General features: G+C 37.9%; 11 protein-coding genes across 14 annotated transcripts in view; 5 read left to right on the forward strand and 6 right to left on the reverse strand.

The window, feature by feature from the left end:
- Nucleotides 1-1,033: 1,033 nt before the first annotated feature.
- On the reverse strand, nt 1,034-2,059 carry LOC143886553 (ankyrin repeat/KH domain protein (DUF1442)). The gene has a single exon (XM_077390586.1). It carries the CDS (start codon nt 1,922-1,924, stop codon nt 1,292-1,294), a length of 633 nt encoding a protein of 210 aa, XP_077246701.1. The 5' UTR covers nt 1,925-2,059; the 3' UTR covers nt 1,034-1,291.
- A 16,827-nt stretch (nt 2,060-18,886) lies between these two features.
- On the forward strand, nt 18,887-37,232 carry LOC143877347 (alpha/beta-Hydrolases superfamily protein). The gene is given in 10 exon segments (XM_077379352.1): nt 18,887-19,178; nt 22,314-22,439; nt 25,733-25,831; nt 31,093-31,235; nt 32,609-32,717; nt 35,320-35,427; nt 35,869-36,009; nt 36,350-36,916; nt 36,918-36,986; nt 36,989-37,232. Coding segments are annotated over 10 exon segments (1,557 nt in total). The 5' UTR covers nt 18,887-19,106; the 3' UTR covers nt 37,112-37,232.
- A 1,223-nt stretch (nt 37,233-38,455) lies between these two features.
- Nucleotides 38,456-59,762, forward strand: LOC143886559 (small ribosomal subunit protein uS15). The gene is made up of 5 exons (XM_077390600.1): nt 38,456-38,614; nt 38,698-38,770; nt 38,857-38,995; nt 39,541-39,727; nt 59,532-59,762. Exons 1-5 carry the CDS (start codon nt 38,592-38,594, stop codon nt 59,563-59,565), a joined length of 456 nt encoding a protein of 151 aa, XP_077246715.1. The 5' UTR covers nt 38,456-38,591; the 3' UTR covers nt 59,566-59,762.
- On the reverse strand, nt 49,790-56,533 carry LOC143877356 (uncharacterized). 2 transcript variants are annotated; one of them, XM_077379364.1, is made up of 2 exons: nt 55,821-56,533; nt 49,790-53,149 (listed from the first exon to the last, which is right to left on the reverse strand). In XM_077379364.1, exons 1-2 carry the CDS (start codon nt 55,983-55,985, stop codon nt 49,805-49,807), a joined length of 3,510 nt encoding a protein of 1,169 aa, XP_077235479.1. In that variant the 5' UTR covers nt 55,986-56,533; the 3' UTR covers nt 49,790-49,804. The 2 variants fall into 2 exon arrangements, with proteins under 2 accessions (XP_077235479.1, XP_077235487.1); XM_077379372.1 differs by having other exon boundaries at nt 49,790-54,453; nt 55,821-55,923.
- Nucleotides 59,763-62,657: 2,895 nt separating the features above from the next.
- Nucleotides 62,658-72,253, forward strand: LOC143877370 (nucleotide-sensitive chloride conductance regulator (ICln) family protein). Its single transcript, XM_077379382.1, has 7 exons — nt 62,658-62,986; nt 63,092-63,215; nt 67,321-67,435; nt 67,733-67,792; nt 67,898-67,972; nt 68,067-68,164; nt 71,896-72,253. The coding sequence occupies exons 1-7, from the start codon at nt 62,826-62,828 to the stop codon at nt 71,965-71,967; spliced, it is 705 nt and encodes a 234-aa protein (XP_077235497.1). The 5' UTR covers nt 62,658-62,825; the 3' UTR covers nt 71,968-72,253.
- Nucleotides 72,254-74,741: 2,488 nt separating this feature from the next.
- On the forward strand, nt 74,742-82,465 carry LOC143877395 (small ribosomal subunit protein uS10y). 2 transcript variants are annotated; one of them, XM_077379421.1, is made up of 5 exons: nt 74,785-74,894; nt 75,166-75,185; nt 75,357-75,478; nt 75,616-75,729; nt 82,142-82,465. In XM_077379421.1, exons 3-5 carry the CDS (start codon nt 75,367-75,369, stop codon nt 82,282-82,284), a joined length of 369 nt encoding a protein of 122 aa, XP_077235536.1. In that variant the 5' UTR covers nt 74,785-74,894; nt 75,166-75,185; nt 75,357-75,366; the 3' UTR covers nt 82,285-82,465. The 2 variants fall into 2 exon arrangements, with proteins under 2 accessions (XP_077235527.1, XP_077235536.1); XM_077379412.1 differs by lacking the exon at nt 75,166-75,185 and having other exon boundaries at nt 74,742-74,894; nt 75,336-75,478.
- Nucleotides 82,466-84,167: 1,702 nt separating this feature from the next.
- On the reverse strand, nt 84,168-93,308 carry LOC143877387 (RNA 3'-terminal phosphate cyclase/enolpyruvate transferase, alpha/beta). The gene is made up of 8 exons (XM_077379402.1): nt 92,679-93,308; nt 90,957-91,201; nt 90,664-90,817; nt 85,642-85,856; nt 85,420-85,537; nt 85,122-85,332; nt 84,621-84,682; nt 84,168-84,532 (listed from the first exon to the last, which is right to left on the reverse strand). Exons 1-8 carry the CDS (start codon nt 93,009-93,011, stop codon nt 84,314-84,316), a joined length of 1,557 nt encoding a protein of 518 aa, XP_077235517.1. The 5' UTR covers nt 93,012-93,308; the 3' UTR covers nt 84,168-84,313.
- Nucleotides 93,309-98,723: 5,415 nt separating this feature from the next.
- On the reverse strand, nt 98,724-103,224 carry LOC143877379 (transketolase, chloroplastic). Its single transcript, XM_077379390.1, has 7 exons — nt 102,588-103,224; nt 101,372-101,462; nt 101,062-101,167; nt 100,676-100,958; nt 100,444-100,592; nt 100,033-100,186; nt 98,724-99,918 (listed from the first exon to the last, which is right to left on the reverse strand). The coding sequence occupies exons 1-7, from the start codon at nt 103,065-103,067 to the stop codon at nt 98,962-98,964; spliced, it is 2,220 nt and encodes a 739-aa protein (XP_077235505.1). The 5' UTR covers nt 103,068-103,224; the 3' UTR covers nt 98,724-98,961.
- Nucleotides 103,225-108,128: 4,904 nt separating this feature from the next.
- On the reverse strand, nt 108,129-123,687 carry RAD51C (RAS associated with diabetes protein 51C). Of its 2 annotated transcripts, XM_077379435.1 has the most exons (10): nt 123,599-123,687; nt 122,146-122,304; nt 121,051-121,149; nt 116,304-116,426; nt 116,125-116,158; nt 115,967-116,046; nt 115,427-115,653; nt 112,958-113,089; nt 110,489-110,555; nt 108,129-108,435 (listed from the first exon to the last, which is right to left on the reverse strand). In XM_077379435.1, exons 2-10 carry the CDS (start codon nt 122,255-122,257, stop codon nt 108,260-108,262), a joined length of 1,050 nt encoding a protein of 349 aa, XP_077235550.1. In that variant the 5' UTR covers nt 122,258-122,304; nt 123,599-123,687; the 3' UTR covers nt 108,129-108,259. The 2 variants fall into 2 exon arrangements, with proteins under 2 accessions (XP_077235550.1, XP_077235561.1); XM_077379446.1 differs by lacking the exon at nt 123,599-123,687 and having other exon boundaries at nt 115,967-116,037; nt 122,146-122,440.
- Nucleotides 123,688-133,921: 10,234 nt separating this feature from the next.
- Nucleotides 133,922-140,780, forward strand: LOC143877415 (amine oxidase [copper-containing] gamma 2-like). Its single transcript, XM_077379456.1, has 6 exons — nt 133,922-134,770; nt 134,995-135,549; nt 137,804-137,917; nt 139,488-139,937; nt 140,215-140,312; nt 140,421-140,780. The coding sequence occupies exons 1-6, from the start codon at nt 134,060-134,062 to the stop codon at nt 140,611-140,613; spliced, it is 2,121 nt and encodes a 706-aa protein (XP_077235571.1). The 5' UTR covers nt 133,922-134,059; the 3' UTR covers nt 140,614-140,780.
- Nucleotides 140,781-142,623: 1,843 nt separating this feature from the next.
- The window catches only part of LPA2 (low psii accumulation2), a 4,086-nt gene continuing 3,012 nt past the window's right edge, over nt 142,624-143,697 (reverse strand). The window contains exon 2 of the mRNA XM_077379468.1: nt 142,624-142,937. Within this exon, the coding sequence (XP_077235583.1) occupies nt 142,798-142,937 (140 nt within the window). The 3' untranslated portion in view covers nt 142,624-142,797. The remainder of the gene's footprint in view (nt 142,938-143,697) is intronic.

Here is a 143,697-nt window from a genome sequence, read left to right on the forward strand (position 1 = left end):
CCAACCGCCACTGCTCGTTTTTCGTGGATTAATAGGATGGGATGTAAGGTCCCTAAGACTAATTTTTTGAAGAAGTTTGGAAAGGAAAAAATATTTCTAAGAGTTCCTACGTTTTATACATACTAAAAAATATATCTTAACCAATCCCAATCAACTTTTAGGTAGAGGGACCTATAATTTATGAAAACATCCCTCTAAATTAACCGTAATCACATCAGAAATGTGCTTCTTGTAATCCAAACACCTAATTATTTGGCTATCCTTTTCATTTGTTGGTCCCCTAGTGAATTTGATCATCACTCGTCTTTTTCACCAAAAATAGGCTAATAGAACACACACACACTAACTAACTATATCATCTCCGTTGGGATTGAAAACATACACTAAAATTTCTTGATTTCAAAAACAAAAGGGGGAGTGATACATCGACCCCCATATATCTTAAATCGACCCTTTTTAACGTAAAACGTTAGGGCTTTGAATAAAGTTGCCACCTGCCGTTAAATGCCTTAGAGGCGGACAACTCACACACCCTAACGTTTTACGTTAAAAAGGTCGATTTAAGATATATGGGGGTCGATTTATCACTCCCCATATGTTAAAAATGTTCACCTTTCCATCAAGGGGGGTGAATACGAGAATAATTTGGGTGCAAATTTATCAGCTCCCTTTGCTTATGTATAGACTATATTTTGATGGGATTTGCTTGCGTCCATCATCAGAAGGGATTCAGCGGATGGTCTGTTGCATCTGACACCAGCCTCACAGGCACACTTGTAAGCAGATTTTGTCTTTATTCACGAGGTGGCTGCTGTCAGATGCAACAGACCATCTGCGAAATGCCTTCTGCGATGGATGCTAGCAAATCCCTATTTTGATAGGGAAATGATACTAGCACAACCATATCTTTTAGTATTTAAAGAGCTGCTGAGTAAGATATAAAAAGGGCTGATATATATCACTTTCCTTCCTAAAAGGCAATTAAAGAAGAGAAGACAGCTGGGTTTGTGCAAATATCAAAATATGGTTGTGCTAATAAGTAATAACATTCCCCATTTTGATAAGAAGATGAACTCAATTTAACATTTTTTAATCAGCTGTCAAAAGAAAAAGGTTATTACAATTCCCAAAAAGCTCTCTGTAAAACAAAGCAAGTCGTCCCATTATCAAAATATGGGGTGAGATATCAGTACTTAATTTATACATTCGCAAAACAATAAAAAGAGAGGATAGAAAGAACCCTCATGTTCTTTTTATACAAGGAACAAAAACAATCCAAGCAAGAAAAACTCTATCTCAGGAACACGTGTTCTTCACCCGTGCGCCGATCAAAATGTTTGATCCAACGGCTCTTACCTGACCCGACCCCACCACCCATACTCACCTGAGCAATCTCCAACCCCTTCTCAATCGGCAAAAAAACCGATCTCACGACACGTGTCCCATTTCCCAACACGCCACGCCATCTGAAACACGGAACAGCGTTCTTGCATACCAAAACTGCACCCCGTTGGCTCATTTTAGCAAACCTCAGTATCTTCGCAAAGTCCTTGCGCCGAGAATCCACCACCACAAAATCCACCCCAACTAACCCTCCCATCACCTCCTCCGCCTCCCCAACCACCACTTCAGGACTCAATCCTGACCGTTGCATGGCCTCTTCATACTCCAATCTCCACCGTTCATCAGGGACGATACACACGTGTCTCCCTCCCACGTGCCTGCTTGCAATCGCCAGCCCCACGCTCGTGGCGATGGAATCCCCACGTGCCCAGGCCTCGATGATGAGCTGGCACTTGAACCCACCCGCCATGGCGGAAACCAGCTCTGCCACGTGGGTTGTTGCCGGAAAACCGCTTTTTACTGCTCGGACGGTGTCGATGTAAGATTTGGAAGCGGTTTCGGAGCACCAAGCGGTTTTCATATCGCTTTCTTTGAAAATGAAATGGAGAGTAAAGATGTGGGCTTAGGGAGAAGGTGTTTGGGGTTTTATACGGAGAAATGTCTTGGAAAAACCACTTTTTAAGAAACCGCTGACATCGGCAACTAAATTTCCAGCACGTTTGTTAAGAAGTTGCTTACGTACATTTGTTTTTTTTTAATCAAAATGCCCACCTGTTCTCCATATAAAAATAAATAAAATTTATAGCTGACACGGTTTCTTCGGGGTTAGTATATGCTCAATTTCTTTCATCAAATTACTATAATGTCTATTGACGTGTGTAACATGGAAGATACTGTGGGTTATACTTATCCCTGGTTTGTTTTGGATTCTGAGGACTGATTTTGAGTCTATACAACTTATTGCTGGACTCAAAAATCAAGGCCTTGTTTGTTTTAGAATTTGAGAATCGATTGTTAGTGCACAATTGATTAGACTGGCGATTCATCAGGTGTGGACTCAAAATAGGTTCCTAGAATCCAAAACAAACCGGGCCTCAACCAAAATTTGTGTCCAATAATTAGCTCTTATATTTTATATTCCGGGTGGCATCTTTTTATATAAAATATTAGAGCATTTTATATATAGGGGCGATGATAAATTCGCACCTCTTTAAAGGAGGGTATGTGGCGGATTTCAATGCTTTTTGACGTTTCAAGGGGTGCAAATTACCCTGCATGGGTTGCGAATTTATCATTACCCTTTATATATTAAAAAATAAATCTACCATCCAATTTTTCTTGCAATTTTACCGCCAGTTATCACCGCCCATTAAATTTCATTTCTTTTTTAGCATAGTTATCACCGCCCATTAAATTTCATTTCTTTTTTAGCATCTAATACTGAGAGAGAGAGAGAGAGTGGAAAGAGAGAAAAGGGGTCCTACACTTCTTGTCATTTGAGAGAGATGAGTTGATGGTCTTACTCTATTTTGGTTAGAAACATACTTGATATACATACCCTACAATCCTGAGAGAATCCTGTCATAATGCTAGAGGTAAAGGGTCCATTTCCCAAAACTTACTATTCATAGTGCGTACTTTCTTATCTATTGTTGGTCACTAGCTTCATCGGAGGCCTTTCCTGAGCACCAACTCTATGTAGGTCGCCTGACCATTTCACATGCGCAGGCGGATCTCAACTCTTCCGAAGCGGCTTATCACAGATTTTGGCCGCAACAAGGTATTTTCATACATATGGGCCCTCCATTTATATCTAGGACGACTCGATTGGATTTTGGGGTTCCGTCTGAGTCTACTCTACTCAACTCAACTCAACAAAGCCTTTGTCCCAAACTAGTTGGGGTTGGCTAAATGAATCATTTAGAAGAAATTCATAGAGAAGGTTTTCGCCTGGGTCACGATCCGAAATAATTTCAAATCTTAGGATATGAACCCAATGGACACGATCGAATCCAAATATTATGCCCAAATCATATTCATTAACATTTCGAGCATTAACATTTGCACCCTAGCATTCTTACCCATCACTTGGAATTCACACCCCTTCTACTTTTTTATGGAACTATGTGCATGTTATTAATTGGGTTTTGTTAACGGGCCGAGCACTCGTTAAGGCGCATTGAAAATGTAAATCTGCACATTGTTTGAGAAAAAAGACTCAAAAAGCCATGTAAAACGTCCATTCCCTATGTAAATTTATTGTAGATTTACATTCTCAATGCACCTTAACAAAACCCGAAAAGGAAAATGAATGTGGCCCCCTTGTTTTAATAAGAACCTACCTATTTATTTTAGATTCACTTTTATATTTAGCGGCGTAGCAATGCGAAAGTGGAGATTTTATATGGTGTAAGCCCTTATAGTCCCGTATTTTTCAAAAAGTACTATACAGACCACACTATAGGATGATCCAAACCGTCCATGTGATGGGCCACAATGTAGATAGGTTGTGCCCCAAAAATCACTTCCATAGGATGATCCTAGCCCTCTGATTTGCAGAGGTTTTCATAATATGTAGTTCCTCTATAGATCAGAGGGTTGGGAACATCCTATGAAAATGATTTTTGGGCACAACGTATCTACATCGTGGCCCATCACATGGACGGTTTGGATCATCCTATAGTGTGGTCCACACAGTATTTTTTTTGAAAAATATGTGACCATAAGGGCTTACACCATATAAAAACTCGAGAAAGTGATCATGTAATGTGAGTATTGCCTTTATCAAAATCATTGTGTAAGGTGCTAAGGTATGAAGTTTTCATTATCTTTTTACGAACAATGGATGGGGCTGGTTTCGAAGTTATTCTTAAAGAAGAGGGCTATTTTAGTAAATAAAAGTCATATTTTATGGTTTGCAGACTGAGAAAATGTCCGAGTCTGTGCCTCCTCCAGCAGCGTACAATATGAAAATATTTGGACTAGAGAATTTAAGAAAGGGTGATGATTTGTTTTCGCCCCATTTTAGGATAATACGCCCCTTTCTTGATGTGATTTGTCGTCCAAAAGCGTTAAAGTCTGCCCCCGATTCACGTTACAGGGGAGGCGCATTATCCTACATGGGGCGAAATTTAAGAAAGAGTCGTGCTCAATTTGAAGTACGAAACCGGACGTGGTGATCGTGTTGTACTACTCAGCTGACGTGGCACGCATCGAATATGCTTATTGGCGTTGAGATCGACACGTCATCCGAATAACCCAATCAATGAATGTCAACGGAGCAGCTGACGTGGACACATGACCAGCTCGGACGGTTCTGGAAAAAAATAGGGATGCGTGTTTGAGTAGAAATTTGAAAAAATATTGAGGGTATTTTCGTAAATTAATAAAGAATTTCCCCTGCCTGGGCTTTGATTTTACGTATATAGAGAAAACATAAGAAAGGCAAAGCGTGGGAACGCCCTTAACGACTCTTCGTACGGTCAGACAAAAAGGTACGACGTGCGGCGTATAGAATTTCCGTGGGTTTTCTTGGAAAATTCTTTCTATCTTTTCGGCTGTCCTCTCTTTTGTTTTCTCATGCTCTGAAATTTCTCTTCATTTTCCCGGAACCTTCTTTCTATGCTTTTGGGTGGTACGTAGAAAAAGCCTCATATATTTCGCTACATTTTCTTGGAAAATTCTTTCCATTTTTTGGGCTTCTTAGAAGCTGTACAAGTCTTGCTTTCCCTGTTGCCACCCCACGAAGAAGTGAGTGGAAAAGATTATCATTAATAACGGAAAAGAGAGAAAACCCACAAATTTCATGTGCTTGTTTGCTCTCTTCGTCATTCTCGCAAAAAAGTTAATAGTGAATTACATACTATAGGGTTATAAATTGATTCATCAGCTATGTATGTGCTATTTTTAAGAAATATATGGGTAGCTAATCGCAAGAAGCTAATAAATTGGGCTTTTCTATGTATGTGTTATTGTAACCATGGTTTTAAATTTCGGCCGAAATCCGAAATTTCGGACCGAGACCGACACCGAAACGGACCAAAACCAAAACCGTCATTTATTTCGGTCGAAATTTCAGTTTTCTGAAATTCGACCCAAAAAAAACTGTTTTTTTAATATTAATTTAATATTTTATCGAAATTTCAAAATTTCATGGTCCGAAACCAGAACCAAAACCGAAATTTTAAACCTTGATTGTAACGATATTACATGATATCGTTCTAATTCACGACATTGGTTATCTGGTGATCATGGTTACACAATTCTCAAAAATAGAAGAAATCATTGAAAAATCCCAATCGTTAATTTGGTGAGTCAAATGGACATTGTATAACACATCTCAACCGTCTATTCACAATCAAACAGTGTACTATGATAGCAGGGTTTTGGGTTCTGCTAATCTGAGATCATTTGTCACTCTCCTATTAGAAAAGGAGTCGTAAGCATTTTTGGAGTGGGTTTGGATGATGTCTTTTTCCATAAAATACTGTGGTGCTTAAGTTTGGCTTAATACAAACCAAATGATTTTCATATTCCCCCACTTGGGATTGAAATTCGAGATGCATTGGATAGTTTCAAAGGGTTTTGTCTAATTAAGCTAAGCCTCCCCTCTGGCCAGTTATTTTATCTTTGTCAAGACAACCATATATACAAGGGCCTAACTGTGCTTATCGAAGAAGTCAACTTAGCCATCGATGCAGAGGAGACATGGATAGAAAAAATAGAAAATTTAATCTTTAAAATATTTTATCTTTTGCTTGTAAAAAAAATAAAAAAATGGAAGTGGAAGTTCCAATCTCTCTCTCTCTCTCTCTCTCTCATACACACATGTAAAAACACAAAATGCGTAGCTATATATATATTTAGTGATGAAAAAAATATACGTCACAACATTTGGCAACGGATTTTACGAAGGCTCTGAATCTATCGCCAATTTAAAATTTTAAAATGAAAAATAAATAAATTTATATTCCACAACGAAACATTAATAAGGGGGGCGACCCAGTGCACGAGGCTCCAACCATTGCGGGGTCTGGGTAGGGCTAGATGTACGCAGCCTTACCCCATGCTTTGCAGAGAGGCTATTTCCATGACTCGAACCCGTGACCACCAAGTCACAATGGAGCAACATTACCGTTGCACCAGCGAAACATCAATCATTGCAAGGGAAAAAGAAAAAAGAAAACGTCTCTAAAAAAACATTTAATTTATAGCAATGGATTTTTCCGTCCTAAAACTTTTTTTAATGTGGAACATAGTGACGGAAAAAATCTACCTCAGGGATTCAGCCTAACTCAATGATCAAGGCTTTGTTCTTCAACCTAGAGTTTAGAGGTTAGACCCAAGAAAAAAGGGAAAAATCTGCCTTCTCTTTCTATCTCTCCTTGTTTCTGTTTTTTCACATTATCAAGGCATGTTATGTCATTACAAATAAATAAAACTGTTAAAACTCATAATAGTATTTAAACAAAATAATTAAAATATGCATGTTGCATTTTGCTTATGTATTAAGCTAAAATTTAATTAAAATCAAAGTCAAAAAGCCATACTTTAACTGTGCACCAGCCACTTGCTAAATAAATGACATGCTTATCTTAACGTAAGCATGACATAGTTCACTTCCAGTTTAAAAAAGAAAGAACTGAAAATGAAAGGAAAATTTTCCCTAATCAAATTTCTAAGTACATAGCAAGTGACTCATTTTAAAAATTCCAGCAGTCTTAAATTTCAGATATCAATGACCAAATTTGTCGTACTTAGTATTAATTAATCTTTAATTACTATTTTCCTCTAATTTCTACTCTTACGTATGAAGCTCGCAAGTTGGCATTCTTCTCCACTTGATAGAAAAGTAGAAACAAATTAAGATTAATTAATCTCTGATAACTGCAAATTAAATGATGTATGTAGAGTATGATCGTCTATAATTTAATTACTAAGGACTAAGAGTATGAATTTTCTATTACAAGTCAAACTACCACACTCCACATGTAACATGTGAATAAGAGCCATCTATGTAGTTTTGTACAAGGGATATATTGTCCAAGGCAATTTCGCTAAAGGACTCATTTTTCAGATGAGAACTGCCACCTCATACAAATTAAATGAGTAAGACAAATTCAACCACTTGGTGGCTCTTCTCTCTCGCAAAAGAGAGGCTTGTGCGAAATTTCTTAGACATTCCCTTATATAGTACTCCGTTTCTTTTGATGTAAAATGGGCGTAAAACAAATTTTACGCCCATGTTTCCACTTAAAAATAGGCGTAAAATATGTTTTATGCCCATTCTGCCTCAAAAGAAACAAAGCCTTAATATAATTATCATTGCTAAAACTTGATTTGGTGGTGATTAATTGGTTAATTAACCTCATATTAAGTAGAATTATAGCTTTGAGCAGGAGGCAAGCCCCGCATTATTTTCACCATCAAACATGATCGGACAATGACCACTTCACACAGGTGATCACCATCAAATTGTCTAGCTACTTCGTACGTGAGAGTTATGGTCTTATCACTTTCAATAACCTAATCTTTTCTTTTTTTTTACAAACTTTTTTTAATGATTTATTATTTAACAAATATTGTTGTCCTTTTGGAATTATCGATCGAACCAAACTAAAAGGAGACTAAATTGTCCAATAGATGCTCCGAGTAGAAGTCAACCGCAGCCCACATTACAACTTTCAATATCAGGAGATTGGAAGGATCTAGGATAGAAAAAATATATATTATGAGCAACATTATTATTATTGTTGATTATATATAATTTGATTGATTGGTTATATTTTGATTATTCATAGGTAATATATGTTACTATCTAGGTTTAAAATTTCGGTTTCGGTACCGGTTTCGGACCCTGAAATTTCGAAATTTCGGTCAAAATCCGGTACAAAACCCAAATTCAATATTTTATTCAATATTAAATTTCGGTGAAATATTAAATTAATATTAAAAAAAAAACAGATATTTTGGGTCAAATTTCGGAAAAACCGAAATTCTGAAATTTCGGCCGAAATAAATGATCGTTTCGGTTTTGGGTGATTTCGGTGTCGGTCTCCACCGAAATCCGAAATTTAAAACCATGGTTACTATTAATGAATACATTAATGTATCAAGATAATAATATCATTTCTTTGATAATGGCATCCCTCGTACGATCAATAAATCTTTTATTGGTTGTTGATGGCTTTTTGTGAACTATAAATGCCTTCGATAAAAAAATAAAATAAAGGAGTTTCATATTAGAAACAATGGAGCGTGGATATCATTTTCATATTAAAAGTTTGATGGTACCAAAATCAATTTTTACTTGAAATTAGACATATATAGTGACAAAATTAAGTCACAAAACCGCTTTAATACAAGTATATATCGGGATTTACAAGTAAAATGATAAATAAGCAGATAACAAGTGAAATGATACAAAAATCCGTAGGAAAAAACAAATAATATTCCAGGGTCTATAAGGTTGTAGATTTCTCATAAAACAGGAATTTTTTTTTATTATTTTAGAGAAATGCCTTCTCCAACGGTCCCTAGCAAATCCCTTCACAGAATAGTTTTATTCATAGAAAATATTTTTTCCGTGTACATGGAGAACTAGATTGCATTACAGATTTGAATTTTTGGCTACTGATGTTGGCACAATGGCACTACCTTTTTATAATAACTGCACAAACTCAGTTTCTCTTTTATTTTTAAATTGCCTTCTGAGATCTTTTTAGGGACTGTAATAACCTTTTTTTTTTAATGGGTACTGTAATAGCCTTTGACAGCTGTTTAAATAATTAAAGACAATATGAGTTAGTGCAATTATCAAAACATGGTAGTGTCAATATCAGTATTCTTTAAAAAAAATACAGTTAAAATTTGTTTTACGCCCATTTTACGGAACCAGAAAAATCTGAGGCATCACTGACCACAATTTACCTTAATTCTTCACATGATAGAAACATTGGAACTGACCAATTGTTGCAACAAAGACCCCAGACGATGCAAAAGAAAGACCAATTTCTAGTGAAAATTGTGCTTGCATACATGTGTTGTTACGTAAGCCACGCTACGGATGGCCCACCATAGGATGCTCACAATAAAATGCTTTGAATGCATCTTATCCTAATAGACTAGAAAAAAAAAACAAAAACGAAAACTTTCTATAGAACCATGATGGAAAATCATAAAACCATGGTGGTCTTCTACCTCCACTATCTCCTGCCACAGATCTAGACCGTTCATCTAGTGAGATCCAAACCACCAAAGGCATTCTTAAAATGTAGAGACAGTTGTAAAATGCAGGTGAAATTGGTCTGTGGGACCTTCTAAAGTCTCTTCTTGATCTCAACCCGCACACATGGCACTAAAAAATTGCATTGGATTGATTTCTAGACTTCCAATCAAACGGTCAGAAAGTGTTCATCCATATGTGAAATTAAGATAAGATCGATCTTGTGAGACCAAATCATTCGTTGGCTATTAATTCATTGGAGTTGAGACACATCTACCAATGGTCATTTCCCTAAGATAGGTTGTGGGTGGTTGCTGCGGGAAAAACTAATTCAAAATATGTCTTAAGTTATATTATCTTAGTTTTTACCGTAGTTTTAGTTATCTTAGTTGTAATTTTATCTAATGATACAAACTCTAGAAGAAATGGAATCATCTTGGCTGGTATCAATGCATTGGTTCTTGTCCTTGCTCTCTGTTGTTTTTGACTGAATGTCTTCTTGTTTTATCATTGTTGTTTGCATTCCTGCATTCCTCTACATTAAGGCTTGCATTTTGGTTGCTTAAACTTAAAGTCCTTTGTTTCTCCAGAGGGCATTGAGAGCCTAAAGAAGAAGTGAGTTCTCTACTTCTCAATGTGTCACTTGGAATCCAATCCTAGGAGACGAATTGATTAACCCCTTGAATTGAATTTTGTGGATCAAACAGAAAGAACAATGACCCAATTGGGGCGAGTGAATAAGGCATGAGTCGCATGACCATATGGACCCACATGCTTACTTGCCCAGTTGGCTCACATGTTGGACGCATGGGTTATTCCTTATTTGTGTCTTCTAAGATTCTTTTCCTATTTAAAATTGGTTTCTAGTTTTATAATATTAATTACTTCTAGTTTCCTTCATAGTTTTTGTTATGTTGGATTTTATTTTTGCTTTAGAATAAGACTCTTAAGTTTTTTTTATATTTTAGCATAGGACTCTCATTAGGTATTGTTTTTAGAATAAGACTCTTTCTTTTCTTTTCTTTTTTGTTTCTTCTTTTCAGTTCTTGACTTTATATGTACGGATGTAATGAAGTGAGAGAAATATAGAGTTATTTTGGGAATAAAATATTAGAAGACGTAGTTGCTCTCACATGAACTCTTGGAGTGTTCTACACACCTTGGACTATTTTTGCCAAACTCCTACCAATCAGATTAGTTCTCCCTTGCATGCAGTCCATGTTTGTTGATTGTTGTTATTGATCCACCAAGTTCTCACTTCAGTTGGTATCAAAGCTAAGGATGCCAGGTCAAAGAAGAAGAAGAAGAATCATATAATGAAACTACACCAATCTGTGACGTTTTTATGATGATATCGATAGTGAAGATAGAGATAAATGGAGTACTGAGTGCTTTGCACTCGTAGTAAGAGCATTTTTTTCTATTCCTACGGCAATATCGATCTTCTATTCCATCATCGAAAGAGAGGGTTAATTGTTGGTTTGAGATAGTAGAGACAACGAGAATGTTATACCTAAAAAACATTCTTCGTTGAAAGGATGTTGTAAAGTACCCACTTAGGGATGAATTCACGCCCGATTCCTAATGTCTTTTCCCAAGGGTTACCACCATAATGTTCTGTCCTTGAAGCATCTACAAAATGAAGTTATGATAGTTGTGGATCATTGTCATGATGTCTTCATTTACAAAAACATGTAGGCTTAGAGGATACTAACCTAAACTCCAACAGGACCAACCATATCCCTTGATGAATGGGTTGATGGGCCTTAATGCATGTGATCATTGATCAGCTCACCACATGCTTACTTGACCAGCTGCATGGGTCCTTGTTAAAATTTGTTTCTAGTTTCCATATTAGTTCTATATTCTTTTAGTCTTTGTTTTCTTAGGTTTCTATTTTCTTGTTGGGTTTTTTCTCTTGTTTCAAAATAGAAATCATATTAGGTATTGTTTTTAGAAATTGACTCTTTCTCTTATTGTTTTTTTTAACTTTTTTAGTTCTTGACTTTATATATACCTATGCAATGACGCGAGATGAATATACAATTATTTTGGGAATAAAATATTGAAAAAGACAGGCTACTGAAATTCCCACTACCATGTTTTGATAAGTGGAGGAAATCACCTTGTCTTTTCTTTTCTAATTGGCTGCTGAGAGCTCTTTCTGAATTGTAATTGCCTTTCACAGTTTGTTAAATAATAAAAGACAAGCTGAGTTCGTACCTTTATCAAAACATGGTGATGGGAATATCAGTAGCCTATAGATAATGTAAGATAGGAGCTATTTGGGCCGTTGGATAGGTTAAAGTCAGGTGTTACATTTACAGCTCAAAACAAGGCTTTGTCCTATCACAATTGATGGGCTTATATCTAGCTAGGACAAATCTGCTGAGGCCCGAATAGCCCGTTAGGCAGCCCGGCCCATTGGATGATAATGACTGTGAGATGAGTTATCTGAAAACAAACGGTAAAAAAAACAAGTCCACAATCTCTAGGTAAAGCAGCGCTCTCGATTGGATGGTTAGAATTTCTTTATCAGCACAAGAGCTGTATTTTAGGCTCTAGGAGACTTGTGGGCTCCAATATGTAGGCCCAAGATATGTGATTCTAAATTTCTAATGCACCTCATTATGTTGCAAGTTGAACATCATTTTACCTTCGCCAAACCAATTTCAATCCACAGTTCTTCTATCTACAACTCAATAATTCTTCTAGCCTGTCCTTTAGGCGCTGTTTCCTTTGCAAAGAAAACATTTCCAATGGAATATGATTGTGGTTACTTTTGAGGGATAGATCGTAGAGTCAAGGTCCCAATAGGAAAATATTGATGGCCTACAAAATAAACATTCTTTGTTTGGTAGCAAGAAAAATAAACATGCACAAGAAGAGCTCCAATCCCAACTAAATGCTATAAAACATACTGGAAAATGACCAAAATCTTTGGCCAATTCCATTTTCGTCTTAATTTTCCAAACGGAGTTCCGTTTTGGAAGTGTGTTCCCTAATTTAATAACCCCCTAAATTTTGGAACCCTTTACCCCTCTTCCTCAGACAGAGACAGAGAGATCAAAAATGAGATTTTATTTTGTAAAAGTCCCTATGGTCAGTATTTTTAGAAAGTATTTTTGAGAAAATTACCCATAAAAAAAAAGTAGTCTTAGAAAGTATTATACGGCTTACACTATAGGATGATCCAAACTGTTCATTTGATGGGCCCAGATGTAAATAGGTTGTGCCCCGAAAATCACTTCCGTAGGATGATCCTAACCCTTCGATCTGTAGTTCAATTAGAAGGCTAGTATCATCCCATGGAAATGATTTTTCGGGCACATCCTATTTACGATGTGGCCCATCAAATGCCATTTAGATCACCCTATTGTTTAAGCCATACAGTTTTGGTGGATTTGGTGAGGAACTAGCAGTAGTTGCCTCTGGGGTTTTACGGGGGTGTTTTTTTTTTTGTTCTTTCTTCTTTTATTAGGGTTATGCGCATGTATATGTCATTTTAATTGATGGGTTTTTCTTTTATTAGGGTTATGCGCATGTATATGTCATTTTAATTGATGGGTTTTTTCCCCTAAGGCTCTGTTCACTTCTTTTCCCCGGGAAGGAAAGGAAAGGATTTCATTTTCCTTTCCTTTCCAGGTGACATGGCAGAAGGAAAAGGAATCCAGGAAACCGTCAAGGAAAATGTTTCGTTTTCCTTGGAAAGCATCTTTCCGATATATTTAATCGGAAACCAAATCTCGAGTAACAGGGAAAAAGTCAATTTCTACGTCATTTTCAGCTTTTCAATAAGAAATTCCACATCTGATAATATTTTTCCCTGGAAAAGAAGTGAACACAAAATTTTTGTCTTGTCAAGGTCTTCTCAGGGAAAAAAAAAAGGTTGTTTTCCAAGGAAAACAGCAGCAGGGAAAAGAAGTGAACAGAACCTAATAGAATGATGATAATATGTGATTTCTGGGACTTTCTTTTGCTTTTTATTGGTATCTTTCTTAGTATTTGAGAACCTATGGCTGGGATTATTTTTGGGTTAAATGGGGTCCATTATTCTATCTTTCCACCTGAATTCATGAATCCGGATCGGTGGATTGGATGCATCTTCTATTGAAAATGTGTTAATCTAGAAGAAGTTTTGAAAGAATCCTAGAAAAGCATTAGCTGTATTTATCTGATTAAATGACACCTCTAACCTGTAAACGAATAGTACCCTCCACAGTTTCCTATTCAAGAGTTACTCCTTTCAAAACTCTTAGCCCTTAAACTTGGCATTTGGCATTTTGATGATGTGTTGCCATACATATGCAACCACATCACTCTAATGTAATGATCTTTGTGTGATAGATAGTTGTCATGTTTGTTGCAACTCACCTTTATTAAATGGAAAAACTATGCAGCCGTATGTTGCCCACTAAGCTGCACTTTCTATTTTCCTTTGTTTAGTTTTCTTTCTTCACGTCTTACATTGTATCAGAGGATACTCGCTAGTGTCTCGATCCAACCTTTCCCATCCAGACCCTCTCTTTATTCAATTAATCTTTGAGCCAACCCCTGATCCCACTTGCTTTACACACGTCTTGAAACTTCCCCATTAGAGGTCTGTCATGGAACTTGAGTTCAATGCACTCTTTCGCAATGTCACTTGGACTCTTGACGTTTGAAGATGCTTTTAGTACAGTTGTCAAAGCACCCACTAATTGTTTTATCTTGTTGCTTTCGAGCTCATATAACTGTCCTCTTCGTCAAACGGATGTCAGCAACACATTCCTAAATAGCCATCTTCAAGAAGTCTACATGCGGCAACCTCCAAGGTTTGTTGACCCGTCACGGACACACCATGTCTGCTAATTGCACAAAGCCATTTTTGGGCTAAAACAAGTTTCCAGGGCTTGGTTTCAATGATTCAGCTCTATACTTTGCTGGCACGAGCTTCACTAGTGCGGCTAGTGCCCCAGTAACCCCTCACTTTTCATTAGACATTCCCACCATGACTCCATATTTTTCCAATACTTTGAGGATATTGTCATCATGGGCAATGACACTCATCCGCTCTCTCATAACTTTTCTCTTTCCTCTTTGATTAGGGGTGTTCATTATTCGGTTACAACCGAATAACCGAACCAAACCGAATTGGTTCCGTCGGTTCGGTTTTGGTTTTTTTTTTTTTTGTTTGGAAATTCGGTTTCTGTTTTCAGTTATCTCAACAAAAAAAAATTTGGTTAACCGAATAACCGAAATTATCGATGAAAACCATTTTTTTCCTAAAAAAAAAAAGTGCTATATGTGCACTCCGTAGGATGATCACAACTTAATTAGGTTGTGCTCAAAAAATTATTTCGATCGGATGATCCTAGCCCTCCGATCCAAACCGAGATTTTCTTTTTTTTCCCTCTTTTTCTCCCACAATTCGGCTATTCGGTTATAACCGAATATCCGAATTGTTAATCGGTTCGGTTTCGGTTCGGTTCTTAGGAATTTCGGTTCGGTTTCGGTTACCGAAATTTGATAACCGAAATTATTTCGGTTATCAAATTTCGGTTTATTCGGTTCGGTTATAACCGAATAACCACCCCTATCTTTGATATATGAGACTTTGGAAACCTCCAGTACTTTCTCAGAAGTTACCTGTACCAGTGTTTCAAAATGCGGATGTAGATCAAAACACTGTCAAAGCAAATCCTTGTCGACTCAGCATGACACGGTCGAGTACTCGGTTGACGCGGTCAAAACTCATGATAATCGAAGGAGTTTTGATCGACTCTGTAGGGCAAACTGTGGATTCGAACAAGAACTCTATCAAGATAAAGAGAGTCTAGAGTCAGGGGGAATCGATGATTACACAGGGGAGTCTAGAAACTATGCATAGTTCTGCTCAACTACACTTGCTCTTACACTGACAAAATATATGCCTGAACTCATTCACCGATCCAACATGGTTGATGCTAAACTAGTCTCTGCTCCTCCAACCTGTGGCACAAAGCTACACTTGCTCACACTGGCATACCAGTCTCTAATCCGACTTCTTATCGGTGCTTTATCGAAGTCGTTCATTATCTTACCTTGACATGTATTGATGTATCCTATGATTTCAATTGGGTTTGTCAGTTTATGTACAGAACCATGACCACACACTGTTGGCCCATAAATAGATGGATGAATCGTGTTGTTGTCAAAAGAGAAAGGTAAGGGAGCTTTTGGAGATACACGGCTAAAGGGCACGTGTAGAGCTCGACCAAAAAACCAAGTGTTTTTTTTTTTTTTTTGCAAAGCCATTGAGGTTCAAATCAGGTGAACTAAGATGAGTAGTTGGAAAAGGCAAAATCGAAAATTCCGTTTGCAACCCCAACCTACAAAACCAGTTTCCCTCTTTCTATCTAATTTTGTTATTGAAAAATGGGATTCTTCGCAGGGACTCGCTGCCCATACTCTCATTAACCTGCTTGTGGCTGGTCTTTTGGGAGAGAATGAGAAGCCTTGCCCAGCACCCATAAGCTCCCCTTTTCAATCTAATCAAAGCCCATAAACGTTGTGTCCCACCTAGAATGACATGATCTGATCGTTTAGTAGTCTTTGGCCCCATTGTGATCTAAATACTCGTATACATTTTCATTGATATTGATCGAGGATTTCCAATCTTCCAAACATGATGTGTCTCAAGTCAATAGAGTGAATCCCATGATTAAATGATAACAGTTGGATCATTTCATGATGGGATGATAATGCTTGCCATTAGTCTTGATGAACACGAATAGATCATTTGCCCCAAAAAAAGTGACGAATGGGAGGCTTTATAAGCCACTTGCCCAAAAAAAGTGACGAATGGGAGGCTTGAGCTTCCCTGCGCTTTAGTGGCTTATAAAGCCTCCCATTCATCACTTTTTGTGGACCCGCAAAAGTGCCGCTATATGAACCAATGGGAGGCTTTACAAGCCACTAAAGCGCAGGGAGCTCCCTGTGCTGCAGCGCATGAACACTTCCCTCTTTCTTCATTTTAAGATAGTTTTAGGTACGGAGAATGAGAAAAAACTGAAAAATCACATTCAGCGACCAGATCCATGAAACCCATTTCCCTCTTTTCTACTTGTGCCACTAAAAAAATGAGATTCTTCGGAATGGCTGGGATTCACTTCAAAGATTCTCATTAATCTGTTTCTGAATGAGATGATTGCCATATATGCCAAATAGTGGCTTTATATAGGATAATAAAATCAGTTTATTTTTATTAAGCTTTACTTATTTAATAGGAATTTTCAACTATTTAATCTTAATAGAAAAGGTATTTTAGTCTTTTTCTGTTAACTTACCAACTTCTCCAAAAGCTTAAGCTGTTGGAGAAAGGCATTATTTATCTTTTATACTTTTAACACTCCCCCGCACATGTGACCCACTTGGCAAACACGTGGCACATGTGGTCCCACTTTGGGCCGACCATCGCATGTGGGTTTTTGCTATCCGGTACGTTTAAACTCTAGACCTTTAGCTCTGATACCATGTTAACTTACCAACTTCTCCAAAAGCTTAATCTGTTGGAGAAATGCGTTATTTATCTTTTAAACTTCTAACATTTTCTAAGCCAAATGCACTGACATATGAGGCAAGGTGGTTTACAATATTTGAAACTCGATGTGGCATTTTATGAATATCTCTTGAGTTCTTTTGCAAAAATCACAATTAAATAGGATATTTTACAAAATAAGGCCAAAAGTGAGGTGGTCTTTGCAATATTTGAAACCTGAGGTAGCCTTTTACAAATACCGCAAGAGGTGGCTGATTGTATAATGGCTTAATTAAAGAGAATGCCTACACAGTTCTCTTTTAGTAACCTTTTACGAAAGGCACTTTCTTAGTTCTACATAGTTCTACTAGATTCTCAAAGGCATGTTTGTAGAATCAAAACTGATTGTATAGACAACTAAACAAGTTAAAAGCGGGTCCCGAAAATGTCGTTAGGAAGGACTGTGAGTGAGTTTCTTGTAACCATTTTCTTGGACATATATGCATGAGCAACCAAATAAGGGAAATGATATATTCTCTAGTGTATTTATGATTACTCTTTTACACTAGAGGGGGCTGTCCCAAGTAAGAAAAATGGGCGAATATGTCACTTCTCTTAACATAATTGATCATTTAGAACATCAATGAGGCAACCCACATGGTCTTGGTCCCATGTGTAAAATAATTAAAAAAAAAAACTACAAAAATCAACAGTTTATTCTTCATACTTTGTAGAATCTTAAAAGAGGCTCTATGGATCAAGACTTAGGACACGTTTGGTTACCATGAATTTGTTTTCCTGGAATATTAGCGTACCCAATGGCCAATGGTGAGGGAAGGGGGCTGCGAGAGGAATAAACAAGAGAAGAACTGTGTGAGGAAAGGGTAATTCAGAAAAAAACAAGGAAACAAAAAACTATACCTCAAATATGATGACTTATTCCTTGTTTCTTAGCCACTTCTCACCCTCTACTAATTGGTTCCCTCTCAAATATCTCCTTCTCTCACTCCCTCTCGCACCACTTGGAGAAACTAATTTATCATGGAAAAAAATCATGGCTGCCAGACTTGCCCTAAAGGGGCGGTATGGATACATGGATTTTATAAACCAGGATTGTATAAGCTAAAATGTGCATTGTACATTTTCAAAACTGTAATTTCCAGATTTTAGCTTATAAAATGCAGGTTTTTCAATGAAGAGTTTTTCAATATTTTGGGATTAATTTGGCGCTCGTTATTTGCCCAGTGCCAATATAAAAGCAATCACTGTATCACTCTAACCACACTCAAATTATCTCCCTCTAATTTGTGGCAAGAAAAAAGTTATCTGAGAAAAAAATTTCCATCAGAAATCCTTTTCTTATGTCCTATTTGGATTGCAGGAATTTTCTAGAAAAATTTGGAAAGGAAAAATATTTCTAAAATTGCTATTTTTCATACACTAAAAAAGATAACGTAAACTAACCTTATTCAATTTTTTTTCTTTTTCTAAAAGGGCATTCAATTTATGCCCATATCCCTTTAAATTAACCATAATCATATTATTTCCCATTTCCCCTCTAAACTAACTATCAGAAAAAGCTTCTATTTGATAGCGGTCATAAGGGGATTAGAAAGGATCTGATTGTAGATAGAGACTAAACCAGTGCAGGGTAGGGGTCGATATAGTAGGGGAGTGCGGGGGTAGGGGCCGATATAGCCAACTGGATCAAGGCAGTAGATTGTGAATCCAGCTTGACTCAACCAATAGGGGCTTCAAAAATTCATATAAGCTAGCCCCGTAAAAGCCCTCGTTACTCGTTAGTGTAGTAGTAGCCTCAGAGGGGCCTCAGAGGGGACTTTAGACGAGAAAATTTTTTCCATCAGAAATGTTTTTCTTGTAATCCTAAGCGTGCGTGTTTTTCTTACTCTGTTATTACGTGGCGCCACGTGTCTGGTCACCTAATCGTCCGGTCTACCTCCCTCCGTTTAAACAAAGTCCCGGATCGGAAAATGGAGTCCGATCAAATTCTATTGTAATGGGCAAATTCAGAGAGCAGCGATGAAAGGAGTCTCTTTGGGGCCTGGAGACTACGTTCACTTCAAGTCCCAGGTCCCTCTCCACAAGATCTCCGTACGTCTCTCCCCCTACTTATCTATTTTTTTGATTTGGGTTTCTTTCCTTAGCATCTTGTTGAAATTTTGGGTGCTTTTGATTTCGTTGGTTTTTTTTTTTTTAAGAATTTATTAGCTTCATATTGCGTTTTTACTGTTGTTTGCTTAGACAATTAAAAAGATGTTCGGGGCAAATAAGAACATCACAAGGGTGTTTTTTTTTTTTTTTGGGTGCAAATAAGAATCATATTAGTAATATGAAGCTAATATGATGGGTATCTCTCCTTGGCATCTTGTTGGAATTTTGGGTGCTTTGTGTTTTTAATTTTAGTGGGTTTTTTTTTTGTAATTTAGTAGCTTCATATTGCTTTTTTATTCTCTCCCCCTTATCTGTTACTTGATTTTCTTGTATTTTTCGATGATGGGTATATCTCCTTAGCATATTGTTGAAATTTTGGGTTTTTTAAAATTTATTAGCTTCATGTTGTTGTTCTTGATTTGGTCCTTGTGGATCATTTTGGAACTTGGTTCTTATTTTCTTGGGCCAAATGGGAGGAATGTTAAGATGGGTGATTTCGTATGTGGCCTTTTTTATTGTATTTTTGTACCCAGGGGGATACAGTAATTCCCAAAATTCATTTTTCTGTATTGGGTTTTTTTTTTTGAAAATTGGTTCAATTGTTGGGTTTCGTGGGAACGTCTTTTAATTATCGGAGTTCAAAAATTGAATATATTTTTGGTGCGTCTGTTGCGTTGCTGTTAATGATACGGACAGGGTTGAATAATTGCTTTTGTATAGACGAACATTAGCAGAAAGATTTGGAATTTCTAGTAGAAATGAACAATAGTACGATTTCAATATCTATTTGATTATGTATGGAACACTGTGATCGAAAGCTAAGAACTTGGAGTAATTACACTTTATTTTATTTCAAACCCTATGTCATGTTGAGAAAATGTGCGGGCAAATCTGATCTGGTCGTGCACAAGTAAATGGAAAAGTAAAAATCAATGCAAACCACATGATGAGCAATGATGTTCGGCTAATATGCCTATGTCGACGGGCGAGAAGACGATCTTCACTATGAAATAACAAAATATAAGGATTACAACGGGAACACCCTTTAGACACAAACCTGCAAACCACAACCCTTTCCTTGCCCTATTAACCAAGATCGTACACAAGTGAAACCTAAGAAAAACCCAAGAAGCACCCAAGAAGAAGCATTATTCTCTCTCCCTTTCTCTATTTCACTCTGCCCCCACCCCCCCCACCCCCCCCCCCCCCACCCCTCCTCCTCCTCCTCTCTCTCTCTCTCTCTCTCTCTCTCTCTCTCTCTCTCTCTCTGCAGCCGACACGCAAAGAGCCCCCCTACCAATAAGAGAAACATGTTTTCTCTTTTTTGCTAACCTAGGTTTTTAGAAAAAACATAGAGAAAATTCCTTCTTTATTTCCCACCACAGCTAGGTTACCTAGTTAATTTAGAAAGCAAGGCACATTTCCCAACAATCTCCACCTTGGCTTGTTTCCCGGCCACCTAAAGATTTTCTATTGATGTCGCCACCAGTTCGCTGTTGCCGCAAACCACCATTGGCTTTCCCAAGTACCAGCCACACACCATCGAAACACCTTGGTTCTGACTCCACCCGACTTGATCAACATGGCCAATGTACACGTGTAGCTGCCAATCCGTTGACTCACCCAATCAACACTGGAGAGAGATATCAATCCATCCTCACTGAAATAGGAACTGCCATCTCCTCACCCACGTCTGCAACTTGGAAGCCTGATCTACACCAACTGTAAACGAGAATGTATGCGTACACATGCCATCACTCTATTTCCAACTACCCATCGAGATCTTAGGAACACTACTCATCATGTCCTCGACCAGATGATATAATCCACTATAGTCAGTATCCTTCTTTTCTAGCTTTCCATCCTTTCGCTTCAACACCTTATCCAGGCCCCTGTTGAACGAGGATGCCCTATACCCTCATCTGCCATAAGGTGAAATTGTCATTTCCGTCAAAATGTTGAACTAGATAGAACTCAATTTTACCGCCATCTCTGATCACCCTCGATGCGAAGCTCCACCTCGAAAGAGAATTTCTCTACTAATCTTTCTACCACCAATGATCACTGTAACTGCTCACTCTACCCAGCCTCAACAATCGTTCCAACCTCGGCTTTGTTACCACATGTTGAGAAAATCCGCCGAGCAAATCCGATCCGATCGTGCACAAGTAAACAAAAAGGTAAAAATAAACACAAACCACAAGATGAACAGTGAGATTTTACGTGGTCCGGCCAAGATGCCTACGTCCACAGGAGAGAACACGACCTTCACTCTGAGAAAACAAAATACAAGGATTATAACAGGAATACCCTTTAGAAACAGAAACCTGCAAACCACAACCCTTTCAACCAATATCGTACACAAGAGAAACCCTAGAAAACCCGAGAAAACCCCAGAAAGAAGCACTCTTCCCTCTCTCTCTCTCTCTCTCTCTCTCTCTCTCTCTCTCTCATTGTAGCTGCCACACAAAGAGCCTCCCCGCCAACAAGATAAACAAGTTTTCTTCTCTCTTTTATAAACCTAGGTGTTTAGAAAATCAAGAAAAGATTCCTTCTTTGTTTCCCACCGCAACTAGGTTACCTAGTTAATTTAGGAAACACAGCACCTTTCCCAACATGCCGTGCCTCTAGAGAAGATGGAGTTCATCTAGCTAAGCTTATTACATGAAATTGACTAGTAATGTAATGTATCAGAGGCATATTGTGTATTTTCTTGACTGAAGCACATGAATAAGTTTATGTCCTTGGTATATCCTTTGTAAATGACCAATATCCATTGAGCGGGGCAGCTTTACCCGTAGTGAATTATCAGTGGTGAATGGTCATTCATTTTTCCTTGCTCTTTAAGAAACTTGGTTGACCACCCTTATTCTTTCTTGGATAAATTATAGGTCCTCAATACTATTGCATGACAACAAAAACCATTTCTAATTTCTTGATTCTCCTCCTTTCTTTGACGTTGAAGGTACTTTGTGTGCTCTGTAATTTAGAGGTATCTTCAATAGTGAAAAAGGTCAACCTTCTATTCTCATTATTTATTGGTTATCTCATGAACCAACTATTCATTTCTTGCAGATTGGATCTAAACAATGGAGATATTATGATTTTGGTCCCAAGGTGGTTCCTCCCCTTATTTGTCTTCCTGGAATAGCAGGAACAGCTGATGTATTCTACAAGCAAATCCTGGCCTTGTCCATGAAGGTAATATTTCTCATAATGCCGCTAATATATAAATGGAAAATCCTAAAATGAAATCGCGGTTGAGCTCTTGATATTTCCAGTGTCATGCTAATTATGGAACTTTGTGACATTTAACTCTTGGTTGCTCCATTTTTGGACATCTATGAAGTGTATCCATCCACTCCTTTTACTTTGTACATGTAGGACTAACTATTACTGTAGGAAGTGCCTAAATTTAAGGTGGAAATACCATCGCCTTTTTTTGAAGGAACTATTGTTGTAGATTTAAAGAAAGGTCTACCAAGGAACTACTTTTGGAGAATGGTCCCTTTACTTACCTACTGTGCAAAAACTTAGAGCTTGGAGGAGTATTCAATGCATGTTGATGCTATTTAACGTGGAAAATGGTAATAGATCCTGTAATCATCTCGGATGCAATTTGATTGTCTAGGCCACCCACTTTAATGCTTTGTGGTAGGCTTAATTAGGCCACATATTTGCAACTCTGTGTGCATTCTTTTATGAGGTAGAAAGCAGTTCATCCTAAAATATTCACTAAATATCAAGATCCTTAGGAAGAGGCTCACAACTCAAAAGATAAAGAAGTATTGTTAATTTCTTCATGCTCGTTCCAAGTTCGAAGTACCATTTGTACAAATAAGAATCCCCTTCGACGTGCCAGGAACCAGATTTGAACTGGTGCACGAGGATTTTCAGTCCTCTGCTCTACCAGCTGAGCTATACCATATAATATTCATCTCTATTTGGTGATAAATAAACCGTCTGTACCTCTTTGGATCTCTGAGATATTTCATAAAACGGACAATCCTAACATGTGGGCCTTCTTTAACTTTAACAGGTAAAAATCCTAATTCTAAAAGCTTCTCACTTAATAGATAACAGAAAAAAAAAATTAATAACACTAACAAGTTGTGGAAAAAGATGTGAATAGTGTCTCATGAATATAAATCCTAACTCTAGAACAAAGTACTCACTCATCCCAATTACATTAAAATTCCAAATAAGACCATAATGCCACTACAAACAAAAGAAAAAACCTAAAGCACTTGTAAAAGGACCCACTCTCTTGTTGGCCTTTTTTCTATGCTTTTGTGAAGGCTGGTCTCCCATCATTCTCCTTCACTTGAAAAGTCTTGACTATGTCTAGTGAAGAATCTGATTCATATCCCTTGTCACCTTGAGAGCTTTAATTAGTTCATCCCTTTGAGCCATTGCTAACCTCTCCGTAGAGATCCCGCTGCCATGTGACGTTATCCGAACAAAAGTTTTGATACTAATTGATGTAAGACCAACATCAGAAGAGAAAGAAACTCAAGAAAATTTGTTATATCTTGAACATATGATCATCCTGGTCATGTAAAATGGGCTAGATAATGGACTACTTCAGACCTAACAAAGTAAATAAAAGATTGACCTAACTGAGCTGGCTGACTGGTCACCTATAGGATTTAGATATCTCAAGGAATTGATAACAGCCCAGTTGAAAAACTAAAGGATCAAGAGTTTCAAATAGCGTGAATTTAAATGTGCTGGTTTGCTAACAAATAAGAAAACTTAGGTTTCAAAACTGACCGTTGGGATTGGGATGAGTTCTAAGTAGTCCTATATGACGTTAAAACAAAAAACTTAAACTAGAGATCTAAGTGTGGAACTATGCAAAGGAGAACTAGAAGATTTTGTAACTAAGATAAAAAACTACAACTAGGGAGCTTTAAAATGATAGATACGTTAGCATCACAATAACCAATCCACGATGTCACACCAATCCACGATGTCACACCAATCCCTAGGCTTTACATCAAAGGGGATCAAGGCATCACATCATGGAGTAGGAGAAGATAATTTGTTGGAGTCACTCCCAATGAGACCAAAGGTATCACACCAAAGGAAATCAAAGATAGCTGTGTTGGACTCACACCAAAATGACCCAAGGCATCGCACCAAGGGGTTCCAAGGGCTTCACACCGAATAAAGTCAAGGAATGACACCAAGACTTGCAAGCATCACATCCGTATTTTTGCATAACATATTTTTGTTAGACCTCGGGCTTACAATATATAGACTTCTCCGACAAATTCTAGAAGCTTCTCACTTACTAAATCACAAAAATGAAAACTAATAACACTAGCGTGTTGTGAATAGTGATGTAAATAGAGCCACATGAATAGTAAATCCTAATTCTAGAACAAATTACTAATCCATACCAATTACATTAAAACTCCCAATAAGATCAATATGCCCCTACAAAAAAAGGAAAGCCCTAAAAGCTAAAGCACTTCTAATGGGCCGCACTCTTGTATTTTTCCCCCTTTCTGTTTTTTTTTCATGAAAACCGGTACCCCATCATTAGTGCCTTTTGTAGTTTGCCTTTCTCTTGCTTGACCAACTCGGATGATTTTCTTTAATTTTTATTCTTTTTAGGATAAAATTCTTAATTACCATTAAAAAATATTGATGTCTGCTGTTGACTCTAGTAGAATATATGTTGATTTAGGTCATACAATCTTAAAGCAAGCAAAACCCTTTCATAGATGTCAAAACAAAAACTTGAAAACATGCGGTTAAGGGTATTCATGCGAAAATGGCTCCAAAAAAAAAAAAAACACTTCATAAGGGCCCCATATTGGTTGTATAGGCCAACACACCTTATCCAGCCCAATACACTTGCAATTTGTTGTGAAACTTGCTGTACGGATAAATATCTGTCGTTATTTCAAACCGTGGTCACTGCATATGGTTTTTGCAAGAGCAGTGCAGTTCACTCTGTGTTTATTTTGAGGAGACCTTCTGCTATTATTGTCATGGTAGTGTATGTTGATGACATTTTTATTGGTTCCGAACTCTTGGATGATCCAATTATAAGGCAAGTGGTTTCTCGACACTTCTAATAATATGGGCCCATAAAAAATGACGGCTGAGTCGTAGAGCAACAAGTTATTGTGAGCGGGAGTTTTCAAAAAAATAATGAACTTCGTATAGAGCATCTCGGAGGAAGATGAGCAATTGGAGCTGAAAAACAAGGATTTTGTCCATTTACCACAGATAATCAGTAAAATCATCTGTATAAGATGCCTTCTGAGTAGCATGGATTTACATTTACTTTTTACATGACTATCAATGATTGATATGTCTTATATGTTATTGTGTCGGATACATTTGATAGTTTATACTGGCAATTTGAGGGACTGGCACTTTCTGTGCTTTCTTTTAGGTTTAGTTTGTTGTAGCATATGCAGTGGTATAGCTTATGCATATTTAAACCACCAAAGCAATTTGTGAAATGGTTTTTTCAGGGCTACCGAGTGATTTCTGTTGATATACCACGTGTATGGAATCATGTGGAGTGGATTCAATCATTCGAAAAGTTTTTGGATGCAATCGATGTTCATCATGTAAGAAAATTATTATCGATTCTTTTGTATTCATTTCCTAGTTCCTACTGGTTCTCGTTTCTTTTCTTTTTTTCAAAAAAAAATAATTTTGGTAGTTATGTAGTATTAATGTAAAGTTTTTTACGGTAATTGAGTTATTTGTTGCTCTTGTATAAAGATTTTGCTCAAAATCATAATAGATGCATACTGGTTGAGCCTTGTTCTCTTCTGTTGGCTTGGGCCTTTTTTTGTGGTGCCCTTTCACTGTTAGCAGCTAATGGCAGGGTTCTTAATTGGACATATGGGCTTCTCTCCTTTTTACAATTACATACTTCAAAGAAATAAAATTAGAAGCTTCATCAATTTCCTAGCTGTGTAAGACTTTCCGAAAATAGAAAGAAATTATAAATGTGCTTTAAGAGGAAAATTTAAGACATATATATACATTTAATTTCCTCCTCAAGCTGTACCATAAATATCATGGAGTTAGTTTTCCAACAAAGAACGAATGTTGCACAAAGGTTAGTAGCATTGACATGGTTAGCTAGATTTTAGGGTGAGGGAGGGAAATAATATCAAAATCAACCTTGTTGAAATGCCATTCAATCTCAGTATGTTTTCTGCCCTCTGGAAACATTATGTTTTGTGCGATGTAGATATTGCTCTTACTATCACAATATAATGATTTTTCAGTAAGGAGGTGCACCGTCACCAAAAAAAAAAAGGAAAGAAAACAGCGTGTACACATCACCTTGGGTAGAAGACATGCCAGGTCTTTGATGACAGCTTTTTTGTTATCTTTCTGCGTAAACCATCCACAACTAAATCCGCTTACTGATTTAATCTGAGTTGATCCCGCGGTGAGATAAAGAAACCACTAGATGGAGATTTCCGAACTAAATTCGTCACTCTCAGATGCGAGGCTAAACCCCAGTTAGCTCGGACTCTGGTGGAGTAGAAATTGAACTCCAATTCAAGGCCAAGCCTACATTAAGCTCAATAGATGTCAACAACACTCAGTTGAATTTAGCTAAATTCTACTATGCTATCAATTCATGTGGCTCAAGTCGTTAATGTTCACATCTATGAGTAGACTCGGTTGTGGCTCCACACCCCAGAACACGAGGATTCTGGAGTTGTATTCAAATCCCCAATTCCAGGCCCATCTTTTACAAGGTGTTGTATGTGGCTCAGGATACAAAATAGCTTGGCTTATGTGTATCTTTAAAAGCTCATGTAACATAAACCCGTGGCACTGGATGGTTTAATCACCTTGGCTAATTTGATTCGATGGAGGGACAACCTCGTGGCTCTTTCCATTGTACAAGTTCTTTATGCAAACTATCATGACAGATATGGAATGGGAAACAAGGTGTCAGCTCTGTTATAATTCATTCAGGCATCACAATAAGACTTTTTTTTTTTTTTGAAAGTTGACATATTTCATTAATATTAAGATAGCATTTGGGGACCAGGAGTCCATCCTGCATTACAAAATATTGAAAAGAACATCACAATAAGACTAGCTGATTGGCTTTGTCTTTCTTACAGAAACAATGACAATTTCTTGAAGTGATGCAAACATTCGATATTTCTTTGATATTTCTCAAGCACAGTGACTTGTACGATTCTCTTTTTTTGATATTTCCTTGTTGGTTCTTCAAACATTCTACCTTCAAACCTTGCAAGGAGATGCAAATTTCAATGAAATTCTTAAAATCATTACGTTAAGCAAGGTGATAACATGAAGATCAAGTGAAGAACTTGAAGAAATCAATCTGTTAATACCCTCTCTCAAACTTAGATGAAAATTCAATGAAAAATCCTCTTTACGAAGAGGTTTTCCTCCCAAATTTCAAAACTAGAACTTAGATCTAGCTCAAACTCAATTTCAATTTCAATTTTTAAAATTAAGGTCTTATTTCAAAATGGTGGGAAAGTGACTATTTATAGCCAATTACATTGTAAAAAGACACTAATACCCCTATGTAAAGCAAAATGACTAAAATGCCAGTAGCACTAACAAAATAAGCAAAATGCCACTACTAAACCACAAAGACACAAAAGGACATAAGAATTAGCCAAAATGGCTAAACTACCCTACTAATATAAGTAGACAAAAACACACAAAATTGACCTACACTAATGGAACAATGTCAGATGCCGTTGGGATAAGGGATGCTCAGCTTGGATTAGAAGAAACACCTGAATCATTATTGGTAACAATGAGAGGGAGCAAGAGGGAGGACATCCAGAGATGACTGGTAGATGATGGGTTAATATAGCATATGATGATGTGGGAATAGCTAACCAATTGACAATATTAACTGGGTAGACAATGCTCGATCAAGGCATCTTGGTAGCTCTGGACTGTATTATATATAATTTATGTATGTAATACATACATATTGTAGGGAGATGGTATATGCATTCCGTGTCTTTAATAAGGTGACGTCTCTGCTTGTCGTTTTCTGACGCTCGAGCATTACTTCCTTAAATGGCCAAATATGCCCTTTTCCTCGCCATACTCATGCACCATCCAAGAGGAAAAGAAGAAAGGTGGAAACAGGAGAGAGAGAGAGAGAGAGAGAGAGAGAGAGAGAGAGAGGCACACATTTACTTTGTGGTGGGATTGAGACCTGTTTGGATTGCACGCGAGAGGGAGATCTTTCTTCATGGACATCTGGTTTTGCCTTGGATAACATTTACTGTGAAGAGAGGATCAGACTCAATCCATAGTTTTGTTGCTCCAAGGTCTGTTGCGAGTTTGAGACTTGTGTGGATTGTAGAGAGCTTGAGAGAGAAGATTTCTTCGTCAACTTCAAGAGAGAATAATCCCTGAACATTTCCATGGCAATCTCTGATAATTCCTCCAAGGCCAGCACCTTGTACTTCGAGAGAAGCGTCTGTGTTCAATTTAAGCTCTCTGGGTTTAGGCTTAACCCATGTGTAAGTTTTTCCTGTAATCTGATGGTCTTTTAGAGAGTATCCTAAGTGTTCTGCTACTTTCTGGTTGAAGTCAGTGATGGAGTCTTCAATTTGCAACTGATTCATTCTGTTCTTGATTATGACCAAGACATCTTGGAGGATATCCTTTTTCTGTCGTTCTCTTTTCTCAAAGATTCGCTTATTCCTCTCCTTCCATATCATGTAGATAGATGTGCAGAATCCTTCTTTTAGAGCTGTGATATGTGGATTTTGGGGCTGTTTGGATACGTGGATATAATACGTGTTTTGAGAGGGAGAAACTTAACTCTCATCTCTTTCCTCTCCATCTCCTCTCTTCTCTCTTCTCTCTTCTCTTTCTTTCATGGAGTTTAGGGTACCACTAACAGTACGTAATGCATACATATTATAGGGAGATGGTAGATGCATTCCGGGTCCTTCAGAAGGTGACATCTTAGCTTGTCGTTTTCTGACGCATAAGCATTACTTCCTTAAATGTCCAAATATGCCCTTTTCCTCGCCATGCTCATGCACCATCCAAGAGGAAAAGAAGACAGGTGGAAACAGGAGCAAGAGTGAGAAAAGAAGAGAGGAGAGAGAGAGAGAGGGCTGCCACACCTTTTACTTTGTGGTGGACTGATGCTTCGAATGGAAGCTACAACTTGAGATAATTGCCCATAGAAGCATCAATTAAGCAAATCTAAAGAGGGCCTTCCTAAAACAAGAATTAAGGCTCTAGTGGCATCCCACCACCCTTGTGTCCTTCAGAAAGCACTCTTGCTTACCTCTCTCGTCATATACTTAGATAGATGAAAGCAATATGATGCATCATACACATTTTGTTCTTTTGTTTCTCGTTGGGCAGCACCACCAGTACCAGTCTATATAGTTCAGATCAATTAAAAGTTGAAAACATTAAAGAGCATAAGGAAGAACGTTGTACTTGTCTTGCTGAAGGAGAATGGGCTAAATGTGAGTTGATAACTCAAGTGATAAGTAGTTTGTATATAAAGTGGTTCATATGCAGAGTTTTCTGTATAGGAGCAAAAGTAGAGGCCTGGATATGCCCAGACCCAACCCGTGTCCAATCTTTCTAGAACCATTTCCGAATCAGGTTCACGAGATAATTCTAGCCCAACCCAAATCAAATTTATAAAACTTACAAGTACCTGACCCCAAAGACTGAAATTTGGGTCAGGTTGGGTCAAATACTCAGAGCAAACCAAATGGTTGTCCGGACTAGACCCCTTTTCTGGGCTCATCTCTCATTGACAATACGATATACGTGGATTTCGGTGTCAAAGTCTTTGTTCTGTCTGTGTCTACATACACATATCTGCTACATCAGTCCAATCGAGTTCCAATGTACTCAGCCGAAACCTGGTCCAAAGTAGGCTAGTACTCATGCCCAAAAATCGAAGTTGTTAGGCTATCCTGTTTGTGACTTTGAAAATTTTTTACTCTTGGGTGAGAATAAGTACAGGGAGGTGCGATACATTAAAAAAAAGGTTACATGGATGTTCTCAATAAATAAATACAATAAAACAAGTAAAATATACGTTAAATATATTGATATATAAAAAAACTGAGTAGTGCCTGTAAAGGCTTGGTTCAAGGTTTAGAATTTGTGAGTTTCCTTGATTTGCTTCATCTTAAGCTTTGTCCAAGTAAGTTGGCCAATCAGACGGCTCATGAATTTCTTGTGCTCTGCAAATTTTAAAAGCAAATTATGGGAAAAAAATCCTAGTCCAACAAAACTACAGTTCATAGATAGCTTATAATGCTATTTCATGATAACTTTGGCAGCAAATAGACAGATGGTAAGTGTTACAGGTGATAGGAATAATGTTTTTTTTCCCTTTTTGAGTGATAACTGAAACTTTACAAAGCAAGGTATAGCAGAGAGGTTGAAATCCCCAAGAACACAAAGGAAACAACACAAGCATTAAAGAGTTGCTACAATACAACATTAACCATCATGATACTATGACTTGGTTAACTCATTCCCAATTACAAGATCAGTCCTTCCTACTTCGGTTATTTTGTCTGCCAAATCGTTTGTACTCTGAGGGATTTGCTGAAGAGCAAATACTAAAGCTCTACAAAGATGGTTCATTTAGTGGCTTAAATATAGGGACATCTTAAGGCATTATAGTAAAGAATGTGTCAATCTTACAAATTAGAATATGTCGATTTCTATGGAAAATGTGTTAAAATGATTTTTATGGTCGTTTTTTTACTTATTGAATTGAATCTTTGGCTATTTATGTCTATTTCCTATTCTCTGATTTGAGCTCTAGTAGTCCTTGAGTAGGTTGACCTATCTATATTGGCAGGTACATCTTTATGGAACATCCCTTGGAGGTTTCCTTGCACAACATTTTGCTCAGCATCGCCCAAGGCGTGTGAGATCGTTGGTACTCTCAAATTCATTTTTGGAGGCGCGCAGTTTTTCAGCTGCAATGCCATGGTCCCCCCTGTATGCATTCTAACATTTTGCCTAGAACCTGGAAAAAAGCTAATTTTCTTCTTAGGGAATTTGTAATTGTGTTTACTACTTTATTACCTTCTAGCATCACCTTATATATGTTCATTGTATAATTTCTTTGGTCTTATACTATGGAGAAAAACGAAATTTCTAATATGTGTAAGAGGTCATATCTGAAAAATGACATGAGAAAATCAGTTCCTCTACATGGACAATGTAGATAGCATATTAACATAGCCTATAGCCTATCCTGGACATATGTAGAACCTTACGGCCCTTATTTTATCATGTTCATTGGGAAGCAAAATGTGGAAGCAAACAAACTCACTAAAGATGGTATAATCGCTCAAATTTTGATTTTTTTTTTAAATTGAGGGAAATTTCAGAGGAAGTGCTCTAGATGGAAGTTACTAATTGGATTTAACATCCAAGAAAACTGGTACATAAAATCGTGTCTTCTTGCGGGATTTGCATGGTTCTAAATTTTCACCGAACCTGACACAAAAATGTTTTTGTTTTCATCCGCACCGAAACCAAATCCGAAATGACCGAAATGCATAAACCAAAATCGTAAGTGTAGTAGTGGTATATTATATCAGTATGTGTTACACTATTATATTTATGTGGATTCCATGTGAAATGTGGTGCATGTAAATATTCAAATAAACAAAAATATGGTGCGTGTATTATGTATAAATATTAATATGAATTGCATGTGAAATTTGGTATGCACTAAACTATCAAGCATGCACAACAGTGTATGTCACTAGGTGTGTATTTGTGCTTGTTCTAGCATTTCCTTGGGATTTCATCTTTAAATTCTTTCATTTGCATATGTTTCCATATGTCTCCGTGATTTTAGAGGATTTCCAGCGAAATTTCCTACCGAAACAGAAACGTTTCCGTTTCCATGGTGACTGAAACCGAAATCGAGATTTAAAACGTTGGGGATATGCTCTAATTGGTCTCATTGTCTTATGTTGAAAATTCTTGATTGATTTATATCCATAACTCACAATTGCATTATCAACTCGTATAAGCTGTTTTTTCATAATTCCATGGCTCATCTACGATTCCATGGCTCATCTACAATGCAAGGAATGCTTGCTAATTACACTGAGATTCCAGCTCAATAGATATCATAAAACAATTCACAGGACTCCCGAAATTCTTGTGGTAACACGTGAATTGCCTGAATATTAACCGTTGATGATTTGGATTTTTTTTCTTTATTTTGAATATTAGTAAATTGTTCACATGTCACCCTCCGCTTTCAAAATCACATCCACTTCTTTTCTTCTTGGGTCTCAAGTAGATTTTGACAACGTTGCTCGCCCCATTGTGTCTTTTTCCTTCTGTTGCAGTGTTAATTGGACCCCTTCCTTTTTGTTGAAGCGATACATCTTGACTGGGATTCATGGTGGTCCACATGAACCATTCATTGCAGACTCTGTAGACTTTGTTGTTGGCCAGGTAAAGTTTACAAGCAGCATATTCCTTTAACATTTTCTCCACACAGAAAATTTCCACTATTCATTTTGTAAATTTTTAAATTTTGTAACATTATGTTACGAGTCTCCGTACTTTTCACTGTGATGCTGAGTAATTGATGTTCTCTGTTTATCCAAGCTAAAAAAAAATTATGTCGAGATCTGAAAACTTTGATCGACTAGGAACCTTGGGAATTGGCTGAGCTGTCTTTTTTTTTGAATGGTAGGCTGAGCTTTCTTACAACTCCCAAAACCTCAATAGATAATAAAAAAAGTGAATATGTAATATTCTTGGCTGAATCTTGTCCTGGCTGAGTCTTGCATCTTCTGACTCAGTCACAACCAAGGTTTAAAATTTCAGTTTCGGTATCTGTTTCGGACCCTGAAATTTAGAAATTTCGGTCGAAATCTGGTACAAAAATCGAAACCAATATTTTATTCAATATTAAATTTCGGCCGAAATTACCGAAATTTCGGTGAAATATTAAATTAAATTTTAAAAAACAGATTTTTTGAGTCAAATTTCGGAAAAACCGAACTTTCAGCCGAAATAAATGACCGTTTCAGTTTTTTGTGGTTTCGGTGTCGGTCTCCACCGAAATCCAAAACTTCGGATTTCGGTCGAAATTTAAAACCATGGTCACAACCATGGTTTTAAATTTCAACCAAATTTCGGATTTCAGTCAAGACCGAAACTGAAACTACCTGAAACCAAAATTTCAGAAATTTCGGCTGATTTTTTTTTTGGCACTAGTTTGAAATTTGTTTTTTTTTTAACCGAAACTGAAACCGAAATTTTATACCATGGTTACAACTTAGTCAGTTTAGCAGATGCACTAGCTGCATGACTTAATGGAGACCTGAAACTGCAAGGTATGCATTGTATACAAGAGGATAATAACTGTTAAAAGCATTTTTTTACAGTATCTAGGTAATATCTTGGGCTTACGAAATGTGTTACGAATTCGCTACTCTGACTATGATACTTGTGTCTTCGGTCTACATTCACTGAAACTTGGTTTCTGTTGCTAGTTAGTTGATCTTGTATTTCTGCATATGGATTTGAATTTATGGAGTCGTTTGCCAAACAGTGCTTACGAAGCATCTATTCATCCATCTGTGGGTGCCTAGAGAAGTTGTTTCATGTGGATAAGGAAGTTGGTCCTAATGTTTCTAAAGTTCCTAGACATCTTACTGTCACTGACAGAGACAGGACATGTTTGATGCACACAAGAGGAGTGATTTCATCACTGTACAAAAGTATTTCATTTTGTATAGAGGACAGATTTCAAGGATATAACTTTTTGAAGTTGCAACTTAGGAAAATATTTCATTTGACCAATCGACTCGAAACGAAGCTCACATCACTCTTGAAGTGGGTACCTCCACAGAACTTGGACATCCAACCAAAGGGTTCCTTGGGAACCTGTGATCAAAGAGATTCGAGAGAAGGATCCCTTATTGGATCAAACCCTACAGTCATTTGGGTCCCCCTCTCTCTTGATTCTGAGCAGGTTATAGAAAACTCATGGTTCTCTAGCCAGATTTGGAATGAATTTACTGTGGAATTAGTAGCAAAGTAATTTTGGTTATTTCTTTCTAAACCTCTCTTGTGGCAATATTCACGTAGGTTCTAAGTTTCACTAAGCCCTACCTTGTGGCTACATTTTTTTTTGCAATTTACTCCTAGGATTCCTTATTTATAGTAAAGATGTCAAATTATCATTTTTTTGTCCTTTCTAAATTATATAAATGTAGGTTGTACACTTATATTTAACGAGGCTAAGCAATTAATATTTTTTTGTCCTTATGGTGCACAAGTTGGTTCCGGCCAACCAAAACAAGACAACCAGTAGGGTTATGGATTGTGACCTTCCTGAGTAGGTGGGTGCCCTCTACCACTTGCCCCCGAGGTCTATTGGGATTATCAATTGATATCTAGAGGAAATATTTTCATGATTAATCATGTTTAAAATCAGATTGTGTGCTTCCATTGTTGTGTTATTCTTCTATGTATATTTCTCCATTTTCATAGCCTCCATCCATGTTCTCATATCTCCGACATATGAAATTGACATGTTAATTACTTAAAATAAAGTTGATGAAATGCTTTCTCAGGCCTTTCTATTGATCTCTGCTCATTTTTTTTCTTCTTGATGCATTTTATTGTGATTAGTTCTGCTTTCTGCCTTCATATTGAAAATATGTGAAACTTGACTTCTTGATGTTTTATTTTCATTATTTATATCTCTCGCCATTCATAGAGTTGTTCTAAACCTATTCCATCTTTGTAATATTGATATTATTGTTTCTGACTAATATGATTAATTTTTTATTTTTCACCATTAAAAACTAATATGATTAATTTTCTGATTTATTGATGGTAGTGACATGGAGCTTCTTCTTTTTTTATGGTGTTTTCTTGTGCATTGGCCATTGTCATGTCTTAATCTTCTCTAAAAATTCTTGACATGTTTTCGTAAGACAATAGACTAGTTTTATTTTCCTAATGAAGAAAAAATCATTTGCCTCTGAAACTGATATGGTTAGTCCTTTCCAATTTTTTCGCGTCATGGATGATACAGGTTGAGAGACTATCAAGAGATGACTTGGCCTCAAGGTTAAGTTTGAATGTGGAAGCTGCGTCAATTGGACCTCTCTCACTTTCGGATTCATCTATCACTATAATGGATGTATGTATGTGAGACCTGTCGTGGCAGATTTTTTTTTCTTTGCAATTTTTTACATAGTTTCTCAAAGGATTTAATTTGCGAAAATAGTGGAACAATTTAATGACATTTCTATTTGTATATAAATTTTGAATGGCATTTTAAATGATAAGATATCTGGGAATATAGGTTTAATACCACATTACCACTTGTAAGTGTGTGTGCATAACTTTTAACTGAAAATAACTTTGATCCTCAAATCATATTGAGAAGTTCACAGATTTTACCAGTAATGAATGCAGATATTACCAGCTCAAATTCTTTGTTTCTTTCCCTTTCTCCTCAGTTCTTTCTATTTGAAATTCTACTGAATATGAAATGTAATGTTCATTTTTGTATCTGTCAAAAAAATATAATATAATATTCTTTTTTGTTTGGTTTAAAGATGCACATTGGTCCTTGCAGACGAATGACTACTGTGCTATTCCTCAACAAGTAAAAGATGAATTAAGTGAAAGATATCCTGGTGCAAGGCGTGCACTCTTGAAGACTGGTGGAGATTTTCCATTTCTTTCGCGGCCAGATGAAGTTAATCTACACCTTCAGGTACTGGAATTCCTACTACTGTTTCTCATATTGAGAACGCAAATTTTAGGGCTCATATTGCTGATTCTTTTCTCGTGGTATTGAGATGACACCTCTAAATCTGTCATGTCAGATGCAATTCCTTCAGCCCAATTGTTTTCAGTAGAGTTTATGATGTCTATCTAGAATCTTGTGTATAATTAATTAAGGAAAAACATCATGCATGTTCTAAACATTTTTCAAATACTATAGAGGTAAAGTTATTTATGGAAAAGCAAATATAATATAGAGCATTGGTTACTTAACCATGCTGGTTTTGATGTTTGATGATGTATTCTCAACTAACAACCTAATGCCACAGCTGCATCTGAGGTGGGTTGGAGTTGAAGCAAGGCCAGACACAATTCAAGGCCCTTCAACTTCAAGGTATGGTAGTGCTTGGAGTCCTAGTGATGGCAATGATGGGAAAGCAAGGCCAGACACGATCCGAGGCCCTTCGACTTCAAGGGATGGTATTCCTGGGAGTCCTAGTAATGACAGTGAAGAAGAGGCGAGGCCAGACATGATTGAAGGCCCTACAACTTCAAGGGATGGTAGTGCTGGGAGTCCTATTGATGACAGAGATGAAGAAGCAAGTCTAAACACGGTTCGAGGCCCTACAACTTCAAGGGATGGTAGGGCTGGGAGTCCTAGTGATGACAAAGACGAAGAGGCAAGTCCAAACACGATTCGAGGCCCTACAACTTTAAGGGAAGGTAGGGCTGGGAGTCCTAGTGATGACAATGATGAAGATGACCCCAACGACTCTCCAAAACACGCTGGGGACTCTGCGACTAATACCGATGATCAGCTACCCCTATCTTCATATGATCAGCTACCCCCATCTTCTGATGCCGAATCTCATAATTTGGACGAAACAGCTCTTGATTAGTGCAAAAACTTGCTGGGTAAATCATGGGTGCTTAATATTTCCACTTCCATTAGCTCATTTCGTATTATGGAGAGGAACCATATCACCATAGCCATTGAAACCAAACTCCATCTTGTGCAGGCATTGTCCATTCTCTCTGTTTTGCTCTTCTCTGTGGGCTTGTTGTACACTTACTTTGAAGCCATTTTTTAAAGTTTTTAGGCAGTTTGTGTTGTGTTTGTTCATGTTGTTGGGTGAAAACATTTGAATGATCTTTCCTTCTGTTGAATATTGCATTTTCTTTTTTATTGGTGATTATTTCAAATTGAGACTACCTCACAGAGTCTTCTTAACTATTTGTTTTGGAGAACTTTTACATTTTAATTGTAGATTCTTTTCATTTATAAACCTTGTAATTCCTGGATCAAATAGTTGGGATCACCTGATCACTGTGATCTTTGGACCATAGCCTATTTGTGTAACCATATCACTATTATTTTCCCTATTGCATGTACTCTGTACTCAAAAAAGAAGAAAGAAGGGAAGACGGCATTGAGTCCATGGAATGATATCCAACCTCATTGTTCTGATAGTAGCACTCCTTCCTTTATTTTATACTTTTCTACTTCGATTTTGATAACTTTTTGATAATTACAGCAGGATTTGCTAGCCTCCTTCGCAGAAGCTCCTTCGCGCTCCGTCTTTTGCACCCGATTAAAAAGATATAAATTTAAAATTTCCTCTAATTATTAAATGAGAAAACCTTACGAGTTTAAATTTCTTTATAGGTATTAAACTTAAATTTCTATGCTGTGCTCTATCCTCTTAAAATTTAAGCTACTGAATTCGGCACTACCCTGTTTTGATATTTGCACTAAAACATCTTGTCTTTTATCATTTAAACAACTATGTACGGTTAGTACAGTTCCCAAGAAGATATCTGTAGCCAATTAAAAAAGAAAAGACAAGCCGAGTTTGTGCAGTTATCAAAACATGGTAGTGCTAATATCAGTACTTTTTCATAAAAAGCAAGTACATTTCGCATGGATAACCATTTTTTTATATATATACAACGGGAAAACTTGGGTAATCTATGTTTATTCAATCAAGACCATTTAAGTCCCGACTTATGATGGTTCTACCTCTCGTACCTGGTCTGACGGGCTTCAAAGGATCCGAATGTTAATGGATATGATTTGGGCACAACAATTAGATCAAATTGTGTCCATTGGATCCATATCCGAAGAAATTATTTTAGATGGTAACCCATACCTATCCACATCGAAACCCTAATTCCCAACCATGTACAACCATAAGTAGGATCTAAGACGCTCCGGTGGACTGTCCATTTCAAATTAGATAGTTACCTAGACTCAAAAATAGTAGGATCCAAATAAAATCCGACTGGGGGCTGAACGGATTGTTGCCAAGACATCGGTGGATCCGATCCATTGTAAGTGGGGTAAGACCGGGGAGAACAAACACGTGCGGATGACACGACCAATGACCTTAAGCGACGGAAAAAATATAAAAAATGAAAAGGGTGGAGTCGGTAAAAATGGGGGGCAAAAATATCCGCCTTCATCATATAAAACCCTAATTAGGGTTTTCACAGAGAAGAGAGCGAGGAGGAACAACTATCGGAAAGAGACGATTTCGGTGTTGAGTAGAGTCTCCTCCCTTCAAAGCTAACATGGGGCGAATGCACAGTCGCGGGTAAATATTTTCTCCCTTCTCTCCGTAAAATAATAAATCTCCTCTCTCTCTCTCTCTCTAACCTTTAATTTCCTTGTATTCAGAAAAGGTATTTCCTCTTCGGCACTTCCGTACAAGAGGACTCCTCCTAGCTGGCTCAAGATCTCATCTCAGGACGTGAGAGCTCTCCATTTCTCTACTTCTCTTGATTTTATTCTCTTCAAACCCTAACTTTTTTCTCATTTTTATGCTCTCTGTTTTAGGTCGAAGAAAATATCTGTAAGTTCGCGAAGAAGGGTTTGACACCGTCTCAGATCGGAGTCATTCTCCGTGATTCTCACGGTATCGCTCAGGTGAAGAGCGTCACGGGGAGCAAGATCTTGCGTATTCTTAAGGCTCATGGTAAGATCTAGATCTTTTCCTTTCATTTCCCTGTTTGGATTGCAAGAAAAACATTTCTGACGGATTTTGTTTTTCTTTCCACAATTTAGAGGGAAATGACATGATTATGCTTGATTTAGAGGGATATTATCACTACTTAAAAGAAATAGTTGAATTGGATTGATTCAAGGTATCTTATCTTGCATGTAAAAAAAAAATTAGGATTTTGTAGATATATTTTCCTTTCCAAACTTTTCCTGAAAATTCTTGCAATCTTGGATTGCAGGATTTTTTGGAAAAGTTTGGAAACGACAAATATTTCCAAATTTACATATTCTGTTTACATATAAAAATGTATAACTTGAACCAATCTTATTCAATTTTTACTTAGAGGAAGTTTCAATTTATGATGATATCTCTTTAAATTAACCATAATCATATGATTTCCCTCTATATGGTGGAAAGTATAAATTTTTCCATTAGAAATTTTTTTCTTGCAATCCAAATAGGGCCTTATGAAATGTTGCCTATAGAATTTTTTTTTCTGAGGGAATTCTGTTTTTCAGCACTTGCTCCTGAGATTCCGGAGGATTTATACCATCTCATCAAGACTGCAGTGGCAATCCGTAAACATTTGGAGAGGAACAGGAAGGACAAGGATTCTAAGTTCCGGTTGATTCTTGTTGAGAGCAGGATCCATCGGTTGGCTCGCTACTACAAGCGAACAAAGAAGCTTCCACCAGTTTGGAAATAGTGAGTCTTTTTAACTGCAGATTATAAATGCTTTTTTTACATTTTTATTCGTCTGTGATAGTTTTTAACGGGTTTTTGATGGAGTGAACTTATGTGATTCCCAGTTGAGTGACTATATGATCATTCTCATTATGATTTTTTACAGATATTTTTTCTTTGCTTCTGATGCGTTAAACTTAGTGAATCTTATTTTTTTCTACATGTTTGTGGATAATAGTTTCATTGCTTTTCTAATTTCATTGTGCTGGATAATATGTTATCAATGTGTCTGTATAACTAGTATCGAGCTCATTTATGGGATCTTGGTAAAAACTTGTAGCAGATGAATGTTAGAAGAATGGTTCACATGTTTCGTTTGTGCTACTGTGTTAGTGGATTATAATTTACTTCTTGAAGGGTTATTGATTCCTTGTGAAGATATTTGGATTATGAACTAGTTGGAAGTTTGAACTTCGTAAATGCAGAGTGCATTTTATAACCCTCACGGACATCTGATAAGGTAGTTGCAGCTATCCTTGCATTTGTAACTGGGTTTATAGTATACTTTATAGATAAGACACTCTTGATGGAGAGGGGTCTATTTACTTCACATGGCTGACTATGGAGTACGGTTTGTGAGAGTTCGATGTTTAACTTTTGTTACTTTGTTTCTAAAATTTCTGTAAGAGTAGAGCTTTTGATGGTATTGATATGAGTGGGGAAAATCTTGTACGTTTCTCTCTCTCTAAGCTGAGAGCTTTGATGGTAGTGATAAGAGTGGGGAATGTCTTTTGTGTTTCTTTCTAAGCTTAGAGCTTTGATGGTAGTGATAAGAGTGATGAAATTCTTGTGTGGTCTTCTTGTGTCATAGTGATAGATGTAGTCTCTTGGTTGCATTGGTATGCTGATCTCTAGGTGTCATTTTGTTGGTCAACCTAGGGACATTGTGCAAGTTGTGATTCAGAAGGCGTTGCAAGATGAATATGGGAAGGCGTTGCTAGATGAATATGGGTTGGGATCTGGGATTGGTTTTTGGTTAAAGCTCAGATTTATCTTTTCCAGCCTTTTGTTAGAAATTCTTTTAATTGGATCCAGTCAAATCTCGGAAGAGGAATAATGTTGAGATGTGTACATGAAATTCCATGTGGTACTATGTGTTATCTTGCTATGATATCAGTGAAGAATAAGACTGGAAAATTCAATATTCCATTGTTTGTGTTCATGTTTGAAGTGAGGATAATCTTCATGCTTGCACCATCCAATGCTTTTGTCGGAAGAAAAGAACATTGTGAAAAGTTGGAATGCAATAATGAAATTGCATAGAAGATATCAAGTCCCGAACAAAATACAGCTCATCTTGCATATACGGATATACCCCTAAGCCCCTGTTTAGATTGCAGGAAATTTCTGGAAAAGTTTGAAAAGGAAAAATATTTCTAAAGTTCCTACCTTTTCTACACACGACAAATGAAAAAGGATAACAAAAACCAATCCTATTCAATTTTTATGTAGAGGTACCTTCAATTTACGATAATATCTCTCTAAATTAAACATGATCATAACTTTTACCTTTAAATCATGGAAAGAGAATATTCCGTCAGAAATGTTTCACTTTTTCTTGCCATCGAAACAGGGCCTTGACAGGGCTTTGAGGAGGTACTTTAATAAACTATGAGATATGGTTCAAGGTGGCAATTGGTCCGTGCTGGGCCGGCTTGGCATGAAATTTTCTGGCCCGGACGGGCCCGGCCCACTGCACGTTTTGGGTTCACGAGCCATGTCGTGATGGCCCGATTTGCCTCGAAGCACGGCACGTCTCGTTGTGCCGGGGCGGGGCAGCTATATTTTTGGGAATTGGGAATTGGGAATTTTTTTAGGGAATTTAGGAAATTTTTAAGGAATTTTGTATCATTTATTGTTTTCTTTTCTAAACAAATATTTTTGGATAATTGATCTAATATTTTCTAATTATTCTAATAGATCTAATTGATTTAATTCATCTAATTTAGATCTAATTGATCTAACTTACGTCATGTTTGGATAAGCAAATTTTTTTAGGGAATTTTGGATCATCTATTCCTTTTTTTTAAAACAAATATTTTTCATGATTTTGATCTAATTGTAGATTAAATTGATCTATAGTTTAAAATAGGTATAAAAAACTAGAAACGGCTGTCTAAAGTAAGAAAGGGAGCGGACATCACTTTCCCAAGAAATGAAGATTTAAAGTATTAACCTTACAATAATAATTAGAAAAAAGATCGATTGTGCTCGGAATATTTATCCAGGAACCCGGACGACACCTTTAAATTTTATTAATATAAAAAATTATTACAAGAGAAGTGAAGGACATAGAATTTTGCCTCTAACCCACTAAGATACAAGGAAAGAAAAGACAAAAAAAATAAATACAATTAGATTTAATTATAAATAGGAAATTACAACTTCTAGATTTAAAGTCTTCATCAATCTTCAAGTGACTCGCCCGAGTCCTCTTCCCGTCTACTATCTTGCGCTCTATCATCTGCATGAAGCCGGTACTTCAGGCGCACGCGTACCTCTAATATTTTTATGACATTTTGGGCCGCCTGTCATCTAAGATCATGTTACCTGTTTTAAAAAGCGGACTCCGATGGCACTGTAGACACTAGGGGGTTAGTAGAATACGTTGCATGGCGGATAGTATTTGATAAGTTTTTACATTTGCTTTCCACCATGGCAAAACATCAAAAGTTTCCCATTCATCGGGATTGATGTAATTATCATTTTTTCGATGAATGGGAAAATGATTAAAGGCTAAGAGTAATGTTATATAAGTTACCCAAAATTAATTGTGAAATTTTTTGTAAACAGCGGAAAAAACATTAGTTGCAGTATAAAAAACTTTAAGCAAATTCATTAATTTGTTACAAACGTTTCAATCTTATAAAGATACAGAGTAACTGTAAGGTAGATGGCATATTTTCATTGCGAAATAATGTTATTAAATTTCTATATCGAAAGCAGTGTCCGAACATTAAATAAGTTGAATTTTACCTATGTTTGACATCTAGTTTGAATTTGAAAATTTCTTTTCCATAGATGTTACACAATTTTTAAATTCTTGTCTTTTATACATTGAAAAACTAATAATTGAAAGATAATTCTTAATTTTTTCTATTTTTTGTTGAATAAGAGTTAAACCAACTTGTACGGTCAAATTTAAAATATGACATGCACATCTAACATGAAAATGTCTGCTTTTAAAATAGGTTTCAACTCAGATTTTAGTAACTCTACTATGGAAGTATTGTTACTGGCATTATCTACAGTTATAGAATATATTTTTTTAAGAATATTATATTCACGAGCAGTAGATAATATACGTGTTGCTATAACATTTCCATTATGTGTGAATTCCAAAAGACTAAAACTAATTATTCTTTTTTTTTTCTAAAATCCAATCGGAATTATATGATAAACATTTTTTAGGACTCCAAATATCAGAAGTGAAAATTTTTTCATTAAATTCTTGAAAAGTTGAAATCAGTTGTTGACATTCATAAAAAAGTTTAAATGTGTCTTACAGTGTTTCTAGGTATTTTTTTAAAAGTAGGGTTTAAAGATGATTTAGAATATTTTTCAAAATATTTATCTTCTCCAAAAAGAAATGGTTGTTCGGAGTGTATAATTAATGTTGCTAGTTCTTTTCTATTTTGATTTTGAGAGTAGGAAAATGTTCCTAATGTGCTAGATATGTGACTTAGTTAGGTTTGCTTAATGTCTAATGACCTATGGTTTGCGCTACATTTTTAGGCATGCCTTTTTCAAGTGATCTCTTACACCGGAAGAACTACAACTAAGATCTTTTTTATAATATTTACAAATTGCCCTAATTTCTATTTTTCCATCAGAACTTTCATATCTTCACGAGTAAAAGTAGACCAAACAGTTGAAGTTCTACCTCTACGGATTTAGAGCTAAAAGGAGCTCGACTCCTACTGGCACTAGTGTTAGGCTGATTTTGGACTTGAAATTCCGATTCATAGGTTAATTCTTCCTCTTCTTCAAAACAAGCTTCCATCATCTCATCATTGTCCATGACTTGGTTGAGGTCATGGCCAATGTTGGGGTAGAAGATTTCTTCGGAACCGGCCATTAAAAAAAGTTTAATAAAAGATGGAAAAAGGAGAATTAAAAGTAAGTGTTAAATATTTAACAGGTACCAACATCAACTTAAATGAGCCAAACGTCGCTCTCTTGTTAATTGCCAATCGACATATTGATTAGTAGTTAGTAGTGCTACTAACTAGAGAGAGAAGTTGATTGGAAAGAGAGAGAAGATGATTAAGAGTACAATAAAAACCTCGGTAATGATCCCAATGAATCAGGGCATAATATAAATGAAATTAGAACAGTATCAAAGTCTATGTATCATATATATAAGGTGGAACATGGACATAAAAGATCGAGTTCTTTTACGAGCTCTGGACGTAAAAATCCAATTTTTGCATTAGTGAACCTAAAAAGACCAAAAACTAGTAGTGTTGCTGCTACATCTTACAATGAACTATCGTTGTATTTGGAACATTATCATTACATCAATCCCAATGAATGAAAAACTTTTGAAGTTTTGCCACCGTGGAAAGCAAATGAAAAAACTTATCCAGTGTTATCCGCCATGGCACGTGATCTACAGACAGTCCAAAATGTTATAAAAAAGCATTGGAGGTATGTGTGTTCCTAAAGGACTGGCTTGATGCAGATGATTGAGCGCAAGATAGTAAACAGGAAGAAGACTCGCTTGAGTCACCTGAAGATTGATGAAGACTTTCAATTTAGAAGTTGTAATTGAATGTGATTGTATTTATTTTTTCCTTTTCTTTCGTTGCATCTTGGTGTGCTAGATGCAAGGTTCTATGGCCCTCTTCTTCTCTTGGAATAATTTTTTTATATTAATAAAATTTAAAGGTGTCGCCCGCGTTCCTGGATAAATATTCCGGGCACAATCGATCTTTTTTCTTATTATTATTGTAAGGTTAATACTTTTAATCTTCATTTTTTGGCAAATTGATGTCCGCCCCTTTCTTACTTTAGACATCCCCCTCTAGTGTTTTTATAAGTACTTTAAACTATAGAACAATTTAATCTATTAAATCTAAATCATGAAAAATATTTGTTTAGAAGAAGAAAAAAAACAATAGATGATCCAAAATTTCCTAAAAAAATTAGCTTATCCAAACATGGCGTAAGTTAGAACTATTAGATCAATTAGAAAATATTAGATCAATTATCCAAAAATATTTATTTAGAAAAGAAAACAGTAAATGATACAAAATTCCTAAAAAATAATCTTAAAAAAAATTCCCCAAAAAATCCCTAAATTACCAAAATATAGTGGGCCGGCTCGGCCCTGCACGACGGGCTGCGGGCCGTGCTTCAGGGAGCAACTCGGGTCGATTTTTGGGAATTCGGGTTGAGCTTTTATATTAAAATCGGGTTGGGTTTGGGTTTATAACTATTCATTTTTAGCAGAAGTTCAACCCAACCCGACCCAAGTTGCACCCCTCTCCTTGTTGTGCCTAGCCTCGTGGCAAATCGGGCCCGTGAACCCATATGTGTCGTGCCCGGCCCGCGGGCCAATCCAGGCCTGACAATTTCGTGTCGTGACGGCACAGCACGGCCCAATTGCCACCTTGAAGACACTCCCTCTCTCGCAAGGTTATCAGCTACAACGTTAGCCGACCGGTGGACATGCCGAAAAGATGGGAAAATGTAACGACCCGTTTTCCGTCGAGTCGCTACGAGCAAAAGAAAGTAAAAATCATGGAAATAATTTTTTTTTTTTTTACAAGCATCAACCACGATAGAATCTTATTACAACTTGAATATGTCTTATTATAACAAAGTATCGATAGAAATGGTAAATGACGCAAGGCGTCAAAATGCAAAGACTCCAGGAATAAACTCTCTGATCACACAGTCCCTTATCCCATGGTTCCTTCATTTGCAAATGCTCCGCCTTCTAATGCCTCAACTCCTGTGGTGGAGGAATCAACGTCAGAGCAGGGTCATCCAGAGACCGAGCAAAGTAAAAGAGACAATAATAACAGTGCATACAATATAATCCACATCCTCAATAATGTCTAGAAACAATATCATAAAGATTACAATGCCCATGGCAATATAAATAAAAGCAATGACAATAATTTCAATTTATACTATGTATGCAACAATTATGAGACAGCACATTCCCCAGGTACATCCGGCTTTTCCCCCATTTATTTTTCGGTCAGTTCTTTTCTGACTTTTTCATTTTATTTTTCTGCCGGTGTCCTTGCCGCACGACTACCCACTACCCCTGTCTGAAGGTAGTGACGTTATGGACTTGGATTACGGTCTCGCATTTGCCGAGCCGGGGATACTATCCCTCGGGGATACTTTCCCTTTTTGGTTGGTTTGCCAACGAAAGGCAGTACACGCTTCTCGCGTTGGCCTTTGGACCTTAGGTCCCAGGATGATTCCACCACACCCTTAAGTTCCCCTTCACTCTACCCCATGTATGCAACATGTATGGAATTACTTACCTTTGCCTTTCTTCCTGCATTCATTTGATTCCAGGCAAGCGAGTATAAATTCACTAAGCAGGTATTTATCAAGCAATTTATAAGCAGAGCTATATTGCATAGACAATTATATTGAATACCATTACAAGACAAGGTCTAGCTGTCACCTGCCTTTTCAAACTTGGAAATGTGAGTGAAATTAGAACCTGAAAAGTCCCAATAGAGTAGGAAATGATTATCCTGAAAATAAGACCACACATACCATTATTTGTATAGTGGTTTATGCGAATACTTATACCCCATTTCTGTCAGATTTGGATTCAAGAATTACTACACCAAAAGCTCATAAATCTGGTATGTTTGGAACCCAAAAACACCCACACGTACAGTGTATAAATCTGTCCTGTTTTGGGCTCGGAGATACACACACATACAGTACATAAATCTGTCCCGTTTTTGGATTCAAGAATTACACACCCAAAGCTCATAAATCTGGTATGTTTGGAACCCAAAAACACCCACACGTACAGTGTATAAATCTGTCCTGTTTTGGGCTCGGAGATACACACACATACAGTACATAAATCTGTCCCGTTTTTGGATTCAAGAATTACACACCCAAAGCTCATAAATCTGGTATGTTTGGAACCCAAAAACACCCACACGTACAGTGTATAAATCTGTCCTGTTTTGGGCTCGGAGATACACACACATACAGTACATAAATCTGTCCCGTTTTTGGATTCAAGAATTACACACCCAAAGCTCATAAATCTGGTATGTTTGGAACCCAAAAACACCCACACGTACAGTGTATAAATCTGTCCTGTTTTGGGCTCGGAGATACACACACATACAGTACATAAATCTGTCCCGTTTTTGGAGACATAAGATGCTCTCATTTTCAAACACAACCTGGCCCACTTTTGGTCCTAAAATCTTCGACCAACAGTGTGAAAATCTGGTCCCATTTGGACCTCAATACTTATATATATATATAGAACATAAATCTGGACATATTTGGTGATCTCGTTTAAGGTACAAAACAGTACTAGGATTTAAATTTTATAATTAAAATCTATAGATATATACGTACATGTAAGCACAAATTAAATATATACAAATTTCAGGTTTAAACCTAAGTGTATATGCCCATGTAATACAATAGATATTTCAGATTAAATACGGTAAATCAGGCACATAATTTCGCATATATCAATGTAAATATAATTTTTTTTTTTTTTGATTTAACTATATAACAGTACGCACGTATTCATATGGTTAGGTAAGTCTCCTCCTTGTCTTTTCTTCCTCTCCCTCTATTCTTCTTTTCTTTCTTATTTTCTTATTTATTTTGTTTTGAACGAGTCTCTCTCTCTCTCTCTCTCTCTGCTGAAATTTTGGGCGTGAGAGGAAAGAGAAGACAAGGTCACGATTGTATATGCCCCTCCTTTTGCCTAGTTTCATTTGTTTACAACAACCTTAATTATTTATTTTTAACAGAGATATGGGTTTTGCATATGATGAAATCGTGAGATTTGAGCATGGTTTTTGTGATACATGAGATGTGAAAATCCAAGAATTTAAAAATAAAGACACTTACTTGTTGTAAAAGAATGATGGAGGTTGAAGAAGAATAGAAGGACCAATGGTTTCTTCTCTCTATTTCCTTACTTCTCTTTTCTTTCTTTTCTTTTCTTTTTTTTCTTCTCTTCTTTTTTTTTTCTTCTTTTCTTTCTCTATTTATAGATGTATTTTCACCCACCATCTTCTTAAAATAAGATTAACAATAATGATTTCACCCACCATTAACAATAATGATTTCACCCACCATCTTCTTAAATAAGATTAACAATAATGATTTCTCCCACCATCTTCTTAAATAAGATTAACAATAATGATTTCTCCCACCATTAACAATAATGATTTCACCCACCATCTTCTTAAATAAGATTAACAATAATGATTTCTCCCACCATCTTCTTAAATAAGATTAACAATAATGATTTCTCCCACCATCTTCAACTACTCTCTTAAATTAAGACTAACAATAATAATTAATCTCATTAATTATTATTTTTATTGGTAAGTGCAACTATAGTGGTTGTGGCGTGACCCGCTATTTGTGGGTCCTGCTTGTTGTGGGGCCCGCTGATGTGGGACCCGCTTGTGTGGGACCCGCTGATGTGGGACCCGCTAATGTGGGACCCGCTTATGTGGGACCCACTGTAAATAGTAATTTTTGAAAAGTGACTATTTGGTAATGCCGATGATTACTCACCTATATATTTTTACTGGTTATTACATTCTACCCCCCTTAAAAAAAAAATTTCGTCCTCGAAATTCCTCTTTATCACTAAATAACTAAAAGCGTACCTCCAAATAATTCTGGAAAATTTTTCTGGATATCCGATTCTCGCTCCCAAGTAGTCTCATTAGCGCCATGGTGACGCCAAAGTACTCTGACAAGGGGAATCGACTTGTTCCGCAAAACTCTATCCTTGCGCTCCAGAATGCGCACAGGCCCTTCCGAAAAGGACCAATCACCCTGAAGCTCCACCTCGTCCTCTTCTAGCACGTGAGAAGGGTCGGGATGATATAGACGAAGCATGGATACATGAAATACGTTATGCATCCTATCAAGGTTTGGAGGTAATTCCAACTCATAAGCTCGAGATCCAACTTGTTTAGAGATGCGATAAGGCCCGATGTAACGAGGGCTCAACTTACCTTTCCTGCCGAACCGCATAACCGCTTTGAAAGGCGAGATTTTAACAAAAACCATATCTCCTTCAGCGAACTCGAGTTCTCTACGCCGCTGATCGGCATAGCTCTTCTGCCTACTCTGAGCTGTCTTTAACCTTTCCCTGATCAAGATTACTTTCTCAGAAGTTTCTTCCACCAATTTCGGCCCAAGCAACTGCCTTTCACCAACTTCAACCCAACACAATGGTGATCTACAAGCACGACCATAAAGAGCCTCGAAGGGAGCCATCTGAATACTTTGCTGATAACTGTTATTATAAGCAAATTCGACTAGGGGCAAATGACGCTCCCAGTCTCCCCCAAAATCGAGAATACAGGCTCTCAATAGGTCCTCCACAATCTGGTTCACCCTCTCGGTCTGACCATCCGTCTGAGGATGATAGGCCGTGCTAAAATTTAGCTTTGACCCCAAAGCCTCATGCAACCCATGCCAAAACTTAGAAGTGAACCTGGTGTCTCTGTCTGATACTATAGAAGTTGGTACTCCATGCAATCTGATAATTTGAGCTACATACACCTCAGCCAACTTGTTCAAAGTCCAAGTCTTTTTCATGGCAATAAAATGTGCAGATTTGGTGAGACGATCAACAATTACCCAGATGCTATCACAACCGTTCTTGGTTTTGGGCAAACCCATGATGAAGTCCATAGAAATGCTATCCCACTTCCACATGGGTATTTCCAAAGGCTTTAGAGTGCCTCCAGGTTTCTGATGCTCAATCTTTATTTTTTGACAAGTCAAACATTTCGAAACATAGCTAGCCACTTCTCTTTTCATTCCGCTCCACTAGAAGTTTCTTTTCAAATCATGATACATCTTGGTGCTACCCGGGTGAATGGTGTAGCGAGACTTATGAGCCTCATCCAAGATACTCCTTCTGAGATCTTCTTTAGCTGGCACACATATCCTGTCTTTAAAGTACAAGAAACCGTCTGCCCCAATTGAAAAGTCTGGTCTGGAATCTACTTCTTTCTTCAACTTGATCAACTCTGCATCATCTGCTTGAGCCGCCTTTATCGACTCCAAAAAGTCTGACTGAACTCGAAAATTTGCTAAGACTGATTTTTCACCCACTTTGCAAATATCCAGAGTCAAATCTCTAAACTGTTCAAGAAGTTTCCACTCTTCCATCAGTAAGCATGCAAGTTTAGCACATCCTTGCCTACTGAGAGCATCGGCAACCACATTGGCTTTACCTGGATGGTAGCTCAATGTAAAATCGTAGTCTTTTAAGAACTCAAGCCACCTCCTCTGGCGCATATTTAATTCTTTCTGATCAAACAGGTATTTGAGGCTTTTGTGGTCCGTAAAAACCTCAAACTTCACACCATACAAATAATGACGCCAGATCCTGAGCGCAAAAACCACAGCTGCCAATTCTAAGTCATGGATAGGGTAATTTACCTCATGCCGCTTCAACTGCCGTGAGCCATATGCAATCACCTTCCCATCCTGCATAAGTACACAACCTAACCCCTTTATGGAAGCATCGCTATAAATAACAAAATCCATTCCTTCAGAAGGAAGGACAAGAACAGGTGACGAAGTCAACCTCTTCTTCAATTCCTGGAAACTGAGCTCACACTCCTCTGCCCAAATAAACTTGACATTCTTTCTAGTCAACTTGGTAAGAGGACCAGCCAATGCCGAAAATCCCTCAACAAATTTTCGGTAATAACCAGCTAGCCCCAAGAAACTCCTGACTTCAGTTGCGCTAGACGGCTGTTTCCAATGCAACACTGCCTCGACTTTAGCTGGGTCCACCGAGATGCCCTCCTTAGAGACCACATGACCTAGGAATGTCACGCTCTCTAACCAAAATTCGCACTTCGAAAACTTGGCAAACAAATGATTCTGCCTCAAAGTTTCAAGTGCTCTTCTCAGATGCTCTGCATGATCTTCCTTGGACTTAGAATAAATGAGTATATCATCAATAAATACTACAATGAACTGATCTAAGAAGGGTTTGAAGATCCTGTTCATTATATCCATAAAGATAGCTGGAGCATTAGTCAATCCAAATGGCATTACCATGAATTCAAAATGACCGTATCGGGTCCTGAAAGCTGTCTTGGATATGTCCTCATCTTTGACACGAAGCTGATGATACCCTGATCTGAGATCAATCTTAGAAAAATGACAAGCTCCCTGCAACTGGTCAAAAAGATCGTCGATCCTAGGCAAAGGATAACGATTTTTTATAGTAACCTTATTCAGTTGCCGATAATCGATGCACAAACGGAGGCTGCCATCCTTCTTTTTAACAAATAGAACAGGAGCACCCCACGGCGAAGAACTTGGCCTGATGAATCCTTTCTCGAGCAACTCAGACAACTGTTCCTTCAATTCCTTCAACTCGGCAGGGGCCATCCGATAAGGTGCTTTGGAAATGGGTAAGGTTCCTGGCTCGAGAGCAATGGTGAAGTCGATCTCCCTGTGGGGAGGCAACTCCGTGAGATCCTCTGGAAAAACATCAAGGAATTCACTCACCACGGGAATATCAGCTGTTGATAACCCTACACCATCATCTTCTTTCTTCACATACGCCAAGAAACCTTCACATCCCTTACTTAACATTTTCTGGGCCCTTAATGCAGCAATAATTTTGATCTTGCCAGGGCGCTTCACACCCTCAAACAAGAATTCTTCCTCTCCGGGTATTCTGAACACCACTACCTTATGGAAACAATCCACACTGGCGTGATAAGACGCCAACCAGTCCATGCCTAAGATGACCTGGAAGTCATTCATATTCAGTAATACAAGGTTTCCCAAAAGCTCCCGGTCCTCAATTTTAATTTTGCAACCCTTACATACCAAGTTAGTAATTACTACATCACCTACTGGTGTGACCACTCTCAACGGATGTAGTAAGGGTACAGGAGATAAAGCTAATTCTCGAACAAAATCAGGCGATATAAATGATAATGTAGAGCCAGAATCAAATAAGACATGAACAGATATACCATTAACGAGAAGCTGACCTTCGATAACTGCATCAGATGCTTCAGCATCGCGCTGACTTAAGGCAAAGACCCGATTGATAGGAGCTTGGGGTGCATTTCTTCCTTGAACTGGTATGAGATTTGGGTTTCCCCTCCACTGATTTTGCTGCTGCGGCTGGTATGGAGGTCTAGGAAGAGCCTGCTGTTGCTGCTGATATGGCTGTCTAGCATACTGCTGGCGCTTCTTCTTAGGGCAATCCCTCTGCTTATGGTTGGGATCTCCACAATTGAAACAGACATTCATTGCTTTCCAACACTGGCCTGAATGGAATTTTCCGCAAAGAGAGCACAAGGTCTTGGATTGCGAACCACCATCCGTCCTCTGCTTTTTGGGTGGGGGTCCCTGATTCCTGCTAATAATAGATTGAGATCTAGCTGCCTGTACTGACTTCTCACAGTCTTCCGCCACTTCGGCCTTTTCACAGGCCTCTGCCAAGGTCCTAGAACCAAGGTTAACGATACTCGCCTTAATGGAAGGACGAAGACCGCTAACAAATTTTCTAACCTTATCATTTTCTGTCGCTGCATAACCCGGGGCATAGCGCGACAAAGCCCTAAACTTGGCCCCATATCGAGCCACCGTCAACGTTCCCTGCTTCAGTTCTGCAAACTGTCCTGCTAACTGGTCCTTGATATGCGAAGGGAAAAATTGATTGTTGAATCGTGATTTGAACTGGTCCCAAGTTTCGTTCCTAACCGTCGGGTAATTTTCTTCTACTGTTTGCCACCAAACACCGGCATCGTCTTTTAGTTGGAATGATGCAAGGCGGATCCTTTGAGTATCAGTGCAATTCATCACTGCGAAGATCCTTTCCATTTCAACTAACCAATGGTCAGCTGCTAAGGGTTCTCCTTCTCCATTAAATTCAGAGGGATGGTAGTCCCTGAACTGTCTATGGACTTGAGTGGTATCCTCATGATATCTTGGCTCCTGACGAGTCCCAATGCTCGCTGCAATGGCCTGAAGAGCTGCTTGATTTGCCTCTTGATTTGTCCTGAGGATTTCAGCCAGTAATTGTAGGTCATCTTGATTCTGATCCTGAGTTGGGCCCTGGGTATTGTTGTCAGGCGCAGGAGCTTGGTTAGTGTTGCCATTACTGCCAGTTTGCTTCCTTCTTGAATACATCTATAAGATACAAGAATACATGGAATGAGGAGAAAACTATGGGTCAGAACGAAATCTCTTTATTTCACAACTAAATTTCGAGGTACCATGAAGTTTCTAATCAATTGTTTACTTACTAAGGTTTTTAGGGTAGTTCTCCTATCTCGTTCGAATTCTCGGTTGACCTTAAAGGTGTGACATATCATATGTCACCTATTACCTATCTAACCCAAATTAACGACTCAACCCACAAGCACCAGATTTTCCGTAAAACCTGGCTCTGATACCACAACTGTAACGACCCGTTTTCCGTCGAGTCGCTACGAGCAAAAGAAAGTAAAAATCATGGAAATAATTTTTTTTTTTTTTACAAGCATCAACCACGATAGAATCTTATTACAACTTGAATATGTCTTATTATAACAAAGTATCGATAGAAATGGTAAATGACGCAAGGCGTCAAAATGCAAAGACTCCAGGAATAAACTCTCTGATCACACAGTCCCTTATCCCATGGTTCCTTCATTTGCAAATGCTCCGCCTTCTAATGCCTCAACTCCTGTGGTGGAGGAATCAACGTCAGAGCAGGGTCATCCAGAGACCGAGCAAAGTAAAAGAGACAATAATAACAGTGCATACAATATAATCCACATCCTCAATAATGTCTAGAAACAATATCATAAAGATTACAATGCCCATGGCAATATAAATAAAAGCAATGACAATAATTTCAATTTATACTATGTATGCAACAATTATGAGACAGCACATTCCCCAGGTACATCCGGCTTTTCCCCCATTTATTTTTCGGTCAGTTCTTTTCTGACTTTTTCATTTTATTTTTCTGCCGGTGTCCTTGCCGCACGACTACCCACTACCCCTGTCTGAAGGTAGTGACGTTATGGACTTGGATTACGGTCTCGCATTTGCCGAGCCGGGGATACTATCCCTCGGGGATACTTTCCCTTTTTGGTTGGTTTGCCAACGAAAGGCAGTACACGCTTCTCGCGTTGGCCTTTGGACCTTAGGTCCCAGGATGATTCCACCACACCCTTAAGTTCCCCTTCACTCTACCCCATGTATGCAACATGTATGGAATTACTTACCTTTGCCTTTCTTCCTGCATTCATTTGATTCCAGGCAAGCGAGTATAAATTCACTAAGCAGGTATTTATCAAGCAATTTATAAGCAGAGCTATATTGCATAGACAATTATATTGAATACCATTACAAGACAAGGTCTAGCTGTCACCTGCCTTTTCAAACTTGGAAATGTGAGTGAAATTAGAACCTGAAAAGTCCCAATAGAGTAGGAAATGATTATCCTGAAAATAAGACCACACATACCATTATTTGTATAGTGGTTTATGCGAATACTTATACCCCATTTCTGTCAGATTTGGATTCAAGAATTACTACACCAAAAGCTCATAAATCTGGTATGTTTGGAACCCAAAAACACCCACACGTACAGTGTATAAATCTGTCCTGTTTTGGGCTCGGAGATACACACACATACAGTACATAAATCTGTCCCGTTTTTGGATTCAAGAATTACACACCCAAAGCTCATAAATCTGGTATGTTTGGAACCCAAAAACACCCACACGTACAGTGTATAAATCTGTCCTGTTTTGGGCTCGGAGATACACACACATACAGTACATAAATCTGTCCCGTTTTTGGATTCAAGAATTACACACCCAAAGCTCATAAATCTGGTATGTTTGGAACCCAAAAACACCCACACGTACAGTGTATAAATCTGTCCTGTTTTGGGCTCGGAGATACACACACATACAGTACATAAATCTGTCCCGTTTTTGGATTCAAGAATTACACACCCAAAGCTCATAAATCTGGTATGTTTGGAACCCAAAAACACCCACACGTACAGTGTATAAATCTGTCCTGTTTTGGGCTCGGAGATACACACACATACAGTACATAAATCTGTCCCGTTTTTGGAGACATAAGATGCTCTCATTTTCAAACACAACCTGGCCCACTTTTGGTCCTAAAATCTTCGACCAACAGTGTGAAAATCTGGTCCCATTTGGACCTCAATACTTATATATATATATATAGAACATAAATCTGGACATATTTGGTGATCTCGTTTAAGGTACAAAACAGTACTAGGATTTAAATTTTATAATTAAAATCTATAGATATATACGTACATGTAAGCACAAATTAAATATATACAAATTTCAGGTTTAAACCTAAGTGTATATGCCCATGTAATACAATAGATATTTCAGATTAAATACGGTAAATCAGGCACATAATTTCGCATATATCAATGTAAATATAATTTTTTTTTTTTTTGATTTAACTATATAACAGTACGCACGTATTCATATGGTTAGGTAAGTCTCCTCCTTGTCTTTTCTTCCTCTCCCTCTATTCTTCTTTTCTTTCTTATTTTCTTATTTATTTTGTTTTGAACGAGTCTCTCTCTCTCTCTCTCTCTCTCTGCTGAAATTTTGGGCGTGAGAGGAAAGAGAAGACAAGGTCACGATTGTATATGCCCCTCCTTTTGCCTAGTTTCATTTGTTTACAACAACCTTAATTATTTATTTTTAACAGAGATATGGGTTTTGCATATGATGAAATCGTGAGATTTGAGCATGGTTTTTGTGATACATGAGATGTGAAAATCCAAGAATTTAAAAATAAAGACACTTACTTGTTGTAAAAGAATGATGGAGGTTGAAGAAGAATAGAAGGACCAATGGTTTCTTCTCTCTATTTCCTTACTTCTCTTTTCTTTCTTTTCTTTTCTTTTTTTTCTTCTCTTCTTTTTTTTTTCTTCTTTTCTTTCTCTATTTATAGATGTATTTTCACCCACCATCTTCTTAAAATAAGATTAACAATAATGATTTCACCCACCATTAACAATAATGATTTCACCCACCATCTTCTTAAATAAGATTAACAATAATGATTTCTCCCACCATCTTCTTAAATAAGATTAACAATAATGATTTCTCCCACCATTAACAATAATGATTTCACCCACCATCTTCTTAAATAAGATTAACAATAATGATTTCTCCCACCATCTTCTTAAATAAGATTAACAATAATGATTTCTCCCACCATCTTCAACTACTCTCTTAAATTAAGACTAACAATAATAATTAATCTCATTAATTATTATTTTTATTGGTAAGTGCAACTATAGTGGTTGTGGCGTGACCCGCTATTTGTGGGTCCTGCTTGTTGTGGGGCCCGCTGATGTGGGACCCGCTTGTGTGGGACCCGCTGATGTGGGACCCGTTTGTGTGGGACCCGCTAATGTGGGACCCGCTTATGTGGGACCCACTGTAAATAGTAATTTTTGAAAAGTGACTATTTGGTAATGCCGATGATTACTCACCTATATATTTTTACTGGTTATTACAGAAAACAAAGACAACCAGTCGAACATTTCATCAAAAAATCTATCAAATCTCCAAGGCGGCTTTTGCAACCCATTTGGCCCCCGAATGAGTTTGAGGAGTCCCCTTCACCCACCACATTTTTCATATTATCTCTCGCTATCAACTTTAATCCTTTGTGTACTTCGCGCACCTCTGCTGCTTCTGATGAATCCGCCACCCTAAGGGGGGCCCTGCAAAAGCCCATATTATCTCCCCTTGCTCGTTTTGCAATACGCCCCCAATCCCGGCCGGACTCGAATTCCCCAAGCTTGAGCCATCAAAATTGAATTTTAGAAGACCTGGCTTAGGGAGATCCAATCTTGGACCACCTTTTGTTTTATTTCCACACTACTCCTAACCTCACTCCACCCTTCCCAAAGTTAATAGGCTGAAACAAACCTAAAAGCGGAAAGGAATTTAACCCAAGATATCGTAAGGAAATCACCTTAACAGACAATAAGGCTGAACTTTTGGATCTCCCCTTAAATACTCTAGGATTTCTTTCCTTCAACAAGACCCATATTGTAGCTAGGAAGGATATGCTCCATAAAATTTTACACTTCTTCCATGGAGTTGCCGCCCAACCTTGAATTCGATCAGCAAGCTTTTCAGGGATAACCCAATTGATGCCAAACCTACTAAGCAATTTTCCCCAAATATCTCTTGCAACCTTGCAATGGTATCAGGAAAGTCCTCTTGTAGTCAAAGTGCTTTTGTCAGTGATAGACAAATCCTGGATCGCTCATTGATAGCCAACGAAGTAGTAGACTATTACCATAAGGTGGGGCACAGTGGTCTTATCTACAAGTTGGATATGGAAAAAGCTTATGATGGGATTATCTCATGAAACTTCAGTTTACTGATGATACTTTTTTGTTTAGCTCTTTAGATGTGAGGAATGTGATTAACATGGAAGCCATTTTATGATTCTATGAAGCAATTACGGGTCAAAGGACGAATTTTCATAAATCCAGAGCATTTGGGATCCTCTTGGAGGAAGGAGTGTTGCATGAGTTGGCGGGTATTATGGGGTGCATGGTAGACTCTCTCCCCACTACTTATCTTGGCTTGCCTCCTGGAGTTGGCAAACCCAAGAAGATGAGCTAGGATCACATAGTGGAGAAAGGATGGAAAGAAGACTGGACACTTGGAAAAGAAATGCGGTGTCTAGGGGAGGAAGGATTACCCTCATTAAAGCAATGCTAACAAATATTCCGATCTATCAATTGTCTGTTTGTGAATGCCCCATCAATGGGGGTGGGGGGTGGGGGGAGGCAGCAGATGACAAGCGAGGTATTCCGTTGGTTAAATGGGAAGAAGTATGCAAATCGGTCAAAGGTGTGGAGGCCTTGGAATAAGGAGTATAAGAGAAACAAACAATGCTCTTCTTGGGAAATGGCTGTGGAGATTTGTTTTGGAGGAATCACACCTTTGGGTTACAGTAATTGAAGGTAAATATGGAGCGTTACCGGGCCACGGGGATCATGTGATAAATTTAGATGTCAAGGGGTTACAATATGGAAAGACATTTTGAAATTTAGTCACTTGTTTGTAGCTGGCATCAGATTCAGAGTTTACTTAGGAGATAGAGTTCGTTTTTGGCTAGATGCTTTTAAAATTTATGGGTAAATATACAATATTGATATCCCATGCAAATGTCAGTATATCCTCTTGATCAATGCTTTGCCTCTGTAGCCCTAGATTGCTTGATGTCTTGGGCATGCCGCATACATATCAATAAGTCGCCAGCTGTGTAGGCTCTGTGCTGTATTGCAGCAAATGTGCTCCTCTTCAACTACCACATTGTCAAGTGGCTTTGAAATTAACCACATATCAATAAGTCGCCAGCTGTCTTGGGCATGCCGCATACATATCAATAAGTCGCCAGCTGTGTAGGCTCTGTGCTGTATTGCAGCAAATGTGCTCCTCTTCAACTACCACATTGTCAAGTGGCTTTGAAATTAACCATTCATATATTATTTGGTGCGTCTAAAGATTTTAATGTACTCCCTTGTGCGATTTGCTAAAAACGAGTAAAAAACACCTTTCCCTCTTTTGATTTGTCTAGTTGCTTGACATGGATACATGATACCACACATCTCACTTTTGTTTTTGTTTTATGTGACAAAAGCTTCCCTTAGCTAATGATAATTGGGAGGTCAATCGTGGGCCAAGTTGTCTCATACCTTGTGGAAGTATCACATCAAATTCTTTATTGCTGATTTATGTGGGGCCCTAACCTGCATGATATGTGAATCTTGTTTGTTTTTTAATGGTAAAAGATAGAGGGATTGAGTGGCTAACATAGGGAAAGGAATTTTTTGATAGAAGTTCTACAACCCTATTAATTCCTCCAAGAATCTTGTCAATCACTACTTTTCATATAAATAATTACTAAGCTAATCAATTAACATAGTGTTTGTTTGTTATTCTTTGTCTGGCATAATTTCACTAGCAGGTGTAGCATTTAGGTTGCATTTGGTTAAAATTATTGAACGGAATGAGGATGCTGGATTTGTAACCAGGGTGAAATAAATGAGGGGGAAATACTGGAATGTGATTCCCACCCAAGAAGTGGTATTCTGAATATCTGATTGCCCCGGTTTGAATTGAATTTTTATTGGAATTTTTTTTTCAACTCCAATGGCAGGGAATCAGAATAGGATGCTGATTCTGATTCCCGAGAACGGCAATCCAAATGCACCCTAGCGAATCAGCTCCTTGATAAGTGGTTCATGTTTCTCCAAAAGTATACACTTCAAGCTCTTTTCTATGTGCATTTGAACTCCTCATGTCTCTGAAAAATTGGAATTAATTTATTTTGCTGTCAATGTTTTTCTCTTTATCTACTTCCCTTCTATTGAATGTATACTAGTACTCTTTATTATGTATTTTCATTGGTGGCGTTTGTTTAGAATTTAATTGGTTGAGGTTATTTGAACTGTGGACTAACTGCCGTTTTTTTAACTCTGCAGTGAGTCTACCACTGCCAGCACTCTGGTGGCTTAGTTTTAAGTCTTCACTTAATTCTCGGTTTAAATGCAATGCTTCTTTGTATGCGGCTCTTTGCAGTAGAACTTTGAGTGTTGAATTTTGAAGGTACTAAACCTTTTTATGTTTCTTAATTCAGTGGGAGTAAGTAATCTTTGATTTGAGATTGGTTATGGATGAAAATATAAAATGGTAGGATTAGTATATTTATGACAGTGATTGTCTTGACATTGATGTTGAATTGCTATTCCTAGAAGCTTAACTATATGCTAAATTTTTTGTAGATGCTTAGTTTTAGGGTAGTTTTGCAATGTTTGTCTTCCTATGATTCACAGTAGTGTTTCAAGATGCCGGTGTGGGCCAAAACATGGCCAAAGCAAATTACTTGTTTGATACGGCTGAATACTCGGTTGAGGGAGGGAGGCTACTTGATCCATTTGTTCTCTCTTACAAATGGATCGTCAACAGATCAAAAGTTTAAGTTATGCCGATGACAGAGTAAGTGCCCATATCCCAGGATAAAATTACAAATGGGGGCCACTTGATCAATAATCCTAACCACTTGTTTCCTTGGCCTTGCAATGGTTGGATCATGAAGTATAATCCATCCTCATTGGATGATTCAAACACTCCAAGTCCTAGAGCCTTTTTTTAACTATTTCGTGCGAGGTAATTTTAAAAGCTACGGCAAAATACAAAATTTTCTACAATCCAAGATTATCATGCTTTAATCATTCTTACAAAAAAACCTGGAGTGCTAGTGCGATGTTGCCAGTACTTAGTTCACTTGGAACTAGGGGTGCAACTCTTGGTCCATTTTTGGGAATTTGGATTGTGCTTTTACCATGAAATCTGCCAAGATTTGGGTTGGTTTCTATTTGTTTTTAGCATAATAACCTTTATTTGGGTTGAGCTTTTACCATAAAATCAGTTTTGGTTCTGGTTAATTCCAATTCATTTTTCGGTTCCAATTCTATCATTTTGAGAGATGATATTTTCAGTCCTGCACCACGCTCCAGTTATAACGTGAATTGATATCAAAAAAGTGTTAAAGGTTCTCACTTTTCACGTCAAATCAGGCTATAAGGAGAGCGTGCGCATAATGCACGGGGAGTGAAAATATCATCGCCCTTCTAAGCTTGATTTGGGTTGAGCTTTTACCATAAAATCAGGTATGGTTCGGGTTAATTTCAATTCTTTTTTTTTTTTTTGGCAAAAGCTCAAACCGACTCGACCTAAGTTGTACCCATAGTTGGAACTCACCGACTGAGTAGCTAGAAGGTCCATTGCAGTTGCTCTTCCTGTAGCACTATACTACGATGTAAGTTCTATATAAATCCATTGCTCATCTCCTCATTGAATATTGACGACTTGCACTACACTACGAGGTAAATGCCTGCAACCAAACCAAGCCTATTCCTGCCTTCGGATAATTTGGGAAAGATCTATAAAACAATCCATGTGTATCATCTCAGTTCGCCATGACATACTGTTGATGTGATAAACGGCATTGATCATTCCTGAACCTCCCTCTATAATGATCTACTAATGGTTAAATGTAGCAAGGATCTTTACCCTTCCATTAAGCTCCTACCATTCAGCTTTATATCTCGTCTGGGTGTTTAAAAAGAAAACTGTATCCTGCAATTAAATGCCCTTCATGATCTCGGATTAAGTACCCTGTTCTTACATCTCTCGGATTATTAGAGAATGTCCATCAAAATTAAGTTTAACCCACCCTTCGACCATGGGTTCTATCTAATGGGGATGACTAATTTAAATCTCTGTTGAAGCCCCATTGCTGTCAAGTGAGAAGCTAATGTGGTCTTGGGTTACCGAACTCAGGAATCGGAATGAACATCATATTCTGATTCCTAATCTGATTCTCATAGAAACTAGAGGGACTGATTGACGAGACGGTAAGAAAAGCATGAAAAAGAAGGAAACAGAAACCTCCGCCCAAAATATGATTGATTTTTTCCTTGTTTTTATGTCACTTCTTAGCTCTCCTCAATCACCCTTCTCAAGTCTCACCTTCTCCCTCCCATAGTTAGCGGGTTAAAACTTTTCCAGCCGAAAATACTCCTTTCTTTCGTGGAAAACATTTTAAACACGTTTAAAACTCATTTTAGACATTAAATGCCTTTTTTTCGCCAACTTTTCAACGTCACCTCACTATTTTGTAAATGACAGAATTTAAACTCATGTTTTTATGTTTCCATCTTTTACTATGTTTTTTTTTTTTTGGTACCAATGCCATATTAAACTCGAATTTTTCCTCGCCTAGTCAGGTTTTGCTAACTATGTTCCCACCCATCCTGCCCCATTCTCACCGCTTGAGAAACAATTTATGATGGGAAAAAACATTTCATGGCTGCCAAACACAGCCTTAATTAGGGGTGGACATGGTTCGGTTCGGTTCGGTTTTGGGGCATACCTAGAACCGAACTATATATAATCGGTTCCCTAAAATTGGAACCAAAACCAAACTGTATAAGTTTGGAACCGAACCAAACCAGAACCATATATAATCGGTTCGGTTCGGTTCTGGGTTTACCCAACCGAACTACAAACAGCCAAACAGGTATATATGGACTACAAATAGGCCCTATCAAATTATATGTGAACAAGAATATATGGACTACAAACAAGTATATATACTTGCATATCAAAGTTTTGGGCAATTCCTAATATACATTATCCAATGCATATAACATTTATATATGGACTACAAAAAGGCCTATCAAATTATATATGAAGTTATGAACTACAAATTTGGGCAATTCCTAATATTCATTATCAAATTTGGGATAACATTTATATATGGAATTATGGACTACAAATAGGCCCTAATATCCATTATCCAATGCAAAAATCAAATTAAACTAATTCCTCAAGTAAATAAGATCGGTTCTCGATTCGGTTCTCGGTTCCGGGATCCCAAACCCTGAACCGAACCGAACTGAGCCAAATGTGCCGGTTCGGTTCGATTCCCCAGTTCGAACCGGAACCATGTCCACCCCTAGCCTTAATAAGTGAGATTTGTTAGAGAGAAGAAAAAACAAAAGGAGGGCTTAGACGCGAGGAGCCGAGGACCTAGTTAGACTTTTGGGGTTTTATGAGGACTTCCCCGTAAAAATATACCTTTTTCAGGAGACGAAGGAGGGAGCGAGGCCACAAGTGTATTGAATTGTACGAATTTGTAGCTTTGTAAGAAACACTGAAGCAGAAACAACCAAACAGAAAAGAAGCTCTCTCTGTATCTCGGGGAAAAAAAAATGGGGCTAGGGTTAAGGCAGTTGACAGAACGAGGTGGAGACGGAGGGCCCCAACTCGATGCCCAAAACGGAGAGGAACTGATGCACGTTCAACCTTCTGTTTCCATCGTTCTTGGTAACAGACCTCCTGAATCGCCCGGAACCCTCTACATCTCTACTAAGTAAGCCCTAATCTATTCTTCTCAAACCCTAACCCTAACCCTAATCACTGTTTGTTTTTTTTTTTTTTTGAATTTTTTATGTTTTTGGATTGTGTTGCTTGTTAGGCGTGTGGTCTGGTTGAGCGACGTAGATACAGAGAAAGGTTACTCCGTTGATTTCTTATCTGTCTCGTTGCATGCTGTTTCTACTGATCCTGAGGCTTATTCTTCCCCTTGTATTTATACCCAGGTGCCTGTTTCCCCTTTTCTTCTTCTTCTTCTTCTTCTTCTTCTCTCTCTCTCTCTCTCTCTCTCTCTCTCTCTCTCTCTCTCTCTCTCTCTCTCTCTTGAAGGCTTTTGCATTCTACTGAACAAGTTAGGCTTAGGATGGTGTACTATTTGGCTTGTTTACTTTCAAATCCTTTGGTTTATTTAGTATTTATTCACTATATTGTGAAGTATTGTATTACATTGCTTTACTTATCTGTTACGTAGATACTACATATTTTATTACATTGACATGTGTAAATTGGATGAAGTGTTATCATTCAAAAATTAAAAATAAAATGGATGATCTCCCGGCTTGTCCAGAATAATGGTCGAAGAATTATTGCCCCTTTTGATAGGAAATGGAAATTTTATTAATCTTGGATGATAACAATGGAGCCTAATGAGTGTTTATATAGAATACTCTAAAGGGATAAACATAGTAAGAGATCAAGATTAGTATACTAGTCTATCCTAACTGCTTTATTTTTTTATTTTTTTTGATTGGTAGCGGATTTCATTCAAAAAAAGATGACCAAGGGGGGTCATCCCTGAAAGTACAAGAAAAGGCATACAAAAACATAGAACAACGGAAAAATAAAATCAAAACCTGTCATCATGGGGCCAAAAAAATAAAAAAATAAAAACAAGCCTTGCTTCTCTACACCTTCCCTAGCCAGACGATCAGCCACACTATTAGCTGATCTTCTAATGTCCAAGAAGATAATCGACAAGCCTTCAATTTTATCCTGGATCTCATCAAAGAGATGGGCGAATCTCCAAGGAGGGACAAGAGATCCTCTGAGCCACCGGATAGTTTTAAGAGAGTCTCCCTCTACAATTACCCTATTCAAATCATCCCTCTCCAAGCTTCTATTCCCCTTATGGACAGCTCAAACCTCTGCTTCACTTGCATCCGCTATCCCTATGGGCCCTAAAAACGCCCACAAGACTCCACCCCCAGAATCTCTAAGAACACCTCCTTTACCCGTTGGTCTCAGATTACCGAGACAAGACCAGAACCATCAAAATTAAGTTTTAACAAGCCTTGGGCTAGGGGCTACCTTTCGTGTACAATCGTGGCCTGCCTCTCGACACTGGAACAAATCTCCTTCCTAACAGCTTAATCTAAATCCGGTTGCCTAATCTACAACCTAAATAATATGATAGTCATCACAAGATCTGATCTTATTCTCTAGCATGCTCCCTCAAACATATATGGATTGGAAATCTATTTACGTTTGATTACACTATAAAATATCCTCAATAAGAAATGTAATTAAAAGTCGCCAATTGATACACACATCAAAGGTTGATGACGAAGTTCGTTAACAATGCTTACCGATGCATGTTGTTGAATGTCAGTCGATGGTGATGACTGATGTTGCTTGCCGAAGAAGGTGTCCCTTGTGAAATGTGCCACGAAGAGGGCTTATAAAAGAATTGGATCATAGCAGAACATGATTTTAACGGGTTGGATGTGACTCAAGCCTTGATGTGTGAGTCTTAATGAGCCAATTTTGGAGTCTTCATGAGCCAGTTTTGGATATCGATCCTCATGAAAATGAGTCACTATGGACCAATGCCATAATGGGCGAGAGCCTCGATAGACAAGTCGTCATGAGTCTGTGTTACTGTTACCTATCGATCCTCATGGAAGCTAAAAAACTCTCTCAGGGATGCACCTCAAGATAATCAAGACACCTCAACTGAAAGTAGTTCATATTTTAGGCATGCCCCTTAACTGAAATAGACCAAAGTGCACAGATATAATTTTTAATGCAAAGAGAAAAAATGAGGAAAAGTGGCTACTAGTGGATGGAGATGGTCACAACACTATCAATGACATTGAGCAAGGTATAATGCTCAACTCAACTAAGCCTTTGTCCTAAACTAGTTGCGGTCGGCTAATTGAGCAAGACATAATGATATTTTTTTTTAATGGTAGAAGATTTCATTAAAAGAGAGCAAAGTTCGAGATGGTGGATACAAGCAATAGAAAAGAGAATATTTAAAAACTACAATCACAACCTCTTAGGGCTAGGGGAGGGAGATAAAGAAATCAAGGGGGGAGAAAGTCATAAAACTCCAAACCCTCACTGAAGACGCCCCTCGTCTAACCTATCAGCCTCTCCATTAGCCGACCTCTTTATATATTGGAATGAGATATTTGATTCTCCTGCCCTATCTAGGATCTCATCAAAGAAAGTAGCAAACATCCACGGATAAGGATTGGAACCTTTAAGCCATCATATTACGCTGGGAGTCCCCTTCCACCACCTGTCTATCTATGTTTACGTTCTCAAGGAGCTTAGTTCCTTGACGTACTGCACGGACTTCAGAAAGGAAAGGGTGGCTCATTTCCAGGTTGAAAGAAATTGCAAGAAAAGAGGAGAGGGTAGTCGCCACTGAGGATGATACAGAAGAAGTGAGAAGACTTAAAGAAGAGTATACTCGAACCCTATTACATGAGGAAATATCTTAGATGCAAAAGTCCAGTTGAAAGAGGGAGATAAGAATACAACTTACTTCCATGGAATTGCTAATTTGCTAGTGCTCGGAGACGTGGGAATCGGATTGAAATTTTGAAAGTTAATGGGGAATTATTTGGTAAGAAAGAGGAGATAACAAGAGGTAGTTGGTTTCTACCCTGGTAAGACATACTGATATTATTTTTTTATTAATTTTTTTTGACAGTAGTGTAGATATCAATTTTGGGGCCAGGGGGTTTCACATAAGATAAAGTGGGGAATGCTTGCAAGAAGATGAGATGGAATTGAATGCGAGAGAACATCTAGAAAATTGGAATGGAAATGAAAATTTTGAAAGAAAGGAGATGCGGTTATCAAATTTGGGATGAGTATATCGGATATGGCAAAGAGAGGCTGCCTAGAAGGAAAATGAATGGATTCTAAAAAGCAATAGGAAAGACTTGGAAATTGGGATCGAAGGGGTGTCATTATCAATGTCTAGGGGTGAGTATTGTGCCAAGGACATAAGAGGGGTGCTGGGATGATAATACGGGGTTAATTTCGACCACTCTTCTCTCTTTAAACTGCCAGAGGTAAACACATTTACATGCCTTGATTTGGCCAGAGGAAAAAACATTTACATGCCTCGTTGATGTGGCACCCAACATCTAACCACTTTTCTCCATCATGCTCTCCCCAAATCCGAAACCAGATCTTTTCCCATACTCAATTGTAAATGAGTCCCATCAATATCAATTTACCACTTAAAAGAAATTTTTTTCAGTGTGACTCCAAAACAGCAACATGTCAACTTACCACTTATAGTTGTTTTTCATCTTTGTACTTGACCATCTCGGTCCACTTTCGTTATTAATATATTCTGCTACTTCTCCAAAAAAAAAAAAAAAAAAAAAAAAAAAAAACATGTCAGCAACATGATAGTCCTTGCATAAATTATTGCTCTCCAAGAATTTCGCTTCTTTGTGCGTTTTCTTCGGTAAGATGATAGTCCTTATTCCCCTACCAATGTATTTCTTCACTGAAAAGAATCAATTTGTTAGTAATTAGGTTATCTATTATAGAATGAAAAATCTATTTCCTAAAAAAAAGGAATGAAAAATATTATCAACAACCATTTTTGATACTTACGATACCCAAAATTAGGAAAGACCTTTTCTTTTCTAATGTTTTGCTGTACTTAAGATACATATATTGGGGGTACTACTTTATAAATGTTGGATTGGAGAGCCTCCATATATATGCATTGATCCAAGTTATATAGTTGCTTAAACTTCCTAAGAAGCTTCAATTCTCATGCATATAATATTTGATCGTCATTATTGCACTCCTCGATTTGCTTCAAATAGCTTGCTTTCTTCTCATAAAAGGAACTTCATTAAAGAGATAAAAAGAGCTGAAAAGGAATACAACTACACAGGCCAAGGTGGGTCTGCATGTAAATTCCAAAGCCAAGAAAATAATTAAATTTGTCCAATGCTAAGCTTAGGCAAGAAAACCTCATAAAACCAATTTTTCATGTTTTTTGTTTTAAAAGCTGCATGAGTTCTGATCTTGGTCTCTAAAGCGCTTCCTTTTTTTCTTTTTCTTTTTTTGAAGATTGAGGCTGAGGGTGAAGATGAGGAGTCAGAGGACACTGATTCAGAATGTAACGAGAGTCTGGACCTATCAAAGATCACTGAGATGAGACTTGTTCCATCGGATCCCAGCCAATGTATCCTTCAATAGTGTGCTTACCATTAAGATCGTCTTTCTTAATTATCATACGTCTGAATTGTTTCAATGGGTTGAGATATTTTATTGCAAGCTTTCAAAGTTTTCTTTGCTGTCTTAACTCATTGTTACATATAATCTAGGCAGTATAATTTTCCAAAACAAAATGAAATTAGGCAGTATAACACAGACCATGGAAGTCTTTAGTAAATTTCCTTGTTCTCGCAAACTACCATTCCCCTTGTTGCTCTAACTACTGTCATTCCCTATTGGGAATCCTTGACAATTTTTGTTACAGTGGATATTCTCTTCGAAATCTTTTGTGAGTGTGCAGAGCTAAATCCAGAACCTAATGAAGGTGAGCAGTAGTCACCAGAAGTGTTATGAAATTATCATCATAATTTCTTTTTTGGTTTTATCTATAACGTTAAATATGTTTCGCACCTATTTGTGATTTTTTCAGAGCAAGAAGAAGAAAATGAGTGGGTTTTTGGTGCTGAAGATATGGAAGATGATGGTATGGGACCTATGGGTGCAGGTTAGTCTTCTTGTTATGGATGTCTTCTCAAATATATTTATTTTGTTTTCAGTCAATCTTTATTGAGTGATTCCCTACACATTGGCCTTTCCAGAGACGAGGGAGGATTCTGAATGGCATTTCTCTGAAAATCTAGGCAACCCTATTGGATATGCCAATGGTCATGAGGACCTAGCTCGCACCGTGCTTGAGGTGCGTATGTTGTAATTCTAGTAATATGTTCTCAATAATTTTAAATTAATATTTTTTATATGTGGATGTAATGCCTGAAGCCATCTCCAGTGGTGCAGATCATACTGATCTATGTGCTTAGAAGGTTTTCATAATTCCAGTGATGTATGGATATATAAGCAATAGATTTGCAATGTGTATTCATGTTGCAATGAGATTAAAAAACACATGCAAATGACAAAATTTTAAGATGAGATAGACTTGGGGAAATGCTGGAATAAGAACAAAGACATACTTAGAAACCATCACATAAGCAAGAAAGCCATCCATAATGGCTTAATCACATCGAACACCTAGTGGCATGTGTTGTTGCACATATCTGGAAGAGTAAAGTTAATAAAGAAGTAAATTGTAATGAAGTATAAGAGGGTACAATGATTCGTCTCCCCTCTAAGGACCCCAACTCTATGCCAATGCCGCATAGAGTTACGAGGTATTATTTCGCCCCATGCTGATCTGACATCCTATGCATATGTTTTATGTGCAGTTCAATTAATGTTGTCTACCAAATATCATTCTCTACGTTAATGAAATGAAATGAAATGCAAATAATATCATCTTTCCATTTTCTGTCGTTTTGATAATTTCAGTGTAATTTCAGGAATTTTGGTCGAATTTCTGGAATTTCGGTTGAATTTTAGAAATTTCGGTCCAAATTTTGGGGAAATAATGACGTAAAAGGAAATCATGTAGATATCGTTTCGGTGGGGATGGGAATGGAAATATTTTGGTCATTTTGGGGAAATTTAAAACCATGCGAGCATCTTAGACCGGTATCACCTCAATTAATGAGGGATCATCTTTGATTGACCAACAACCCTAGCTGGCCAGTCAGTCCTTCAGCTTATCATTTAGGGTACGAACCAATCGCTCTGTCTAGCGAGGAGTATTCTCCATTTCCTACTTTTTTCTGTCTATTTCTATTTTTATGATATTGCCTTAGTCGTTCATCTGTCCAGCACGATAGCCAGTTTAATTTCCCTTAGTCAGAGGTCCCATAAGGATGGCAATGGAAAGTGAAATTTCCGTGATGGAGGTGTAAAGACATTCCCTACTTTCCCCAACTTATTGTCAACCTGTGTTTGGAATTATCCAAAAAGCTACATCTACATTTCTAAAACTTCCTTCTGTGGGGCCAAAAAAAGAAAAAACTTCCGTGGGATAAGTATTTACTTATAGACTCATGTTCCATCTAGGAGAGTAGGACCGCATTCGACCACAATTTTTTTTTTTTTTTTAAATTGACAATTTTATTGAATAGTGGTTTGGACAAGTTGTCCCCGCCAATATACAAAAGGAAACGGATAAATCCGAGTACACCATGGAAAGATTATACACATGAGCACAATATAATTCTCAACAGGAACTACTAACTATATTTGTGATAACTACTGTCTCCACCCGTAGGACTCCTGCTTTGGCAAGGACATCTGCCTCCTCATTAGCTGTTCTTCTCCGGTGCTCGATTTTTGGTTGCAAAACTTTTATGAGATCTAGCATTTCTGCTATTATATTTTGAAGGTGCCACGGTCCTGGCGAAGGTACCTGAGGCCCATCCAACAGCATTCGTTGAATCTCCCTCCACTACCAGGGGCTTTTTTTTTAATATTTTAAACGATAACAATTTTATTCAATAAAGGGTCTACATAACACTTGGGACAAGGCATCCCGGTGGTATACATGCATCCATTTATCGATTTACATCATCCCATAGAGCACCCCCACTATCAGGGGGGTATACATGCATCCACTATCAGGGGCTTTAGCTCTTTCTCATAAGCCCACCTTTATCCGAATAGTAGAGCCTTGGTTTTTTATCTCCATTTATTCCGGCCGTGATTACTTGGGAGAGAAAATTGTTGCTACATATGGGTAGATTGTTCAAGGAAAAGCCAAAGGTTATGATAATAACCCAACTGCTTGGAACTCCAGAGCCTGTGGTTACAAGGTTGTACTGTATTTGTATATGACATGGCATGGTACTGATGCGTTGGCAATTTTCCATGAAAAATCCCCTGCAAAGTATAACACTTAAGATGATAAATTAGTTGAGTTTGGAACAGTCGTATAATTTTCTCAAACTAAATCGACAGATTTTATGACACAAATCACTCTGGAAGTACTTCAACATTCTTTGTCTGGTTTGTTAAAAACTCATTCCCAAAACAAACTAATTTATTCATTTTTTTACACAGCAGACATGTATGTTGTTCAATCTACTTCTTGTGATTTTGGGTTCTGTAGCTTACATGTGATGGAATGGACTCTTTAGGTGCTTTGTTTTTTGTTTTTTGTTTTTGTTTTTGTTTGAATGGTTTTCTCTAGGTGCTTTGTCGTACGCCAATTATCGCTTCATCCATCTTACCTCATGATAGCCCCTGTTTTCTAACCCTTCATAGTATAGAGAGGGTGCTTGGAATATAATAGGTTGGAATGACAAGAGTTGAATGGGTGACATTTCATAGTCAAAACTAATGTTCTACCAGTGTGCCATATTCCTATCAATTGTTGTTGTCATGGGCTTTGATTGCTGGACCGAAATACATCAAAGTCCATCTCTTAAGGGGCTCATAAAGGGTGCTTGGAGTATAATAGGTAGGAATGACGATTTGAACCGGTGACATTTTGTAGTCAAAGTTAATGCTCTACCAGTGTGCCATATTTCTTTCAATTGTTTGTTGTATTAAAAAAATAAAGAATATTTGTGATGACCCAAATTTCTCCTTCTACTTTAATAAAACTCCCAACTTATAGCAATTTCAATTCATCATTAAAACCACACAAGATAAAGAACAGTAATGAATAACATTCCTCGTAGACTTGCTAGATTAGGATAATAGCATTAAAGGGGGGCATATGATTAGCTTTACTCCAATTCAACAATGATAGTTGGGAGTATATATTCACAAGCTCTTCAAAAAATGGAGAAACTAGGCTATTGATGTCATATGGATATCACCCAATGGGATGAACATTCCTGAAGTCAGGGTGAGAATTGGATGATCTCTTGGTGCACACTGCCACAAGGAGATGGAGGCATAGATGGGGTGCTTAGTGCACCAGTTGCTAGAGGAAGAAGAAACACACTGTTCACCTCCTCTCCAACACCCACAATCTACACTAGCTAAATGGTGTTCTTGGTTACAACTCAAAGATTTTGATAGGAAAATACTCTACTACCCCTTTTACTTAAAAAGACTAAAACAACACTCCAAAAACTAAATAAAACTCTTTTAATATTAGTGAAGGGCCATTAGTGAGGGCCCCCATCTTTTTAACTTTTTGATTCTCCTAGGCTTCTTGGGTCAGTGGTGTCCCTCATGGGGAGGTTCATTGGAAAATCTCTCCAAAGAACTGTCACCATTCTCCTCTTCTCCATCCTACCTACCTCGCCTTTTCTTTTCCCTAGTTTTCCAATCTCTTCTTTATCCTCTCAAGATATATTTATGAATCAAGAACATGACAGTGACTTTCACCACAAGTTCAGCTCTCATGCTCATCCTACATGCCCCCATCAATTACCTTCCTGTCCAACTATGGGAGAGCGACCATTAGTTTAGATTCTAGTGGAAGAGTATCCTGGTCCTTACCATTAAAAAAAAAAAAAAAACAGAGCATCACGGTCCTTGTTGTAATGGAAACTTTATAGCATTTGGAGTAGATTTTTATCTCTATGTCCTCTATTTTTGCAGCTACAAATTGATGATCAACGGTTTGAGGATGCGGAGGAGATTGAACGTGAGGCACACAGTGGCCATCAGTGAGTCGCTTGTTTTTCATTTCTGCTCTCCACCCAATTTTCTGTATTTCTTTTCTCCTTTTATGACAGTTTCATGTACTCGTCTTACTATAGATGCTTCTTAATGCTCTATGTAAACTAATCTAAAGTTATCTTACCCATGATTGTAGTTTTTTAAACATGTTCCTACTTCCCATCTAATGAAAATGTGATATTTGTAGCAACCAAAAATCAGAAAGGCTGATTAATGAACTTATCCGGCTTGATGGATCATAGAGCTATTCTATTTATCAGATATCATATACTTCTCTTTGTTGTTAATGTTATGTAATCTTGTTTGCACATAACGATTAATAACCTGATGTGTAAATAATTTTGAGAGGGTATCCAAAAAGCCCTTACAAACATCATTAAAAAAAAAGGCCCTTAGAAAGCAAAGTTGTACATCACAGGGAGTAACTCTTTTTTATGAAGTTGCTGGACTTGGGGAGATTTTTACCGAGGGTCGATTAACTGACCTTTTCAAAGTGTTATCTCTCAAAGGAAAGGGGATTTGAGCTAACTTATCTTTCTTGTGAAAAATAACCATGTATTCAAAGCAAAGATTAATGGAAGTTGGCCTTTTGGGTTGTCAAAGATGAGTAGTTTATGGCAAACGCATATCTATTTCGTTCAGATTGCATTGGGAACAAAAGGAGCAAAGGGGCTGCTTATCCAATGATCAGAAAGAACCATTGATATACCATGCCTCGTTATGCAAAATTTTCTCTAGGCTGCGAATCATTTGATTTGTGGAGGCTTTCTCTAATGTATTGAAGTTTTCTCATTGTCTATTTCAATGGTTCTTCCCAGCTTTGAGGCTTATTTTGATTTCTGGTGCTCTTGCGGAGCACACGCTTTGAATAATAAAGCTAAGATCTAGTTTAAAATTGAACATTCTTCTTTTACATTGGCTGAGTTCTTGTTTGAGTCCTAGTTTAGCCTTGCCTAGTTAATTCAAATTCGTCTGATTCACCTGTGTTGTTGATCATATGCTTTCCCGACTTGAATCCCTTCATCTTTTTATTTGATTTTTTTCTAATTTTCTTCATGCTCTGTTGTTAGCATTATTCTATTCTGTTTTCTTTTCTTCTTCTTCTTCGTCCCAATTTTTTCTATTTTTTCTGCTTCTCCAATTTCAGGGGTTTTGTATTATTTTTCTGTTCTTCTTGCCCAATTTTTTGTAACGTTTTTTTGTTTGTTTTGGACATGGTTTTCTTTTTCCTCTTCCTCCTCCTCTTCCCCTCCCCCTTCTCCTCCTCCTCTTCTTCCCCGAGAAAAGTCCTAAAACTAGACAAGAAAAAGAAAAATAAAGAGTATTTGAGTCTTCTTAAAAAAGTTATGAAGTAAGGTGATTTTTGAAAACAAAGTTGGTTCTTTTAGCCTTAATTCAAATCAGGAGATGCTTGCATTTAAAAAACAACACTAATCATCAACGGCATAAACAAACTCATGGTTGACTAGTGTTGCCTTTTAAGCTCAAACCTATATGACTATTTTCGAAAATTTACAAAGCAAGTTGATTTTCAAAAATAAAGTTCATTCTTTTAGCCTAATTCAAGAATTGCTTGAGACAGAAAACAACAATGATCATCATCAGAATACACAACCCAGTTGATTAGTAGCAGGTTAGGCGAAAATAAAAAGGAAGTGTCTGGTCTCATGCCATGGAAGTGTCTAGTCTCATGTCGAACGAATATTTCATGTGAAAAATCAACACTTACAATAATCAATTATTTTAGCTGAATTTAACACTAATGCCGTGTTCGTTTCAGATTGTGACAACCGATGGTGAGGGCCCAACCAATTTTTAATTTTGGGCCAATATGGGGTCCTCACCATCTGAAACGAACAAGGCCTAAGGCCCCGTTCGATTAAGATTATGACAACTTATTTGTGAGTCCAAAACCAATTATTGGATTCATAAGTTATGTTTAATTTTGAGTCCAATAATTTGTTTTGGACTCACAATCGGTTGTCATAATCTTAAACGAACAGGTTGTTTTGGATTTTTAGAACTGATTGTTGAGTCCAAAAGTAATATTGGACTCAACATAAGTGGTTTTCAGTTTTGGACTCGCAATCAGTTCTCAAAATCAGCAAAGGCCTAATTTTGGTTTCATGAATGGACATAATCTGATTGAGGTGGAACGCATAAGATCCAAAACTGATAATTAGGAACGAAACTCGTTGGTGGTCTTTTCGGCATTTTAAGGCAGGCCATGTTTGGTCCTATGAAAATTTTTTCCATGGAATTTTGGTTTATCAAGTTGTGGTATAAGAGTGAGTAGACTGAGGAGTGTGTGAGAGGCAGAGAGAGAAAATTGAGTCAACAACACGAGTAAGGAGATGATGGCCATTGGTTGAAAAATAAAGGAAACAAAAACTCTATTCAATTCTTAATCTCCTCACTCATGCACTTGCATGGTTCAGGAACAAAGCCATTGAGTTCAGTGAGAATGGTTCACTGCTTGAGGATAAATTCACCCCCCTTTAACCTTTTTCTTTGGCTTTAAAACTTAACGAATAAATTTTGAAGGGTGGGATTTTAGGGAGTGATAAATCGACCCCCCGGATTTTATCCGTCAGAGGGGGGGGGGGGGGTGGAATATCATTCCCCTAGCTTTAACTTTGCAATTGAGGGTCTCTCTACTCTAACTAAGCATGTGCTTAATGCTAGGCAAGCACTAAACGGGCCCACCTCTCCAAATTTTTTCGTCCCCTTTTCTTCCCCTCGCTACTCCCTTCTAACTCAAGGTGGTGGCCCGGGGAAGAGAAAGCGGCAAATATATCAATTACTTCTCACCTATAAATAGTCTCATTTGCTCTTCCATCAAAACCCTAAAATCCCAAACGGAGCTCTCACCCTCGCTCTCTCGAGAAACAGAAGCATCACAGCCCTTCGCCATACAGGTTAAGTCCTCGCTCTATCTCTCTTCATTTTCCTTACCATCTCTCTTCATTTCTTGCAATCTCCCATTTTCTGTGTAAAATCTGTACTTTCCTTGTTGTAGGGTTTTAGTTTTCTTTCTTTGATATCCCCTCTTTTTTTATTTCTTCGTGTTAGGGTTAGGGTTTGGGTTTAGAAAGTCAAATTAGTAGATCGATCTTTAGTTTACAATTTTGTTATAAATGGGCTTGTGACTGGAAATCCATAAAATCTCTGCGTTTTGATTCGATACAGGTTCTTCAATTTTGCGCTTAGTGCGGATTTTTTTATATCTTGGTGTTTGGCTTAGGGTTAGGGTTTAGAAAGATGAATTACTGGATCGATCTTTAGTTTACATTTTTGTTATAAATAAATAAGCATGTGACTGGAAAGCCTTAAAAACTCTGGGTTTTGATTGGATACAGGTTCTTCAATTTTGTGCTTAGGACTGAAATCATGGCGTATGCTGCAATGAAACCTACTAAGCCTGGTTTGGAAGAAAGCCAGGAGGAAGCCCATCGCATTAGAATTACTCTCTCCTCTAAGAATGTTAAGAATCTGGAGAAGGGTGTGTTTTTGTTTTTGATTTCGATCCTTTTTATTGTCAATTGTACAATGCTCTACTCTTTTCCCCCTTTTGCAATTAACTGTAGCCTCTTTTTTCCTGATTTCATCTTTCTTTGTAATTCATCTTATAAATTACAGTCTGTGCGGATCTTGTTCGTGGAGCTAAGGATAAGCGTCTCACAGTTAAGGGACCAGTGAGGATGCCGACCAAGGTCCTTAAAATCACTACCAGGAAGTCTCCTTGCGGAGAAGGTAAAAATTTTCCTCTTTCGTAACTGGGTTTTACTTATTTGGGGTGTTTTATCTGCTATTGTCAATCCCACTGACGAGCATCGCTATAAATTGAGTCAATGACACAAGTTGTAGGAATTATATGTTTCTTTAGCAGGTAGAATAATCAGTTTGTTACTTAGGAAGTCAACAAATGTGCACGAGTGAATTCAGAGGCAAAATGAGGAATTTTGTTTCATTCTGTTTCAATATTTAGGATGCCATGAAAACCCAGATTCCAACAAAATCTCTATTCCAAATTTCAGGAAATTGTCCTTGGCTCCATAATTCGTAAATTGTCATGAAATGTATTATTTTTGGTTGGAACTTCAATTTTAAAGTCTTTCGAAGTGTAAATGCTGTACACATGCTTATTGGGTCAAACATCCTTTCTTGTCTACCAAATTTTGCATCTACGCTTTTCTCACTCTTTCTAGATATATTGCCTATCGAGGGTTCTTCTATTATTTTACTTGGTTGATGTACAGTGGAGACGAGCTAAAATTTACCCCTGTTTTATCTGTGTTTCTTGGTCATTTGGGAGCTAGTTGTCATGCCTAGATCCATTGATCATGTTGCCCTTTAGTGCTCAACTCAAACATATATCATGTTACAACTTATCTGAGAGTTGTTAAGTCATTGGCTACAAAGCATTGCGTGAATTCAATCCAGTATCCCTCTTCAAATTGCTTTCCCCGCTGATTTGTGATTCCTTTATTTGGGGAGAGGAAATCGGGATCTGTTGCATCTATATATCAAAACAATAGATAGTCAAATTATAGAGTAGTTGTTATTGATGTGGAGATTTTTACTTCTAAAATTTCATCAGGGTATAGAACTTCTTAGGAAGATAGCAACGTGATTTTGGTCATATACGACGATAGCAATAAGTACCAAATATGATCATTCTGTTTAGACTTGGATTAGTGAGAGCTCCTTCATTATATTGTTATTACATGTCGATGACATTTTAATTGTTGCGAATGATTTGCGTATGATGAGGCTAAATCGTGGTTAAAATCCCAATTTGAAATGAAGGACATGGGGGGAGCGTTGTTTGTTTTAGGAATAAAGATAATATGAGATAGAAAATCACGACTTTTAAGCTTATCATATGATTCTTAATTTCTTATCTTGAAAATGTCCTCAATGTAATGGATATTCTCATTTGTAAATGTACGAAACTGTTTAAGAAAACGGTACCATTATGAACTTTGTGTATACACTTGGATTAGTGGGAGGCTGATGTTATTATATTCAATGACATTTTTTTTTGTTGGGAACGATTTCTGTATGATAGATGAGACTAAATCGTGGCCTTATTTGTTTTGGGAATAAAAATAATAAGAGAGAAAATCAACGCTTAAGAGATAGAAAATCAAGCCTTATTTCAAATGAAGGACGTGGGGGATATGGGGCTTAGAGAACTATCCAATAATCCTATTTGCATTCATTGTGATAATGAAGCTGCCATCAAAATCATAAATAATGGTGAGATTAGTTCAAAAGGAAAATGCATGGAACATCAATATTGCTATGTGCATGATGTGTACAAAAAGAAAGAGATTACAGTGGGCTAACTACCCTAAAAAAATACCCTCTAAAGAAATGATCACTCACCCGGTAACAAAACTTGTTCGAAATGGTTGTCTTTATAAGGCATTTATCATCCATGGGGTTGAGATTCAATTGAGACATCTCCAGGCTTGATGTCCGAGTGGGAGATGGATTGTGTGGCCATCAACCTTGGTCGGAGATCTGTGATTGATATCTTGATCTTGGTCATTGATCACATCATCACGTGATGAACCTCCGACACATATTGCACATCCCCACATGCATTGATTTTCAAATTATATTTATATTTATTATTTTGTATAAAAATTAATTTTGCAAATGAGTGTTTATACCAAATACATGACATATGCATGAGGGATTTTGGGAGAGGATAAGTCGTGCCATGTCATCCGATGAGTCAACCTGCTGTGGATGACTTATTATTAGATAGTTAACACATATTGCACCTAGTGTGATAGGGTAGTTGTCTTAGGTGGCTGCTGCGATTGGTGATGATAGGGTGTCTTAAATGTAGTCCTTGATTTGAAAACTAAAAGACCTTAAAGATAGGCCATGGAAGAGAGATTTTAAGAAAAAGCTCTACATGTTTACATACAATAAACCATCAACGAGAATAATTTCCAGACATATAAATCGGATCTATTTTGAGTGATCTAAAAATCCATGTTACTTGGGAGAACATCAAAGATTTAATTGGAAAACTTTTGACATACTTGAATATTCATCAATTGGAAAATTGCTGATTTTTGCATGATTACAACAGAAATGGTCTTTGGCTTTGGCCTTTATAGCTGGCCATTATCCCGCCTAAGTGCATTTTCTCTTCTCAAAAAAGTACTTGATGAATATTAGAAGAATTTTAGTGAATCTTGGAGAACAGTTTAAGATTCCCTATTTGATTGAAGCTCTCACAAAATTCTATGACCCAAGTGATGAAGTTGTGCGTCTGCAGCCACCAGGAATACGACATCAGAACACAGTCTGATCCGACTTTGTGGCTAAAAAGCGGCCAGCAAGGGGTAGGGCAGAGAATTGGGGTTGGCTGGAGAGGACCGAAGTGGATTACTACCAGAAAATAGTGAGAGAAAACGTTGTTAAGCAATGGCGAAAAGATCTGTTTTTGAACAAACGGACAATGCAATGATAACATGCAGAGATTTTAAGAAAAATCTTTGTTCCATGACCTATCTTGTATTCCTTTTAGTTTTCATATCAAGGGCCTTGATAAAGGCACATTATCTCCGCCAGTCACCCACAACCATTTAAGACAACTACATTCTCATACTAAGTGGGATATTTGTCAACCATCTCATAAATCATCCACAACAATCTGACTCATTAGCTGACATGGCATTGCTCATCCTCTCCCAAGATATCTAATGTACATGCAATGTATTTGATAAAAATATTCATTTACATAATTAATTTTAATACAAAAAAATAAATATAAATATAATTTGAAAATCAATGTATGCGGGGTCCGTGCAATGTGTCGGGGGTTTATCATGTGAGGATATCATCACGGATCAAGGGCTAATGTTCGCACATTCCAACAGTGATTGCCACACCTCAAATTTGTCTCCTTCATGTCCAATATACTTTCAATTATATCCATGGGCTTCTTAGGAAGTTGCTTATCCCATGGACTCTGTTGTCCTCTGTCTCGCCTCGGGGGTTTATTGTGAGGATCGTGATCAATGGTCATAATCAAATCGTCACGGATCGAGGGCTAATCTCTGCACATTCCAACAATGATTGCCACACCTCAAATTTGTCTCCTTCATGTCCAATATACTTTCAATTATATCCATGGGCTTCTTAGGAAGTTGCTTATCCCATGCACTCTGTTGTCCTTAGTCTCGCTATCATCATCAAATCCATGTGTTATATAAGTCCGCTACAATGAAAATGGCGCTAATCTGAAGATATTTCGCAAGTCAACCACATGCATAAAACTAATCTTCTTAACAACCTTGCACAGTCAACCTTTCGCGCTTTCAACTTGGGATAACGTGCCACGCGGAATTGCCTCTTTTTGAGGTACACCACGACCTGATCTCCCTCTTTAAATTCCTTTGACCGGCGATGAGCATTGGCATCTTCCTTTTATATTCATTGCTCATAGTAATGTTGTCTCGTACCTCTTGGATGTGTCTAATGTGATCATCATCACCAATCCGTATCCTTAGGAAACAGAAACAAATCAACCACAAAGGTTGCAGCTTGTGCTGATATGCAACTTCAAATGGAGTCTTTTCGGTAGACTTGTTAACAGAGTTATTGTACCTGTGGTAAAACCGAATCCCTATTCTTCACTTGATTGCCTATAATGCAATGAAGTAGACTCGCCGGGTTTCTATTAATGACTTCTGTCTGCCCATCAACTTGAGGATACACAGTGCTGGAATCTGTTAACTGAGTCTCCAACTTCTCCCAAAGTGTGAGGCAAAAATGACCCATAAGTTTCACATTGCAAATTGGAACTATAGTAGTTGGCACCCTATCTAGACATACAACCTCCCTGAGTAATAACTTGACAACTTTAGATGTGTCAGCAGTATGAGAAGATGGTATACGCTGTGTCATCTTGGAGAACTGATGAACCACAACGAAGATAGAGTTATGCTACTTGGCTGTTTGCGGCAACCTAATCTCAAAATCCAAACTAAGATGAATCTAAGGTGCATATATAGTCTGCTATTATGTGGCTGTCCTTTAGGATACTGAGAAACTTGGCATCGTTGAACCAGTATATCGACATTCCCACGCATGGTGGCCCAATATTATCCCTGGGCTACATCCTCCAAAGTCTTATCACAACATCTAATGCCCACTAAGTCGACCTCTGTGCAGCTCCCAGATGATCTTCTCTCGAAGAAACTGTTTGACACACAATCAATTACTCCTAAACAAGTATCCATTGTGGACAACATATCGAAGAGGGATCAACAAAATGTCATTCAACCTATGCATAACCTTGTGAAAGTCCATTCAATCACATTTTTATTTTTCATCAAACTTCGCTGCCTGCATTTGCCATCTGCTCATCAAAACGCCCTTCAACTCAACGTATCAGCCATTTTGTTGGTTGCATCTGACTAACTGACTTAGGTTTCAAAGAGAAGTTATATTCCTACAAATAGGCACTCCACACTGCGTGTTGTGGACTTCATTTCTTCTGAAAATTCTGGTATCACAAGGCCTCGTGATATGGGTACATGATGAATTCAGTGTATCAAGTAGTGACTCCAACACTGAAGCGCGCACACTAATGTATAGAACTCTAAGTCATAGGTATCGTATCTTCGCTTAGCGTCTGATAACTCCTCGCTGAAAAATGCTATGGGTTGGCTATCTTGTCTCAGGACAACCCCAATCCCTACATGAGATGCGTCACATTCACCTTCTAAAATTTTGGCAATACAAGCACTGGATCCTTATTCATCACTTGCTTGATCTTGCCAAAGGCACAACCTGCGACATTTGTCCATGCGAAGATGGTATTCTGGAGGCACTCTATAATAGAACTCATGATAGTGTCAAAACCATGAAAAAAGCATGCTGATAAAAACTGGCAAGTTCATGGAAGCTACGAATGTCGCCGATGGATGGATTATGGAGTCGACTACTCAATGATGATCCGGTCAAGGTTCTAAATTTCAGTTTCGGTATCTGTTTCGGTCATCAGAGAAATGGAAACATTTCGGTTTTGTACGAAGTTTCAGCTGAAATCTGATAAAATCATAACATTTCGGTACAAAATAACAGCCAAAACAAGGTTATGTCGGTTTGCTATTTCGGCTATGATGGTAGCCTGGTACATTGTACGATGAGGGTAGGCCATGTCGGTTTGCTATTTCGGCTCGTGGGTCGATTTTGAGCTCAAATCTCGGTCGCTCTGGTACTATTTATATATAATTTCATATATTTTTACAAGAATATCCTTCTATAGTCCATACTACGTACAATTAGAAACAAAACCAAAAGCCTCGTGTATGCCATTCATATATATTCAACAATGAAAATTTCAGTTCCAATCCATAATATATAAAATTTGAAGTTCTCCAAATATCACTAAATTAAGTTCCAACATATTAGAAAATAACTACCAAGTTCTGAAATAAAAACATAAAAATATGAACAAACTAATAAACTATTGTGCGGCTCCCTTTTCCTAATCCACCAAAGTGTTCCCTCTCTCGCATCTCTCCATTTCTTGTGGGTCGCCCGGATCGCCATTTTTGGCAATCCGGGTCGCAAAAGACCCACGTTTCGGGTTGGCGACCCTGGATTGCGGGTCGGAGGGTGGGAGGCCGATCCCGGTAACATTGGGCTAAAATCCATGTAAGATTCTTCACCACATGTTTTTCTTTTTATTTTTTGTCGTTTTTTGGAAATAACTTGAGGATTCCACAAGAACCAACTGTATAGGAGCTAACATTGATTTCAGTTTGTAACTCAAAAGGATTTATTTATTTATTTAGCGTTTCTCACATACAGGAATTCTCTTTTGTAAGTCAATGGCTGTTTTTGTCCCAGTTGGGCTATCTCAAACTAGTTTCATTACCAATTTACTTAGCCAGGCCCATCATTTGTAAGGTGGGCTGTGACCTTCCTAATGGCTTTTATCCCCTCACCACTTTGGCCAAGTTATCAGCAGAAAAACTACAAAGTATTCTTGTCAAAACATGATATAATATGCATGATTGATTTCTTTTGGGGGATTGTAGAAATATGATGCCTGGCAGAATTTATTCAATAGCTATGAATGTGAGTTCATTTTTGTGATGGCAAGCGTTTTTGTGTGTCAATTTAGGAACCAATACATGGGATCGGTTTGAACTCCGTGTGCACAAGAGAGTGATCGATCTCGTTAGCTCATCAGAGGTGGTGAAGCAGATTACCTCCATCACCATCGAACCTGGTGTTGAGGTTGAGGTTACAATTGCAGATCCATGAATTTGCTTCATTTCTGTTTCCCTATAGTTATTGCAGAGTTTGTTTATCTTCAGCAGGGAAGAACTCCGAGGGGAGTGGCTTTTTTATCATCCGCATTACTAGAATGATATAATTTTTTTTGAATGGTACAACTGTTAAGACTGAAAAATGGTTTGTTGGTCATTATGGTAACTTTTTGATAGGTCCTCGTTGCATCTTATTATTATTATTATTATTACTAGGGCCATGATATCTAGAAGTTCCTACTATTAGGGCCAAATCTATTCAATTTTTACATAGAGGGACCTTCAATTTAAGATAATATCCCTCTAAATTAATCATAATCAGATAATTATTACTACTGGTTGTGAATGCCATACCTATTATTGGACTCAAAATCACGTTCAAATTTGAGTCCAATGACCTAAACTTTACGTCTAAACTTGCCCTTATTTCTTTATTAAAAGACTAACATACACCTATTTTGATACTGAAAGGTTTTTGGAGGTATTGATCATATGCTGGTACACAGTACAGAAGTCATCCTTCAAACGGAGGAAGAACCAGATAAACACAACGGTTGGATCGGTTTACCTTCGATAGCTGTTTAAATAATAAAAGACGAGATAAGTTAGTGTAAAACTAATTAAAAGACAAGTTGGTTCAATTACACTAACTTATCAAAACATGGTAGGGCCAACATCAGTGGCCTCATTAAAATATCAAATTATATACTGATGCTGCATTTGGATCGCTGGAAGCCATATTCCGACCATCGTGGAATCAAAATACCACCTCTTGGGATGGGAAACAAATTCCAGCACCTTATTCTGCCCCAGCCGCCATGATTCTGTTATATTCTGGGAAGTGATATATCCGCCCCTTTTGATCACGAGGAACACCCCCTATCAGTGTTTGTGCCAATCAGGGGCATTGAATTCTTCTGATGTATGTACAGCAGCCTCTCTTTAGTCATTTTGATACACTGACAGGTAGGGGTGAGCATTATTCGGTTATAACCGAACCGAACCACGTTCGGTTCGTTTTCGGTTAGTTTTTTTGGAAATTCGGTTATTCGGTTTCGATTATCTAAAAAATATATTCGGTTAACCGAAATTATGGATGAAACCATTTTTTTTCCAAAAAAAATTACTTTATGTGCACTCCGTGGGATGATCAAAACCGTCTATTTGATTGATCACAACTTAATTAGGTTGTGCTCAAAAAATCATTTCGATCGGATGATCCTAGTCCTCCGATCCAAGCCAAAATTTTACTTTTTTCCCTCTTTTCCTCTCACAATTCGGTTATTCAGTTATAACCGAATAACCGAATTTGTAATCGGTTCGGTGTCTCATAAATTCGGTTTCGGTTCGAATTTTGGGAAACCGAAATAAATTCAGTTTTAATATTTCGGTTTTTTCGGTTCAGTTTTAACCGAATAACCACCCCTACTGATAGGGGGTGTTCCTGGTGATCAAAAGGGGCGGACATATCATTTCCCTATATTTTTTAACCGCAAGAATCGGTCGGAATTAGAACCTGATTCCAGCAACTAAGGAAAAATAAATTACGGAAAGTAATTTTTTTCTACGATTTGGCTTTTAATGTTTTTTCCTCACTTATTGTATCTCTCTTGGTTCAGACCTAATCGGTCGACATTGTATATTCCATTTTTCATTAACACATACATATATAAATACTTTACTATTAAAAAAAGAGCAATGATAGATACAAGGGAGCCCTTGCATAAAGAGCTGCAAAAGGGCCTTTCATTGGATCCACGTCATTTTCGGTTACATTTTAAAGTGAATTGAAAAAGTAAAATCAGTTACATTTGATGACGTGGATCCAATCAAGAGCCCTCTCTTTCTGCAAGGGCTCCCGCGTATCTATCAGTCCTCTTAAAAAAATAAAATTATATACTGTTCAAAATAACAGTCTTAATGGGCAAACCTTAGCTTATAATTATACAGACTTTAACAGACAGCTCTATTAAAGGTTACCTGCCGTTAAAAATACTCTAGCCTTCTCCCAAACATTCCTTTTCTCAATGCTTTGTAAACTGTTGGAGGACTTCAAAGTAGTCTGGGAAGGTCTTTCTGGTGCAACCTGGATCCTTAATTGTCACAGGAACACCTGCACAGGCAGCGAGCGAAAACGCCATGGCCATTCTGTGATCATCATATGTGTCAATTGCCATTACATTCAATTTCTCTGGAGGGGAGATAATACAGTAGTCTGGGCCTTCTTCCACTGTTGCTCCAAGCTAAAAAGTGGTAAAAGAGAGTAAGAATATATGCCACGAGTAAGCAACTAAAATGGTTGAAAATGTGAAGGAAACCACTGATACCAACCTTTCTGAGTTCCGTGCAAATGGCAATCATTCGTTCCGTCTCCTTCACTCTCCAACTTGCCACTGATAATAAATCAAGTTTCAATCAGATGGTTATTGAGAAGTCATGGGGGAATGGCGATGATTAATCAGAGAACAAGTAATGGGTATCAAAAGAGTTAGCAATTGATGCAATTGATGATTTCACGTGGTGGCCCAGCAAAGAAGAGGCAGCTTGTGGAAGGGGCTATCTAGAAAAAAAGGCCAGAGTGAAAGCTGTCATAGAGGGGGCCACCAGGAAGGAAAATGTGGAAGCATGATAGAATGTTATGGTCCTCAGTGGAGGGGCCTGCCTAGGTATGGGACTAGGTGGGACCCAGCCTAGTATGGGTCAGGTTTAAAGGGCCTAGCCTAACACGTTCCATCGGCTCTGGGGCTTTTAAAGAAACTAATGTTTCAAAAAAAGATTAAAAAATGATGCAACTGATTTTAGAGACCTCTTTTTTCACAACCCCAAACTCACCATCTCTTATGGCTGTTGGCCCATCAGCAAAAAGCGCAACAACAGCCAGAGTCATGGCAACATCGGGCATTTTGTTCATGTTGACATCAATGGCACGTAAGCGTTTCTTCTTGGCAGGATCCAGTGGTGGACCAGAAACCGTTACACTGTTCTCAGTCCATGTAACTGCTGCCCCCATTTTCTCAAGAACTTCTGCAAATTTCACATCCCCCTGCAATTTAGGCAACATAACATGGCTCAGTTCAAGAGATTGCCACAATCAATGATTCTTCAAAAATAGATATCCCTTGTTTGCTACCTGTAAACTGCTTGTTCCGCAACCTTCTACAGTAACAGTGCCACCTGTGACTGCGGCGCCGGCTAGGAAATAACTAGCACTTGATGCATCTCCTTCAACGTAAGCTTTTCCGGGTGACCTGTTGAACCCATCACAGATATTAGACTGGTAAAAAAATTACTATCCTGGGCCGGCTCACCAGGCTTGCATAGAGTGATGACATTGTTTTCATATAAAGCTTACTTGTACTTCTGACCACCCCTAATTAAAAATCTGTCCCAGTCACCATCATGCTCCACAGAAACCCCAAAGCGTTCCATCAATTTGAGTGTCATCTCAACATATGGAATAGAAATTAGTTTGTCAGCTATCTCAATTTCCACATCTCCTAGAGCCAAAGGAGCTGACATGAGCAGTGCGGTCAAGTATTGACTGCTGACAGATCCAGAGAGTTTCACCTGCAAAAAGATGGGGAAAGTATGTATTATGAATCATAAAGTCAATAGATGAACTTGGGTGCCACTCCAAAGTACTAGGCAATTCACTTCAGAGATAAAAGTAGCAATTTTTTGAGAAAGAACTGTAGAAAAGAAGTCCAACAAATTACAGAGGCAAAATTTTAGCCAAATGCAAGATATGGGACTTGCAAAACAATCTTATGGAGAACTAAAGAAAGGAACTTCAATTTCTTTAGATCAGATTTTAGTTGGTGTTACACAAACCAGTTCATTCATGTGTTATGTTATATGATACGCTTTGATAGGAGTTGTACAGAGGATGATCCTAACCACAATAAATTCGCTGATGCTGACCACAAGAAATTCCTACCACTGAAAGGATATGGAACAGAATTCTAAAGCATAAACTTTACGGATGTGAAAGTGGACCAATAGATATGTTGTTGAGGCAAGTTTTCAATCTAGGATTAAGCATTATCAAAATTCAAGGATAGGTTTTCACCATTAATTATTTATTCTATATTTTCTCTGCATAATTTTTTTTTTTTTGAAAGATGACAATTTTATTGATGCTATGAAAATTACAATGGGGACAAGGGGTCCCAACTTGCATTGCATAGTATCAAATAAGGTTGGCCAGGGGCATATCCCTTGGCCAATAAAACGAAACAAATCTTTTCGAGATCTTCGATGACCGAGTTCAAAGAGTATCACCATACATAAACCTTTCCTTTTCATTACCCAATGGTGTGTTCATGTGAGTGCCTTGAAGAGAACTCCAAGCTCCGGGAAGATTCAAAGGCTATATACCTCATGTACAACCCCCTACACATTTACCATCCTGAACATTCCAAATCTACATCCTACATATACACTAACTTAAAGAGACCTCGGTAAAATTCTTTGCAGTCTTCTAGCTTCCTCCCTTCATCAAAAAGTAATTGCAACCACCCAAAGGACCGTCTATCAAAAAAGAACTTCGACAAAACCATACACCAAAACGTCATAAAACTCTAGACCAAAAATTTACGCACACTTCCTCAAATCCCTCATTAGAATCCCAATGTGGAAATCCAGTTCCATTTCTTTGGAAAAGAAGTCTGAAGCGAATTCCGGGAAAGGAACCTCTTCCACTGGATCCAACCGGATAGCGATCAGTTCCTTTATCTTCCTAATGAAATAATTTGCTTAGCTTCCCATTCTAGCCGACGCAACTTGTTTTCATACTCCAGACGACCTCTGAAATAAGGGAGCTTGTATACCAGGGTGCAAAATATCCTTAACATTATAAGTACCTGTTATAGGAAAAAGTTCCTCCGCATTATTCCTGTAGTCCTCCTGGAATTGCTTCCACTGTCTTTTGATGAATCCTTTTACCAATTCTGTTAAGGTAAGAGATTCAGCTTTAGCTTTCGCTTCATTATATTTCATGCTTCTAACCCAACGGTGATGTTCAAACCATTGCGAACAATCGGGTGCCTCCCTTCGTATCCGTTTATATGTTCAAACCATAGAAGCAGGAAACGTCCCTGGGGAATGGGAAACACGTTTCCGAAACGGATACGATACAGATATTAAAAAGTTGTGAAAACATCGGGGAAGCGCCTGTGAAACGCACCTGAAACGTATGCAAAACTCGTGTGAAACGTATGTGAAACTCATGTGAAACGTGTTTCCGGAAAAAGAGAAACGCATTTCCCTTGTTTTTAAGTTAAAGCATCAGTAATTTCTGTGTTTTAGGAAATGAATTTTCTGGAAAAAGTTTTATGCGTTTCCCAAACGTTTCCCAAATGTTTCTCTAACGTTTCCCAAGACGTTTCCCTTGCGTTTCCCAAGATGTTTCCCAATGCGTTTCACATGCGTTTCTCTATCGTTTCCCGTTTCACGTTTCCCCTTTGATTTTTTCCACGCGTTTCACGTTTCTGTTTCACGTACCGTTTCCCGTTTCCCGTTTCCGTTTCCCGAACTGGTAACTATGACTTCAAACTTCCGAGGAAGAAGGAGAAAAAGCTATTTTCCTAAATACAACAAATGGGCCCCACTCACCTTTTCCTGAGGAAAACCAACATACTTTTTTATCTTTTCTTCATCACCCCCCTATTTCTTGTATATATTGGTGTAACCACCCCATACTACCTACACTTGGGCCCCACGTCTTGGATGTCTCGAATGAAGCAGATATTAAAAGCTGACAGTCCTTTTCCAAACAAAACTAATCATGATAGCCTCAGAGAGACAGATATCGTCACCGCCTTTTCCTTACACGAAAGAATACACTTGTCATCCCAAGCGCGATCCCCAAGGAGACTAATATCTATTATCTGTCACACTAAGTCAGCCTATTTTCAATCCGTCCTTATCTCGAAAGATTTTCATTCGCAATATATCCACAAGAAGACTCAAAGCCCCTATTCTATCTACACCAGGGCTATTATGGTGGAGAATTTTCCAGAATCAGGCCAAGGGTCATTCTCCCCACGTAAAGGAACCTCCTTAGCACGAGGGACCCACTGTAGGGAGATTCTCGCCTGATGACACCAGTGGCATTTCTTCCTCCATCTGAAGTTAACATGGAGAGCAGAGCCATTTGTGGTGTTTATTATCTGAGATATATCCGAAATTCCCAATGGAGCTTCTCTTCCCTAATGGTAGGGGGCATCGGTTCAACCTATTTAGCAGACATCTTCTACATCTCTGCCTCCATCCAAAATTATTGTAGTCCGAAGATCCACCCTGCATTTTTTGAACTTTACCCCCATCAGTTTTGATTCAATGACGGCCACTAAGTCAAGTCTATTCTGAAGGATAAGATTTTTTACCGCTCGAGTTTTCCTATCCTCCCTTAACCCCTTATGTTCCAAAATCCTAGCTTCATTGGGAGCAGGGTTCAGAACTCCCAAAAGCTTCACCGTGCTTCTTATACAAAAATTTCTGGATGGATGCCGCCCAAAGGAACAACACCCACTTTCCGAATATCGAATGTGGTCTTTTTGCTAACAGCTTCCTTGGCACAAGTCTCCCCCCGTGATCGATGAGATATCTTCCCCTGAATATTGGGAATCCACCTATGTGAATAGCCCTTTCCGCTGCATAATTTTTTGAGTTACTCATATTATAAATATTCAGTATTTCCATCAAAATAGTTTAGGTAGATTGTTTTATTTTATTTTTTTAACTTAGAATGTACTCTATAGATAGATATATGTTCGGCCTCAGTACCATTCATGACTCCATTAAGTCACCAATATTTAAGGGCCTCTTTGGATACAACCAAAATTGGTCTTTATTTGCAAATAAGATTGTTTTAAGTGAATCTTATTTGTAAATGAGTCACCACTTCAGAAGCCATTAACTAAGGTTTAAAAATATTAAAACCAATATTTGCATATAATATATGGACTATATGCACATAATATTATATGCAAATAACCTTTAAGGTTATCCAAAGAGGCCCTATAGTTTCAATAATAAGCATAATCCAAAGTGAGAGAAATTAATGGTGCTTTAGCCAAATTTACCATACAAGCGAACTTCCAAGTTCCAGGTGGACTTTTTTTTAATAGGTAAGATGGGACCAAACCTCCGACCTCAAGGTTGAAGAGCAAAGTCTTGACCATTGAGCTAGATGCTCAACCCCTCGAGGTAGACTTCTGATGTGCTTTCTGGAGGGAACATGTTATATAAACACACTTGTGCAATCTTTATGCAAATACGCATAACAAGAAAGCTTGAAGTAAACCTAAGATGAGTCTTACTGTTATATAAAAATGCTACGTGATAACACCAGTTGGTGCATTGGGATTGCAAAGCTATGACAAATAGCTATCATTGACAAACTGTTAATGCTAGAATGAGCAACAAAGTAAAGCAAAAGCGGCAATCAATAAAAGTTCCCCTGAAAGTTTGAATGAAGAACTGTTAGTTGCAGAATGAGCAACAACGTAAAGAAAAAAGTGGCCCTCAATAAAAGTTCCCTTCGATTGGAAGTCGGACTGATCTTAAATACGATTTACATTTGAGGACTTTTAGGTAGTAACCACATGATCACAAAGGAATTTAATGCAACAAACAATCTCCTGTCGACGTTAACAAGAGAAAATCTAGATTAATCAGAACAAATCCTGGACTAATAACCATATATGGCGTCCGATGTTTTGTAGGTCAGAAGGTGAACATCAGAAAAGTTCCATAACATCTGGGATACTAGTATAAACATTCAGGAAGAACATTAAAGCACGAAGGCTATTCCAATAGAGCAACATGCTCAAACGCCAATCCCGAAATTTTTTCCCTAAGGCTCCGCTTCTTTCGACGTAAAAATGGAAGTAAATTTTGTTTTATATTGTAGAAATTAACTTAAAACAAATTTTACATCAATTTTTACGTTGAAAAAAATGGAGCCTAAATGAAAACAATCCATCAAAGTGGCATGTTGATTGTAAAGGCACTCCAACTTGTGGTAAGCCAAAGCATAAGACAAAAGGTTGTGAAACATAAGGTGCTTACCTCATTGGGACCATACCAGGTTGCCAGTACCTAGCTAGAATGAATAGAGACTACATTCATTTAACTCAGCCAGTATCACTCATTAATTTTCAACCTTGAGTAAAAAAAATTATTTTTTGTTTCCAAACAGAATGTAGAGGTCAAGGTGGTAGATATGAAAGAAATATTTTAGGCAAAAACTCAACAATGCCAAAAGAGAAACACTTCCTAGAATTAACAGAAAAACTAGAAGGATATCATCTTTCGCAATTCACTCCCATTCAAAACCAAAGTAAAAATAGCATTTCAATTTAAGGCTCACCTTCCCTCCGGGAAGGCCTCCATTTGCATTTACACGAACAGGAGGACAATTAGAGCCCAAGAAGCAATCAACATCAGCACCAAGCTGCCGCAGACCAGAAACCAAGTCCCCTATTGGCCGCTCTCTCATCCTTGGAACCCCATCAAGTATGTAACTGATCCCAAAAAAGGCAGAAATCCTTCAGTTTAAAGAGCATGACAAGACATGAAATACATTTCTCTGCATACACAAAATTACAGCTTAGCCATTCAAAAAAAAAAAAAAAAAAAAAAAACACTACTGCCTAGAGGGACCTTGATTTTCCACCAGCAGCAGTAACTGCAGCTGTCAATGGACGCATCGCAGTGCCAGCGTTCCCTAGAAAAAGTAGAACTTCTTCACTCAAATCCTTTCCCACTGGAAACAATCCGCCACAACCTTGTACAATTGCTCTTTTCATTGCAGGTTCTTCTTCCACATGTAGTCCAAGGGTTCTCAGTGCCCCAAGCATATAATGGACATCCTCACTGCTTAACAAGTTGTCAACAATTGTAGTTCCCTGATAAAATATTGAAAGAAGCTTCAATGTTAATTTCGAATGTCTAAGGTAATATCATGAAAAGTGAGAGATAAATATAAGAAAAAATGAATACAGAAAGGCGTAAATTATAAATAAAAGAAACACCAGTGCTTTGGTCCATGTCAAGTTCGCTTCATGAGTGACATCCCCTTATAGATCTTGGAAGAGGCTCTAGTGGAAAAAACATAAACATGTGGAGAGATCCATCATAAAAAATCGAGAAATAGAAACAAATTCAAAAGCAATATATACACCTTAGAAAAAAATATTTTTTGAATGATGCCCCTTAGAAGAGAATTGGATGAATTAACTAAAATGTAGCAAAATAAATAATTGTTCTGAAATTATTCTGCTCAATGTGGATCAAGCATTTGAAGCATGTAAACCAGCTTGTAAAGTGTGTCATTGTAGAGAGGAGTGTAACTAAAACAACACAAAAGGGGGGCCAATAAATGTAAAAACTATTGATGGTCAACAAGTATGATTGTCCAAGCTGTACAAAGTCACAAAAAATTACAAATCAACCATATTAGAGAGTTCTGTCACATAATAAACACCATTAGAGCCACAGTTCCTATTGAATTCAATGGGAAAAATGCTTTTCAGATTGTTGCAACTTCTTTTTTATTACTCCACAATGAATATGAAAGCAAAAACTTTCCGTGATGCCTATTGATCAACTTCCATGCTATCTTGTTTACCCTTACAATGCTAGAGAAAGAATGCCAAAACTACCACACCATTCCTGTCGGTCCTACAGTTCTAAGAAATTTGTAGCAAGGTCAACTGCTTGTATTCCCATCAAATGAGGCAAATATATTGATAAAATGAAAAGAAGCAGCTCCCTTTACTAATGGATGTTCCAAGCTCACATGTACTTAGTCACAGAGCAATATTCTGATGGAACATAAAGTTCTTAAGGTAGGACATTGAAGATAGACCCATCACTGGCATTTGAAATCAAGGTAAAGCAAATAGAGGAAAAAAAAAAAAAAACCCAACAAGTCATACTATTTTATAAGTAAAACCCAAAAAATCATTAAGAAAAAATTCCGGAAAATGACTACAAACGTTTCAAAAAGTTCCAAAATTGGGTTCACTAGCATGTAAAGTTGATTTTACTAATAACGTTAAAATTTCACTAGTCACATTCTATCAATCTTTGTCAGAATAATATCTGAACTACTAGACCAAGAGCCTTGCGATTTGAAGCATCATAGTGTATGCAAAAATCAACTCAAATTCAAATCCAAACGACCCAAAATGCGTAATTCCAAATAATCCAAACAAGATGCAAAAAATACAATGAAGGAACAGAGTAATTAAAACGAAATCCCAACTTATCTACCATTTAAATAAACCTCTAAATTCCAATTTACCCAATATAATCTATCAAATCCTTGAGTCGAATTCCAAGAGAGAAAGAGAAACCCAATTAAAGAAAAGTATAATTCACCTCGGATAAGGCCGCAAGAAGTAGAATTCGATTAGACAGAGACTTAGAACCAGGGAGCTTAACAGTTCCTGAAATCTCTTTAATGGGCTTCAACACTATCTCAGGCGAGGCCCGCGGCTTTTCTGCGGTGGCCAAAGAAGCCAAAACCCTAACAGAAATTAAAGAAATACAATTCCCACCGATTATTTTCGTTCTTAGACCCTCAAAACCCACAACTTTAGCTTCTGATCCCATCCACAAAGAAGAAAAGGGTCTGGGTTTTTTCTGGGTCTCGCTAAAATGCGCGGGAAAATGGCCATTTTTAAGGCCCGAGGCGATGCTAGCTTGCGCCATTCTCTTTTCTCTCTGCAACACAACGAAATTATTGTGTTTAGTTCTCAATCTACCCTTCTCTTATGAAGCCCAACAGGAATGAGGGGGTGCGTAGGTTAAGAAGGGCGGTCGTTTTATATCTGCTCTCACTTACCTACTACCCATGAAAGTTTTGAAAGAGAAGAAAGGGATTTTATTTTTGGTGAGAGAAAGCGAAAGAGGGTGGCGGAATTTTAGATGGATCCTCCCATCTGACCCCTTTTTGGGAGGAGGTTGGTGGGCTAAAAGGGATCTCCCAAAAATGGATCAAGGGTTCATGTTAAGACGAAATCACCTTGTCTTGTATACTCTAAAAAGCTGGTTACAGACTACAGTTTACAATTCTCAAAAAGCTCTCGGGCATCCTTTGACACCTTCTCAAAGCATATTCGCTTCATTATACAAAACATGTTGGTGTCAATATCAGTGGCCTAAGGGCGTGTTAGAAACGAGCTTTGCGGTTTAGAGGGATGCCAAACAAGATTTTCGGGATTTTTAACACTTTTCATTCTCCACACCAAAAATGTTTGCTTATTACAATGAGAAGAGTGTAGCTACAATGAGAAGAGTGTAGCTGCTAACTTTGCTACACCGACGGCTTAAAATACAGTGGGCCTCACATTGTGTAGCTTCACTTAACTCTATTATAATAGTTGCCAAACACGACTGAAGTTTGTTATTAATAAATTTTGAGATAGCAACCTTTGAGTCTTGATCTATTATCAAATGATTTCACTAATCCCCAATAGGATTTGCTTGGCAATTTTGCATAAACCCATTTCACGGCTAACTTTTGCAAGAGACAACCACCACCTCAGTTTAATTAAAGACAAATGTGAGCCTTGAACTAGCAAATCCCTTATATTAAAAATGATGAAATAACCCAATGAGCCTAAAACAACATTTCAATGATATAACAACAATGGCGTGCAAATGGATTATCAATCTTTGAAGACAAGGAGAATGTGACCCAAACTAATCTTGCCAAAGCCCAAGACGCCTCAGAAGACGAATTACGAATTATCGACAGAACACAAAGACTCCGAGGGTGAGTGTAGATTTCAAAGAAGAAATACTCCCACACTCCCAACTAAAGACACTCCCAAAGATCTCAATATGCACTCATTATGTAACTCAACACTCATTTAGTGAGTGTTGAGCAACAACCACAACATATATTAGATCATTGAGAATCTATTGTTCTCTCTCTTTCCTCTAGTTACTGTCTGTAGGGCCCCTGCCTAACCCTAGCTTACCTATCAAAATAATGAGTGGAAAGGCATCTCTTAGAGCCACATAAGACCAACATCATCATCAGAGTCTCCCCGCTCGGCTCATATGGTAATGGAGGAAAGTCTGGCCAACGTAAGGATAGCCGCCACTGTAAAAAAAAACAAACAAGACGAAATCTATGTTTGGATTTTAGATTGTTTTCTAACCACAGATGAGATTTTATTAGATGGGTAGCGAGTCTCTTTGTTTGGAGTTGGTATTGTGTTTATGGCCGCCAGAGATGGCTATGAAGGATGTAGTATTGTTTTGAGAGTTTTGAAACCTCTGAAATAGGGGTATTTTTATCTTTTTTTTCATAGAATATGATTATTTTGCCAGTTTTGAGATGGGGTTATTATTTTTCATTTTTTAATATTGTCTTGCATGTGAAGATGGAATCTCATTTTCAAGAAATTTTTTAATATTATATTTTAAGGAGTTGGATGGTAAGTTTGAGAGAGAGACCAAAAAACTTACGGGTGAAATTCTCTTATGCTCTGTTTGGTTGGTTGTGGATGGGTGGGAGATTAGGAGAAGAAGAAGTCAACCGGAGATCAAAAGGAGATCAAAAGAAGATCGGTCAATGGGGAGATTAGGAGAGGATGTAGGGAAGGTTGTTTGGTTGCTTAAGATTTGTGGGAGATCTCCCAGACGTCTTCTCAACTCTATCTCCCCGAGATTTCTCCTCAAATTTCTACATTTTGGTAAAATTCGGGGAGTGAATTTAGAAAGCGCTACATCACCCGACCGGCTCCCGACAACCCCGGTGGTCAAAGACCCCAAAATTGCTAAAATGGAGACCAAACAACCTTCGGCAAATTAAGAGAAGATCATTCCCCTATATTTTTCTCAAAAATAAGTAACCAAACAGAGCCTTAGGGCCCGTTTCGATGCAGAGAAGGTTTGGATTTGGATTTCTCACATTTGCAGCCCTTTTTGCATTGTAATTTGGATCGGATCAAATTCTTGGATTTCTGATTCAGCAGCTGACAGTGAAAAAAATCAGATTTCTAAATTTGCTATGGAAATAAGAAATTGGAAATCCACAGATATGGCAGTTTCATTCACCCTCCTTGCTCCTCAACCTCCCCCCTCCACTAGGAGGTACCCCCTTCCCTCTCTGTCTCCCTCAACATGAGCTGGCAGATCTATTAATGTTGTACTCAAAACTCAATTCCAAATCCCAATACAAAATCTATCCAAATGGGCCCTTACTTCAAAGATGATGATTATGTTTTACACTCTAAAATAGAGTTTCACGAAAATGGTTTAATCCAAACCATGCAAAATTCGTGTAGCCTTTATAACTCCCTCATTCACTAAACTGTAAAATTGCTACACTTTATAGACTCAAAAGGCAAAAGCCCCCGGTTCGAGTACAAAATTGCAACCCACTAACATTTACAAACGCAATTTTTAGCAACCGTGAGTTTTTTCCATGGAATATTTTTTACTCAATTGCTTTGGAAGGCGGGAGGAGAGTTACGAGGGTGAGTGAGGAGAAGGTGAAGAGAGGCTGAAAATCAAGGAAAAAAAAAACTGTACTCAAAGTGATTCATTTTCCCCCTTTTTTAGCCTTTTCTAACCCTCTACTCTTCATTCTTGCCCTCTCTAAGTCTCTCCTCCTACTTTCCTTACCCCTCTCTCAGCCACATTATAAATTTATATTTCATGTAAAAAAATTCATGGCTACAAAACACGCCAAAATTATTCCAAAAAAGACCCCATCACTTGATTGCAAACTTGCATATCATTTTTCTTGAGACTTTCTTTTGAAGTAAAATGGGCGTAGAATGGCCCCACCATTTGTTTTAAGCCTATTTTACGTCGAAAGAGATGGAGCCTGACTAAATTTTCTACCCTTTCTATCGTGGATAGCACCGGTGCATCATTGCCATTCAAAAAAGAAAGAAAGAAAGGCACAGGTGCATCACATGTGCCCTGTACTAGCCATGGGATACACGTGCTAAAGGTTGGTGGGCACTGCTATTAGATTGATTTAACTAAGGCTATGTTTGGTAGAATAGTGGTGTTTGGTTGTCAACACCGGATAGGAGTAGGGGTGTCTTTACCAATACAGAGAGGGAAGACAAAGAAGGAGAAAATGCATCATTCCCAAGAAATCTAAGCAAAATTTTGGGAAAAATACACTTGGAACCCCATGTGGTTTCTGACGCATTCAACCTAACCCAAAAAGTTTAAAAAGTTACAAGTAGACCCCCTCTACAAAGCTGACGGCGCGGGGGGAAATACCAAAATGCCCTTCATATAGGACTTTTATTTGTCTTCATTCACATCATTATAATGATTTGCACAAAAACCTTAATGTTTTAGGGCTTTATTTTTTTGTTTTTATCAAAGTTTTTTTTCTTGAAATGTGGGTTTGATGTAGCCATGGGGTGGGGTTCGATTGTCTGTAGTGGAGGTGACGACGGTTGCCGGAGATGGCGACGGCGGCGGTGAGAAATGGCGTAACCCTAATCCCTCTGCAAATGGGGGTATTTTGTCCTCAAAATATTAACCATGGCTAGTTTTAGTTAGGTCTGCAACAGGGTCGGGTTTTTCAAAACCCTAGCCCAACCCTGGATCCCATTATCTCGGCCCTGACCTGCCCTGACCCTGAGTCATGGCCGAAAAACCTCAACCCATTGCCTGCCCTACAGGGCTCAGCGCGGCCCTGATTGGCCCGGGCTGGCACTGATTGACCCTACTGCAAATACCTGTTAAAAGTGCCAAAAATAAAGCAACCACATATCATATGGAACAAAATGATCAATAAACAGAAAAATGAATCAAAATAAGACAATATGAATTCAACAACATGACGGGTACCAGAGACAATTAATAACAATCTAAAGAAACATCAATCCAAGATAATAGAAAACATTAGCAAAAGATGATTCAATTCTATAATAGAAAACTTAGGGTCGGACGGGGTCGGGCCGACCTAAGGTATTAACCTTGAACCCGACCCGACCCGACCCTGAGTCAGGGCCTAAAAAATGAATCCTGACCCGCCCCAGGATTGGAAAATCCAGCCCAGATCCTGTTCGAGCTCAGGGCGGGTCAGGGCTGACAGGGCCAAACTTGCACCGCTAGTTTTAGTCTTTCTGTCAGGTTAAACTGACGGACAATTGACGGAGAGGGTGTACTTGTCACATTTTGAAACCATAAGAGGTCTACTTGTAACTTTTTAAACTTTTGGGGTTAAGTTGAATGTGTTTGGGAGGAGACAAGGGTGGCACATTAGACAAGCAAAAGACAACGGGAATCGGGGATGTTCCCTTGTAGTAGTCGCCTGCTATTTCAATACTACAATGGCAAACAAACAAAAGCCAAGCAGAACCCCTAAGCCATCTTAGGCTTTTGTGCAACCAAAGGCTCTGCTTCCTTTGACATAAAATGGGCGTAAAATAAATTTTACTCCTATTTTCCCCCTAAAAATGGGTATAAAGTTTTGTTTTACACCCAGACTACGTAGAATTGTAGAAATAAACAGCCTGGAAAAAAAGGGAAATGATATCAACACTCCAATGTTCTGCTATCACGCTCTACTAGCTTGCCTTTTAGTATTTAAAAGGCTGTCAACAGGCTATTACGGTTCCCAAAAAGCTCTCACAAGCCCAAGAAATACTAAAAGACAAGCATGGAGAGCGTGGATATCAAAACATTGAAGTGCTGATATAATTTCCCCTAAAAAATTGCAATTATTAATGCAAATGACTTTGACCTTAATCCATCAAGGGTCTCTCTCTCTCTCTTCATTTTGTATTTTCTAGCTTTTTTTTAACCTGTCCTTTCGTCATCCACCGACATGTGGAATATGCCAAATCCCCTTGGCATCTGAATTCTGGTTTGATTATGACTTCTTTTTTCTTTTTTTTTCAAATGGGCCCAATCCCAAATGAAACTAAAGCTACCCATGAAAGGAAACACATGCTCCAAATTAGAAGGAAGATAATTGATAAAGAATCTCACTCACATAGTCACATCTACCTCAAGTAGAAGACAATATGGATAGAGAAGATGAGCTTCACCTACCTCCATCTGTGCTCTCACCAAAGAGTAAAGGCCTTCCCTCTCCTTGGATTCATTGGAAAAGAGGTGGCCCACTCATGACCAAGCACCTTACCCTTATTGAATGGCTTCAAACAATTCACCACCCAATCCATTAAAACAACCTTTCCACCATGCATTCAAACTCCATATCTGTAAATTCCCCTCTACTAAAAGAATTCCACATGGGAAAATCTCTAAGTTCCCTCCCTGTCATGAACAAAATCCTTCAAAACAGTTTGACAGAAAGCCTCAAATTTCAAGAGCATTTAAACATTTTGAGAAACACATTATCCAAGTAACAAAAGATTTAACATAAATCAGTCCTAGGAGTCCTCCTTTGAAAGGAATGCATAGCACAATAGATTAAAGGAGAGTACACATTCATTAAATCATCAATCAGAATTTCAGTCCTGATTTGGAGACTCACCTCCATTGAATATGAAAGGAAAAAAAAAGAAAAGAAGGCTTTATTCTAATCAAGAGACCAACTCAAATATCTAAAAACTGGCCTCTTCTCCATTGTATTTTCTAACTTGGAGAACAGGACCCAAAATCCAAACACTGCCTCTTTCAACATGGCAAAAGACTAAATAAACTTAACTTACAATGCTTTGGCTGTTGCAATAACATTCTCCACAGTCAAACCAAACTCCTTGTATATTTTCCCCGCAGGCGCACTCGCTCCAAACCGATCGATCCCAATTGCCTTGCCCTTGCTTCCAACAATCTTTTCCCATCCAAACGTACTTCCCGCCTCGATGCTAACCCTAGCGGTGACAGCGGCAGGTAAAACACTTTCCTTGTATGCATCCGATTGCTCATCGAAAAGCTCCCAAGAAACAAAAGAGACTACTCGAACTTTCTTCCCTTCTTTCCTAAGTTCATCTCCAGCTTTGAATGCAATCTCCAATTCAGAACCAGTTCCAATCAGAATTAACTCTGGATTGTTACCAGTAGAATTGTCTGAAACAATATACCCTCCCTTCTCGACCCCTTCCACAGATGTTCCTGGTAGATTGGGGAGCTTTTGACGGGAAAGGGCGAGGATTGAGGGTCTCTTTTTGTTAAGCACAGCGACTTTGTATGCACCAGCTGTCTCATTCCCATCTGCTGGGCGGAGCATAAGAATGTTGGGCATGGCTCTGAAACTAGCCAAATGTTCAATAGGTTGATGTGTTGGGCCATCCTCTCCAAGCCCAATTGAGTCGTGGGTCATCACATAGATTACTCTTGCCTCACACAAGGCTGAAATCCTAATGGCAGCTCTCATGTAGTCAGTGAAGACAAAGAAGGTTGCACAGTAGGGGATAAGCCCAGGGGTGTGGAGGGCAATACCATTGCAAATGGCACCCATTCCATGTTCTCGAACACCGAATCGGATGTTTCGCTCTGCGGGTGTGTCCTTTTGGAAGTCACCATACATTTTTAGTAATGTCATGTTGGAGGATGCGAGATCTGCACTCCCACCGACAAGTCCAGGGAGTGCTTTTGCGAGCGCATTCAGGCATTGTTGAGACAGATTTCTAGTAGCATCAGCAGGACTCTCAGGTGTGTAGGTCTGCAAAAGAGTAAAGTCAATGAGCGAAGAGAAAACAATGTAAATTTCAATTGTTAGCAAAAAAAGAAGGGCCTGATAATGAATGTTAGAGAACAATCAATCACAACTCCTCACCGGCAAAGCCTTCTCCCACCCAGTAGGCAATTCACCAGAAATTATTGATTTCAACTCTGCCGCTTCCTCTTTGTATTTCTTCTCATATTCCGAGAATTTAGCATTCCATTCTGCTTCAAGAGTGGCGCCTTGTGGGATGTGGCGACTCCAATGACTGTAAAAGAAGTGTCACACACAATTACCAACAATTGAAATTTACATTGTTTTCTCATCAGACACTTCTGAGAGTCCTGTTGAGTCTCTAGGGATTATACATCAAACAACTGCTCCTTACTCCCCCGCCTCAAATGGGGTTGCAGAAAGGAAGAATAGAACATTAATTGAACACTAGTTAAGTGTCAGACACTATAACCAATTGCAAAAAGTTCATTCACTTGAGAGGGCAACACAAGCCCTTCCAAGCTGACATACCTCTTCACATCCTCAGGCACATGGAAAGGCTCATATGGCCATCCAAGATTTTGCCTTGTAGCATCCACTTCCTTAGAACCCAGTGCACTCCCGTGTACACTGTACGAGTTCGCCTTGTTTGGTGAGCCATAACCAATAGTGGTAGTAACCTGGAAGACAATCAAATATTAACTAAAACTCTTGTATTCAAGGCAATCCCGTCACAAATTTCATAATATGCGCAATAACAGACCTTGATCAAAGTAGGCTTGTCTTTGACAGACTTTGCTTCCTCAATTGCAGCACGAATTTCATCATATCCGGTGTTACCATTCTTGACCCAAATAACGTGCCATCCAAGACCCTCAAAACGGGTGTCAACGCTCTCAGTGAATGCAATCTCTGTGTCACCATCGATGGAGATATGGTTGTCATCGTAGAAAGCAACCAGTTTACCAAGGCCCCAATGCCCAGCAAGAGAACAGGCTTCATTCGAAATGCCCTCCATTTGACAACCATCCCCAAGTATAACATATCTAAGACAATGGATAATTGAGCATAAAACCAATTGAATTACTAAAGTTTGTATATGCAAATATGCAATAGAAAAGACAACAACAAAAAAGTGTAAGAGATTACGTATAATGGTCGATGATCTCACTGTCCGGTTTATTGTAACGGGCAGCCAAATGTTTTTCTGCAAGTGCTAATCCCACAGCATTGGCAACGCCCTGTCCGAGAGGACCTATGCCAAAGAAAAAGGGGAAAAAAAATAAAGGAATGGTATTGCAAACTTCTGATCTACATTTCCGAAGGCTCCATAAAATGGCCGTAAGAGAAATTTTACACCCATTTTAACACTTTGTCTTACGCCCATTTTAATTGGAAAGAAACAGAGCCTAAAATAATAACCCTAGTGTTATGGTCAGTTCAAGAAATAGAAGCAAACCAGTGGTGACTTCACAACCAGGAGTCTCAAAATTCTCAGGATGACCAGGAGTTTTGCTTCCCCACTGGCGAAAAGACTTCAAATCTTCTTCCTATAAGTTCAATTTCGATGCAGATGAATTCAGAAATAATGATACTAAAATAAAGTCTTGAAAATGAAAAGTCAGAACAAAAACAGCTAGGCCAGAAAAAAAAACAGAGATTGTGAAACAACCAATTACTCCAAAAGCTTAAGCTATTAGAGCTGGTGTTATTTAATCATTGATACCTCAACACTCCTAACGTGTGACCCTTCTTTTTTGGGTTGGCCGTGAGTTGTTGGGCTTTGAACCCAGGGCCTCCCGTGATGCAATAACTCCGATACCATGTGAAGCAGCCAATTACTCCAAAAGCTTAATTAGCTTGATACCATGTGAATCATCCAATTACTCCAAAAGCTTTTGGAGTAATTAGATCTGATACCATGTGAAACACCCAATTACTCCAAAAGCTTAAGCTGTTAGAGTTGTTGGTCATGTCACATGGTATCAGAGTGAAGTATAAATGATTAAATAACACCAACTCTAACAGAAAATATGTGAGCATCCTCAAATCTCTATCTCCCCTCATTTGGTCTTTCGGTTGGTTTAGACTCGAACACAAAAAAGCTTCATCAAATAAATCCACCAATTAATATACAAAAACAACAATAAAGGAGATACAAAGATAAATAAAGTATATGAGCTCTGATATTCAATACCCAGATAGCAAATTAAAGCAATTAATTCAAATTCAGATCCAAAACCCATAACAGAAATCCAATCAAAAATGTTTTTTTTACCCACTAAAAAAAATTGTTTTTGACTGGATTTCTGTTTTGGGTTTTGGATCTGAATTTCAATTAATTACTTTGGAATTCAAAAACAACAATAAAGGAGATACAAAAAAATAAAGTATATAAGCTCTGATATTCAATACCCAGATAGCAAATTAAAGTAATTCTTTTTTGATTGGATTTCTGTTCTGGGTTTTGGATCTGAATTTCAATTAATTACTTTAAGTCCAGTAAAAAAAACATGCTCATGATTAGAATTCAAAACCCATCAAGTACATATCAAAATTTCACAAAAAAACACAACTTAAGAATTAAAAAAACAAGCAAGACCCAGAAACAAAACAGATCTAAATTCTACACCAACAACAAATAACCAACCAAACATGACTCAAAATCATAATACCTTCACACTGTCATATCCCGCGAGATGCAAAAGCGAGTACTGAAGCATACAACCGTGTCCAGCAGAGAGCACAAACCGGTCCCGATTAAACCAATAAGGGTTCTTAGGGTTATACCTCATAATCTCATCATACAGTATATGACCCATCGGAGCACAGCCCATGGGCAGTCCGGGATGCCCAGAATTCGCCTTCTCCACAGCATCAATAGCAAGGAACCGGATCGTGTTGATGGATTTGTCCACCAGAGAAGTATCTGTCTTTTGCAGGGTTTCAACAGCCGCGGCTCGGACCGGGCCCAACCCGGCCCGATGCTTTCGGACTGTTAGATGAGTCCGGGAAGAGGATTTTATTGATCGGCCTGAGAGTGTGCTGAGGCTGAAACCTGGGAGGGTTATGCGGTCTGAATGGTTCGAGCCATGGTGGGTTATGGCTCGAGATATTAGGGTTTGGGAGAGGGTTAGAGATGATGAAGCGGCCATGGTTGAAAAGATGAAAGGGGTGCGCAGAGTAATTTGACACCCCTACTAATTGTTGTATCTTCTTTTTTTTCTTCTGAAGAGTATGGGGTTTTTTCTGTTTCTGAGAGTTGTTGGTTTTGTTGCTGATGTGAGAGAGAGAGAGAGAGAGAGAGAGAAGAGGAGGATGATATAAGCCAATCAAAATGATTTTTGAGGTGAGGTTTTGATCTGACCGTTAGATCTTTCTTAGGATGGATCGTGACCGTTGGGAACCGGTAGGATATGTCTGTCTTCCAATTTTTTCATTTTTTCATTTTCTTTTCTTTGTTTTGTTCGCTGCTCTGATAACTCAGCTGGGAGTGGGATATCGGGATATTCCCTTCTACCTTTTTATTTATATTCATTATTATTGATATCCGCACGACCATGTTTTGATAATGGGACGACTGACTTTGGCTACGGGATAAAAACATAGTTTAAAAAAAGGTTCCGTTGAATATTTTCCCCAGGAAAAAAAACCACGGCCATCGCATTGGTTGCTTTTCATTCAAAGGTTTGATGAAAATATTTTACTTGTAGAGATTTTATCTGAAAAATGAGTCACGAAGTCGATTTTCAGGGGATAGAGATGATAAAGAGCACCTTGAGAGAGTAGCAACATTAGGAACAGTGGGTCCCATAGCACCTGCATTGTGTAATTGAGTGGGTCCCATGTGGCACCTGCATTGACAATTGGGACCGTTGATTAGTAAGTTATAATGCCCACATGAGGCGTGGCTAGATGAGTCTCTCTTACATTAATTGATTTTTTTTAATTTTTTGCATAGATCATATAGAGGAATATTTAAGGGGACTGATATTCCCACCATCATATTTTGATAATGACAATACTCACTTTGTTTTACACTTCTTTGTAGGGCTGCAACTCGGGTCGGGCGGGTCGGGTTTTGGAGAACCCAACCCTACCCGAGAAATATCTCGGGTCGGGTCGGGTCGGGTTTTTTCACGTTGACGTAATTTTTAAGGAAAATTCTTATTTGGCAAGGCAACTCAATTCATAGAAGCAGAAATTACACTCACATTACACTTGAATCAAACAATGATGTAATTACACTCACATTACACTTGAATCAAACAATGTTGTAATCAAACAATGTTGTAATTACAATCAAACAATGCTGAATCAAACACTTGAATCAACTCAACTCATAGAAGCAGAAATTACACTCACATACAATAACAGTGGGTGCGTGAGTTTTCACTTTTAACTTTTAACTAACAATAGAAAAAAATGTACATACTATAACTTATGTAACTCGTGTCGGGTCGGGCCCCTTCAAACCCGGCTCGACCCGAGATTCATGCGGGCTTTTGAATGCTCAACCCAGCTCGACCCGAAACCCATGAAACATGAACCCAACCCAGGCTATTTTCGGGTCGGGTAAAACCCGGCTCGAGTTGCAGCCCTACTTCTTTGATTGGATGTTGATAACATATTGAGTACTGAAATAACCCTCGAAAGTAAATTAAAACAGTAAAATAAAGTTAGTAAGGCAATTATCAAAATAAGTTAATGCCGATATCAGTCCAGATTTTTCAAAATGTTTTCTTTTCATTGTCCGATGGGAAGTGCTAGGTCCATCACAAAAGGCATTGCATTTCGTGGCTGGTCTGTTGCACATCCGACCACCCACCTCATGAATGAAGACAAAAGCTGTTGGTCTGAGATGCGACAGACCAGCTGCAAAATGCTGGACCCTAACAAATCCCTTGTCCAATAGTTAAACCATCAGACACTGTTTTGCACGTCAGATACGGATGGTGGCCATCAAGATCGTACATTAAGTGGGACCCCTTTTCATCACATCCGCCAAAAAATAAACCAAACTGGACAAGGCTGACATTTCAATCAGTTGTCCCAACTAATTGAACGGTCTAGATGGATCACCCACTCTCCACTTCCATGTGCAAAAGAGGAGCATTATAGTGTGATTTGAATATGTCTTACCTGATTATTGGACTCAAAATTAAACACAACTTTGACACCACTAATCACTTTTGGAACAAAATCATTTCTTATAAGGGAAATGATATATTAGGCCCCTTTTCTTCCCAAGGACTCCCTTTTAGGGTAAAAAGAGGAGTCATAATATACTAGGAGTGGTGGCCCAGCAAAAAAAAATGAGGCGAATATATCACATCCCTTCTCAAAATTCAAAACGAACAGGGCCTTGGGAAGTTGGGGTCTTTGTTTTTTATAGGCAAAATCATGATCACCGAAAAACAGTCTTTGCATTTATGATCCGAGTTTGTTTAGTTCAAAGTAAGGATTATATGTGTTCCAGATTGGGAATCCTCCAAAATATCTTCAAATCATGAATTTATAGGTATTAAAGACATTTAAATGGGATTTGCTAGGCACCATCACAGAAGGCATTTCGCGGATGGTCTGTTGCATGAGAGAGCAGCCACATAGACTAACTTTTCAATAGATTTTGTCTTTATTCATGAGGTGGCTGCTCTCTTATGAGTTATGCAACAGACCGTCTGCGAAATGCCTTCTGGGATGGTTCCTAGCAAATCCCTTAGGGGCCGTTTGGATACACGGATTTTAGAATCCAGGTTTTTAGTTTGAAAACAGTGTAAAAGAGGGCTCATGATCAAGCTGATATGTATGCTGTCCTGACAGCTTTTCTTGGATTTTAAGTGAGAAACTCATGTTTGAAAAATTTCTCCTGCATCTTGAGATTTCTAAAACCTGAAAATATGGGAGGATCTACTACTCTCTTACTGACGGAAAGAAGTGCGAGAAGTAAAAAACGAGTCAAAAACGACGGCTGGTCCGCTTCTTCTCTTGTGTCTTAGCTACAATTTTGAGCCCCTTGAAGAAAACATGATAGCAAGCTTAGAATAACAATTTGCACTTAGTTTCAATATATAAATATAGGGATTTGCTAGGCAATTGTGTGGAAAGCAATTTTGTGGCTTGCTTTTGCAGAAGAGAACAGCCACAAAGACTGAGTGTTTGGCAGATTTTGTCCTATTCATTTAATATGTCTGAGGTGGCTGTTCTCTCCTGCAAAAGCAAGCTGCGAAATTACCTAGCAAATCCCATAAATATATAATAGCAACACGTACATAATATATAGAGAGAAATTATATTCTGAAGATAGGGGAAAACCTTTTCCATACATGAAATAAAATAAGGGTATCTAATACCCTTAGATTTAGCCCCTCAACTAACACCATTTAGATACTCTATTGAAAGTAGCAACGTAACTACTTATAAGCAAGGTTTAAAATTTCGGTTTGGGTACCGGTTTCGGACCTCAGTCGAAATCTGGTACAAAACCCGAAACTAATATTTTATTCAATATTAAATTTCGGCCGAAATTACCGAAACTTCGGCCGGTCGAAATTTCAGTGAAGTATTAAATTAATTTTTACTGCAGGAATTTCCATCATTCTTCCCTGTCACCCAGCTTCTTAAACCGATGGTGATGTAACAAGAAAGGAAAAGGACTTTACAGTAACATAAAGTTTATCATTTAACGCAATTCCAATCCCCCAAAAAAGACCCATCAGGCCATCATCCCCTCCTAGCCCTTTATCCAAGTTTTAAACTTGAGAGAGAGAGAGAAATTAATTGGGCTTCTTGTGGGAGAAGATAAGTTACAGATCGCTTTCTGCTTTAAAAAAAAATATTTTTTGGGTAAATTTCGGAAATTCCGAAATTTCGGTTGAAATAAATGACCGTTTTCGGTTTTCATCACCGAAATCTGAAATTTCGGTGTTGGTCTCCACCGAAATCTGAAATTTCGGATTTCGGTTGAAATTTAAAACCATGCTTATAAGCTTATTTCTTGCTGGCTATCACATCAATTGATTATAACCATAAGAAAGTGTACAGAACAAAAATATGGGGTAGTAGTAAGCTTGAGGAGAGGGGTTAATATAGGTCAAAGGTTACATGTAGTAAAGATAGAATTACAAGAAGTTTTAAAGATTTATAATTGGAGGGATGCTAAACTCACAAGAACCCTGGTAGAAAAGGACAATGGCTGCACCATTGGAGCCACGTCATTTGCTACTACGGTTATCACTGCCGTTATAAATGCACCTAGGAAGGGGTGGCTCCAATGGCGCCGCTCTTATAGCCCTATTCTACAAGAGCTCCTGTGAGTTTAGAATCCCTCCGTAATTCACATAAGTTTTATATGAAACTTAAGATTTCTTTTTACATTTTAAACACTCATTCGTCGTCATCATTATTATTAGGAAAAATTGCTTGAAAAATTGTTAAAGAGGGTTGATAACCCCCTTTTGAGAGTTTGATAACCCCATTTAGAGGGTTGATAACCCTCATTTCGTCCCTCTCTAACAATTTTTCAAAAGCGTGTACCCCGTTGGCAATTCTCGTATTTTGATGTCCCCCGTTGGCAATTTTTCCTTATTATTATTAAAAGTAAAACACCCCCTTAGAAAAGAAAAAAAAAAAACCAAATAAAAAGCATGCTTTTACTTAACAAGCAACACTAATTTAGGCAACAATAATAAAAACCATACTTTTAATTAACAAGAATGTGGGATGCATGCTTCTCCTAAATTTGAAAAACTCTAGAAGAATTTAATTCTGCAGCGAGCTTCCTACCCAATTAAGAAGCTTCAGGTGACCATGGTTTTGAAAGCTTCATCCAACCATACACGTGGATGGTTGGATCAGTAATCTGGACTGTTGACTTAGTAGGCCCCACATTAGATTGCGCATGACTCAATAGCTCTGCTTGGCTGATCTGAACCATCACATTAATGAACTATTCAGCCACTTATATGGACGATTGCCTACATTTCCTTTACTTCCATTTGAAGGCTATTGATTCTGGTTCATCTGTGTCATTAATTGCCAACAGTGGAGGTTTTCTTAATGCAGACTTGTTTTTTATTTTCTAACTCTCAATTTAAAGGCCATAAATTGAAGGCTTAAGAGTCATGGGAGAGAGATTTGGAGTGTACTCCACACATAGCCAGGCCTAGCAGATAAATGGTTTACATGATTGATCAAATGGACCCTAACTGCTCATATTTTTCCAATAGAAAACATAGCCATGAATCATATAAAACTCTTTTTCAGTAGGCTACTATACATGAAAGAACAAAAAAGGAACCCAACAACTAATATCTGCAACCCTCTACTAATCCCAGAATACTACTACTTACATCATTTTAATTCTTTTATAGTTTGAAGCAGCATTCCGTATCCCTTTACCTGTCACTGAAAGAGGTGCCGATGCTGACTGCAGAGAGGGTGACTTATCAATGTATGCGTATCGCTCGTTCCCATTCCAATATAAAATAACCCGATTTGTACAGGCATGCGACCAACTGTCACCTGTTTGACATTAATAAACCAAAAACCACCTCAGACTCTTCTGGATGAAAGGGCAATTCCATGCTTCAATATTAAAAGAATAAAATCAGTGAAATAAGGTGTAATCTGATTTGTAAGTTTCATTTTGGTATTTACATTTCTGACAAATCTTATATCTAGGAATTTGAAGGAAGATGAACTTCTTTAGAAGATGAGAAGAGCAAATAGCAAAAGTAGTGGGAGTCAACATAACATGGAAATTTGTAGTCAGAACTGAGAGCACATCTAAGAAGCACAATAGTTTCTTTGATAGGTGGTGTATTAAGGAAATCTGACTAGATGTACAGTTTGAGGTTTGCTATCAAAATATTCAAGAATAAGGCAGCTAGAATGCCTGTGTTGAATGGTTAATAGTTTCAAAAGGTTAGAAAGGACAGGAATAAAAAATTGGGATAGTCTAGTTAAATCAATATTAATGTGATTATAGTCAAAGGGAAAGAGAATAGGGGATCAAACATAATATAGATGCGCACAAGAGAGTAGTGGGATGTACACTCACAACCTGCAATCTGTAGCTCTATTGAAGGATGCTGTTTGTCACAACCCTGAGGTTGCAGGTTCCACCCCAGCTTACCTATTAAAGAGAAGGAAAAGACCAGGCTATCCAATGATCAATAGGATAGCAGGGGATTTAAAGTTTAACGTTGTTTTGCAACGGAAAATTGGATCACTTTGTGCAAGGGCATTGAATTAGAGGCAAAGAAGATAGATATTGTACGGGTAAGACCTTGGATCAGCATGCTTGGTGTGGAAGATTACCGGTTAGTACCAACCTCACAAAGATGAGAATGGTAAGCTGTCTGGGATACAAGTATGCATTCAAAAGTGAAGAGCAGGAATCAGAAAGGAGACAATGATGACTCATAATTACCGGAGGCTTCGGAGTTGGATGCGAAGATCGCTTCCAAAGAAGATCGTTTCGGAAGCTAAATTCTTCTCGCTTCCCAGACACTTCCTACCCGTTTCCTCTTAACTAAGAATATGTTTCCTATTTAGGTGATTCTGTTTTTCTAAAAGACTATTCTCTCCTTCTAATAATGTTGAAGGAGCATATTTAAAAAGAGTGTATTTAAAACTTGAAAACTAATATTAAGTTTTCAAATGAAAATTACATTTATCTTTTTTCAAAAACATTAAATATACATGCTTTAAATTCTTTAAACTTTTAATTCTAATTAGTAGCAATCTTCTTTTCTACTTGTAGTTCTTGCCTATATCAACCCTTTATCCTAACCTGCTATAATCTTACTCTTTCTATGTCCAATGAGGCTTATTACATGCTTCATGTTGACTTTCAATTACGCTTCTCATGCATTTTCACTTTACATTTAGAGTTTTTTCGCTTCCTGAATTTCCTTTTTTCTAAACCCCTCGCGCCTCCCATTTTCGCTTCCCCGCATCACTTCTTGCACTTGCTTCCCAAATACATGAGAGAGAGAGAGAGAGAGAGAGAGAGAGAGAGAGAGAGAGAGAGAGAGAGAGAGAGAGAGAGTGGCACTTTGGGTTAGATTGTAAGGTTCAGCATGTTAGGGATTAGGTTGGTTAATTTGGATGAAGGTGCAACAACTAAACCAAAGGCTTCTAATAACACTGTATAGCCCACAATGGCATGACATGATGAACATATGATGAGAAAGATTTGGGGTTTTTAGTTTGGTAAATCTGGTAAATCTTTAAAAAACGGACACTGGAAGAGTTGTAGTTTATAAGTTATAACTACAAGTTTTTGTGTGTGTGTGTGTGAAACAAAGTTTGCAGGCTATGAAATTGCATGCATGCAGGAGTCTCACTCTCTGCAAACAAACCAATTGAGCCTGTTTGTCTACCAAACAAAAGAGTTTGTAGAAGATTGACCTTGGAGATTAGAATAAGCATGCTAGAAAATCCGAACACATAAAGAGACAAGAATACCAAAGAGTGGCTAAATTTTGATGACTAGGCCTTTATAAGATGATCACTGCCAAATATGAGGATTATAAAAGAAAGGAAGAAAATGCAGAGCAACAAAAATTACCTAGTGCAAGAGTTAATTGGAATGAACCTTCCATGAACTTCGTGGTAACTTGGTTTAACAGAACAACCTGCACAGAGGAGAAAAGTGTGAATCTAACAAAATTACTAGAAAAACTGTACGCCAACTTCTCAAGACATGGCTTGTAGTTAAAATACGTGAAAGAGCAATGCTAGAAAGATGCCCGCTGGAAGGACGCCAGTGCCAGAACGCCTATTGCTGGGCACCCTGCATGTGGCCCAGATCTCACAGGTGATGTGGCCCACATGCCAGGAGCACAGCTAGAGATCGTCCTGGCCTGACCTCCCACTGTAGGGTCTCCAAATAATTTTACTACATGAAAACCCTTGTCACTGGAATAATGGCTTATAATAGGATACCCACAAATACAAACATGAGGCCAAATCAAGCAAATAACCTAAAAAGGACTAATCACCAAAAGATTATCAATCATATTCAAAAGCCAATGGACTACTTGGTGCCAAAAAGATATAAGAAAATTTACAAAGATAATATAGGATAAAAAAGCCAATGGACTCCTTGGTGCCAATAAGATCTAAGAAAACTGCCAAAGGTAATATAGGATAGAATAGACAATGATAACCCAGAGTGTGAAGTTATAAACTTCTTCCCAAACTAGTTGGGGTCGGCTAAAGTTATAAACTTATTATCAGTAAATCAAATAACATGAGTGAAGGAAATGACAAAATTCTAGAAAATGGAACATTCAACATAAACTAACTGTAGAGCAAAAAATAGTGAAATCCAAAATAAGATTGAGCACTCTGTTATTGAGACATTCTTACTGACTTTAGAAAGTTAAAGACTCTGCATAACAGAGTATATAAAGTGATTAGTGAGAGAGAAGGTAAAGTATATAAAGAAAGATATGAAGATAGAAAAGATTAACAAGGGCGATAACCATACAGAAATTGCTGAGAGGATAACTATGACAGATAGAAGTTGCTATTTGAGGAGCAACGAGAGAAATTGCTGAGAGGATAACTATGATAGATAGAAGTTGCTATTTGAGGAGCAACAAGAGAAAGTAATGTCTCAAGCTTTCAAATGAAAAACCAAAAAGGGCAAATCTTTAATAGATGATCTACTCTAATGTAATCATCATTGGAATCCAAAAGTGACTCCATATGGTTATTCCAGACTAGGCATAATCCAGATCACCCACACCATTTAAGTTGAGCACTCTTGTGAGAGTTGACTTGATACATGTTATCATAGGGTGGCTTTCTCTGATTCTCAGTAGAAAGTCAATTTACATTATCGTTTTGTGGCTTGACATATTAAGTGAGATTGTTATTGCAATTGCCTATAAATAGCAAGTATTGAGAAAGACCCAGGGGACAAACATATTGGAGATCCTCAAAACTACTGTCTTCTTCACTGAATCACATAATTAGAACAGAACCTTCACATAGAAGTTTGGATCATGTAGAACCCCACTCATACTATACAACCATATGAAATTTCGGTGACATTTAGGCGAAATTTCGTTGGAATCTTGTAAAGAAACGACTTCATGTAAATTTCGTTTCGGTCGCAGCCGAAACCGAAATAAACGAAATATTTTGGTCGAAACAAAACGTTTCAGCTGAAATTTAAAACCATGCATATATGCACAAACTTGCATGAAAAACTTACCTCCTCTTCTCCCCGATCTCCTCATAAACTTAAGAGATCTTTTACATGATATTAGAGCTAGGAGATCAAGCATTCAAGAAGTGATCTACCATTCCCAAGAACAAGTTGATCAAGGACTCAAGCAAGAGATTAACCTTTTCTTCTTGTCTAATTGTTCTCCTTTTTTTCCTATCTTGCCTTCTCTGCTATCGAGTTGTGCACCAAGGACCTTACCTTCTCCGCTAACAGAGTCGTTGAGACCTTCACATGCCTATGGATATTACCTTTTCTACTATCAAAGTTGTTGAGACCTTCACATACCAATGGATCTTATCTTCTCCGCAATAGGAGTCGTTGTAAACCAATGGATTTTACCTTCTCTGCAATCAGAGTCAGTGAGATCCTTACATAAACTTCTTTTAAGTTTTTTCCCCCTCTCCTGGTTCTGACCACCGTGTTTTATTAGTTGTTATTTTTCCCTTGATAATGTTTTCTCTGCCATTCAAAAACAATTTACGCAATTGTGTTAAACTGCTTAGTTTTGGTCTAGCATTTTGGTTAAAAAAATTATATATCCTCATGTCTTCTCTCTATAGAGAAGTCATAGGTTGATATTTAGATTAATAATTTGGGTCATTACCTAGCTAATATATACCTTGGGTCTAACAAATGCAGTAGTCTTATGCAAGTCATGTAAGTATCCTCCTTTAGTTAACTCCATTGCTAGTTTTAGTTGAATAGTTTTGCTTCCACTGGTTAGATTTCTTTCGTTCACATCTAAATTTGAAAGAAAGGTGTATGAGAATTCCGTGAAGAGAAGATACTGATGCTCACCGCCAGACAAAATTTTTTGGCAAGTTTCATCAACTTCAAAGCCAAACCACTAAGTATCCGAGTCCTGAGGGCTAAATCATCAAAATCTTGGCGGAAATGGAAAGTGACACTATCAACTATGATGATTTTCACCTGTAAAAACATTATGATCAATGAAAAAAATCAGAAATATGAAGCGATGGTGATATAACAATTTACAAATAAAATAAATTGCACAATTATGTATTAGAATTACCTGAATATAACCCAGGGAAACCTCCATGAAAAGAACTAAATAAACAGAGTAACAATGCAAAGAGTGAAAGAGAAGGCATCTACTTATGGATGATGATATATGGGAATTGCATTTTTAGATGAAGAAAAACAGGCATAATAATCAAATTTTGTGAGGGTGAAAGAAAGTTCAGAAAGGGTTGGCCTCCTTGATAGTCATTATTTGCACTATTTGTGACTAATACACACCAACTAGATAGACAGACCTTCAATCATTTCTGGCAACATAAAATCAACAAAATACATTAGTGAATGTAAATTTTAAATAGGATTATGCTTCCCGAGAATCCCATTTGTGCTTAAAAACTGACCAGTGTGCTCAAAATTAAGTATAACAAACCCTCACAATCTAACCATGTCAAGGAACCATTAAGCATAGAGAATTAAAAAAAGGATACCCAAATAATTCACAATACCTAAGAAAAGAAGCTACAGACCACTAATATTTGAGAAAAAGCATTGCCCTAGGTGTTTAAAAAATTGGACTCGGACCAGAACTCGGCTAAGATAAAACCGAGTTTATTCAGGCGAGTCAATGATTGGATCTGTCAATTTTCCTTTACCTCAGATGAGTCAAAGGAGTTATTGAAAAATCTGTACAATCAAACTCCAACTCGGATGAGAACTTGTCCAAGGTGAAACCAAAACAGTAATTGCCTTACAAGATTAAAGCCATCAGCAAGGAACCTCCCAAGGAAATTACTGAATTTGTTTGGTACAATATATGCATTATTTTTTTAGATGTATTCTTTTTCAAGAATTGTACTCAAATTTATGAAATTACAAAACATGTTTTACTTTTCAATTTCTCCCGAGAACATAAATTTCTCCCGAGAACATAAGGGCCCGTTTGGATACCTCATATTTTGTATTTGGATTTGGAATAGAGTTTTGAATACAAAATGAACAGATCCGCCAGCTCATGTTGAGGGAGACAAAGAGCGAAGGGGGCAATTCCTGCTGGAGGGGAGAGGTTGAGGACCAAAGGGGGTGAAGGAAACTGCCAGATTTGTGGATTTCCAATTACTTATTTCCACAGCATATTTGGAAATCTGATTTTTTTCACTGTCAGTCGCTAATTTGGAAATCAAAGAATTTGATCAGGATCGAAATCACAACACAAAAAGGGCTGCAAATGTGAGAAATCCAAATCAAAATCTTCTTGGCATCCAAACGGGCCCTAAAAGAATTGTAGTCAAATCCTTTGACATGTGCAGATTTGGGGGGAAAAAGAGAGATCCAGCATAGTAAAGAAAGCTAGAGTTGCAATTTACTGAAAAAAAGAAGGCTAATTGTTAACATTAATATCAGGGGTTAGGAAGGGTAAATCTAGAATTTTCTTACATCACTGAGAAAAATCAAGAATTAACCTCAAGATACAGCTATTTTGAGAATTCAAAACATCACATTTAATAAACAAGTCAGAATGAATTGAACATTCACCCTCCCTTAACCCAGTCCTGGCATTCCATGCATGCATGATATTTTCACAAGGTGATACTATCAGCAACAGTGATGTCCCTTGCAAATCAATTTACTTTCCAACAAGTTTTAGGTAAGAAGATTCTTATGCAAGGAAGATCATGTATGCGGTCTTTAACAATTCATCATGTTGACTGCATGAGCAAGCATCCAGTTACTCAAATGAACATTTTAATATTGACACCAGAAAGTCATCAAAAAATATCATACAGCGAAAATCCTTTCGTCAATACCATAGTTAACAGAATGTGGTTCGGCAAAAAAACGGGACAGGAAATATTCGAGTTTAATACAGTGTCTGTTAAAAAAAAAAGTAGTCAAAAAAATGGAAACAAAAAAAAATGCATTTAAAACTGTCATTTACAAAAAAAATAGTGGGGGTAAAGTTGGAAAGTTGGCCAAAAAATGCATTTAATACGTCTAAAATGCATTTAAACGTTTTCCAAAAAAAAAAACGGATTTTTTTCCTTATAGAAGTTTTAAATGGAGTATTATATGGCACGCCAATAAAACGGGTTTTTTTTTTTTTTTAAAACGCCGTTTTAATGGTGTTTTGCTAACTATGGTCAATACATGTGAGATCCCCTTCTGAAACACTTAATGCTAATCAAACTATCACAGAATGAATTAATGCAAGGCAATTCATCATCCCATGCTTAGAATCCCTGGTAAAAACAAAAGAAGAAAGACAGCATTGCCTGTTTTCTTGCTCACATCTTTTTGCTCCGTAATGAACTTGTCTAAGTGGTTTATCACAGCAATTTGCTCCGTGTAACTGCAGACGCGGAAGTAGAATATGTTTGCCAGGAAAGCTTTAGGCTGCATTTTTTCTTGGCAAGCTTCAAAACCATTATGTTGAAAGCCAAATTTATCAAGTGTATCCTGAATACATGCTTCAGCAATTTGAAAAGCACGTTCCACCATGAAACTGCCTTCTGTATCTGGCATCATGCAGTAATTATGTTTAAGCTTAAATTGTTATGACCAACTATTTAAATTTTTGTTTCGGTTTCGGACATAGCCGAAACCTAAATTCGATAAAAAAAAGAAGCAGCAAATTTCATTAATGTACCGAAATTTTGGAAAAAAACTTAAAAAATCACATTTTCCTGAAATTTCGGCTGAAATTTGGGACTCTGGCTGAAATTTCCGATTTTGGTGATTTTGGTTTTGGTCCCAACCGAAATCCAAAAATCCAAAATTTTGGTATTTCGGCTGAAATTTAAAACCATGGTTAGAAGTATGGGCACTTACCTATATAAATTGCTTTTCCTCCTAGGCCACCATAATCAACTGGAATTTGCACATTAACGGCAAGCTGAATCCTGCATATTCTGGTATGAGTTTGACATGCTAACTGAAAAATCCACTAAACAAATGGACAGAGTTAAACATGACCAAGCAAGCCATACCCCAGTTGTGTTTTACCGATGCCTGGGACTCCACCTGAAACACACGTCAAAGGAAGGTAGAAAACTAGATACATATAAAATTAACAATAACCAATCTGCATTGTTTGTCTTGTTAACGAAATGAAGGAGTCAGAAATTGAGCAAAAAGGCATCAGATTAGAAACAAGTCAACAACAAACCAATTTCAGTAATTTCTTTGCAATTTATTCCTCCACCCAGTATGGTGTCTAAATCTTCACAAGATGTTGTAATATGTCTAACAGTCTGCTCATCACAAAGCATATCCCAGGCAGTCTGAGCCCCTGCATGAAATAAGAATCAAATGAAATTTGAGGAGATAAAACAGATCTTTTCTAAAGTAAAAAAAGCTCAACATGTGATTTGTGGAATAAATTAGATTTGTGGAATAATTTCTTAATTGTGTGCTAACAAATCACACTCCTTTGAAGGAACACCAAAATTCTAGATGCCAAGTTTGATATATGCTCTCTATGCAGTCTAATCAGAATTAGGTAAAGATTTTCTCTACAGCACTCAGTACTCTGATTATACAATAAAGGGATAATTGGACATTTGGACCTCCAAGTTACCCGATCTAGTGATCAAAACAGTTAAATATTTCAGCTTCACTTCCATTGCACTGAGATCCAAATATAGTTTCCAACTCAGTCCCAAACAAAAGGGTCCCTGTCCAGTCAATACTATGCTCAGGTTAATCAACACTTTCCGGTTCGAGTAGGGACGGTTGTGTCGTTCACCTCTATAAAGAGCTATAACCAAGGAGAAGGATTTTCTGAACTCCGGCGGACTTGCTGTCACAGCAATACCGAATAAAGGGATTCCTGAGCTCCTTCCCTCGTACTTAGAAAGATAGCATTCATTCTTCATCAAAGTTCATTTCAAAATACGACAATTGATACGCGCAAGAAATAGGCCGATTCAGCAGCTTTTTGTTCAATCTCTTGTGTCAAGTGATAACATAGCCCCCTCTAGTAGTCGTAGTGTACAACGTAATAGCCTATGGCCTTCGGCTTGCTTTCATTAACATTAAGTGAAGGTTCGTAGCTTCTTTGAATGTCCCGCCGATCGACTACTACATCTAGGGACAGGACTGATCCTGAAACAAACGTCTTTCTTTCCATAACAGTTGCACATAAAAATTCCGGGTGCAAATTTCCCTCTTTCATGAAAAGATTTTATTAATAAAGTTGGAATGTATAATTCTGAGTCAAATAGCCATTAATTACAGTTCATACTAAGAGGATCTCTAGCTAAAACAATTTACAAAGCATAAAAAAAAGTGTGGCCCAGTGCACGAGGCTCCCGCCATTGCAGGGTCTGGGAGGGCTAGATGTACGCAGCCTTACCCTTGCTTTGCAGAGAGGCTGTTTCCGTGACTCGAACCCATGACCACCACATCACAATGGAGCAACCTTACTGTTGCACCAAGGCTCACCCTCCAATTTACAAAGCATAAATAAAATTTAAATTAAATATTAATCCAGATGCTTCTTTTGAGAGCCCTTACAATGGGATTCTAAATATTTCTTTCATGAAACCTTCTAAGAGTGAGATTCTTGGATTTGTCCATAATTTTGATATCATGAACCTTTTAAGAACTGTCCCAGAAGGAATCTTTGAATTGCAGAGAAGTATGATGTTTTAGATATTTTAAGTCCTCCATGAAGAAGTCTTTGATGTCTCAATGCTTTTTTAAGAGTCATCCTAATAGAGGAACTCTCGAAAAGAATTTAAATATATATATATATATATATATATATATATATATATATATATAGAGGAAACTGTTGGTGAGCTTAAGCTCACCAAACTTATGGTGAGCTAGCTTGCCCAATCACATGGGGGCCCACTTTGTTAGGATGATCCAAACCATTCATTTGAAAGTCCCTTACATAGATCGGGGGTGTACCAAAAATCAGCTCCATAGGATCATCCTAACTCCTCCATTTGTGGAGGACAAAAATGGACAGACACAAATCTGCCCCATTTTTGTCCTCCACAAATGGAGGGGTTAGGATGATCCTATGGAGCTGATTTTTGGTACACCCCCTATCTATGATAAGGCCTTGCAAATGAATGGTTTGGATCACTCCCCAAAATGTGGGACCCATGTGATTGGGCAAGCTAGCTCACCATAAGTTTGGTTAAGCTCACCAACAGTTTCCTATATATATATATATATATATATATATATATATATATATATGAGCAATGATAGATACAAGGGAGCCCTTGCATAAAGAGCCGCAAAAGGGCTCTTCATTGGATCCACGTCATTTTCAGTTACATTTTAAAATCGGTTGAAAAAGTAAAATTAGTTACATTTGATGACGTGGATTCAATCAATAGCCCTTTTTTGGCTCTTTATGCAAGGGCTCCCTTGTATCTATCATTCCTCTATATATATATATATATATATATATATATATATATATATATATATATATATATATATATGGGGGCAAGGTTTCTGAGCTATAGCTCAGCCCGAGCAAGCCACTATAAACACACCATCTCCATGTTGTTTGACTCATCCTACCCATTCATTCCGTAGAATCTCACATAGATAGGGTGTTCCTAGCAAACCATCTCCATAGGATCATCCTAACCATTCGATCTATAGAAGCACAAAATGGAGCCATCCATTCTAAAATTCCACAAATCAACAGCTACCATGATCCTATGGAGATGATTTCTTAGGGACACCCTACCTATGGTACATCCTATGGAATGAATGGATTGGATGGCTCAAACAACATGGGAGATGGCGTATATAGAGGGCTGCTCAGGCTACGCGATACCTCGGAAACTTTTTCCTTATATGGGGGTGAGGTTTCTGAGGTTTCCCTTATATATATATATATATATATATATATATATATATATATATATATATATATATATATATATATATAACAAACCATCTCCATAGGATCATCCTAACAATTATCTATAGAAGCACAAAATGGAGCCATCCAGTCTAAAACTCCACAAATCAACAGGTACCATGCTCCTATGGAGATGATTTCTTAGGGACACCCTACCTATGGTACATCCTATGGAATGAATGGATTGGATGACTCAAACAACATGGGAGATGGCGTATATAGAGGGTTGCTCAGGCTACGCGATACCTCATAAACCTTTTCCCTTATATGGGGGCGAGGTTTCTGAGGTTTCCCTTATATATATATATATACTCTTCCTTTTTAAAATATTCCTCCCACAAGAGGAAGTCTTTTGGGTGATGTTTCACATTGGTACTCTTTCTAAGATTACTACTGGAAGACTCTTTGGGTCATAGAGAAATTTGATATCTTGACTCTTCCTTTTTTTTAAAGTCCTCCCGGAAGATGAACTCTTTGAGAATTTTGATGTATTGACTCTTCCTTCTAAAAGAGTCCTCCTAGAAGACATTTTTAAAAAAAAAAAAAAAAAGGAGTCCTCCTAGAAGAAGAATTTTTTGACCCGTTGAGAAGTTTGGTATCTTGACTCTTCTTCTCAAAAAACTCCTCCAAAAAGAGGAACTCCTACAGTCATAAAAAACTATGAATGAGTACAGAAGGTTTGGAGAACAAATAAAAGAGAAATGGGGGAAGGAAGATCATGACGATGAAGTCTCGAGTCTTTCCCAATCATGGGAAAGCTCTTTCAATATAATCCCACAAGCAACTCAAATGGTTTAAGTTACAAAAATAGCCTTACGAAGGGAAACAAGGAAATAACAAAGAAATGGCACAGCATATGAAGGAAATAACAAGGAAAGCTCTCAAACAATCTCCCTCAAGATGGAGAATAGATGTCCAAAGATTTGAAGAGAATAATGCTGATTTTTCATGAGATTTAGTGAACACATCTGCCAACTGAGCCACTGATCGAATATAGGGCGTCATGATAAAGCCAAATTCCACCTTTTTCTAGTGCACAGTGATAATCTACGTCAATGTATTTTGGTTTGCTCATGGAACATTGGATTTGAGGCAGCATGAACATTGGATCTGGGGCAAGATGAATAATTGCTTCTTTCTCAAATAACATGGACATAGAATGATTATCATGAATACCCAAGTTAAATAACAAAGCCTTCAACCAGATCAACTCACAACTAGTGACTGCCATAGTTTTATATTCATCTTTTACATTTGATTTTGCTACCACACTCTACTTCTTGCTTCTCTAATTTACCAAGTTACCTCCAAAAAAAAAGGTACAATATTTAGAGGTTGATCTCTCCAGTCATCAAGAGAACCAACCCAACCGGCATTAGTAGATGCTGAGATAATTTTGTATACAAAATGCCACGAACTAGTGAGGATTTGAGATATCTAAAAATGCAATGAACAGCTTCCATGTGGGCTATCCTAAAATATGCATAAATTGATAGACAACACTCACTACAAATGTTAGGTCAGGTCTCGTGATCATAAGGTATATCAGCTTGCCCAAAATCTCTAGATATCTTCGTGCGCTGTCAAGCAGTTTACCATCTTCTAGAGATAACTTATGGTTAAGCTCCATAGGAGTGTCTATTGGTTTTACTCCAAGATTGCATGTCTCTATTAGAAGGTATAATCCATACTTCCTCTAAGATAGGGAGACGCCGCAAGATGATATTTCAACTTGAATCCTTAGGAAATCTTGCAAAAAAATTGAGATTTTTTTTATGTCGAAAACCTTCTGCAATTACCGCTTCAATCCATGGATGCCTTCCATGTCATCAGATGCCACAATGATGTCAATTGTAATTAGTTCAAAAAAAGGAAAAAACAGCACATGCGAGAAGTGGCAAAAGTCCACGTCTAATGCAATGAATATGAAAGATGTTTGGTTTATGAATACCTAGACTCCAAATAGATGTGAAAAGAGAATTCTCAAAATATCTGTGGACAAAGAAAGAGCTCATACCATTAACAAGAGCATGACTTCCATCTGACATGTCCAATCTATTACTATGTGATGCAAATTTCAAAATCTCAAGTGCTTCATGATCTGATATATTTAAATCTGCAAGAACACCAGATGTGTTATTCTCAATAATTTAAATTTAAACATCACAAGTCTACAGCAAAGAGTTCACTTAACAAAGAGAATTGCTATATAATTGAAAAGAGATTTGCTAGGGACCATCGCAGAAGGCATTTCGTGGACGGTCTGTTGCATGAGAGAGCAGTCACATCACGAGTAAGGACAAAATCTGTTGAAAAGTGAGCCTATGTGGCCTCTCTCTCATGCAACAGACCATCCGCAAAATGCCTTCTGCGATGGTCTCTAGCAAATCCCAATTGAAAAATATATGATAATTTGCACCCAATACAAAGATTTATCAGACTGCTACTCGGAAAATGGATTTCTCATTTATATGACTCTTAAGAAGCAATCAAAACAAAGACATTATGTAATACCTTTTGAAATGGTAAACAGATTAACACCTAACCCGTGTTGCACAATTTCAGCAATCAATATAAAGTTAGAGATTATTAATAAACCCCTAACTGATTAAGAGTACTTAGTACAATATGACTTTGAAATCACGATTGGTATTACTATTCTTGCACTGGCTTTAACTCTTTTTTTCTTACCGGGTGTGAACTTTTCAACTTGTTTCAAGCTAAAACTCAAATAACTAAATCAAGTCACCTTAGATTCCAACATCATTTTAGGACTAGACGCCGCACAGCACAAGCTATCTAAAAAACCCTAATCAGACGTTCAAATCCCCACGCCAACCAACCCCTTAAATATTTACAGAGTCTAGAGCTTATTCAATTACAGCACATTTTCTGCAAGTGTAAATAAAAAAGCTACTCTCCTACGAGACTTAGCGAAAATCAAATATTAGAGTGAGAAAAACCAAAACGATTGACGGCATTCAAAGGTTAAGAAGAACAAACAGAGCAATCTAAATAACATAAAGTCCGTCTTAAAAAGTAAAATTGTAAACAAAAGAAGATGGATCAATGAGAAAAAACAGACAGATTTAGAGAGAGGGAGAGAGAGTACCTCGAGCGAGTTCGGGGGAAGAGATAGAAGAGAGGGATCTGAAAGTGGAATAACCAGCTGAAAGGAGCTTTGCTCTGAGAGTTGGTGAAAGAGGGAGGGTCGAGATCTCCATTAACCCAATTCCAATCGCCCTCTGCAACGATCCTAGGGTTTTGTAGCCTGTGAATTCCCGCCAGAAAGATGTTAATTTTAGGGAAATGATAAATTCGCACCCTCTGTAGGATATTTCGCACCCCTCAAAGTCAGTCGGATCATACCCGAATTATCTCAGAGGGGGTGCAAATTTATCATCGCCCTAATTTTAAGGGATTTTTATAAAAGACTACCTATGCTATGCCTTATTCTTAAAAAGACACCTGTAGTCGTGTTTTAAGATAAGCAATTTATGTATGAGAAAATGACGAACCTGCCCTTTGAAATTTTATGTCTTTGCAAGCTAGTAATTCTTTGCAAATTTTTTTTTTCGCAAGGGCACCCTTCATTTTAGAATTCCTCTTTATAAAATACTTAATTTAAATCTTTTTGCAACTTTCATTTTATCACTTAATTTTTATCTTCTTAGGCCCACCCACCCCTCACAAAAATAATGAGGTCACTTTCCACAGAGTTAGAAATAGAAATCCCTGGATAATTTTTTTATGAGATTTACTACCCAGGTTGGATATTTTTTTCTTGGATAGACTTGTGATTGTGCTATCCTGCTCATTAGGATACGTTGGCTGTCCCAAGGAGGGAATAGGGGTGCAACTGGGGTCGGATTCAACTTGAAAAAAGTCGTATCGGGTTGGGTATATCAAAATATGATAGGTATCTTTCGGGTTGAGTTTTTCTAACCCGGGTTGAGTTCTAGTGAGGTTTGGGGCAGGGCACGGGAAATCCGACTCGAGTGAAACCCGTTACTTTTTTTTTTCAATTTTTTTTAATTTTTTAGTTTGTACATTTAGAGCTTAAAAACTCAGGTCGGGTCGGGTTGGGAAAAAAGGATTCCTCGGGTTCGGTCGGATTGAACCTCATCTGGGTGGAACTCGGGTTCAGGTTGAGTAAGAGTTTCCTTGGATTGGGTTCGGGGGGTCGGATTGAACCTCATCTGGGTGGAACTCGGGTTCAGGTTGAGTAAGAGTTTCCTTGGATTGGGTTCGGGGGTTCGGGTTGGCCTCAACCGAGTTGCACCCATGAGGAGGGTGTCTAGATTGTCAGCCACCTACCATTTTCCTTAGGAAAATCCCAAACCCTCGGGTTCCATTTCATTGTACTCTGCATAGATACAGACATAAGGAAAGGAAACTAGATTCTCATTTCTCTACTTTCCTTTCTCTGGTGATTTGAGATGAAAGTCAAACAGTAAAAAATGAATGCATTTGGCAACCAAACAATGCTTGGGAAAGGAAAATATGTTCTTTTACTTTGATTTTCCTACAAAAAAAAACATGATTTTTGGTGCAACCAAACAGACCTTTGGAGATGCCATCAAAGGTGTGGAGCACTTCATCTTTATGGCATTGTTGGCTACAATGATTTTTTTCCTGAAATATTAGCTAACCCCTGCAATTTTTTTATAAATATATTAGCTGACCCAATGGTGATGGAAGATGAGAGGGGGATTGATAGGAAAGGGAGTAATTGTGAACTGTGTAAGAAAAGCCTGAAAAACAAGGAAAAAAAAAAACTATACTTAAAATATGATCAACTTTTTTCTTCTTGTTTAGTCAATTCTCACCCTCTACTCATTCATGCCCTCTCAAATCTCTTCTTCTCCCACCCGCACTACCTACTTGGAGAAACTAATTTATCATGGAAAAAAATTCATGGTTGCCGGACAAGGCCTTAGTAACAAAGATAATTAGCAAAGTTGAAACTAACTTGTGATGTAAAATGGCTGATTAAAACAGAGAAAGAAAAAAAATAATCGTGGAAGTGGTAAAAATGGAAAAAGTAAGTGGTAAAAATGGCATTCAATAGTTCATGCTTCAATTTCACATGGTGAATAACTCCAACTCTAGGATATGTGACATTGAAACAAAGCTTAATGACCTCTTTGGATACCCTCTCAAAATTATATGCATATAATCTTAGATAATGTTTGGATTGTAGGAAAAATATTTCCTAGGAAAATCTTTCCATACCCACAATTTAGAGAGAAATGGAAGATTTATGACTTGTTTAGAGGGATATAATTATATATTGAATGTTCCTATAAATAAAATGGGGGGTAAATGTGTTGTAAATGATGATAAATGGTATGAAATATGTTGTTCAAAAGATGTAAATATGGCTCACCATATTTGTGTTGAGAAACTGGAAAACTAACATCACCCTCATGACACAACAGCCCGACGCATCATCGATCTCTAAGAAACTGCAAGTTTGAAGAGATTCGAACCATGCAAACGCTCCGATTGCCCAACAAAAAGATTAAAATTATAGAAGGGAAGAAGAAAGCAAAAAATCTGTAACAGAATAAGTAAAACAAAAAAACAGTAAGAAGAAGAGGGTTTCAAATCGTTTTCCTCTCTGTTATTGTTGCATAGAAAATGTTGATGAACCTCTGTTTTTATATAGCAAAACTGTCCGTTCAATACACCCTTTATCTCAGTAAAGACAACCTTTTACAACAGCCATTAAGAAAAGATCTGTTTTGTGTATGTTACAGAAATTGCACTTGTCCATCTACTTTTCAACGGGCAAGACGCAAAATAATGGCAAAACTATTTTTGGCGTTGGAGGAAAAATGAACCCAAAATAGTGCTAGAATGGCGAAGTTATTCAACTAATAATGGTGGTGTTTTTCTCCTATAACGGCGAAGTTAAGGGTGAAAGTAGATGGACAGTAACAAAAGATTAAAATAAAATTTAGATGAAAGAAAAAAACCGCCGCCACACACGAGGTCAGGAGGAGCTCGTGTAGTATAGCAAAAGGTCCATCGGATCCACTTGATGGCTCATGCGCGCAGGCCCCAATTTTCCTCTTCTCATTCACATGGCAAGATAAGTGAAAAGCTATGTTACCCATGAACCTTTCCTCCACTTTCCAATGTGGGACTATCAGTTTTGAGAGGGAGGAGGAAAAAAAAGTCACGTTTCAAAACGCAAGTTGGCAGTTTTGTAATTAAATCAAACTTTTTGAAACACTAACAAATACCTCCTTTTGAATTAAGATACCAAAAGAGTTTAATTTTAGGGAAGTGATATATCCACCCCTTTTGATTACTAGGGACTCTTAGCGCTAGTTTAAGTGGCAATCACGCCCATTGAATTCTTCTGACATCAAGTACATCAGCGCCACTTTAGTCATTGATACACTGGCTCCAGGTGTCCCTAGTAATCAAAAGGGGCAGATACATCACTTCCCTAATTTTATATTAAAATACCAACAAAATATTATTCCCCACAATCTTATAGGCAAATAATAGTTACAAACTTATAATAGGTTTACATTTATCTCGGTTAATAGCTTCCAGAGGCATCAATGACCTAGGGCAAGTTTGGCAACCATGAAAAAATATTTTCTGGAATATTCATTGGCCCAACTAGGAAAGAAGAGCTAAGAAGCATGAAGTGGGAGAGCCTTTAGAGGGCACGCATAGAAAGAGCACGAGAGAGCATAAGATAACCCTAAAAACCGTGAAAACAAATACACTACATAGTGTATTTTTTTCTTTCCTGTTTTTAGAGACTTTCATGTTCCCTCACTCCCACTGTCTTAAGTCTCTCCATCTCTCACAACGGGCCCCAATATAGCGTGGGTGCCCCCCCCCCCCCGCTCGCGCGCTTGTGCAAGGGAAATTCCCCCTCCCCCAAGTGCAAATTCCTGGCTCCGCCCCTGACTCCATGGAATAATTTTTCATGGTTGTCAAACATGCCCTCGGGGATTGAGGATACAAAGTTTTAAATTCTCAAGACTAATGTTTAAAATGATAAATTTGGAAAGAGAGGACTCCAATCTTGTTTTCCATATTATGAGAGTTTCTTCCCACAGCTTTAAAAGAGAAAAGTGAGAAAAACAAAGATGATGTTCATTTCTCCTTTCTTCAATTTGATTTTCTTTTTCTCTGTCTTTTTCAAAACTACAATTTTGGGGGGCTTGTTGGTGAGTTGAAGTGTATATTTTTCTCTAGAAGAAGAAAAATAAGGACAAGTAGATGAGAATTGTTCAAACTATCAAAACCCCAAAAGGCCTGTGGAGCTTTTTCCAATATCATTGTTTTTTATTTTCGATTTTTCCATCTGAAGCTACAAATCGGAGGTTTTCTTACTCGGAATTTATCTAAGAACCCATGTGCACCTGAAATTTTATTGATGGATAAAAGAAGTGCAAGAGGGGAACATACGACCTTACCTCAAAACCAAAATAAAAGGAAAATTACTTACAAAGGATAGTAGAGATGCCCAAAGGGTCACATCTTAAGGTGCCCCTAGCCCTTTCAGGAAGGGTACTTCTACTGTCATTACGTATGATTTTGTTTTTTCTTACAAGTAGAATTTGCCAATGAGTCAACTTTTGGCTTCAACTCCAAAACCAAAGATTGAAGCTCCTACCAATGGCATTTAATAGACCATGGGGTGTTAGGAAATAATCCTAACGGTGGATGTGGCTTTTGCAAGATCGACGGTCAAGATCATTTGGTTAGTTAATTACTTTTGTGAAAAGTCATTAATGAAAAGACTTTATGTGAAAAGGTATAAACGTATAGAGACATTTGGGGAGAGGGATCGGCGCGATGAGGAGTCGCATCTCTTCCCACAAACGCTTATAAAAAGTACTCTTGGATCCTATTTGCACACAACGAATTTGTTTCCAAACTTTGAGAATCCACGCTTGAAGAGAAAGGAAACCGGTCCCCATCACCGACTATTGTGTAGCAAAGAGAAACCTTAAGAGAAAGAAAAATAAGATTCATGGCTTCCGGTATGTCTTTTTCTCATTTCAATTTATTCCATATTGTTACATGTGATTTTCTCAATGTTGAATTGCTAAGATCCGTTGCCGGTGTTCATATTGTATCGAACACTTACACGGGGATCCTTCTTCTTAATGTGGTCATTGACAAGAAGGATCTGCCATGATCCAAGAAGATAAATGGTTTCGATCATCAAACAAGTGGTCCCTATTTGTACTTTGCCCATATTTTATCAAGGTTCTACTTAGTAAAACAAATTTACTACCATTTTTGGCATCCATCCATTTCTTAATCCTTTCAACATCATTTATATCTTCATCGAGGTAGGAATCTTTTGAGCTACGCTTCATGACATTCAGCCAAGAAGGAATAAAGTTCCTAATAAGAAAAAGAAGGGAGAAGGATTTGGTGGCAAGTCACTATCGGGATCAATGGTGGCAAGATATTTAGAAAGAAAATTACTTCTACACCTCCTTCCTACAAGACACTTATTGGAACTCCTCTTCTGTCTTGTTCATTTGATGCTGCACTATATGGCAATATATGGCACCTATATGTCCTGCCAAATACCTTTGAAAAAACCTTGATCGGATAATTTAAGACCGTTGACCCATAAAGCTTCATATAGGGTTTTTCCAACCAAAGCTAAACCATTGATTTGTCCAATCATTTACCCTACACTTTGAGTTGTCTATTTCTTATGAGACAATGCCATATGGATCAGCTCGCCCTGTTCTACAGGATCAACGGTCTTGGTTTTCACGTACAGTGTCCCAAATGCACCCTCTAAGACCCAAAAATTACCTTTTTACAATTGGTCCTAAAAGTGACTTTCTGCACAGTAATTTTCAAAAGGCTCTGTTGTTTTCCCGGGAAAGGAAAAGAAATTGTTTCTCTGGAATCTGACGTGGCATTAGGAGAAGAAATCCAGGGAATCTGTGCAGGAAAAGGCTTTCCTGGACTGTTCACTTGCGCAGGAAAAAGTTTCCAGGGAAATTGTTTGCCCTTCTTTTTGCACTATTTTCCCAGGGAAATGAAATCCGAGTGTTTTTGGTCGGAAATGAAATCCCTTTGGTTGCCGGGTTTTTTTTGTTCCTGGGAGTTTTGTGGGAGAGTAAGTTAAATTTTGGTCCCATCCCATGTTTGGTTGCCTTTTAGCACTAGATTTATTTTAATCCCACTCTTGTAATGATTACTTGTGGGGTGATTTTTTTAATCCCACTTTTGTAATGATTGCCTTTTCATCCCATCCCAAGATAACCCCAGGAACAAAAATAAACTCAGGAATAAAAAATAAGCTTGAGAAGAATTTTTTTCTACCCAACAGTTCAAGCAACCAAACAAAGGTTTTTTTTTTTCCCACCATATCTCCCCGGGTATTTTTTCCTCCCACATAACCAAACATGGGATTTTTATTTTACAAGGATACTTCTAGGACTTTTTTTCCCCACCTATCTCCCAGGGTATTTTTTTCTCCCACATAACTCCCAGGAACAAAAAAAAACCCGGCAACCATACAGAGCAAAGTTTGCATTTTATTTTTATTTTTCTAATTTTCTATTTGAAGCTACAAAGTGGAGGTTTATAATCAACTGATCATAGAGAATTTTACGTGGCCTAGGCCAAGAAGATAAATGGTTTTGATCATTGAACGAGTGGGACCTTCTTGTACACTTTCCGGCCCATATTTTATCAATGGTCCATTTCTTTGGATGTAAAATGGCTATAATGTTGGGGTTTCAAACAAAAGCAAAGAGCCCACATTTGTATCTCCATCCTCTAGGAATCTTATGAGCTAAGCTTTATGGCGTTTAGCTGACCAAGAATAGTGTTCCTCGTAAGAACAATAAAGAGAACGTTTTGACAGGAAGTCACCGTGTGCATGGTAATTAACAGGCAATTAATTAGAAAGAATCTTTTACGCTCCTTCCTAAAAGACACTTGTTGGAAGCCCACTTCGGTCTTGTTTATAAGTTTATGTGATCAGATCCTCTGAATCAAAGGGCAACTATATATCTACCCAAATGCCCTTGAAATCACCAGCCTCATTTATGGTTTTGCAGTAAAATCTAAACCATTGATTTTTGTAGTCATTTATCTTATTGAAAATTTGAAATACCCTACTGTGGAAAGTAGAAAATTAAAATTTTCTTCTACCACATCAACAAAATTAACAAAATACCCTTCGGTGTATAATAGAAGACACAAAAATTACAAAAATACCTTTTATGGAAAAAGTAAATTTTAATTTTGGAAAATGATGTCAGCACTTCAATATTTTGATATCCGGGCTTTCCTTGCTTGTCTTTTAGTATTTAATGGCCTTGCGAGCAAGGTTTTAAATTTCGACCGAAATCCGAAACTCTGGACCAAAATTTCGGGTTTCAGTGGAGAGCCAAACCTAAATTGGGTAAAGTGAAACCTTACCAAATTTTAACTGAAATTTAAAAAAAATCCTAACAAATAGCAATTTTAATATTATTTAATATTCTCAGGCGAAATTACTGACAATTTCGGCCGAAATTTTAGGAAGAGATAAAACATATAACTTATTTGGTTTATTTCGCCCGAAATTTCGGTTTTGGTGAGGAGAGAAACGCATTCCGAAACGGAAATTTAAAACCTTGCTTGTGAGAGTTTTTTTGAGAACTCTCTGTTTGGTTGCTGGGTTTTTTTTGTTCCCAGGATTTATGTGGGTAAAGGTTTAGTGATCACATCAGCTTTTTCTTGCTGACATCAGCAAAATCTTGTCTTGAAAAGGGTGTTCTCTCTTTCTCTCTCTACCCTTTCTCTCCACTCATCATAATATCTTTCTCTAATTAATGCTTGTCCCCTCTTTTGTCTCCTACCTTTACCCACATAAATCTCAGGAAAAAAAAAAACCGGGCATCCAAACATAGACAAGTTAGTAGAGTGTGATATCAAAACATTGGAGTGTTGATATCATTTCCTTAAAATTTCTCTCCAATATGTCAACAAAATTACCGAAATATCATTTTTAGAAAATAGAAAAGTGAATTTTCAATCCAAGGATAATTTAGTCTTTTGCCACCATCATTTTTATTTCTAGGGAAAATGACCAAATGAAAGGGCTTTCTACTGACTATGACATTTGAAGAGGGGAGATTTGGAAATAACCAATATACAGTGATGGTGACTGGTTTGCATGGGTTTAGGACAAAAATACCCTCATTTTTAAAATACCGTCACCTCTCTCTCTCATGGGATGATCCTAACCATCAATTAGAGGGCCACAATTCCTCTCTCTTTCTCTCTCATGGGATGATCCCAACAGTCCATTAGAGGGCTACAATGCCTCTCTCTCTCTCTCTCGTGGGATGATCCCAACCGTCCATTAGAAGGCCCCAATGCCCCCTTCTCTCTCTCTCATGGGATGATCCCAACCGTCCATTAAAGGACCACAATGCCCCCCTCTCTCATGGGATGATCCCAACCATCAATTAGAGGGCCACAATTCCTCTCTCTTTCTCTCTCATGGGATGATCTCAACAGTCCATTAGAGGGCCACAATGCCCCTCTCTCTCTCTCTCTCTCTCTCTCTCTCTCTCTCTCTCTCTCTCTCTCTCGTGGGATGATCCCAACCGTCCATTAGAGGGCCCCAATGCCCCCCTCTCTCTCTCATGGGATGATCCCAACCGTCCATTAAAGGGCTACAATGCCCCCTCTCTCTCATGGGATGATCCCAACCGTCTATTAGAGGGCCACAATGTCCCTCTCTCTCTCTCTCATGGGATGATCCCAACCGTCCATTAGAGGGCCACAATGCCCTCTTTCTCTCATGGGATGATCCCAACCGTCCATTAGAGGGTCACAATGCCCCGCAGGTTCGTACACCTCTCTCCGGTATTCTCTAAACCACTGCTTACACTGTATAAACAACTTATAAACACTCTAAACAACTGTTTACCTTATATAAACTACTTGTAAATACTCTAAACCACTGATTACCCCTATATAAACCAGTGCTTATACTGTATAAACAACTTATAAACACTATAAACCACTGTTTACCCTATATAAACCACTTGTAAAAACTATAAAACCACTGCTTACTCGTATATAAACCACTTACAAACACCATAAACCATTGCTTACACTGTATAAACAACTTATAAACACTTTAAATCACTGTTAAGCCTATATAAACCACTTATAAACACTATAAATCACTGTTAGGCTTATATAAACAACTTATAAATACTCTAAACCGCTGCTAGGCTTACATGAACCACTTATAAACACTCTAACTCAGTGCTTACACTGTATAAACAACTTATAAACACTATAAACAATTGTTTACCCTATATATGTAAATACTTTAAACTACTGCTTACCTCTATATAAACCACTGCTTATACTGTATAAACAACTTATAAACAATCTAAACCACTGTTAAGCCTATATAAACCAGTTATAAACAATCTAAACCACTGTTAGGCTTATATAAACAACTTATAAACACTCTAAACCACTGTTTACCATATATTATACACTTATAAATCCTCTAAACCACTGCTACGATTATATAAAATACTTATGAATGCTCTAAACCACTGTTTACCCTGTATAAACCATGTATAAACACTCTAAATGTATAAACACTCTAAACCATTGATAAGCCTATATAAACCACTTATAAACACTCTAAACCACTGATAGGCTTAGATAAACTACTGTTTACCCTATATAAACGAGTTGTAAACACTCTAAACCACTGATAAGCCTATATAAACCACTTATAAACACTATAAACTACTTCTTACTATGTATAAACCATGTATAAACACTCTAGACCACTGATAAACCTATATAAACCACTTATAAACACTCTAAATCACTGATACGCTTATATAAACCACTGTTTACCCTATATAAACCAGTTGTAAACACTCTAAACCACTGATAAACCTATATAAACCACTTATAAACACTATAAACTACTTCTTACCCTGTATAAACCATGTATAAACACTCTAAACCACTGATAAACCTATATAAACCACTTATAAACACTCTAAACCATTGTTTATCATATATTATACACTTATAAATCCTCTAAACCACTGCTACGATTATATAAAATACTTATGAACGCTGTAAACTACTGTTTATTCTTTATAAACACTCTAAATGTATAAACACTCTAAACCACTGATAAGCCTATATAAACCACTTATAAACACTCTAAACCACTGATAGGCTTAGATAAACCACTGTTTACCCTATATAAACGAGTTGTAAATACTCTAAACCACTGATAAGCCTATATAAACCACTTATAAACATTATAAACTACTTCTTACCCTGTATAAACCATGTATAAATACTCTAGACCACTGATAAACCTATATAAACCACTTATAAACACTCTAAATCACTGATACGCTTATATAAACCACTGTTTACCCTATATAAACCAGTTGTAAACACTCTAAACCACTGATAAGCCTATATAAACCACTTATAAACATTATAAACTACTTCTTACCCTGTATAAACCATGTATAAACACTCTAAACCACTGATAAACCTATATAAATCACTTATAAACACTCTAAATCACTGATACGCTTATATAAACCACTGTTTACCCTATATAAACCAGTTGTAAACACTCTAAACCACTGATAAACCTATATAAACCACTTATAAACACTATAAACTACTTCTTACCCTGTATAAACCATGTATAAACACTCTAAACCACTAATAAGCCAATATAAACCACTTATAAACACTCTAAACCACTGATAGTCTTAGATAAATCACTTTTACCCTATATAAACGAGTTGTAAACACTCTAAACCACTTATAAGCCTATATAAACCACTTATAAACACTATAAACTACTTCTTACCATTTATAAACCATGTATAAACACTCTAAACCACTGATAAGCCTATATAAACCACTTATAAACACTCTAAATCACTGATAGGCTTATTTAAACCACTGTTTACCCTATATAAACCAGTTGTAAACACTCTAAACCACTGATAAGCCTGTATAAACCACTTATAAACACTATAAACTACTGCTCACCCTGTATAAATCACTTATAAACACTTTAAACCATTGTTAATCCTTATAAACCAATTATAAACACTCTAAACCACTGGTAAGCATTAATAAACCACTACTTAGGATTATAAACCACTACTGAGGATTCTTAACCAAAGAAGCTATATAAACCACTTATAAACACCCACTTCAGTAGTGGTTTATAATAGTGAAATAGTAGTTTAACTTAAGAAATTAGTGGTTTACAGTAAAATATCAATGATTATAAAGTGGAAAACAGTAGTTTAACATGGAAAACTTTCATTCAAGTTTATAAACATGCCTTATAATTGAAAGAGAAGGGAGAGGGGTAGAAATACAAATATTTCCATTGAATGGAGGCTTTGTGCAATGGAATGGTGGTTTCTAGTGAAGATTTTTGCTATTTCGAAATCTAATAATGTTTTTTTGCAATAGTTGTTATAAATGGAGGCGTTTTCCAATGCAATGAAGGGTTAGGGAGGCTTTGACATCTAAAAATGAGGTTTTCAGCAATAGAATGAAGCTTTTGGCATCTAACAATGGAGGTTTTTGGGTTTCAAAAATAGAGGTTTTTGGGTTTTTCATACGTACGTAGGTGAGAGGAAGAAGAAGAAGAGAGAAAAATGTGGGTTTTGGGATTTGTATTCTAAATGTAATCATTTGAAAAAGGTGATTTGATAGGGAAAGAGAGAGAGAGAATCAAGGGTATTTTAGTCATATGCACTCTTGATTGGTGATTTACAAAACACCCCTCTTCAAATGTCATAGTCAGTAGAAACCCCTTCTATTTGGTCATTTTCCCTTATTTTTCTACAACGGAGTTCCGTATATCGGGAAACATAGAAGTCGGCAAGTCGCGCATACAGCGTACCGTCAATCTCATTAAAGAACCCGTGACCCTCACTCCAAAGGACTCTGAGAATAAATCAAGAGGGAGAGAGAGAGAGAGAGGAATGGAAACCAGGAAGCTCAATCTTCTCATCTCATCGAGGAAGCTGAATCCCCTCATCTTCCTCGTTTTAGTCATCTTTCTCGTCTTACTCTTCATCCGATCTTCTGTCCGTCTAAACAAAATCCAACCCACTTCTCACTTATTCAAACATCCCAAAACCCAAAACCACGAGACCCAAATCCCACACCACCCTCTCGACCCACTCACCATAGAAGAAATCAACCAAGTTCGATCCATCCTCTTATCCTATACACCCAACTCCTTCCCTTCTATCCACTCCTTAGTCCTACAAGAACCCAAAAAATCCCAAGTCCTTAAATGGAAGAAAGGCGACCCTCTCCCTCCTAGAAAAGCGACAGTCATAACCTACTCGGCCGGCCGGTCTAACATCCTCACGGTCGACTTGGGCTCGAACCGGGTCACCCGGCTCGAGACAAAAACCGGCTCCGGCTACCCGACCCTCACTGCCGATGACATAGAATTCGTCTTGCGGGTACCGTTCGAAAGCCCCGAGTTCAACCGGTCCATCTCCGAGCGAGGCGTCCCACTCTCCGATGTGATTTGCGGGCCTCTCGCCCCCGGCTGGTTCGGCCCGAAGGAAGAAGGCCAGCGCCTGGTTAAAGTCCAGTGTTTTTCCAGCGAAGGGACGGCAAATTTCTTCATGAGACCCATCGAGGGTCTAGCCTTGTTGGTCGACTTGGATACAAAAAAGGTAGTGTGAAATAACCAATTACTCCAAAAGTTTATACCGTACATGTTGCCTTCTCTTTTGGGTTGGCCATTTGATGTAGATTTTTAATATCATTGAGATTTAAACCCATGACAATTGAGCTCTAATACCATGTGAGACAACCAATTACTTCACAATTGAGCTCTAATACCATGTGAGACAACCAATTACTTCAAAAGCTTAAGCTGCCTTTTATACTTTAACAGGTAATAAATATCTATGATAATGGGCGTGGTATTCCGATTCCAAAGGCGGAGAACACGGATTACACGTACGCCGCACAAAACAAGCCGCCCGAGTCATTACCTCTTAACCCGGTCTACATGACTCAGCCGGATGGACCTAGTTTCCAGGTCGAAGATGGGCACATGGTGAAATGGGCCAACTGGGAGTTTCACCTGAAGCCCGACCCACGAGCCGGGTTAGTGATTTCTCGAGCCAGGGTTCGGGACTCGGAGACGGGTGAGTTGAGGAGTGTGATGTACAAAGGGTTCTTGTCGGAGCTTTTTGTCCCGTATATGGATCCGAGCGAGTCATGGTATTTCAAGACGTATTTGGATGCGGGCGAGTACGGGTTCGGATTGCAGGCCTTTCCGCTCGATCCGTTCAATGAGTGCCCTCCGTACGCTCACTACATGGATGCCGCATTCACGGCGTCCGACGGGAGGCCGTACGTGAGAGAGAACATGGCTTGCGTCTTTGAACGGAATGCCGGCGATGTCATTTGGCGGCACTCTGAGACCCTTATTGCCGGCAAGAAGGTAATTAACAGTCACTCTCCGAGGAAGGCCGTATTTTTTCTTGATTATTTATTTGAGATTTTATGCTGTGTGTGCATGTTAAGTCCGGTACGTATTTTAAAAAAAATGTGCTGTGGGGACAACATTGTAGGATGATCCAAACTGTCATTTGTTGGGCAGGCCACAACCTAAATAGGAGACCTAACTATCTAACTCTCCAATCTGTCTAGTGCACATTGTACAATCCTTTATAGATGGTCGAGGGTTAGGATCATCCTTTGAAAATGATCTACTGGGTACAGCCCATCTACGCACGCAGACATGTACAGCATATAAAATATCTATCTCCTACTTGTCAAATTTTAATTTCGATCAGTATGAGAAAACCAATTTAGCACTCACAATTAGTACTGCCAATTAAGGACTCATTTGGGATAAGATCTACTTATGTCCGCGGCATCACCCGTTGGGTCTTACTCGTCCGGACCTGTAGATCTACTAATTAAAATCAGAGAGTCTCTCTTACTATTGTCTGGCACAAGTAAAATTCTTTGAACGAACACTGAAAAATAATCACATAAGCAAGACAACCATCCATAATTGTTTAAGATTAAACACCTAGTGACATCCATCATAAAAAAATAAAGAAGTAAAATTCTTTGCAAACAGAAAATTTTAAGGCTGTGTTTTCAGGCCGAGTAAGAAAGGCTTTGATGACTAATGGTTCATATTATATTAGGAAAATGAGAGCGACGGTTAGAGTTTGATGAAAAGGATCCATTGGATAACCTAAGTTTATTTACAACCATACTTAAAATTAACCCGCCACCTGTTAGATACTTAGATTAGGCTAATTGGGTCAGGATAGTCAGGTTGAGTTAAATTTTCAGTTAGGTTGGGTTAGGGTAGGTTTCATTCACCAATGCATTATTTAAGGACTATGAAAAATTGTTTCAAAGTATATACATATAGTAACAACGATATTTTTGGCTCCCTGATGTGACAAATTGATGTGATCGAATTCCTTGATTTCTTTAGGCTCCGTTCGTCTATGCCCATTACCAGTGACCACACACCTTTTGGTTGATCCTAGCATTCCGTCAATCAAAGTTATCAAACAACTTGAGGAAAGCATTTATTGAGGAAAAGGTTTTCTCAAGTTTGTTTTACTTTTCAAAATTTAGAGGCAATTGATAGGTTTTAGGGATATCATTACAAATTAAAGGTCCTAGTAATTAAACTTGAACTGAGTTTGCTCCAATTATTATTTTTTTCCATGTGTAATCAAACACTAGAAAAGCATGAAATTTTGGAAACATTTTCTTTTCAGAACTTTTGCCAAAAAATTCTGACCATGCAAAGAGGGACTTGCTGTTCTAACAAACAAATTAATGTTAGTTGTTGATTTTTGTAGGCCTCAAAGAGTGATGCCACATACAGTGATAATATGATCTTAGTGATAGCAAGGTTGTTTCATTCATTTTGATATTGCTGGCGTCCATCGCAGCGGCTGGTCTATTGCATGTCAAGACCAACCACCTCATGAGACAAAAGCTGTTGTCGGACATGCGATAGACCAGCTGTGAAGTTCCTTTCCCGATGGACCTTGCAAATTCTTTTTGAAAATGAGAGGACGATACTTTTAGTAATTTTAGCTAGTGACAAAAGGAGACAGATGCCTCACCTACATAGGTAAGTACGTAGTATACAATTGGCCTAATGGCCTCACATTGAACATAGAGTTTGAACCCATGTGCCCTCTTCTCCACTCCACACGTCATAATATTACCCTCCGTTGAGAGAGAGAGAGAGAGAGAGAGAGAGAGAGAGAGAGAGAGAGAGCTAAGTGCGTCCCCCAAAATCATCCCGTTCACTTTTGCATGAATGGCTGGGATTAAAAAGGCTGTTTTTTTAAGTTATAATAAGGCTACTAATGTTGAAGTTGGCACTACCATATTTTAATAATTGCACAAACCTAGCTTGTCTTTTCTTCGTTACTTGGTTTTGGAGAGCTTTATGTACTGTAATATCCTTTGTTAGCTTTTTAAATAATAAATGACAAGATAAGTTAGTGCAATTATTAAAATATAATAGTGCCATTGTGCCAACATCCGTAGCCCGAGCCATTAGTGAAATTGCGAAAGTGAATGGTGAAACAACCTCAAAAATAAAATCTAAAGTTATTAGATTTGCATCTGCTTTTTGAATATGAATGAATCTGAAATTCTGAATTTTCATTGCATCATCGTGACATTGTGGAATTTGTGTGACACAGATTCTAGAAACAAGGCCAAAAGTGACGCTAGTAGTTCGCATGGCAGCAACCGTGGGGAATTACGATTACATCCTCGATTGGGAATTCCAAACAGACGGCCTTATTCGCATCAAGGTCCAACCTACCCCACTCTCTCTACTTTATTTTTCAAACTCTGCCTAACTGAGAGCGAAAGTGAGCAAATCACTACACACCACATGGCATATAAGGAGAACTTTTGCCATTTTAAGAAAAATAAAAAATAATAAACAAGAGACGAATGCTAAACTCATGGACGCTTCCTTGCGAAAATGGGCTGAAAGGGCGTCCCTTCGGCTACACGTCAAACAATATTTAATGCACAATAGTGACTTACAGCCAATGGGGGCTCCCTTTCTGCCCATTTTTGCAAGGGCACCCTTGAGTTTAACATACCTCTAAACAAGAAACTAAGACAAGGCACCTTGAGTTTAACATACCTCTAAACAAGAAACTAAGACAAGGCACCTTGAGTTTAACATACCTCTAAACAAGAAACTAAGACAAGGCACCTTGAGTTTAACATACCTCTAAACAAGAAACTAAGACAAGGCAAGTAGTTGTCAACTTGTTAAGAGGCTATTGCTGGTTCCATACTCACGAGGTTCCTCAATTTGGTTTCCCTATCATTATTCTAAAGAAAATGGGTAGTGGCACCCATAATTTTACCCACAATCATCATTCATATCAGGTTATCTTTTTTAAAATTCGCTTATACTTTTCTATATCTATAAACTAGGGGACTTAGAACCATGGTTTTAAAATTCAGCAGAAATCTGAAATTTCGGCAGGACCGAAACCAAATTGTTCCAAAACCAAAATTGGCGAAATTTACTTTACCATATTCCGAATTCAACGGTTTCAAGAAATTCCCTGTATCGTGGTCTAGATCTAGAACTACGCTCAATGGTGGGAAGGATCTTCTTAAAAAGCATACTACGGTTTAGCATGCTAGGAGTGGGAGTAATCATTCGATCTTCGCTCGCCAACGAAATTTCGGCAAAATTTTCAATAAAATATTTGATTTGTTATTTCTTTACAGAATTTCGGCCAAAATTTCGGTTTTGGTGAGGACCAAAATTATACCCGAAACCGAAATTTAAAGCCTTGCTTACAGCCAAGATGCAACCTTGGGACATCCAATGGTTTTTGGCCGTGTCCTGGTTCTTTAATGAGAAATTGAAAGACAGCATGTGGCCAAAACTCATTGCCGGTACCATGGAGCGCATCTTTGGTTGAGCGTTCCCTCTTCTTCTTCTTTTTTTCTCAAAAATCTAACATGCTTGGATGCTTAATTACTACAACTCACTAGTAGATTTAACGCGCCATTATTGGTTACTTCACCCAGTTGGCACGATCTAAATATCAATGGTTAACCCTAAACTCTAGATCAAAGCAGGTCCCACCTTTGATTGATCCGAACTATTCATTTTATAGCGGTTGCATTTTATCTCCAATGGCCCGAAAATCACAGTGATCACGCAATCTTAACATCCAAAACAAGGCTTATAAATGGACGGTTAAGATCAATTGTAGCTGGGAACCACCATGCTTGAGTGGGGGTGTCACATTGTATTACAATGAGATCGCGCCCTATCGAAGCACTCCTCCTCTCTCTCTCTCTCTCTTTCTTGGCACTAATAACTTAATTAATGAACTTAAACAGGTAGGGCTTAGTGGGATGATGCTAGTGAGAGGAACGCCTTACAAGAACTTGAATCAAGTGCCGGACTCCGAGGATTTGCATGGCACTTTGGTATCGGACAATGTCATTGGGGTCATCCATGATCACTTCATCACTTTCTACCTCGACATGGACGTCGATGGCTCGAACAATTCATTCGTCCAGTTCAATCTACAGAAGGAGGATACAACTCCCGGAGAGTCGCCTAGACGGAGCTACATGAAAGTTAAAAGAAATGTGGCTAAGACAGAGAAAGACGCGCAAATCAAATTCAAGCTCTATGATCCCTCAGAGTACCATGTCATTAATCCTTCAGAGAGATCGAGTATTGGGAATCCAACGGGATACAAGGTCGTTCCTGGGGGTACGGCGGCTAGCTTGTTAGATCTCAGTGACCCCCCTCAGATTCGAGCTGCATTCACTAACAATCAGGTAAAATTTGGCCATTGGTTGTACTCCACCAAATTGCATTTTAATGTTCTTTGAGTTTTATATTTTATAAATGCACTTTGGTGATGAGGGTGCGCACTTGAGTTTAGCACTCCTCAACTTTTAAAATCCAACTAGAAAAGTCTAAAAGAAGGAAAAGAGTGTGATTATCAAAATAAGGGAGTGTAGATATCATTTCCCACTGATAAAAATACACTCGGAGAACAAGGCCAGATAGATCTTCAAGGTAATCTCATTTATTTCTGTATTTTGATATTAGATATGGGTAACTCAATACAACCGGGATGAGGAATGGGCAGGTGGACTATTTGTGTATCAGGGCAAAGGAGAAGACACTCTTGCGGTTTGGTCCGAGAGGTAAGAACATTTGATAAATAGAATCTCCTATAGAAATTGATATTTGCACCCCTACCCACTTATTTTGATATTCACACCTAAGTACCTAACACTTTTTTCTTCTTATAGGAACCGGCCAATAGAGAACCGAGATATTGTTCTATGGTACACATTGGGATTCCACCATGTACCTTGCCAAGAGGATTTCCCTATCATGCCTATAGTCAGTTCAAGCTTTGATCTGAAGCCCGTCAATTTCTTCGAGAGAAATCCCACTCTTAGGGCCAAACCCAACACTGAAAAAGATCTTCCCACTTGCTGAGCAACTGCTTCAGCTTAAATGAATGTGGGTACAGTTCATAAATGTGAGCACGAATTGTACATTGTTAGAATTTATCAGATCAAATCTAAAAAGATCTGACCGTTGAATCGTAATTGTAGTCTATGTTTTTTGCACAGATAGAAATGAGAGATGACATCTGCTCCATACATTCCTTTTTGAGAATACAATAAGAGGCTCTTTTTTTTTTTATAATTTTTAGAAATGATTCAAATTTATTAAAGAGAAAAAACCATGACCGAGACAAGCATGGGAATACATATATTAATAGAGATTAGGGAAGATAGAGGGGAGTAGCCCTTGTCAAGGAGGGAGAAAATAAAAAGCCTCAATAGATGCTCGGATACCCCTTTACGAGGTACACGATCTGAATCTCCATTTGCCGACCTGATGTGGAGGAATTGAATCCGGGTGTCCCTCAACCGGGTTTGAAATCTCATCAATATGTCAAATTTCAACGAAAATCCTTGAAAATCCCCTATGTTTTGTTTTTTTATTAAAAAAATGGAATTCCTTTGAAGCCCCTGTCTCGATAATGACATACTTTTTGAAACATAATTTTAAGGGAAATGATTTCAGCACTCCACTGTTATAATAATATGGGCGAAGTATGTTGTCTTTTAGTATTTACACAGCTTGATAGAGCTTTTTGAGAACTGGAATATCCCTCTGACAACCCTTTAAATACTAAGCGAAACGTTAGAGTGTTGATATCATTTTCCCATTTTTATATTAGCATCACCTTCGAAGACCTTATTTCGATAATAACACCTACTTCACTTTTCTTTAGAGAGATGAGCATCAAACACTCATTTGGTCAAATCCACCTTCATTTCTACCCTAGCTTCACTTTGCTTTAGCCCCCAATCACTTCACTTCCTACCCAAGGATGACAGTCAGACAAGCAAGGGCGAAAGTGAAGAAGCTTAAAAAAGGTGACTTAGAACAACAGCAGTTCAAGTTTTATTTACAGGACCTTTAATTTAGGTCAATAATAAATTTGCACCCCCTGCAGGATAATTTGCATCCTGTAAGGAGGATATGTGGCAGACTTTTAACACTTTTTCATTTTTAGGGGTGCGAATTTATCATCTCCCTTAATTTATAATGATATCAATAAAATTTATTAGGGAGTTGCTAGGCAATTTCGTGGAAAGCAATTTCGGGGCTGACTTTTGCATGAGAGAATGGACCCACTTTTTAACAGATTTTGTCTTATTAATTTGGATATATTCCTAATTATGGAAAAAAAAATTATTTTTGATTAATGTAAACTGAAATCTAAAAAGGCCCAAGTTACACCCAAATCACAATTCGGATTTACGTGCAAAATTACTATGAACAACCCCTTCTCTGTCTCTCGCTAGTCACTAATCAATCCAATACTAGTCCACTAAGATGACCACTAAACCAAAGTTTTGGTAATCCCCAGATATAGTCATGATAAAAAACCTGCAACTATCTCACACCATGATTCAGAGTGTTCCACACCAAACCCTTCGAACATTTAAGGGAAATGATAAAATTTTGCAGTTTAAGGGTTGGAACACAGTGCTTTGTAATATGGTCTAAACGTTGGGAGTACCCCAGATAGAGGATCCCCAAACTATGAAGAAACATACAGTCGATTTTGAACCTCATGTTTGCTCAGTCCCAACAAGCCCACCTAGAAAAAAGACCATACGGCAAGCGGCAGAGGCTCAAACTCTAAAGATACAAGCTCAACACATCAAAACATAACTCTTAAAACTGATTCACGCCCAACAGTTAGCTTTCAGCTGCTATCCAGAATTTAAAAGTACTCAGGTGGAACTTAGTCTACTGCTTGGAAAAATAACATTACAAACACCTTATTTCTAGACAAAGCTACTAAAACCACTGCAAACAGACAAGACTATTCCTTGTAATGCTTTGGATTAAAGATAAAAAAGTTCCAGGCATGGTTGTGCATTCATGTGATCAAGGTGAGATGGGTATTGCTCCACTGATGGCTTTGGCAAAAAAGGCATTTTCTCATTTCATATAAGATTTAAATGTCATACATATTCTGTTTTTCAGCAGAAGACATTCGGTTAAAGCAGACTCGAACCAATATCTCTGTGGCTAATTACAACTTACAACTCAATATTTTGCCCATCGTGATATAAATGGCGGACCTATCCATCTTTAACTTTTTGTTTGCTCACCCTGAAGGTACTTCAGCACCCCATACACGACGGTTCCTCCCACGAACAAGAAGACAGTTGGGGTGAAGGAAGGATACAGATACTTCACCAAGAATTTATCCCATTCCTCTGGCAAGAATCCTGCATAAATTGAAGAGCGGAGGGTTGTCTGGAAACAATTACAGAATAACGCTGGCAGTTCCTACAATCATTGTCCAAACTTTCTAGCTTTCTTAATGATATCCACAGACATGCAGCCAAATCAAGTGCATATATTTTGGTTGGGAAATGATATTTCCACCCCCTTCATCCCCTTTTCCAGCATTTTCATCCCCTCTTGTTTGTATTTTTCATAAAAATGGCTGCATTTTCAGTTCTTGTTTGTCTTTTTTGTTATTTTCAAAGTTAAACAAAAGGGGGTGGAAATGCTGAGAAAAGGGGTTGAAATATCATTTCCCTTCTTTGATTGATAGCAAGAACTTCATTAAAAAGCAAAGCATGCAAGAATAAAGAAGGGGTCGACCTAACCCACAAAACAAAATATACTAAGACAACACCAAACAGCAACCAAGCAGTAAAAAACAACAACAAACAAACAAACAAAACTGTGAAGGATATCCTTGTCACGCGAAGTTCAGCTCTTTCCAGCCCATTGTTACTAACAGTGCTAATGAACTTCATAAGTAATTACAAAATTTGTGTGGCAAATAAAATTATAAAGACTGAGTGCAAAATGTGTTTAAGATTGATTTGTGAGGTCATCAAATTCATGATCAAACATAAGTGTTCTTTGCTGCATTTTTGGCCAAGTTATGAAGTTCATCAACTCCGGTACCTTAAAGCACTAATAAAAAAATAAAATAAAAATAAATATCATACCTTAAAGCTGCAACCCACAGTT

The sequence above is a fragment of the Tasmannia lanceolata genome, unplaced genomic scaffold (assembly GCF_043159265.1).
Source record: "Tasmannia lanceolata isolate RefF3 unplaced genomic scaffold, GAP_Taslan_0.1 ptg000002l, whole genome shotgun sequence".
NCBI lineage: Eukaryota > Viridiplantae > Streptophyta > Magnoliopsida > Canellales > Winteraceae > Tasmannia > Tasmannia lanceolata.

What these genes read in the sequence shown, in the direction of transcription:
- LOC143886553 (XM_077390586.1), bottom strand. Translation starts at nt 1,924, where the DNA reads ATGAAAACCGCTTGGTGCTCCGAAACCGCTTCCAAATCTTACATCGAC.
- LOC143886559 (XM_077390600.1), top strand. Translation starts at nt 38,592, where the DNA reads ATGGGGCGAATGCACAGTCGCGG. An exon ending in TCAAGATCTCATCTCAGGAC is followed by an intron (nt 38,771 to 38,856) that starts GTGAGAGCTCTC and finishes TCTCTGTTTTAG; the next exon opens with GTCGAAGAAAATATCTGTAA. An exon ending in CTTCCACCAGTTTGGAAATA is followed by an intron (nt 39,728 to 59,531) that starts GTGAGTCTTTTT and finishes TTAACTCTGCAG; the next exon opens with TGAGTCTACCACTGCCAGCA.
- LOC143877356 (XM_077379364.1), bottom strand. Translation starts at nt 55,985, where the DNA reads ATGGTGGGTGAAAATACATCTATAAATAGAGAAAGAAAAGAAGAAAAA. An exon ending in CCATCATTCTTTTACAACAA is followed by an intron (nt 53,150 to 55,820) that starts GTAAGTGTCTTT and finishes TGTATCTTATAG; the next exon opens with ATGTATTCAAGAAGGAAGCA.
- LOC143877370 (XM_077379382.1), top strand. Translation starts at nt 62,826, where the DNA reads ATGGGGCTAGGGTTAAGGCAGTTGACAGAACGAGGTGGAGACGGAGGG. An exon ending in CCCCTTGTATTTATACCCAG is followed by an intron (nt 63,216 to 67,320) that starts GTGCCTGTTTCC and finishes CTTTTTTTGAAG; the next exon opens with ATTGAGGCTGAGGGTGAAGA. An exon ending in TAGCTCGCACCGTGCTTGAG is followed by an intron (nt 68,165 to 71,895) that starts GTGCGTATGTTG and finishes CTATTTTTGCAG; the next exon opens with CTACAAATTGATGATCAACG.
- LOC143877395 (XM_077379412.1), top strand. Translation starts at nt 75,367, where the DNA reads ATGGCGTATGCTGCAATGAAACCTACTAAGCCTGGTTTGGAAGAAAGC. An exon ending in TGTTAAGAATCTGGAGAAGG is followed by an intron (nt 75,479 to 75,615) that starts GTGTGTTTTTGT and finishes TATAAATTACAG; the next exon opens with TCTGTGCGGATCTTGTTCGT. An exon ending in GAAGTCTCCTTGCGGAGAAG is followed by an intron (nt 75,730 to 82,141) that starts GTAAAAATTTTC and finishes GTGTCAATTTAG; the next exon opens with GAACCAATACATGGGATCGG.
- LOC143877387 (XM_077379402.1), bottom strand. Translation starts at nt 93,011, where the DNA reads ATGGCGCAAGCTAGCATCGCCTCGGGCCTTAAAAATGGCCATTTTCCC. An exon ending in GAGGCCTTCCCGGAGGGAAG is followed by an intron (nt 85,857 to 90,663) that starts GTGAGCCTTAAA and finishes ATCTTTTTGCAG; the next exon opens with GTGAAACTCTCTGGATCTGT. An exon ending in AGGGGTGGTCAGAAGTACAA is followed by an intron (nt 85,538 to 85,641) that starts GTAAGCTTTATA and finishes TGGGTTCAACAG; the next exon opens with GTCACCCGGAAAAGCTTACG.
- LOC143877379 (XM_077379390.1), bottom strand. Translation starts at nt 103,067, where the DNA reads ATGGCCGCTTCATCATCTCTAACCCTCTCCCAAACCCTAATATCTCGA. An exon ending in TGGTTGTGAAGTCACCACTG is followed by an intron (nt 101,168 to 101,371) that starts GTTTGCTTCTAT and finishes TCTTTGGCATAG; the next exon opens with GTCCTCTCGGACAGGGCGTT. An exon ending in GGTGGGAGAAGGCTTTGCCG is followed by an intron (nt 99,919 to 100,032) that starts GTGAGGAGTTGT and finishes ACTCTTTTGCAG; the next exon opens with ACCTACACACCTGAGAGTCC.
- RAD51C (XM_077379435.1), bottom strand. Translation starts at nt 122,257, where the DNA reads ATGGAGATCTCGACCCTCCCTCTTTCACCAACTCTCAGAGCAAAGCTC. An exon ending in TTCCCCCGAACTCGCTCGAG is followed by an intron (nt 121,150 to 122,145) that starts GTACTCTCTCTC and finishes GTGTTCTTGCAG; the next exon opens with ATTTAAATATATCAGATCAT. An exon ending in TCATTACGGAGCAAAAAGAT is followed by an intron (nt 113,090 to 115,426) that starts GTGAGCAAGAAA and finishes ATGTTTTTACAG; the next exon opens with GTGAAAATCATCATAGTTGA.
- LOC143877415 (XM_077379456.1), top strand. Translation starts at nt 134,060, where the DNA reads ATGGAAACCAGGAAGCTCAATCTTCTCATCTCATCGAGGAAGCTGAAT. An exon ending in ACGGCCTTATTCGCATCAAG is followed by an intron (nt 137,918 to 139,487) that starts GTCCAACCTACC and finishes GAACTTAAACAG; the next exon opens with GTAGGGCTTAGTGGGATGAT. An exon ending in CTGCATTCACTAACAATCAG is followed by an intron (nt 139,938 to 140,214) that starts GTAAAATTTGGC and finishes TTTTGATATTAG; the next exon opens with ATATGGGTAACTCAATACAA.